At 36.2% G+C, this 144,179-nt stretch overlaps 1 protein-coding gene and 1 pseudogene across 1 annotated transcript; both read right to left on the bottom strand.

Moving 5' to 3' along the window:
* Positions 1–30,490: 30,490 nt before the first annotated feature.
* Positions 30,491–32,119, bottom strand: LOC149250063 (xyloglucan endotransglucosylase protein 1-like). The gene is made up of 4 exons (XM_089458902.1): positions 31,681–32,119; positions 31,468–31,568; positions 31,161–31,354; positions 30,491–31,068 (listed from the first exon to the last, which is right to left on the bottom strand). The coding sequence occupies exons 1-4, from the start codon at positions 31,850–31,852 to the stop codon at positions 30,708–30,710; spliced, it is 828 nt and encodes a 275-aa protein (XP_089315028.1). The 5' UTR covers positions 31,853–32,119; the 3' UTR covers positions 30,491–30,707.
* A 22,337-nt stretch (positions 32,120–54,456) lies between these two features.
* Positions 54,457–97,710, bottom strand: LOC149250062 (protein RETICULATA-RELATED 3, chloroplastic pseudogene; annotated as a pseudogene).
* Positions 97,711–144,179: the final 46,469 nt, after the last annotated feature.

Raw genomic sequence — 144,179 nt, 5'->3', positions numbered from 1 at the left:
GTCTTCTTCTTGAACATCCATTTCCTACCAATGGGTTTCCTTCCAACCAACAACTCCATGAGATCCCATGCCTCATTTTTTTGCAAAGATGCCATTTCATCAACCATGGCCTCTTTCCAGAGTTTTTCGTCCTCTGAATCTACTGCTTCCTTCACAGTTTTGGGATCATCATCAGTAATAGATAAAGAAAAATTTGAATAGAAAATAGATGGGCTATACCTTTCTTGCTAACTTCTTTCTCAAACTGATCTTCTCGCACCTAGAGTTTATGGCTCTTCATCTTCTGATTCCTCCTCTACTGTAGAGTCTAATTCTTCCTCCTTAATCTCAAAGTCTACCTTCTCAGATTCCTTTGGTTGGACTTCATGTTTAATAACATATTTCACCTCTCTGAACACCACATCTCGGTTATACACAACCTTCCCTATTACTGGGTTCCAAAGCTTATAACCCTTTAAACCATCCTTATACCCAATAAAGATGCACTTTTGAGATTTACTATCCAACTTGGTTCTTTTTTCCTTTGGAACATGTACATATGCATCACATCCAAATACCCTTAGATGTGAAAGAGAGGGTTTCTTACCAGTCCATACCTCTTGTGGAGTCTTATCCTCCAACGCTGATGAAGGTGATATGTTGACCAGGCAACATGTTGTCTCCACCGCCTCTGCCCAGAATTTCTGTCCTAACCTGGCACCATTGAGCATGCTTCTTACCCTTTCCATCAACGTCTTGTTCATTCTTCCTGCAACTCCATTTTTCTCAGGTGTGTATGGAGTAGTCTTCTACTGTGCTATACCACACTTCTTACAGAATTCTTCAAATTTCTTGCCGCAAAACTCTCCACTTTTATCTAACCTCAACACCTTTATCTTCTTCTCTATCTGGTTTTCCACCAGAGCCTTAAATTATTTAAACCTGTCAAATATTTCAAACTTATTCTTAAGGAAATATATCCATGTATTCCTTGAGAAGTCATCTATAAATGATACATAGTACACAGACTTACCGAGTGATGGAACCTTTACATGTCCAAACACATCACTGTGCATAAGCTCTAATATCTGTTTCGCCCTCTTACCACCAGAGGGGGAACTCATCGGATTTTTCTTTCCATATACACGATTTTCACAGAAATCAAAATCCAGAGAGCTATTACTCATACCTTCTACCATACCTTTACCATCAAGTATTCGAAGTGTTTAAAATAGCAACAAGAAATGCCAAAGATAGAATCGAATATATTCCAATTTTAATTTTTCCTTAAATTAAAATTCGAATTTAGTCTCACGAGTTGCTTGGAAAATAATTAATTAATTCATCTTGGATTAATTAGCTGGAGAAATTCAAGCTAGAAGTTTTTGTGAAGTCATGCAACAGTTATCCCTTAAATTAAGGAAGTTATCCTTTAATTAAGAAGATAAGGATGAGTTATAATTGAGTTGTAATTAGTTAGCTTAGTTAACTGAGTTATGTCTAGTTAAATTAGTTCCAAATAGTTTGAGGAATTAATTGTGAGTTCGGTTAGTAATACATGCATGCATGCAACTAGTGTACTCCAGATAACTGAAGATTCTCTCATAAATAACTCATGCATGTCTATTCAGATAAAGACCCAATTAAGATTAAATACAGAGACAATGTACTATGAGTTGGAGGAATTTTCCGATAAAGGAAACTCATCCATGCAATCAAGGTAGAGGTTCCTTGAGGATTGTGCAGTTTTACAGGGTGTGAGATCAGTGTGAGTGATCAGTGTTACACTTGGTAATAGTAGGATCACCCAGGAGAAACAGTGCAAGGAAATAGGAGGCTTGGAGGGTAGAGGAGAAGGCTTTTAGAAGCCTTGATTTCCTGTGAGCATCCGGGAGGATTGTAGTGAAAGTTGGCTCATTGTAAGAGCTAAGGCTTTATGTAATTTTGAGATATTTCCACCTTGTATGATAATACATATAATGGGGTTTTTGGCTGAGACTTTCCCCAGAGTATTCTTCTGTGTTTGATGTGTATTGATTCTTCTTCTCAATTATATGTTTTTGTTTGATCTTTCTCAAATCGATCAAGCTTCTGCAAGTTTGATTGTAGAAGTAGATTAAGTATTTTTCTTTAGGACATTGCATAATCATATTAATCTATAGTGAAAATTTATACATGGTATCAGAGCCAGGTTTATTGGAGCAGTGAACAGTATACGAAGAAGAGAATTTGAAGTAAAAAAAGAAATAAAAAATAAAATAAAATAAAATAAAAATAAAAATTGGGCCGTGAGTGCAAAGAAGATCTGAATTTTTTTGTGAAAAAATTTTAGAAACAAATAACAGATCTATATTCCTTGCGAAAAATACTCAAATTCAAAAAAAATATCGTTTGAATCAGAGTTTGGATGAGGGAGATATCGCTAACTTAAAATCATCTTTTTTCCAGAAAATTTCATGACGGCGGGAAAGATGAAACAGATTGGTGTGCTAGCCAAGAACCTGTATGCATTTGAGGTACAAGATGCATGCAAAGCCTTGAGGAGCAAGACAAAGGTTAGATACTTGGAGGTTGAAAGGGAAAGTAAATTACTGCTCAACCTGCAGTCCCAGAAGAAGTCTTAAACAATTGTGGAGGAGCCACAATTGGAGATGCTGAGAGGAGACTGAGTGGAGGCATCCACTCATGTAGAGACCTCTAATAGGGGGAAATTTTGATCCAAGTGGGCAGAGGGATCACATGCAGCCATACCTCCAGGTGTGAGGTGGGGCGATGTGAAGTGATAGTCCCAAGAAGGCTGAAATTGTGCAGGGACCATTGAGAGGTTTTATCTCATGGATTGTACCTTGCTATGGGATCCCAAAATACAGAGTAGCGGGAGAAATTTGTGGGATTGTGGAGTCAAAGATCAAAGTGATAGAGGCTAGAGCAGTCAGATACTGAAGAGCACAGAGAAGGATTGACAACAGTGCAGAAAGGCCGAGTCAGCAGAAGTGCAGAGTTTTCAGTTGACAGAGGCAATAGTAGTTAGAGACTTTGATGGTAGATGCATCATACTGATTCAGGTTGGATGTTTTTTTTGTTTGTTTCTGGAGTTGCTAGAGCAACAACACTAGAAAGAAGTGTTGCATGGAGAACATTCCAAAGGTTTAAGATCGGGATCAAGTTGAATTCCTTTCTTGTTGAGAGGGAGTGTTGAAAATAGCAACAAGAAATGCCAAAACATAGAAATGTTAAAAATAGAATCCAGTATATTCCAATTTTAATTTGTCCTTGAATTAAAATTGAGAATTAAAATTCGAATTTAGTCTCATCAGCTGCTTGGAAAATAATTAATTAATTCATCTTGGATTAATTAGTTGGAGAAATTCAAGCTAGAAGTCTTTGTGAAGTCATGCAACAATTATCCATTAATTAAGGAAGTTATCCTTTAATTAAGGAGATAAGGATGAGTTATAATTGAGTTGTAATTAGTTAGCTCAGTTAACTGAGTTATGTCTAGCTAAATTAGTTCCAAACAGTTTTAGGAACTAATTGTGAGTTCAGTTAGTAATGCATGCATGCATGCAACTAGTGTACTCCAGATAACAAAAGATTCTCTCATAAATAACTCATGCATGTCTATTCGAAGAAAGACCCAGTTGAGATTAAAGATAGGGACAATGTACTATCAATTGGAGAAATTTTCCTATAAAGGAAACTCATCCATGTAGTCAAGGCAAAGGTTCCTTAAGGATTGAGCAGTTTTATAGGGTGTGAGGTCAGTGTGAGTGATCAGTGTTACACTTGGTAACAATAGGATCACCTAGGAGAAACAGTGCAAGGAAATAGGAAGCTTGGAGGGAAAATGAGAAGGCTTGTGAGAAGTCTTGATTTCGTGTGAGCATCCAGGAGCATAGAAAATTTTAGGGGCGAATGTTCGCCCTTTGGCAAAATTAAGGGGTTTTGAATTTTTAGTGGGCGAATATTTTGTATCATAGTACATTTTTACAAATCACCTCAAATAGCCCACCTTATTTTAAGGGAGAGGGTAAAAAAGGAAAATTTAGCCCTTGAAATTAGGAGTTACAACCTTCCATTCATCCATTTTCAAGAATAGGTTTTATTTAAGTGAATCCATTTGGCCATTTTCAAGAATAGGTTTTATTTAAGTGAATCCTATGTGCCAAAGACCCAAATACCATATTTATAAAAGAGGTATGGTAAACTAATAAAAATATAAATAAATGAGAGGTATGGTAAATAAATAAAACATTTTTTATATTTACTCCATAAGTCACCTTATATACATGCAAGGGTGTAAACAAATAAAAATATAAGTAAAGTGGAGGTATGGTAAATAAATAAAAATATAAATAAACTAGACGCATGGTAAATAAATAAAACCTCTTTTTATATTTAGTCCATAACCCTTGTTCTATTTATGAAGGCTCAAGAAAAAGGTTTTATTTAAGTGAATCCTATGGGCCAAATACCATATTTGTAAAAGAGGTATGGTAAATTAATAAAAATATAAATAAATGAGAGGTATGGTAAACAAATAAAACATTTTTTTATATTTACTCCATAAGTCACCTTATATTTACGAACACTCAAAAAATGCGTTATATTTAGGTGAAACCTATGGGCAAAATACTATGGGACAAATACCATGGACTAGATTGTTATTAATACCATGCAAAAAAACATTATTAACCCTAATATTAGTATTAATAAAAATAAAAATGGCACATGGTATTGACCCATGGTATTCACCAAAATGGCACATGGTATTGACCCATGGTATTCACTTCAAATGTAGCCTATTTAAATGGGGGAATTAAACCGGCATAGATCCATCTTTACTCTGGATCTACTAACCCCCAAGAGGTATCAAATATCTTGATATGCAAACTAGCATAGAGTGAAAAAATATTTGATCCGATCAAGAGTAAAAATGGATGTTGTAATTTAATGTATGTTAAACATTTTAGCTTGGTTAAAATAAAAAATAAAATAAAATAAAATATTAATTTTATTAATTTTTATAAATTACTAATAGTAATTTTTAAGCTCCAGGTTTATGATAACCCATGGTATTCACCCATGGTAATACCATGGTATTCATGTGAGCATAGACTATTTAAAGGGAAATTCTATCATCTTAGATCCATCTTAATTATGGGTCTACCAAGTTCTCAGAGGGATAAATAGATTTCATCCCCCTAAGAGTGGTAGATGTGGAGTTAAGATGGATATAGGTTGGTTTTTATGATAATGAAGATATTAAATAGACTTAGGAAATTATATTGTAAAAACATCTTAAGGTGAATGGTTAAAGCATAGACATTGGACAAGTATATTTGTATACTTCTATTTTAAACTGAAACAAATCCAGGGCTAAAAGGAATGGATTGATTGCACTAGTCATCCTTCTATAACTTTCCAACATATGCTGGAGTAAACTGATTATAATTTGGGTAATTTTTCTAATTGCAAACAGGAACATACTTGTGTCTTGGTAGGGTGGTTACGAGGTCCCTAGAAGTAATGAATTTGAATTTTTCTTGGTTTTATATATAGTATTAGGTTTTTTCTCATGCTTTCTGTGAATGGCACGGGTGAATTTTATCCTACACCCACTAGGTTATCGATATGTAATTTCGGTAATTTTGATTTCAAGAGATATTTTAAAGAAATGCAATGATTTCACTTGTGTATTCAATAAACACAACATTTTATAATTGAGTAAAATATTCGCCATGCCTGGTGAGAGATTCGCCAAAAAATTATATATACATATCATATTATTGATAAAATCGCCTTCCATTTTTCCTATATACCATGGATATTCGCCCATTTATTATACATGTAAATTTGGGGGGGTTCTTAAAATTTTCCCTGTCCAGGAGGATTGTACTAAGAGTTGGCTAGCTGTGAGAGCTAAGGCTTTGTGTAATTCTTAGATAATTCCACCTTGTATGATAATACAGATAGCGGGGTTTTTAGTTGAGGCTTTCCCTAGAGTATTCTTATGTGTTTCATGTGTATTAATTCTTCTTCTCAGTTATACGTGTTCTGTTTGATCTTGCTCAAATCGATTCAGCTTCTGCAAGTTTGATCGTAGAAGTATATTAAGTATTTTTCTTTAGTACATTGCATAATCAGATTAATCTACAGTGAGAATTTCTACATGAAGGCCCTTCTCTCCAATATGTCCAATCCTTTGATGCCAAAACATGGTCTTCTCTCCGGAGACCACTAGATTTTCTGCTCCACTTTCAGGAACCACAGAACTGTTGCACCCATCAAAAACAGTGCTACCTTGCATCTTGTACAAAGTTCCAATCCGAACTCCCCACATCAATACCAGTGCTTCCCGAACCATCTTGTAGGTATCCTTCTCAAACACTGTTTTTACACCTGCATCATCTATCTTGCTTACAAAAATCAAATTTCTGGCCAATGCAGGAATATGCAGAACACTCAGAAGTGTTCTAACCCTTCCACCTTGCAACTTCAACTTTAATTTTCCACCACCAACGATTCTAGCCTTCCTATCATCCCCTAAGAAGACATCACCACCATCGTATTTCTCATACTCGCAGAACCACTCTCTATGGCAAGAGAAGTGAAAGGATGCAATTGAGTCAATCAACAATGCCTCATGCTCTACATGTGTACTTGAAGAAGCCAGGTACACATCCCCACCTGCATCTGAGGTGGTTTTCGCCTCTGTAGAAGGAGAATCATCAGATCCCTTTCCTTTATCAAGAGCTTTAAAATTACAGTTCCTTTTGTAGTTCCCTTCCTTTCCACATTTCTAGAACACCACCTTTATAGGTGTTCCTGGAGATTTAGATCTCCCACTTGATGACTTACTTTTGTTTCTGTTCTGGGACCACCCTCGTAGAGACAAGGCATCACCATTCCGGCTCTCCATATTTTTCTGTCTCATCTCCTCTGTCAGCAAGGATGAGACTATTTCATCAAACTGCAAGGCAGTTGCATTGCTACTTATTGCAATAACTAGAATATCCCACGAATTTGCTATAGAACACAACAAACTAATGCGCTTATCTTCATTTGAAATTTTAATATCAACAGAAAATAACTGACTTACCACAGTATTAAATGCATTCATATGCTCTGTCACTAAGTCTCCATCTTTCATGCTCAGGTTATAAAACTTTTTCCGTAGGAAAAGTTTATTCACCAGAGACTTAGATTGGTACAAAGTCCCTAACTTGTCCCACAAAGCCTTCGCCGTAGCTTCCCCTGATACATCCAGCAATACTGAATCTAAGACACATAACTGTATTGTGCTCTTAGCCTTCTAATCCAACTTCTTCCATTCTTCATCAGACACTCTAGTTGGTTTAGTACCCAGATCTACCGCGATCCACTGATCTTTATCCACCAACAGATCCTCCATCTTGTGCTTCCATAACTCAAAACTCTGACCAATAAATTTCTCGATTTCTATCTTTCCACTGCTCGACATCTTCTTTCACCACTAGAATCGATCCCATAGATCTCCCACTGAACAGGGTCTACCATAGGCCTGAGCAAAACCCCTCAGCAACAAAGGCGTCCCCTTGAATCCAAAACAGCTCCGATACCAAATGTAGGTTTTAACCCCGTACAAAAATTACCTACATATGAATTCTAAGAACAAAAAATAAACAATGTGAATGATATGTTGCTGGTTGGAAATGACATAAGAACATTGAATCCTTCCCTAAAGGATGGGTTTACATGCTGCATCATATTTTCATGGAGGAGAAGATGCTTAACTGGTCTAATCTTTTGGTTGAACAGTTTAGGATTAATGTAAACAATACAAAGAATCCACCTAAGGGAAAGCAAGTTAAATTACACGACTCAATATCTATTGGATGGTATATGTGCTCAAAATGTTTTTCTTGGCATGGATTGGAAATGGACACCCAAGGAACCTCATATTCACATTCATTGCAAACTTATTTTAGAATGCAGTTACAGAGTAGTCATCGAGAAGTTTGTGGATCACTTCTTCAAATTCTTGTACAGGATGACCTTTGAAGAAGAACCTCCTTGCTTGTACCATGAGGTGATGGACTCAATATTAGAAATTTCTCATTGGTTTTCCTCAAAATATGACACTTACCTCATGGTGTTTGACTTCCAGAAACCATCTCATTTATTACTGAGGTATGTTATAGATAAGTTGGCCATGCCCATGGTCGCATATCATATTGCCACATGCTTATCAATAATATTGTAGGGGAAAAAGAAAGCACCCTGGCCTACTTTTCCTTTACAGGTGGGATCCTACGAAATCAAGAACCTAAAGGCTATAGAAGTTGAAGTCAAAGAGTTGGATAACTTCGTGTTTGGCATGATAGATTATCATCAATACAATCCTAGAGATATTTGCAAGTAGCATTGTGCCAAGTTGCATTTTAATTGGCCACATGGGACTTTATTTAGGCCAAATGTGGAGAATATTTAGAACTACTATAATGCCTCTAGGCCTCATACGCTAGGAAACCAAGCATGCCCTTCCCATGTGGCTCTAAAGCAGGACACTATTCTGAAAGAAAGGTGACCAGAAGAGTGCATCTCAATGAGTATTAAATATAAAAGGAAGGTTGATCACATCCCAACATAGGATCAAAGTTGAAAGTTCAAAGTGGACCCAACTATTCTAAAAGTGGATATGACAATAGAAAGAAAAAGGAAGCAACAACGAGAAGAGAATAATGGGAAATAAGAAGAGCAAAGGCATAAACTAGAACATGAAAAGAGAAAGTAGGAAAAAAGCCATAAATAAGAAATAAGAAGAAAGGAGGAAGAATAATAAATGTTAAAGCAAGAAAAAGAAGAAAGACAAAAGCAACTACATGAAGAATAAATCAGGCAACATCATGATCAAGAACTTGCTCAAGAGGTTCAAGAGCTAATAGTTGTCCAAGATATGGAAGTAGAAAAAGGGGAGTTGAACCAATATGTTTATCTTATGCCCAGTACAGAACAAATCATCACCCAGCCTCTGCCTCCTCCTACAAATGGAAAAATCTAGGTGTTGAAGAAGAAATTGATCCTTTAGATGACAACTCGGTCATGGATATTTTTAGCTTGACCTTCAATGAGCTTCATAGAATAATTTTGCAAGCAAGCAAGAATCATTTCAACAAATGACCTCACACATATTTCTTTCATTAATACAGAAAAGGTGATTGTCATGGATACCAAAAGGAATCCTCAAACCATTGCCGCAACTAACTTGGCCTTTGCAGGAGCTTCAAAGGAAAATACAGATTATTTAAAGGAAGGAAAAAGACAAATGAAAATGGATTTGGAAGCTGCTAGACAAAAAATATGGAAGCTGCTAGACAAAAAATAGAAAAACTCCAAGCATAAAATGAGAGGTTGTCTTCTGCACATGTTTTCTTAGAGGAGATTCAGGCGGCCATATATGGTGAAGTTCAAGCATTGGGAGACACTATGATGAATATTTATGAGGAGTTGGTCACTGTGCATAAAGAAATTGTCCCCTTGCATGATATGCAGAAGAAATCATGGGAGAATGTAAAATCTATGAAGGTCATTCATAGAACCATTATCATAATTTATGAATGGGGAATGAAGTATAGAGGTGCGCCATGAGAATTGGCTAAGAAAATAAGACAACAAGCTGAGTCGGAGAAAGTTGAAGTCGGAATGCTTATACAAAGAAATAAACAACTCAAAAATTTCATAATTAACATCTTATCTTCTGATTCATGGTTGTACAATGGTGTGGACTCTTTGGTGAAATCTCATAAGATCCTTTCAGTCAAGTCAATCATAGAGGAAAAGGGAAAAAACATGGTCAGGCGGGAATTTTCAAAATATTTGGACCAACTGAAGCAGATTTCTACCAAAGAAGAGTTGGATATTAATAGACACACCATGTAGAAATATATTGGTGGCCTTGATAACATCAATACTATGTTGTTCTTATTAAATAAGGAGACACAGAACAGTTCCAAAACCTCTACCCAGATGCAATGTAAGCTAGAGTCCACTGTCAACCTAATCTTCTTGCGAAGTTTGAGGAGACCATCGCACAATAAAAAGATTGGAATCATTATGTAATTGAAGATTTACAAATTTAAGTTGATTATCTAGTTTTTCCTCAAACTCAATCTTAATGTGTATTATTTGTCTTATTGGGCTTGTCTTATTATGCTCTACCCATTTTTTTCCTATATGGGTTTTTGTATTATTTTATTTGAAATAAATATGTATTTGGAAGTCCAAATGTCAATTATGGAATATGAAAAGTCATTGGTTAGGAAAAGACAAAAGAAGTAAAAGAGTCATGAGGGAAGCTTAAAGGTCACAATGGGATATTGAAGAGTCATTTAATCTTTTATAAATAAACCTTCATAACTCAAGCAAAGGGTTTGGAACCGAAGGCTTGGAAGATTTAAATTGGAGCCTTGGCTTCCTAGTTTAAGAGGAACATCATTACTTGGAAAAGTAAGTGTTGGTTTCATGTTCCACTATTGGGGCTAGTGTCTTATGAATGTAATTGTATGCTTGGAACTTTCACTATATAATAAAAACTCAGAGCCGATAGACCTTCATGCATATGTCATGGATCTAGTAAGACTATTCTTTATAATTTTGCAAGGTATGTTGTTTCACTTACGTTAATGCTAATGAACTAATTCGTTTTATTTAGTATGTATCTTATTGGATGTGTGTTGTTTATGTTATTGTGATCGTTGTTATCTCGTGAAATATTTCTCAGGTTAAATAACAATTCTTTTGTATTGCTCATGCATATCTTCCAAGTTCGTTATTACTTTCTTCTAAGGGGCTCACTTATTTCCCTTCAATGTGATGGAACCTCTCATGCATTACTTTTGATACTTCACAAAGTTCGTACACTTGCATCATCATAGTTTTGGTGACCAAAAGTGCTCAACACTAATTTCCCACAATTTCTGAGGTAGACTTTCCTAAAGGAGGCCTAGAGGGCTTAAGTGAAACATAGTTGAGTTTATTCTCAAATGACTTGAAATCTCACAAGGAATTCATCTACAGATATCCATTTTCTCATTTGAGAAACTGATATTCAGGTGATCTTTAGATTGGGGTTTTAAGGGAAGGCCATAATGACACTTCATCAAGAAGTAGTCATGTTTATAGCCATTGCTCTTTGAATTGCATGAAAATTGTGAAAGTGATGCATATGAGTTGATTTTGAGCAGTGAATTCAAGAGGACCGGTTGCCACTATCTATGAGAATAATCTTGTTACAATATATGTGCTTTTTGAAAGTGAAGGACTCTATGAGTGAGAGTTCTTTGTAGGAGAACGTCTCTTTGTAGGAGAGACAATATCACTTGAGGAGAGAGTCCCTTTCTTGTATTGAAAAAGATTGTATGTACTCATTATCTAGATGTTGAGGTCAATAAAGTGGCCACCCCAAGTTTGAAGCAGGGCCCAAAGACGTAGTCCACACTGGACAGACTCCGTTATCATATAGTTGTCATCTTGTTTCCTTTCCTTGCTCACATTTCTCCATAGTTTTGGTTTTGAGTATTGCATGCTTGAAATATATTGTTAAGTTTGTTTGATTTAACTGTTCATATGGGAACACTTATGAACTAAAATAATTTTAAAGACCCAAAATTTTTAAATCTTGCAAAGTGTCAGTGATGATCAATTTTTAGATCAAGTGGTATCTAAGTAGGCATGACCAAATTGCAAGCATGGGCGAGAGTTTGAAGCATGCAAGGCTCCAAGAATTGGAAGAGATTAACTTATCTATTCAAGAGGAGAATAGGGAACTTAAAAGGCTACTAGAAGTTACAGAGGATGAGAAGAGAAAGTTACGTCTCATGTTGCAAAATGTTATCAAGGAGAAAACTGGTGAATCTTCTACTATTAAAGCAATAAAAAGTCCCTCTAAGACTAGACAAGTTGGTGGTCATGGTGAGTATAAAGGATATGGTCCTTATGAGGAAAATATTGATGTTTGTACCTTTTGTCAGTTGGAGAATACTTCCTATGTGTCGCACCAAAATAGTGGTTTCCTAGAAGCATCATATACTACTTCGTCTACAATAGAGAAGGAGGAGATGAATAAAATTAAGGAAGAGGACCAATGGTCACACACAAAACAAGAGGTAAAAAATACTTCATGTTCAATTCCAATTCATTCTCATGATAATGATAATGCTTCTTTTGCATCATTTAAGAAACATACCAAAGGTATTGGTATGAAATTGTTGACCAAGATGGGATACAAAGGCAAGGGTATTGGAATTAATGGTCAAGGTATCATTAGCCCTATTGAGGTAAGAATATGACCTTGGAATGAAGGATTGTGATATGTCCAAGAAAAAGTTGGAGAATGCTCAGAAACTGCAGAGACAAGTAATTTTACAAGTGTGGAATTCGTGCAAAAGGAAATCTTACAAATTGATGGAGCATCACATCATGGTGGTGATGAGGGTGGAAAAACATATCCAAAGAGAAATGAGTATTTATCTCATAATGATGGTGATGATGATTATAAGACATCTCCGGAGAGAGATGAGTGTCTCAAAGGAAGAACTAAGTCAATTTCTCCTCATTAATCAAGTTTTACTCACTAGACCCATAGTCCAAAAGACAACCATGAAAGGTATACGTGTCGTGAGTATTCAAACACTTTCTTTGATTATAAGCAACATGAGCACATGAATAAAATTTTACAGAAAATGTTTCCTTGTACTTTTTTTTCATGCACCTAACCAATGTGTAGCCAAGTGCCAAGAAAGGAAAGCATGGATCTAGAAAATGAACATGTCATATGGAAGTGAAACAAGGAAGGAAGACCCTCTTCCAAGTTTGAAGGCTTTCTTTCCAAGAAACAAGAGCAAGATTTTCTGCACCCATTACAATATAAGTGGGCATTGGATTGAAAAGTGTTGGAAACTTCATCCACAACTTCATCCCAAGAAGGATAAGAAGGTTATACAATCACCTGTGAAGGAAGTGGCTAATGAAATATTGGAGCACATTGTAACCATCCCTGAAGGATCTAATGAAAAAATTCAATTGCAAAAAGAGAACTCAGTATCTTGGTTGGGTAAGAAATGGGTAGACTATTTGTCCAGTTGAAAGAAGCAATTTTATTTGTAAATTGCATGTTGCATGTCTCTATAGTTAGGAAATTTGTAAAAGTGATGTCATATATAAATCACTTATATGAAACATAGTGTTTCTTTTGGCTTGTTGTTGATTCAATGGGGACGAGAATTTGAGAGATGTGTCTATTTTATGTGTGTACAAACTTTGGAGTCCAAAAGTTCTTTTTGTGGAAAAGCGTTATCCAAGTGGATCTTAAAATGTTCAAAATTTTTCTATCTCAAAATTCCTTCTAAATGAATCCATTGTGTAGATATATAAAAATTGATTTTGGTGTAATTTTAATGGGCTCAAATAAAGTCTGTATGTGAAAGTTATTGCAGGTCAATGTTTGGGGTTGACATGCAAAAAAAATAGCCAAAGGTCAAAGTTGACTACCACGTGGGAATCTATACTACTAACATGGAATATAACTGACTGACATTAACATGATGATGTGATAGCACGAAGAGATTCCATGTGTCACTCGAATTTGGACTTCTTAAGATCTGGTTGGACCAAGGGAAATTGGCCATGTGGCATCCATACATATGACGTGGTAAGTTAACCTTCTGTACGATGGTGACATGGAAGTCCATACGTTTATGTGTCATATAACATGGCATGACGTGGTAGGGTATGGATGTTGACATGACAGGCCATGTGGCAGACCGTACAGTTGATATGGTAGGACACATGGCTGACAGGTGGGCGAATTATGTGAGGACACATGGAGGTATGGTGGTTGACTGGGCAATTGATGTTAGTAGATGATTGGGCATAATAATGGTGAGATGGACCAATCATAGGCCACCACATGGGCCAATTAAAGGGTTTCATGCATCCCTATGAAATGCTTCCATGTGGCCTTGGTTTTGAATCAAAAATTTGTTTCGAGGCTCGTTGGATTTGAACCCCAGACCTGTCGGAAGACAAATCGTTGCTCTATCATTAAACGAACCATGTAACTTGTTAAGTTATGGTCGTCAGAAATATTTAAAGTATAGAGGTTCAATAGTTGGGGGTAATGGGCGGGCCGATAGGATCACCCGACCGACTCAACCCATGGTTTATGTTGTGTGCGACTAGCAACATAGGGAATGGGTTGGGTGTGTGGCATGGTGACCACAACCCGTGCCCATGGTTTAGGCCAACAAAAACAAATTGGCCAACAACCCATTAATTTATTAAAACAACCAACACGTCAACAACGAATTTTTTTCCATTCTGTGAACTTTTTGACACCTCCGAATAGCAGGTCATCCATAAACGTGTAATGAGTAACTTGTACTTGACGGGTCATTTTAAGGCCAATAATCATGCCTCTATTCCTCAAATCAATTATCTTCCTACTAAGTGCTTACTTAACAAGTATGAAGAAAATAGGAGACAAATCGGACCCCTGAAGCAAACCTATGTAGGCTTTGAAAAAAGAAATGGGAAATCCATTGATAATGATTGTGAAATTAGCAGAGTTCACACATGCCATGATCCAGTTGGCGTTATGTTGAGAGATTCCAACTTTATAAAGGATTAATCTCAAAAATTCCCAATCTATGCTATCAAAAGCTTTGTTGATGTCAATTTTCATAAGACATGTGTTATGTCTCCTTACCTTAATAGTATGTACACATTCTTGTGCAATGGCCACTGCATCCTGGATCTGCCACCCCTCAATGAATCTGAATTGTTCTGGCAAGACATGAATGGTTAGATAAGATCTAAACCTAACTGTTATGAGCTTGGAGATAAGCTTATAAACAACTTTGCAAAGTGAAATGGAGTGGAAATCCTGAAATGAGATGTTTCATCTTGGGAATGAGTGCTAGAAAAGTAGCATTTATGGCTCCTGAGATGTGACCTTTAATCCTGGACTTCTCCACCACATCCAATAGGTCTTTAGACATAGTTTCAAAGAAATGTAGGTACAGTTTAACCCCCACCTGTCTAGGCTAGGACTCTTGTCCTTGGCGCATGCAATAATAACACAATGAATTTCCTCTAACCTAGTTGGCAACCCTCATCCTGATTGCACATTCCAATCATTTATTTACATGGCTGGTTGGACCCACCTCTCTATCTCCATTTACAAAGACGGACGTTGATGTTCTGCACCAGAATCATTTATCGTCGAAATTTTTTTTCACGTGGAAGCCTATCACATATAAATGTTATGTTTGACATCTGTTACTGTTTCAGCGGTGTATAGAGGGGAACTAGAGACTAGGAATTCAATTTAACCTATTGAGCTATAGCTCACCCGCTGGTCCTAGCTTATGCAAAGCAACAAGTGCACACCGAAACAATTAATGCATTATAATTTTAAGTAACCAAATATTTATCATAGTTGATCGAGTGCTTGGTTTGCAGACTTTCACTCACATGAAGTCCATTGATGATTTTTTATTCAAAATTTAAAGTACTATTAGTATTGATATATGGAAAAGTTAGATTCTAAAATAAAATAAAATTAGTATTAGATATCATTTTGGGATTCAACTGTGTTAAGTAAGTCAATCATCTATGACCATTTCCATGAGAGGTAGTCGAAACTCACTAATTTCTCATGATTTTTGAATAGTTCACTTAGCACTCATTGCATTGGGTGATGCTCACAGGGGTGAAGAAGTAGGATTGAAACAAGTGAAATGAATCACATAGTGTCAATCATCACTTCCGCGGCTTGCACCCAATAACCAGGCCTTCCCGAGAGGTCACCCATCCTAGATCGCCTCTGGCTCAAGCGCGCTTAACTATGGAGTTTTCCCCACAATCAGCCTCACTTAGCTTTCTACCCCATTTTCAAAACCTTAGCAAGTATTATGCCTTGTGAACCATTCAATTAGAGTTCCCTTTACTCTTTTTTAATTTAAGTATTAAGGGGTTTCCGCATTGCATTATATTAGATATCATTTTGGGATTCAACTGCGTTAAGTAAGTCAATCATCTATGACCATTTCCATGATAGGTAGTCGTAATTGACTAATTTCTCATGATTTTTGAATAGTTCACTTAGCAACCATTGCATCGGGTAATGCAAGTCAATCCTCTATGACCATTTCCATGAGAGGTAGTCGTAATTGACTAATTTCTCATGATTTTTGAACAGTTCACTTAGCACCCATTACATTGGGTGATGCTCACAGTGGTGAAGAAGTGGGATTGAAACTAGTGAAATGAATCACATAGCGTCAATCATCACTTCTGGGGCTTGCACCCAGTAACCAAGACTTCCCGAGATGTCACCCATCCTAGGTCGCCTCTGGCTCAAGTGCGCTTAACTATGGAGTTTTCTCCACAATCAACCCCACTTAGCTTTCTACCCCATTTGCAAAACCTTAGCAAGTATTATGCCTCATGAACTATTCAATTAGAGTTCCCTTTACTCTTTTTTGAATTTAAGTATTGAGGAGTTTCCACAGTGCATTATATTAGATATAATTTTGGAATTCAACTTATTTACAAATTTACTTATCATTAATATTATGATGGTTGTTAATAATTATATTAGAATTTTTTTAATTTTATAAAAACAAATTAATATGTAATATTATTTTGTTTATTAAGTTTTTATAAAATTAATTTTTTTTCTTCAATTTTTTTAAAGTTATTACTAATTAATATTCATATTTGAGTATGTGATGAATGTGTAACTCTTTGAATGTATTATTTAAAAATAATAATAATAATAATGTCCACCATAATTTAAAAACACAAATGAATATATATATTTGGTTAGTGATTAGTTTTAATTCTTCTTTTCTGTTTTTGGGAATATTGATCAAACTTTATGGGGACGGCCATATCACTCTATTTGCTCCATTGCCCCGAATATCGCACAAAATAACTACTCTATTTGAGATGCATCAAGCATTGATTACGCCAATTACGGACCCGGACAATCTAGAGAAACAACAAAAGAGCGTCATCGAGCTCTATAGTCACAAGTTAGTGATTTATCTTGCCTTTTACTGCAAAGGCCATAACTCCCGCAAAACCAGGGAGTTACTTAGACATAAAATGCTAACTGCGTGTCTACTTCATTTGGCGAAAATATCTTCCGCCCCCCTAGCCGCTATTAAGAGGAAATGGGGTCCGGCATTGGATAGAGCCCCCGTGCCCTTTATAACTCGGAAACAAACGGATATTGTAAAGTTTCAATAATCTCACTCTCACACAACTCAAAGTAGGTAAGAATGTTTCACTATCACTCTCAACCATAAATAAAATATTTGGATGTTCATTTGAAATAAAATCACTTTATGACGACTTTAGAAAAGATAAATGTAATTAAAAATATATATATTATTTTGTGAAGAGGGAGGCTAATATGAAGAAGATGAGTATTAAGTTGACACATGTCCCTTTTAAAATAAACATAAAATATTTTCTAAATAAAAAAATAATATCCACTTATAATTAAAAACAAAAATAAATATATCTATTTGGTTAGTTTTAATTAAAAACATTTATTGTATTTTCATTGTGTTCATTCGGTTTGTTATTGACATTACAACTCAGAAGATGTTGTAAAAATATTTCTCTCTCAAGGATAAATAAAATATTTAAATATTAATGTAAAATAACATAATTTTATCAGCTTTAAAAAATAGAGTAATTAAAAATAAATGAAAATTTATATTTATATTTCGTGTGTGGGGAAGATTTATAATTTTTATTATTTTGAAAATATCCATTATAACCTCTCTCAAGGATAAATAAAATATTTAAATATTAATGTAAAATAACATAATTTTATATCAGCTTTAAAAAATAGAGTAATTAAAAATAAATGAAAATTTATATTTATATTTCGTGTGTGGGGAAGATTTATAATTTTTATTATTTTGAAAATATCCATTCTAACTAATTTATTTTTGTATCAACTCTATAATATATGTGTGTGTGTGTTGTTGCTGGCAGGGGGTGTTAAATTCTTAATATAGAAGTTATAAGTAAAATATTTCTTGGAATTGCAAGTTTAAGTTGTGTATTCTCCACAATCCAAGTGTTCAAATTTTAAAACCATTTTATTTTACTATGGGGAATATATGAACTATTTTCTATATTTCTTGTCAAATCCATGAAAAACACACACACACACACACACACACACATATATATAAACTTTTCTGATTAAAAGGGTAATAAAGAATAATAATAATAATTTAATTTTAAAGTCATAGCAAAGCTACTAGTGTCCTAATTGGGGATGCTTAGAAACTGAGGATGTCTTGCCTCTATGTGGAATATGGTTGCTCCTATAATGCTTTGCATTATAGGGATGTGTCTCAAGGCCTTGCTAGTGTGTATGGCATGAAAATAAGGTCCTTAGCTCCTAGGTGAATCTTCTAGGAACTAAGAGACATGAGCAAGACCTCAAACCACACAACATGCCTTGTTTACTATATCATCATTCTTAAAGTGGGATATGGACATTGATATGATATTTTTTGCACTAGGGATGATTATGAGGCGATGGTCGAGGAAGAAGTTGAGGTATTTTTGCGATAACTTAAGTTGCTTGAGCTAATGGGCCATGATCAAGGCCATGGCCATAACATAGACACTTAAAGTGGAAATTTGTCATACAAGGTGGATATGGATATGGATACAAAAATTTTACACAGTGGGGATGTGGCTATTGGGACCTTAACCAAAATTAAGGTAAGAAAATAAGGGACTTATACCATAAATGAATCTCTAAGGCTCATTGGCAATGAACATGACCTAAAATCATAATATAGACCCTTTATAAATGATATTGGCCTCATAATGGAATGTGGGTAACTTTATGATGTCTTGTATCCTAAGATGGTTGTCTCAATGCATTGGTCAAGGTCAAGGGAGGTAATTAGGGCACTTAGGTCCTTGATGAAGGGTTAAGGGCCATTAAAAATGTTATAAACCATATAACATTTACTCTAGGGTTGTGGTGGCATAAAGAGTGTATCGGAGGAATCAACATTAGTAAATGGAGGGTTGTGCTTAATATATGGTAATGGAATTTGAGAATTAAAGCATGCATTGAACAAGTTGATATAGTAGATGGATTGATGTTAAGCTCAGAGTGAACATTCATGAAAACTAGGGGAGGCATTGATGAGGAAAAGGGTTCGGCATCTAGAACCCTAGTTGTTGATGCCCTCTTTTTCATGTTGTCTTCTCCCACTACCATGAATGGGTCATCATATCTCTTGCCTCCCCATCTAGGCGTGGCTCCATTTTGTTTGTTTTTTCAACATTTTCGGGGTTTTTGGTCGTGTTTCTTGCTTGTCGATGCCGCCACATGCTACCTTCCATCATTGTTAGTTGGTTTGTCGCTCTCTTTGTTGGGGTCATGGTTTGTTTCTATTTCCTTTGGTGTCATTATGTTGTTTGAGGTTCAAAATTTTTTGGGGTATTGGTAGATTTATACCCTGTTTTCTCTGTTGTGGCATATTTGTAGGTTGTCTCACTGTCAACAATCATTTATCCATCGTTTCCACATGTTTTATTGGCATTTTTACTGTTGCAGGCTCTGTTGCTATTGCAACATTAATGTTATTGTTTTTGGGGTTCATCACCCTACTCATGTAATGTTTTGTTGCCTAGTTCTGGGCTTGTGTATGGACTCTCTGGGTCATTTTTTTATTTTTTAGATTGTTCTTAGTTCTATTTTATTTAGGGGTTTCGATCTTGTAGTTTCTACGTAGAAAATTTTTATTTTCTAGGCCCTAGGGTTTTTTTCTTGTTCAGACCCTAGGGTTTAAATGTTTTTCTGAAATGTGTAGTAAAATTCCATCTGGAATGGTCTTTATGCTCGCCCTTCTAGGTTTTTATTTTTTGGATGGTTGATAGATTTTTTCTCATCCTGTATCTATGGAATGCATTTTCATATATGCAAAATGTAACTTCATTCATCTTTGATGAATAAAATTACATTTATTTTTCTATGAAAAAACAAAAACATTGATGAAGACTACTTCTCCCATCCTATGTCAACTAAGCTAAGGCTTTTATGCCAATCTAGTAAATGTTTTCAACACCAACAATAAGTTTGAAATGGTGGCTAGTTATTGTGCCATGACACTTAATCCGACATAATCAACTCTTTCTTGTATCGTCCTCAACCTTCATCACTGTCACTCCCTCCATCTCTCGAGCTACCTATAATAAAAGGTGGTGATTTCCTCAAAGGGAGACTCTATTCATAGTAATAGAGGGAGGAATATAACATGGGTGATGCCTTATTGTAGCTTGTTTCCATATTAAAATGTTGACTTTGAAGAAGTGCATTACGATAGATGTAAAGCTATTACAACGCATTTAAGGTTGTTTCCACATGAGAGAAAGCTTAGGTTAGCCCATCTAGAATTGTTCATAAGATATAGGCATAAAGGAACATGATGAAATTCATGTTGATAAGAGGAAGGAAACATTACCATGGAAAAAAAGAAAGTGTGGGCGTGATAACATTGTTATTATAGCCATTAAAACAAAAATGAAGAATAAACCATAAACTAAAAAAATAAATATAAAATAGATGAAAAAAAGAAAAAAAATTATACCTAAAAGAAGAGGTCCTCATCCAAGAATACACTTAAAAAAGAAAGTAACAAAGTAAATACACCAAAAATTTCTAAGATAAATGTCCTAAGCCTTTCTATATGACCCTAATAGAAGAATGCATTTAAAAATAAACTAGCAATTGCACTAGATGTTGCAAAGGAAATGCCGTAAGGCATAAATTCTAGAAGAATCATGACATATAGAAGATCACTAAATATAAAATTAGTAAACAAAATTCCATTCAAAGCTAGAAGATAAAGAGAAATCACTTATATGATGCTAAATTTACAGATTCTAATAACCTTTCCAATATATATTGCCTCTCAAACTTCAAAGATGCTCTTTTAAGTTCTAGCAACAAATATTTGATAAAAAAGATGCTCTTTTTCAATATTGAAAAGTCTCACTTGTTCAAAATCTTACAGTCGTTTACCACTTGCTCTTAAGGTGATTGGAGTTGCATTTTCTTGTCCTTACTTTACTTCTTTTAGGCATTTGGACTGGTTTGTGACACAAGAGGTTTATTCAAAGTTTTTTTCCAAAATAACAAATTCAAAATTTACCATTGGATGAAATAGGTTTATTCAAAGTTTTTTTCCAAAATGACAAATTCAAAATTTACCATTGGATGAAATAGTTTAAACCAGAGCTACTAAATAAATATATCAATAAGGATAGTCACTGACATAGCAACTTTACACTATTTACACTATTTGATAGGAGAGAACTGGATTTTGTTGAGCATTGATTAAATAATTCTTTTAGCTAACATAACAACTTTGATCCACTATTCATAGGTACCATGGTTTACTGTCATCCATTATAGAGGAGCCTATTTTCCTTTCCCACATATCCTGCCCTGCCTTTGTAGCACATGATGTTTTCTATTTTGATTAAGTTAGGATCCTAGAGAATTCTCAATCCATTGAGGAGTCCTCTGGATGGTATCACTATTACTTTACATGTGTTCTAACATATCTTCACAAGAGAGAATGATTGTTTTCTTGTCACACTTTGTTTCTTGTAGTTCAACACCATAGTGGGTTTTTCCTGATTGATTATTATCTTTAACATGTGATGTTTTCTAGGTGTGTTGAGACCTCGTATATTCAAATAGAGAACAATCATTGGTAACTTAGGATGAGAAGGGAGGTACTTATCTTTTAGGTTAATGGCCTATTATCATTCTACTAAGAGTCTTTTGACTTTATTTAGTTTCTATTTTGTATATTTTCATATTCCATTGTTCTCCCGTGCATTCATTTATCTTACTTTGATATTTGAGAGAGGTCATAATACCTAGTCCTTTAACTTCATTAGATTTTTACGATGACTTAACAAATTTGATATTTCTTCCCAGATATTTCTTTTTTCAACTACTAGAATTATTGAAATTATATATTTTCCAAGTTATATTCTCCATGATCCACTAAGGGGGTTAGGATGTCAATCTACATCATTTAGGTCTCCCTTTCTATTTTATGTGATTCTTCCTTAGACTCTTGAAGTTCCTCTTCCTTCTTCTCAAGTTTTTTTTCCTTTTGGAGTTGTGTGGGGTTTATTTTGGTGAAAAATAAGGGCTCTACTCATAGTCCAAGCTTTGCACTAAAATGGAATGTACTCATAGTCCAAGGTTTGGATCCATTCTATATCTTGGTAGCATATGTTGATAGACTCACGGAGCACTCCATTCACATTCACATACACACAAATATGAACATATGAGGTGTAATCATCCATTATAGTGAGTTATGAAACTTTAACAAAGGAACTTAGGGTGTTTTAGACACCTTCAATAGTTTCTTGTTCCTAGAATTCCAAAGGTAATACATTTTGTTACAAACAAAGACTTTAATGAATGTTTCTTTATTAGGACTAAATCATATTTTTCAGTGTCTCATATGTAGACTAGTTGAATTGGAAAAAATAGCGTCCTCTAAAAATATGCTCATTGTCTTCCACATAGGTGAAGAAACCCTTGGAGCCTAGTTTGAGATCACTTTGTCCTTTCATTTTGCATGTAGTATTGACCTATCACGTGAGGTATTTTTAAGAGGGCCAAATCACCATGAATTTTACAACAACTATGTGGTCCTTTTATTAGATGTGGTTACCCACATTTGGAGATGTGCCATCATACTTTAGGTTCTCCTTCACTTTGGCCAAGCAACCACTATGTAGTTTTAAGGCTATCTTCCTCTCACCAAGTGCATCTATGGTGGTATCCAATCCTTCAAAAAGGACACACTGATGTAAAAAACTAGAAAATGTTCAAGCAATAAGAACCAAAGTGTAACATAGTACCTAAATAAAAAAATTAGGAAGCACCATCATCATTTCTCAAAATAAAGTCTATATTTAGATCCTATTAATTAAACATAAAAAACTATATAATATAAATTACAAATTCATAGTAATTTTTTTTTCAAATAAAAATATTTCAATGAAATTTTATACTTTCCATATCTATATAAAACTATAAAATAATTCATATTTAAAAATTTATCACATTTTTTCTTCTAATTTTTATAGAGATGATTAATTTATAATTATTAATGAAATAATAATAAATCTTACACTATTATATTATAATTAACCTTAAAAAAAAATCAATTTACTTTACTACTAAATTTTTATAAACAAATAAAAATCTTCATAAATGTCTTTCATTTAAATTAAAAAAAAATATCAGCTTAGAAAATTTATTCTCATATAATTATAGAATACTTGATCCAATTATTTACTCATAATTCACTTACATAGATTTGATGCCATTCACATATTGCCATGCATGCAGAGCTTCGTTACATCTCAAGTGTAACTATCAAAATATCAGTAGTAATATTAATGTGCCGAAACACTTAGCTTTAGAATGAAAGTTATAGAAGACTTTGAATTGATATTTATGATGAATGTTTTATGGTGCGTGTTTGCCTTTTTCTTACCAAAAAAATAGATGATCCATACTATGTTGGGACAACCTCTTTTCTTTGATCATACAACACACCTTTTTCTGCCCTGCAATGGCTTTTTCTAACTTTGATCTATTAAATAGAGTTGCACGTTACAACAACATAATCTACCTGCACGTTACAACAACATAATCTACCTGTAAGCTCTGCACCGGAGAAACAAAGGTTCTAGAGTGCGTCCTGCACCACAGTTAATTCTCTAATGCTCGTCAATTTGGAGGCTCTTGTTGGGATTTTCTCCAATGACCATCATATATATCTCAGAGAAGTTGAGAGATTCCCCAACAAATCCTTGAAATTGCCTAGGATCAAATGGGAAAGATCTCGATGAAATGTGTTCACATGCAAAGCTCTCAGAGAGACTGAACTTCAAAATAGAAACTACGAAAAATAAGGAAAACAATTAGTTAATACTTTATTTTTCATAACATTGTATTTTCAAATTCAAGTTATATTAATATAAATATGAAAAAATGATTAATTAAAATTTAAATTAAATTAAATCTCATTATAAACATTTATGGTAGTTGTTTGTAATATATATAAATTTATAAAAATACAACTTCATCTAAGGTGTCAATATTAATTTAAAATTAAAAAAGTGTCGTATAAATAGTAATATTTACTTTTTAAATATTTTTGTGAATTGAAGAATATTTTGCAACTTATTATATATCTAATTATTTAAAAATACAAGCTAAATACTAATACATCTCTCGGCTGGGTGGGCACTCATCGCTACACAGCCATACAAACCTTTAACCAGAGTCCTATTTTCTGCAAATAATGCACAGTTAAAAAAACGCACCTGTTGTAATGGATTCAACCACTGTTGTAAAGATTCAACCTGGGCACCCTCCAAATATGATACCATCATGTTATAACCCACCAATCCAGCAATCCACACCTCGACGTTGTTGCCTCTATGCACAAAGATGATTATCCCGGACACCATCACTGGTGGCACGCCCATGATTGTTACGCAACAGTATAGTTGTCCCATTATTGTTACCCCAACAATATGGTTGTCTCGATGAGGCTTCCCACCCACAAACAAACCCATCTCGGCTATCAAACCCCGCAACCCTATCTGAAGTGGAGCTCCATAGACACTAGCCACATCGCTTCAGAACCAGGTCACAAGTTTGGACACAGGGTTGCCGCTCGAGTAAAAAACAATGCAGTCATTGCAGCTGAAAAACAATACAAAAACAGTGCAGCCATTACAGCTGAAAACATTACACTGTGAAAGCTTATTGTCTATAAGAGGATGCCCGGCGAACACCTTGGAGAGCTTATCGTCTATCCTACGCTGCCCATCGAACACTGGTTCGTGTGGATGAAGTCTAACACAGTATCACATGGAAACCCGTTAGAGAATTGTAACTTACTAATAACCATTTTCAATCGAATGGTGGAGGCTATTTCTTTCATCTAACGCGTAAATCAAAGGCACACAAACGTACAGGTGGCATGGGAGGGAAGTTCGTTTCAGAGGAAACGCTTTATGGCATAATAAATAAAATTAAGAAAGAAACATGAAGCAAATGTACCAAAGAAAAAATCTAAGGTAAAGGTTATAAATCTTCTATATGAACAACCACAATTGAAAACACAAACAATCATGAGGATAAGAAAAATGCCACATTGACATGGAAAATAAGAAATTGTGGCTATGATAGTCGAGATACCACTCGACTATCGACCATCTTGTCACTCTCAGGATCATTGCCGAGGAATGTCACAATAGTAAAGTTGATCTCTTTTGTTACTTTATGGACTTTAGAAAAGCCTTTGCCACTGTTCCTCAGGATAAGATTTGGAAAAGACTTGATAAGATAATGATTCCTCCCGAGTTGCAGCTTTTTGTTATTCACCTCTACGAGACTATTGTTGCCAAGCTTAAGACCAACGAAGGGTGGTATAAAGATATTAAATGTAATATCAGGGTTAAGAAAGGGTGTCCCCTTTCCCCTACCCTTTTTGGTGTTTACATCGATAAGCTAGAGGAGTTTTTGGAAATTGTGGGGTGCAAGGGGATCCCCTTTCCCCTACCCTTTTTGGTGTTTACATCGATAAGCTAGAGGAGTTTTTGGAAATTGCGGGGTGCAAGGGGATCGAGCTTGCTCATATTATCATTACTCTTCTCCTCTACGTTGATGATATCTTTCTTCTTACTAGAAGGCATGAGGACCCAAACAAGAAACTTAAGGCTCTTCATGACTATTTTTCGAAGATGGGTATGATGGTTAATACCATCATGATAATTAAATCCAAAAAGATTACCCACTGAAATTTTGTCTATGATAACAATTGCTTGGAACAAGTCTCTTCTTAAAAATATTTGGGTATTGACATTCCTTATCAACTTAATTGGAATTACAACATTGAGAAAATGATTATTGGAGTCTGGAAAGCTTATTATGAGCTTGAAAAAAATTGTAAGGATGTCGATATTTGTATTTGGAGTAAAATAAGGTTCCTCTTTGAGACCCTCATCACCCTTGTTGTCCTATACGATTGTGAAGTATGGTGTTGCAGTATATCCAAAGAGTCGTGGAGAAATATTGAGATGATTAAAAAACAATTCATAACCTACAATCTCAAGATTAAGGGAAATACCCCTTACCCTATCCTCCTGATCGAAGTTGGGTTCTCCCCTATCCAAAGCAGGGCTATGTTTAAGTATCTCATGTATAAGAAGAAGATTTACAACATGGAATCCAAGAAGCTTCCTAAAATTTCTTCTAACTTTAGTAAAAACCCCCACCTTCACCTCAAGCGTGGGTGGCATAAGGATGCCCAGTCTTGGCTCAACCATTGGGGGATAAATGAGGAGATCATCCTGGGAAGCAAGGATAGTTTCAAAGATGCTATCACCTCCAAATTTAAAGATAAGATATGGGATGCTAAGGAGATGAAGGGTAAAAGGAAGTTAAGATATTATAAGGAGGTGATCAACCCCACCCTTGAGAACCAAAATTATCTTTCTATTTTGACCAACTTGAAGAAAAATATAAACATTGTTAAGATTAGAACTAATTCTCATTAGCTTCGAAGTGAAAACAATCGCTTGTCTACTCCCAAGACTCCTTGGGACAATAGAATTTGTTAGCTCTGTGATACTAAGAGGGTGGAGGATGAAAAGCAATTTCTTTTAGATTGTCCGACTCTTATTCACATATACTCTCATTTCCCTAATATCTGTCACACTTTCAATCTTCTTGACTTTTTAAGTCAACCCAACTATAGTGATCTTGGTGCGTTTATTTCCCTTCTTTTTGAGCATAGAAATAAGAGGTCCCATAGACTGCATTGGTCTTAGTGGACATTAATCATCATCATCATCATCATCATAAAGAAAATCTACCTAAAAAGAATAGAGACCCTTATCCAAGAATATACTAAAAAATAATAAATAACAAAGAAAGTAACAAAGAATATGAAAATATTCTAAGCCTCTTATAATCCTAATCCAAGAATACACTAAAAAATAAATGAAAATTTAAGAAAGTAACAAAGTAAATGTACCAAAAAAATCTAAGATCATATATATAATTTGAGAACATAAACAACTTCATGTGGATAAAAAGACAACAATAACATGGAAAAAAAATAATGTTCAAGATAACATTGTTATTATAGCCATTAAATTAAAATTAAAAATTAAAATATAAAATAAATAAAGTAAAGAAGAAAATCTATTTAAAACAAGCAAAGGTCATCATTCAAAAATAAATAAAGAAAAAAAAACATGGTAAATGCACCCATGTCCATGGGGCTTTAGATGGACCATGAATGGTGCACTATTAAAGTATTATTTATCATAAGTGACATATTCAAATTTTTAGTAGATAAAACAATTAAAAATAAATACACCTAAAAAAAATTAAAATAAATTCCATAAATTTTTTATATCTTTAAACAAAAACTTATATATATATATGTTAAAAGCCTAAAATATATAAATAATTGCAAATTTTTTCATAAAAATATTATATTATACTCATATATATAAACTTCTCTATATATAATAAAAATGAATGTAAAAAAAAAAAATGAGATTGACTAAATTGACTATATTTCACACATATCTCATTAGAGAGGCACCCTGTATATTATAGGTTTGGAACCTAAAACAACATAAATAAAAAATTTCAAAAAAGTTTTGGAATTTAAATACAATAAATTTAAAAATCCAAAATTTTGTAATAGAAAGATGTGAAATGAGAACAAACACACTAGAAATAATTTATGTTAGTTGTAATTTCATGATGTTAATTGTACTCTCATGTGCTTGCAAATTCCAGTAATTAGGGCATTTTGATTATCATATGAATTTATAAAAATAATTTAAATATAAAATATAGTTAATATGTAAATTAGGAATTGTTTTTTTCTTTTGTTTTTGAGGTGATATATTGGTAATTTAAGTTAATAATTAAAATATTTGCAACAAAGTTAATAATTTAAATATACAATATAGTTAATATGTAAATTAGGAATGGCTCTTTTTGTTTTTGTTTTTTATTTTGAGGTGATATATTGGTAATTTAAGTTAATAATTAAAATATTTGCAACAAAGTGATTGGGTTGAGAGAAATAATAGAAATATTTGATTAATTTCAAATATAAGTGTTGTTTATGAAAAAAAAACACATAAAAAAAATGTTCAATTTTTTTTTAAAAAACACAATATAAAATAATAATCAGATATACAATTGGTATTGATCATAATTAATAATGTGCAAATTGAATATTATGGGAAGAGTATTTTCAAGTGAATTCAATTTTTAAGAAATACTGAAGTAGTATAATTAGTGGAAATGAAATATTCAATTTAAATCTATTCTTTTTTATAAATAAATTTTCTCTCCATTTTCCCTTAATCAAATTATACCATATCATAATTAATAATGTGCAAATTGAATATTATGGGAAGAGTATTTTCAAGTGAATTCAATTTTAAGCAATATTCAAGTAATATAATTAGTGGAAATGAAATATTTAATTTAAATATATTTTTTTTTATAAATAATTTTTTCCCATTTTCTATACCATATCTATTCTTTATTCTATTTTTTTTAATATTATAATAAAAACATTCCATCATTTTAAAATAAATTTAAAAATCAAAATTTTACATTGAAATTTACAAATATGACTCAATTTTCTACTCTAAATCACTTCATGTACAGAAAACATAAAGAGTAGCCATTGATAACTAAAGAGTACTCAAAGATTGGTCCAAACATAAAGAGTAGCCATTGCAAACATAAAGAGTAGCCATTGATAACTAAAGAGTACTCAAAGATTGGTCCAAACAGAGCATGAACTCTCATTGTCTGAACAACCCCATATAAAATCGCTGGCATAGAAATTCCAAAAACCACTCTATGTTCAAGGAATTAGGAATTATTTCAAGATCGTTTCCAAACAGTGAAAAAAAATATAGAGAACATACACTGCATTTTGATTTCCAATATGAATCCTCTTGCCGTTTTCTTGGCTCCCGCTCTGCTTTCTGCAATTACCCTCCATCAATTCAAACTAAACAGTGTTTTTGAAATAAGCGAGTGGACAAAGGAGAGGCGTTAAACTGCAGGGGGTTTAGATTTTGAATTCGAATTTGAAATTGAAACTCAAACTGTCCGCAGGGGTTATCAAGTACACTGAAAGGACACACGGCGGCAGGGGTTCTCAATTGCAAATTTTCCAGGACTTTTAAGACTTCGCCAGGAGATGAGTTTCTCTCGTTATGTAAACGGACGTTAATGGAGACGGCGAGGGGCCCAGTTGGCCACGTCGACAAACATAACGAACCGAAATAAGCTCGCCGAATCTGGCAACCGAGATAAGCTCGGCGAACCTGGCAGGCCGTCCCAAGACCGCGTTCTCTTCTCCCGGCACCATCATTGGTAACGAGCTTATGGATTCCATTTGATGTCGAAATGATTGTTCTCTGGCTGAGAAAAAACCCTTAGTGTCGATATGCTGCGCGCTTGATATCTTGTTGTGATGTGTGGATGGAATTCTGAACATCCCGAATGCTCCACATTCCATTCTCTTTCTCAACAAAACTTGTTGCTTGCTCTAGACGCAACCAGAATTTGGACACCGTGAATAGGAAAAGTTGGCGTTTTCTTGATTTTTTTTCCATTTCCAAACAGACTACCGTGTCCAATTGATTTACGGAGCCAGACGGTGACGTGCAAGCGAGACTTGTATTTAAAACCTCTGAACCTATAATCAGATTTCACTCATTTGCCTTTATTATAAAACGGAAGAATACCATTCATTCTTCACCAAACTGTTTGTATCATCGAATCGAAAGTCAAGTCAGATACAACAGTTAGATGCAGTCATGAAATTCATTTTGGCGTTCTTGCTTGCAGTATTAATTGCGTGTGCTATTGTTGTCCTGCTCGCCGGTTATGGAGATGAAAGGTGTTGGCTTGAAGTCTGGCCGTGTTAATCATTCATTCATTCTCGTCATGAATCATCACTCGATGTATCTTAATAAATAAAGCCATGATGTCCCATGTATGGGTGTTTGTTTTGGATTTTCAAAATTTCTGTGGTAATTAATTTTCAAGGATACACAATTGCTAAGGAATCAAATTTTAACTATAGACACAGAAAGAAGAGATTCATTATCCACCTTAGAAAAATATTCGCAACTTTGGGGGAAAGGACATTGATATATATCAACTCGGTCAATGGTTTCGGTGCTTCATAAGTTGGATTATGAAATCATGCGAATCAGTTTTCAATTACAGAAATGTAAAGAACAACAGTATCTGTGTCCGCTTATAGATATTGATATTATACAAAAACAAAATAATCAATCTTCTGGATTATTATACGAAAACAAAACAATCAATCTTCTGGATTATTATACGAAAACAAAATATTCAATCTTCTGGATTATTACATATTATTATGCAGTATTATATGCACCGGAAAACGGGGACAGAATGAATGTCATAGTAAAGAATATAAGGAAGAAAGAATGGTTGTAAGGGCAGGGCATCTAGAATTCATCAATTAGACGACGAGTTGAGTCGACAGTGCTCATTTGCATTCCGCCGGTAGTCCCTGGGGGAACCTCTTTGTGTCTGAACAGTAATCATAGATCATATAGTTCTTTCGCACCCACTGGAGTTTCTGCTCTTCGTTCGAGTCCAAAACCTCCTCTCCGGCGAAGTTAGAAGAAGAAGTAGCGGCACTGAAGTTGCTGAAGGATGCAACAAAGGGGGCTTTAGTCCAGTCTGTCTTGACCAGGCCACCTCTCGTTGCCCAATCATCTGCGTTCCAAAGGCTGGAGTATATCCTCATTGCTTGGTTCTTCGGATAATGATAATTGCTATCTATTGTACCCAACTCTGTCTCCCTGTTTTTAAACACGCGAATAGGAATCCCGTCTACAGAAAATCTGAATAACACACATGTATTTTTGTTATTTTGAGAAATCGTATTGAATTCTATTGAATGGATGAATAAGTAATTAGAATTTAGAATACATACGTAATTTGATTTGGTGTCCAGAGCACGGAGTAAGTGTGAAAAGCCATGGTTGGGTCGAACCACAAGTAGAATTGTTGCTCACGATTGCCAAGGCCTTGAGCGAAGAGATTAGTGTGCATAATATAGGGATCTCCAGATAGGTTGCCTAGAAATTCGTAGTCTATTTCGTCGTGCTTGGGACCTTGAGACGACAGCTGCAATGGGGTCATAACACCAACATATTGTTAGCATAGCATAGCACAGTACAAGGTATAGCTATATATTTGTGTGTTCGGAATAGCATAGGGCAGGGCAGGGTAATACATACATAATAAGCAGTAACTGTGCCGGCAGAGTTCCCAGGTACCAACTTGATTTGCATATCAACTTTAGCAAAGAGATATTCATTCTTGGATTGAAACCCAGAACCTGTTATCAAGGAAAGGAAGAAGGGAAGGATTAAGATGTGTACATGTAGTATAATAACTATGGATGAAGAACAGGTCATCATACCATGGAAAACAAATTTACGCAATATTACCTGAAGTGCGATCCAGAGTAAGCTGCAATTGTTGGCCATTGTCAAGGATTTTACCACGAGCATCGCCCCATGTGATGTCGACATCGTTGTAGAAATTTGCAGAAACAATTACAAGAAGACTCGACGAGGTTATTAATAAGAAAAGAAAGAGGAGGGGCGTTCCTGTGTCCATAATTATGGATTAATAGAAATAAAGGAACTTGAATTTGAGATCCAAGTGCAGCTTAGTGTAGGGAAGGGATGAAAGGAATAGAATAGCTCGAGATGGACGCGTGCAAAGAAAGAGTAATGCAGCAATGAATGAGTGAAGTCGCTCAAACATATGGCAGGCTTAAATCGCTGTGGACGCTATATGGTTTGGGAGTGACGGTCGAATGAATGAGTGAAGTCGCTCAAACATATGGCAGGCTTAAATCGCTGTGGACGCTATATGGTTTGAGAGTGACGGTCGATTGGGTTTATATAGAAAAGAAACGGCGGTGGGCAGCGTATAGAAACGAGGTAGCGATAGAAACGTGGGCGGCGACAATAGAAGATATACAGCTGCTGCCAGGCAGGCAGACATTGAAATGATCAAATGCCGTTGTGAGGACCTTTGAGTTGCATTTCTAGAAAACATGGGCATGTCCCATCTCATTCCATCTTCATCGTGGTGGTAGGAATGGGTGAAACATCCGAAAAGCGACGGCTATGAAGCCACCGACTCCAAGATTGAATTCCATGGAGGGAGCCTCGAGGAAGCATCCGGGAAAACAATCGAGGCCCTCAACAGCGACACGTATTCAGGCAGGCACACTGAATGAGGGAACAATAGCGATAGGTGTAGGGCCTCAAACAATAATTGGTTGACGGACATCGCAGCACTCTTTGCCTTTGTGGAAAACCAAGATGGTATATTTGTAATGGTGCGTTCCAACTCAACTCAATCGCTTTCAACGTGGTGCCATTTTCTGGAATGCACCGTAGATTTGATTTTAAATGCAAGCACGCCCAAGGAATGAGTAGAACTGTAGACCAATCCATTCGGATTTCCAACTTAGTGCCTCCATCCAGGTGGCATCTTGAGTTTGGTTACCCCACGCGCTTTTCACTAAAGACATCAGATATGACGTCTCTCTTAAAAATAAATATTTGTGAATACTTTAACCGCGGGAAAAGCCGTCCTTTGCAACGACTCCATTACATTTGATAAATATAGAGGCATCGAACAATTTGTGGTTTCCATTCAACAGCTGCTTGAACATTATAGTTGTAGCAATTCTTTTATTATAATTATGTTTCTTTCTTTTTTTTAATTATAAAAAAAATTCTTGAATTTATAATTAAGATGTTTGATAATCTTGAAAACATCATTTAATGAAAACTATTATAAGTGTTCCTTCGTTGCTTTTTCGTCTATAAAGAACGGCTTGATAACGATAGCCCATTGCACCGCTGTTTCTATGCATCTATAAAGAACAGAGTCAACAGCGCATCTCACTGCCGTTTCGATGTATCCAACTATGCAGCCTGTGACTGGTGATGACGTAGGGTTAGATTTGAAAGTGAATTCCAATGGTGTGTATATTGTGATGACTGTGATGACGTAGAGTTAGATTTGAAAGTGAAATCTAATGGTGTGTATAAGTTTTCATAGAATTTTTTCCCTATTTTAAAAAAATCTGTTTTTTTTTAAATAAATAAATAAATTTAATACTTTAAAAATATCTCAGATTTTAAAAAAAATTTAAACCATCTAATTTTATAGATTAAACAACCAAAATTAAATTTTTAAAAATAATTAAAATTATAAGAAGAAAAAAACCATTTCATCAAATTAACATGTATACTACCGTGGTAGACATTAATCCCATACCACTACCATGCAGTTTGGATACCGAGATGGCGTGAGTTGCCGAAGAATTTATGAGGTGCCAATTAATTCACCCCAACGGCGGAGGCCGTTTGAGTATGAGATGCGTGGATGACGTTTTGAGTATGAGTGTGGATGGCATTTGACATAGAGCTCTGATTTGTTCCATATCAGTAAATAGGGCCGCATGATGTGCGCGGACGTGATTGGATTATATCCGCAGAGAGGGTCAAATGCTTACTAGTATCTCCGCCCCTTGCTTTTCCTAATTTCAAAGACTTTGTTTATTAACGCTATACTTTACTATAATTTTGTATGGAAAGTTAGTTTTATTTATTATTTTTTAAAAAGAAATGGTTTAAATTGTTTTAGGATGGAAATGATTTAATATTGTTAAAAAAAAATAATTAGATATTTAAAATGTTAAAATTTAACAATGATAAATCAAATTTCTCAAACTTCTTATCAAATTTTATCAAAATTTTACAAAAAATTTCACTATTTTATAAACAAACACTACTTTATTTCAAGATACCAGGAAAACATGAATCAAACATCTCGCCAAAGTTGCCACTATTTTCCGGGCAAAGACTACTCTATTTCTCTATTTCGCAATACCGTGATGACATGATGCCAAATTTGTTTGTGTCGTACAAGTTATTTTAGTGCACTGCTGCTCCTCGACTTTCGAATGCATCCCGTGTTCCTTCCTTGTGGCGTTTGAAAAGTAAAAGTGGTAGATTCGGCACATTTATTGTGTAGGGAATAATGTATCCATGACGCATGCCGAGGAAAATGATGTTGAATATTATGGTTATTCAGGTTCCGTTTAAAAATATTAAGTCAAAACATTTAATAAAGTCGTGTAGTCATATATATTTGGTTGTAAATAATATTATATTTACCATTAAAGGTGTAAAGATATTCGGATAGTGTTTGGTTTGGTTTTTTTCAATATGAAAAAAAAAAAAAAAGAGATTATTTAACGTTGATGAGGATTGTGTTTTTATTTGCTTGATGTATTTGTTCCTTTTTATGTGAAGCTTTTTTATTTGTTTGATGTATTTATTCCTTTTTATGTGAAGCTTCAAAATAAATGCTTCTAGTTTTTTGACAAACCTCTAGCATATCTGCATAACTTTCCTTGTTGTCTTTGAAGGCCTCACATTCTAAAATGAAATGCTTTTCTGTTTCCACTTTTCTGAAAGAACAAAAAATGCATACTCTTTCCTCCCACACTTCTTTCACCCTGTTTAACAACAGAGTTGATGAGAATTAGTCCTTAACTGAGCAATAAGAATTTTGGTTCTCTAGGAGATATTGGTCTCTACGTATGCTTTTGGTTGATGACTATGAGTGATTAAACACTTCAATGTAGTACTTTTTCTTTCTTCTTAGCTTCTTATCCCAAGTACGCTTGTGGAACTTTTCCATAACAAAAGCTTTGACACGCGTTCAAGCAAATACCCCATTTACTAAACCATTTGTTATTTTGCCGCATCCAAGTTTTTTTTCTCTTGCAAAATATGTCATTAAAGACAACGTTAGACCATCTACCCTCTTCCATTTGCTCAATTTATTAAATACCTTATGACTCACACCATATAAAAATATTGGAAATAGAGGCATAAGGATATGTGGGACTTGCAATCAAAACCATAGTGCTTACGGAGATCCAACAACAAAATTATTGTCGTTTTAGAGACTCCCTTTCTGTTTTGAAAACACGAAGTGGGGAAAGAAATGCCAGAAAAAATACAAGGTGTATATGTTGTAAAAACATTTTTTTTTGGCATAGAAGAGAGGCTAAAAAACCTTTGCTTTTGGGAACAAATTTATGTGAGCATCTCCCAAGGGGGTTACTTTTGGCTTGATAAAAGTGACACAATTGGTAAGTATAGTAAGAAGATTCCTCTGGATAATAGAAATCAAAACAATAGGTGGGTTAAGGAAATATTTCCTTTGGAAGCTTGCTGCTATGCAATAAATTGGACTTCCAAACAATGTTAAGGACATGAAAAATAAATTGCATTCTCACCTCATATAATGTTTAAGTGCTTACCTCTCTCCCCTTATTTACAATACTTTTAGAAAATGAGAAGAAAATTTTTCTATCCAAGAACAAATCAATTCGGTTGTTCTAAGTGTTGTTTAGATTCATAAAAGAGTTGATGATAGAAGTCATGAAATATATATTGAAAAGTATAATGTTGGTGAATTCCATATATATATATATATAAAGTTGGAGAACTCCAACTATATATATCTATATATATATATATATATATATATATATATATATATATAAACAAATATGGCCTTTTATCATATCACCAACATTGTCATTTTCAATTTATAGAAGTCATGACACAGAAGCGATAAATCATTTGACTATCCATTGCTAATGTATTCCTTGCTCTGAAGTTTGAACAACATTAGCTAATTGTTTAGGTTTGGTCCAAGAAACTTAAATGTCAACAATCTAAATGCATTCTTCACAAACATTGTTTGGAAATTATTTCAACTCTGGTAAAACATGTTATGGCTTGGGATCCACCTCATTAGCCATCTAAATCAAACCAAGATGGAAAGACACCATAGGAATTATGAGTTTGATGCATTCATTACTTATAAAGCATACTACCAACAATGCTTTGATCTCACAACCATGATATCATCTCTTAAGGAGTTCTGCCAAATAAAAGATGGAACGCCTTAGCTGCGTTGGATATTTGGCTCAAGGAAAAATGAAAAAATATGTAGGATGTCATTCCTACCACGTTGCACACATAAAATAAAGTGTTTGAATTTTGGTATGAAATATATATAATGTTCTTATTACCATGTGATGTCTTAATATATGAAAGAAAAGTTAAATTATCGTGTCATTGACTAGCTTAGCCCCATAATATGCTTTTAAAATGCATCTTTAACTATTGGTTAACGAATTCCCTATAGCACCATGATCAAATACACATATCCCGAATCTTTGAATTGCAAGAATTGTTCCACTAAAATAAGAAACCTAGTCCTCTTACCAAGTAGAAATCACAGATGATAATGGAAATTTTAAAAATTAGTCAATGACAAGCTTTAATACTTTTCCATAATAGCTTTGTATAACACATCTATTACAATAATAGCTTTTTATAACACATCCGTTCACCAACAAGTCATGAAATGTAATCAAATGTTACTACAAACCTTAACCCTCATAAATCAGAATATACTACAAGCATAACTAAGTAGATATTTTCCTTCTTTACAACTCTCAGATCTCCAAGGTACTGACAACAATCATTGTACATGTAGAAATTCCTCATTCATAGTAGAAAATCTAAATATACAACGCACTTTAGAAGCCCTTCCTATGCATAATTGATGGACCAGATTCATCATACTCTGATTTTACAATCCAAATCTGCAAGACAAAGAAATTCACAGTTATAGATGAAAAAAGGATAGAAATTTCAAAAATTATCTACCTAGATTGAATATATGGGTAAAGAAGATTATGTGCTCTCAATTATAGGGTTAGCCTAGACATCCTAATAAAATGCAGTCAAGGAGGCAAAAATGGACCCTCTTGTCTAAATGTTGTACTTCCTTTTAGGAGGTGCTACAACCTTAATCTTCATGGTGCTTAGAGCAAGCGTAGTGATTTCCTTACTGGTATTTGATCAATGATTGCAAGGAACATTGTTGAATCACCACTTAGGACAATATTTCTATACAAATATTTATGAATGTCCACATCACACTTCATAATAGAGTTGTAGGTGGTCTCATGGATATCAATCACTTACATTCCTGTTAATGATGGTTGGAAGAGAACTTATGCACATCTGAACCTCTCAACTCCATTGGTGATTACCTGACCATCGGGAATCTCATAGCTCTTCTCCAACGAAGAGCTTGTTTTTTTAGTCTCAAGCTCTTGTTCATAGTCCAAGGAAACGTAGGCTAGCTTCTCTTTCATGTCTCGAAAAATCTCACACTCTATTATTGTGGAAAAAGAGTAGTCATGCTCAGTCAGAATTTCCATCAGTGCATATGTTAGATCACACACTACAAGATCCAACCTCAAGATGGCATGAGGTAAAACATAACCCTCATAAATTGGAACAATGTGTGTAACATTATCCCCATAGTTCAATACAATCCCCGAAACATTAAGAAGAAAAAAATGAATAAACATTATTGTGCACAGTTCAATTATAAAATATTAATCGACATAACAAACATTAAAATCTTCATTGTACAAATAGAGTGACCAAAATACACACCACTTGTACGCCCACTTGCATGTAGAGAAAGCACTGCCTGAATTACAACATACATGGCAGGCACATTAAATGTCTCAAACATTATTTGTGTCATATTTTCTCGGTTTTCCTTGGGATTAATGGGAGCCTCAGTGAGAAGAATGGGATGATCCTCTAGGGCAACTTAGAGTTCATTATAAAATGTATGATTCCAGATCTTCTCCATGTCATCCCATTTGGTCACAATACCATGTTGAATGGGATATTTAAGAGTGGAATGCCTCTCTTTGACTGAGCTTCATCTCCAACATAATAATCCTTCTTCCCCATGCCAACCATAACACCAGTGAGCCTCGGCCTACCCATAATGCTAGGAAAAACTACACAGGGAGCATCATCCCCAACAAATTCAACTTGATAGATTACACATGTAAGATATACAACATATACTTTTTTATTTTTACAAAACCAAACGATCGGAAGTTTCAAAAGATATAATCTACAAAGTAAACAAAGTTATCCATTCCATATCCATAGCATGGATTTGTTACTTACCTTAACCACACTAGATTCATTGTCGCATACAAGAGGCTATATATCCTCTTCAACCATTTTTCCACTAAATGAAAAGTGAAGTACACAAAATTGAGCATAAAATAAAATTAAGCTATACACAAAAGACTTTCTTCAACACTAATATGAAGCTAGTCTATTGTTTTCATTTGACAATAAAATTGTTGCAAGACTCTAGACCACTCCAAGTGTGGACTAGAAAGAGCCCCCCATCTTTTTATATATAAATATTGTGTAAATATATCATTTGATAGGCTATTATTGATGATTAGATTAATATGCAGGGGATCAATATTTAGCTAATCATACAAAATGTTGACAACAAATATTTTAAGAACTTCACTCTTGTAGTAAACCTTCAAGCTAAAAATCATTGGCCCTGCAAAAGATATAAAATAGAAACAACAAAGTTTGTGCACCCAAAAATAACCATACCAGATCCATTGTCACATACAAGAGGCTAGATATCCTCTTTAACCATTTTTCCACTAAATGAAAAGTGAACTACACAAAATTAAGCATCAAATAAGATTAAGCTATACACAAAATTCCTTCTTCAACATTAATATGAAGCTAGTCTATTGTTATCATTTAACAATAAACCATTGCAAGACTCTAGACCACTCGAAGTGTGGACTAAAAAGAGCCCCCCATATTTCTACATAGAAGTATTGTGTAAATATATCATCTGGTAGGCTATTACTGATGATCAGATTAATATGCAGGGAATCAATCTTTAGCTAATCATACAAAATTCTGACTGCAAATATTTTAAGAACTTGACTCTTGCAGTAAACCTTCAGGTTGAAAATTATTGGCCTTGGAAAATATACAAAACAAAAACAACAAAGGTTGTGCACCCTCAAAGAAAAAAAAGAAAAATGGAATAGTGGAAATGGTTCACAAAAATTCAACTAGGTTTCGACATTGAAGAAACTCCAACATTCTGGTATAATTATCTAGAAAGAGAAATACAATGATGTAATCCTTAGTGGAAGGCCATTAGATCAGATGCCTTGAAGATCTATCATCAAGTGATTTGTTTGTAGAAGATGTTGAAATCTATGAATGGCTACGATTTATTAAATGTAAGTTGGATAGGAAACACAAAGATGAAGCTAAGTAATCAAAGACAAAGTTAATAACCATTTCTGAAATTTTCCTCAGAGTTTTGCTGACAACAACCATTCAAATTATTGTTCATTCATTTTTTCATGGAAAATCCACACAAAATTTTGATTGATTTCTTCTAATCAATATTTCTACATTCACTCACCCTCATTAAGAATTGAAAGAACAACATTTAATAGAAATGGAGATATTCACCAAACTCCCCATTTAATCTTCTATTTTGTTTTGTGTTTTTAGCAAAGTAATTAGTAATTTTACCTAATGTTATCGTCGCACTATTCCCCCCTCCCCAAATTTTCCTAAAATTTATGTGTACTCCCACACATGCCCCATGTGCATATCCCCATTCCTGCACTCCGCCATCTTGGAAACTTCATGAAACCTTGTTTTTTTCTATATAGAATTATTTGTATCTGTATGCATAATCAAATATTGTTACTATGGTTTAATTTATTAGGGTTAGTAATTAAAAAGGAGTATGGTTACAATTGATTATCAGATTGACTGGGTATGAAGGTTTTCGAAAGAACACCACAATAATTCCATGTCATATTTGCAAAGCTTTAGGCATTAGAATTTCAAATTTGTATGTCTATGACAGACATAATGGTTAGGATTGATAAAGATGGAAGATTTATCGAGTTCAAATGTTATATATTAATAGTTTAAAAAGGGATCAATGGTTGTTGTAGGAAAGGAAATTGATGAAAGGTGAGTTTTAATTTTCATAAAGTTTCAAAAAAAAAATATGAATTGGACAATAGAGCCATGAGATTGGAGAACATCAATAGAAGCATATGCCACATATAAGTATGTGGAAAGAAAATACTAAGATCAAGTAAAAACAAATGATATTTTGGAAGGCATATCCAATAGTGTACACTAGCATGAAGAAACTTTTCCAACAGAATTTAATCTTTTGAGTGACAAAAAGATCGAGGAAAAATTGGGATGCCAACAAGAGGTATGACTTTTCCTAAGAGAAGGCATTTAAATGCCATCAGAAGTGAAAACTTATATCCAAATTCAAAGAAAAACCCATTCAACCCAACAAAACGTGGTTAAGATTGTAGAAATTCTGACAAAATAACAAGGATTAGTGATAGAAGTAAGATTTTGATTACCTTTTTGTTTCACAATAAATATGAAAACTAAAGGGAGTTTTCAAACTTTCCAGCAACTTCTGCATCTAACTGGTTGTTGAAAAATTAATGTCAGAAGTCAAAAGATGTATGTGAGAAAACTAGAAAGAATTAATGATCGTTATGCCATCTGTAGCAAATGACATCACACTAGATGCCTCAAGTGTAAGACATGGAATATGCATGGTGAAGAAAAAAGTTCATGACTTTTATATGAAGATGCAAATAAAACAAGACTACTCATATCTAAATCAAGCTATATGTGTCACAAATACAAAATAACAGATCAACGGTGGTCAGCTAAAAGGTGTTAAGGATGCCAATGATCAATTGTAATTTGTCTACAATTAGTGAAACAATACAATAAAAAACAAACACAAATCAATTGACTTTAACAATTACCTTTATTCATTTGAAAATATTCTTGAAACATTGACAATGCCTACTAGACATTAGTATGTTGAAAAATGTAGCAAGAAATTCCCAATTTGATTTTACCTTGATTAAATTGAGGAAATTTGAAATTCTACATCAGCAGACAATTTGGAGGAGTTAGCTGAGGCGGCATGGCTCTTGTCACTCAATTAATAACACTCAATTCGAGTTAATGAGTTGAAGTTCAGTTTTCTTGAGTTGATTCCTAAAAAATAAGAGTCTAGATCAGTTAATTTGATTAGTTAAGTGCATGAAGTTCAATTGTATGTAGTGATTCCTACATTTTAGGAGCCTAGGTTGAGTCAATTTCAGTTGTAATCAATTAAACTAGTTCTAACTGTTAATCAAACTAGTTGGTGGTTAGTTAAGTAGTAGGACATCAGTCTAACTCAGAGATCACCTAGTTAACTGATCAATCAACTAATAATTAGCTCATTCATGCAAAGAATTTTAATTTCCTAGTTGTGGTGGAGTTTCCAAGGCAGTTAACCAACAATTGTAAACTAGTTGAGTGTACAGGTGTTGCATGAGGTCAGGTAGACCATACTTGGGAATTGCGTAATCAATTTGAGGAATTTAATAATTAATAGAGGCTTAATTCCTAAAGGAACAACACAAGGAAATAGGATCTTGGAGGTTTGAAAATTTACTAAGTGTTTCCCAGAGTCAATTAGTCAGGCAGAGAGATAGACTATACACTTATAGGTTGTGCTCAGGCTTGAGAAATCATATGTATTCATCTCTATTATTTGATTAATGCAATACATATAGGAAGGGGTTTTGAGAAGTTTCTTTCCCTAGATAAATCTCTATGCATGTGTGATGATTCCTTTTTCATGTCTATGATTTGTGTTCTTGATCGTGAATTGAATTCTGTAGGGCAATAGAGTAGATTTGAGTCTTGTGTTTTAGTAAATTTCATGATTAGTTTCAAATCTACACAATAATTTCTACATGGTATCGAAATTGGATTCACATTAGAAACTAGTCATTGAAGTCCTCATGTACAATTATCATTAAAGAACTAATGAGTTGCTAGGAGGCAGAGTTATGGAACCCTAGTTCAAGGCATATCCAAAAGACCCTATATGAGGACTTCGTAATGGAGCTAGAAGGCCGCTAGTGGGCAGATCAATGAGCCAATATTTAGTGATACAAAAATGAGTTGTGATCATTGATATTGGTAGATTGAGGAGCAAATATATTTCCCATAGGGAGATTGAAAATCAGAGGGAGCCTAGTTTCAAAGGGAGAAACCCTATGGAAGCTAGTACTTGAGGCTCTGGGGATATCAGACTCATTATTGTAGTTTTTGTAGTAGCAACGCGGAAGCAGTAGTGAAGTAGTAGCAACAACATTATGAGTATATCATATTTTTCCATGCATGCAGTTATACCTCCAAGAGTGAGGTAGGGTGATATAGATCCTTAGTCCCATAGTTGAAAAAAATTGGGCAGCTTACATTGGGGCATTCTCCTCATGGATCATTACCTTGCTACAAGGGGCGACAATATTCAATGTCAAGAGGATTAGTGTTAGTCAAATATTGAGGATTGTAGAGGAGTGTTGACAATAGAGAAAGAGGCTCAGTAGCAAAGTCAACAACAACATATTTTTCCCAGTAGACAGTTGCAGACACAATTGATTCATTTTTTTGTATATTTCTCAGTTGCAGATGTTGCAGTAGCAACAACAATAGTGAGAGGTATTGCATGTAGTACTTTCCATAGGTGCATGATAAAGGTTCTTGATAATCCATTTCTTGCTGAGAGGGAACATTGAAAAATGTAGCAAGAAATTCTCAATTTGATTTTTCTTTTATTAAATTGAGGAAATTTGAAATTCCACATCCGCTGACAACTTGGAGGAGTTAACTGAGGTGAGATGGCTCTTTTCACTCAGTTAGTAATACCCATTTCGATTTAATGAGTTGAATTTTAGTTTGCTTAAGCTGATTCCTAAAAAATAAGAGTCTAGCTCAGTTAATTCGAGTGAAGGGCGCGAAGTTCAATTGTGTGTAGTGATTCCTAAATTTTAGGAGCCTAGGTTGAGTTAATTTTAGTTGTAATCAGTCAAACAAGTTCTAATTGCTAATAGAACTAGTTGGTGGTAAATTAAGTAGTAAGACATCAATCTAACTCAAAGATAATCTAGTTAACTAATCATTTAGCTAATAATTAGCTCAGGCATGAAAATAATTTGAATTGCCCAGTTGTGGTGGATTTTTCAAGGAAGTTATCCAATAGTTGTAAACTAGTTGAGTGTACAGGTGTTGCATGGGGTCAGGCGGACCATCCTTTGGAATTATGCAATAAAGTTGAGGAATTTTCTAATTAATAGGGGTTCAATTCCTCAAGGAAAAACACAAGGAGATAGGAGCTTGGAGGGCATGAAAATTGGCAAAGTGTTGGCTAGAGTCATTTAGTCAAGAAGAGAGATAGACTATACACTTGTTGGTTGTGCTTAGGTTTGAGAAGGCATATGTATTCATATCTACTCTTTGATTAATGAAATACATATAGGAAGGGGTTTTGAGTAGTTTCTTTCCCCTAAATAAATATTTTTTCATGTGTGATGTTTCCTTTTGCATGTCTATGATTTGTGTTCTCGATCGTGAATTGAATTTCGCAGAGCAATAGAGTAGATTTGAGTCTTATGTTTCAGTAAATTTCATGAGTAGTTTCGAAGAATACATGAGGAGGAATTTTCAATGTTGGGTTTGCAGCTATTTCTTGGTACAACAAGAAGCAAAGATCTGTGGCACTCAACTCTGCAAAAGCATAATACATGGCTGCTAGTTAAGCAGCATGTGAGGCAATCTAGATGAGAAATATTCTTGTGGTACTGTTTGGTAAGATGATGGATCTAATTGTGATCTAGTCTGACAATTGGAGTTGCATCAAGCTCTCTAAAAATCTTGTATTTCATTATCAATCCAAGCATATAGATATTTGATATCACCATGTACATGATTGTGTGAAGAGGCAGATTATGTTGCTAGAATACATTCCAACAGAGGAACAAGATGCAGACATTTTGACAAAGGCTTTTTCAAGAGGAAAATTCAAGTTCCATAGAGGAAGGATTGAGGTGACAGATAATCCTTTTCTTGCTGAAAGGGAGTGTTAAAAATGTAGCAAATAAATCTCAATTTGACCTTGCCTTGGTCAAACTAGCAAAGATTCAAATTTCCATTTTAGCACAAATATTGGAGGTGGTTAACTGAAGGGACATGGCACTTGTCACATAATTAACTCAGCTAATTCGAGTTTGAGAGTCTCGAGTTCATTTCATTATGATTGAATGTTAATTTGTAGCAATCTATTTCAGTTAAATTGACTTATTGTCAGTTAAACTAGTTTTAACTGTTGGAAGAACTAGTGGAAGGTCAATTTGTGGAAGTGTGACTTCAACCACACTTAGTGATCGACCATTTATCTAATCAATCAACCCAAAATGACTAATGCATGCAAATAATTCAAGTTACCCAGTTGAGATGGAGATTCCAAGGCAATGTACTATGAATTGTAGATTATTCTGAGGTGTACAGGCGGTGCATGTAGTTAGAGGATGAGCCTAAAGGAATTGCACAATTCAATTGAGGGAATTTCCTAATTAATAGGGCCCTAATTCCTGAAGGGATAGCATAAGAAAATAAGAGCTTGGAAGGCTTGAAAATTGGCTAAGTGTTGGCCATAGTTAGTCAGTCAAGCATATGGATAGAATATACACTTGCAGGTTGTGCTCAAGCTTGAGAAACATATGTATTTAATCTCTATTCTTTTATTAATGCAATACAGATAGGAAGGGGTTTTGAGTAGTTTCTTTCCCCTAGATAAATCTTTGTGTATGTGTGATAGTTATTCTTGCATTTTTATGGTTTGTGTTCTCAATCGTGAATTGAATTCCGCAGAGTAGTAGAGTAGATTTGAGTCTTGTGTTTTAGTAAATTTCATTAGCAGTTTCCTTTGAAAAAATGTTGACTACATGTTACAAGAAAAACTAGAGGCAAACAGTATGATGGTGAAGCCAACAAGGTAAATGCATTAGTACAAAAGTCAGAGGCAAGTGGCAACAATCAAATAAAGGTAAGATATTTTAAAATGGCATTGCATGAGATTTTGGTCATAAATAAAAAATGGTAGAGTACATTTCCCTTACAACTTTAGGAGACTCAAATTATTATTTCAACAGGAAACTTGATAAAGGGAAGGAAAATGAAATCACGTAGATTGTTACCAATTAGTCTACAGATTTTTGGTAACTAGACTTGAGTTCTTTAGGGTGCAATACTTCCCGAGTTTTCACTCTCTCAGAAAAGGGAGAGACAAACTAAATAATGGCTCTCAGAGATGGAAAATATATGAAATATAGGAACAAGGTACCGTACCAATTTACATGATGCATGTGAGAAGAAAAATGTTGCACCAAGTTTTTGGGATGCAGAAGAAGGGAAACACACATGGGGGATGTGTTGATATATCCCCTTAGTTTTAAGCAAAATCATAGGGAACATAGGGACAAGGAGTGCCTAACTTAGGGGGGCCATCTCTAGAATTAATTATTTAAGAAGAAAAAAACTCCAACATAAAAATGCATCCCACATATATTTTTTATTTCTTTTTATGATTTTTTATAATTTTTGCGGTTTTTTGGACAAAAATCATTGGGGGGTATCCAAGCATGTTTCTTTTCCAAGGGGCTATTGTTCAGGGGGCAGGCACCCAGAAGCCTCGCATTTTGTGAAACACATACCACATCGCACACTTTGCCAAAATGTTTCACATGTGTTTCACCAAGTTGCACAAGATGGTATGTGTTGTAAAATGTTTCACTAGGAACCCCCTATCCTCAGGGCACATAAAGTGTAGGGGGCACACCTCCGACCTTGCAAGACATGTCCCCATGGAATACTGAGTACAACAAATCAAAAATATTATATATATCCTTGGTTTGCATAAAAATCTTCTTAATGTCAATCATGTTGCTAATGACACAATGAGAGGAAGTTCAAAATTGAAAAGTGTTTGATTTAATAGAATAAGATAATTTCATACTACAAAAGTAGGGTAATGGGTTTCAAAAGTAAAATCTAGTAGTGACATGCCTCAAAAGTGTTGAAGAAACTCCTAAAAACTAGAATATCAAAATAAATAAACTAAGCTACTGAAAAAGAGATATAAGAAAAGGCATAATCTGTTAGATGATCCAAAAATACAATTTTATCATAGGTTATAAAATTAAAATAAAATAATTATTAAATTAAGATATTAAATTAATAATTATTATTCTAGAATGTTTAATTATTTAGAATTAGTATATTGTTGTAACTAGATATGACTCTCCAAATGTGTCATATCTTAGGCTCTATTTTAGGATATTTGTTAGCTAGTTGGTTTGAATAGCATTTATGGTAAATGGACACCTGTTATTTAATAAGTGATCCATAATTAGAGGTAGTTAGGGCATGGAGCTTATAAATAGCTCATTGCAAGAGTGTTTGGATGTTCGGTTGTAAACTCTTGCAAAATCAAATTATCTAATTATTTTTTTCTGATTAATAAAATTACGTGTCTGAGGACACTTCTGCCATTATTGTGGTATCAGAGCTCCAGTAATGCTACAGTTGATTTGAGAAGGAGATTCCAGCTCTACAACTTTCTAAAAACTCCATTGAATTGTTCAGCGAATGACTGGTATGAAAATTGTCAAGTTTTTTGTTCCAAAGGGAAGAAATGTTATTATTTTATTGATTTTAGATTTTTAAATCTGAAAATCAATTTGTGAATTATTATCAAAACTGCGTTGAAGATCATTTCCCAATCGCCAAATTCCATTGAATTGTTTGTGTTGAAAACTGCATTAAAGATCATTTCCCAATCACCAAATTCCATTGAATTGTTTGTGCTGAAAACTGCGTTGAAGCTACATAGAGCTCGTATCAATGTGGTGAAAATTGCGTTGTCAATAGAATTTTAGTTGTATATGAGAGCCCGTGGACTCCATGAGTCCCCACTATCCGCAACAAAATGAAATTCTCATGGCATCTGCGTGTAGTCGCGTGCTCTGTGATCAAAGAGAAGTAATTTTCTAGCTGCCGGAACATTGTTAATTGCCTGTGAATTGATGGTGACGGAAACTTTATAATGGGAATACAAATCCAAGTTGTACAGAGAGTTTGTAGAGTTTGTTGTAGATCGATGAGAATATATTTTTGTAAATAGTTTCACATTTAGAGTTTGTTTAGCACTGGCCCATCTGTGCAGGTTTTTTGTATAGCAATGGACACAAATCACTAAGATTATAGCATATGGAGTCTTTTTTTAATGGGATAACTGTTATAAACCCAGCTTCTCATCTTATCAGCCTAAACGTAGTCGATGCCCTCACAGCCTCAACAATGTCAACTGTAATTCTAGAAATAAGACGGGCAGGACACCGCCTTGGTTCCAGGAACAAGAGTCTGTAACTTTGACGGTGTGGAACACACAGTGGTGGCGTTTGTCACTTCGTTCGGACTCACAGGCGGCGGAAACGAATTGTTGGCTGCAACCGCCTTCTCATCCCTTAACTCTCCCGTCCAATCATTGAGAAACAAAAGAGGCAGCGATACCAATAAGAACGCCAGAACAGATAACAACATCTCATCATGTTTTGTAGTTGGTAAAGATGAATAAGGAAATTAGTGAATGTAGACAGATAGAGGAAGGTTAATGAAAGCGATGACCTTGCACTCCCACGTCGGCCTCCCCAGGAACACGAGCCTGTAACAAGAGTCTTCAAAACCAGCGTTGCCAGCCAGCTAGCTAAGCCAACCAGCGAAGCGATTTTGTAAATGGTACAAGAATTTCGTTGAATTATATTTCTCAGTTCATTGACACGATGTGCGCTCTATGAATGGTTTAAAGTGTGCCTTTCAAAAAGTAGATTGAAATTCATTTTGTTAAATAGGGATTTGATGAAATTATTTTAAATGGGATTTAAAAGAAATTAAAGTTAATGAAGTAATAAGGTGGAGTTTTTTTTAATGGAGTGATAAGGTGTAATTATATTTTGAAATTTTTTATTTTAGTGGAGAAATAAGGTGCGATTGAAATTTGTAATTTTTGGAGTAATAAGGAGTTTTTTCTTTGTAATTTGTTTCTGGAGAGATAAGTGTGACATTGTAACTCAAAGTAATTTTACTTTTAGGGGGGTAACTTTTTTTTTACCAAGTTTTGCAAGAACATCATTGTAAAAGTCAAAATTTGAAAGTTACCTTGTAATTTTTGAGAAATTGACTAGACCCAAGTGCAAAGCTCAGTCATTTTTCTCCTGCTTCAGCATCTATATAAGGGTCAAGGCCAAGCCCCAATAGATCATGTTTTTTGCATGGTGTGTTGAGTGTTGTGTTGCCCATCTTGACATTTTTGTTCTGATTCGTGGTGCGAAGCTTCAACACTACAATGTCTAAGTTGATTAATTTGTTTTCTGATTCCGACAAACTTGAAGGCACAAAATCTTATAAAACATGGCACCGTCTCATCAAAAGCACTCTCATTTACAACGAATTATGGCAGGGTATATGTGATGGAGATATTAAGCCGAATAAACCCACAGATGCAGCTACACTAGCAAAATGGAAGTTAAGAATGCCAAAGCCTTAGCTCTTATTAAATCTTCTGTTAATGATGAAATGTATGTCCATATAGAAAATACTACAGATGCATGGTATACTTTGAAAAATTTTAAAGACCTCTTTCATACTCAGCCTAAACCAAAGAAAGTTGATCTACAATTAAAATTGTTGCAACAAAAATTGACTGAAGGAGGTGATGTACTTGAATATATCTCAAGACTTAAGAATATTAGGCAGGAAATCATTAATGCTAGTTTTCCAGCAATAGATGATAGTTTTATGGTAACAATTGTAATTGTTGGACTTCCTTCTTCCTACACGCATTTTTTGGAGACTCTACAATTAACTGGGAAATTAGAGAAACTAAAGTTTGATGAGCTTTGTGAAATGTTGACTCAACATGATAAAACCTTTGGGAAGAAGAAGAAAGTTGGTGAAGATGTTTTTCTCACAGAGGCTAGCACTAGTAAATCATCAGCAGACAGTTCTCAAGGCAGAGGCAGAGGCAATCAGAATCAAGCAGCACAAAGTCGAGGTCGAAGCCAAAGCAGAGGAAACAATTTTAACAGAGGCAACAGTTCAGGAAGGAATAACTTTCAAGGTAGAGGAAACAACCAAGGAAGAGGCAATTTTCAAGAATAAGGAAATAATAATCAAGGTAGAGGACAATCTCAACATAGAAGTCAAAGTAGAGGCAAAGGACAATATTCAGGATAAGGAAGAGACTTAAGTCAAATAGTGTGTTGAAGATGTAACAAAGTTGGCCATTATGCTGAAGATTGTCGAACATCTCTTAATAAAATTCCCAAGTTTCAGCAACACTCAATGCAATTTGCAAATGATCAAGATGATAATAACTCAAAATATGTTTTTACTTCCTCACCAGCATCACAATTTTCATCACATCTTAGAAGTGATTATGAAGATGCCTGGATCTTGGATTTGGGGGCAACTCAGCACATGACTTGTCGACGTGATTGTTTTTGGAATTTTCAAGATTTCCAACTTAATTCCATTTTTCTTGCTGATGATACAAAACATACTCCTTATGGAAAAGGAGTAGTTAAACTTTTTCTCGCTAGCATTGGAGAAAAAATGATTTCCAATGTATGGTGTGTACCCACTTTTAAGAAAAAATTTCTCTCTTTAGTCACGATTCGACAAGAAGACATCATGTGATTATGGAAGATGGTTTAGTCAAAATTAATTCAGTCAAATAGAGCTTGAAAACTGTCACGACAGTTTATGAAGATGGAAAACTATTACGGATGAAAGGGACAGTTATTCCAAGGCATTCTGATTTTGCAGGGGCAGTGAGTACAAGTATTTCTGGCATGTAAGATATGGACATTTAAATTTTGAGAGTCTTTCTCAATTGCAGAAACAAGGAATGGTTAAAGGACTCCCCACTTTGAAAAGGGAAAATGCAAAATGTAAAGCTTGCATTTATGGCAAACAAAGTCGAGAAAGTTTTCCAACAGGTTCATGGCATGCAAACAGGCGGCTACAACTAGTTCACAGTGATGTTTGTGGAACACTACAAACTTCATTTGGCGGTTGCAAATATTTCTTACTATTCATTGATGATTTCAACAGAATGACTTGGGTTTACTTCTTGAAGAACAAGTCAGAAGCATTTGAGAAGTTTAAAATTTTCCGCCAACTTGTTGAAAATGAAGTCAAAGAAAAGATAGGTACTCTGAGGACAGATAATGGGGGAGAATTCACTTCAAATGAATTCAAAACTTATTGCAGTGAAAATGGCTTAAGACAACATCTTACTAGTGTTTACACTCCACGACAAAATGGAGTAGTCGAAAGAATGAATTGCACCTTGTTAGGAATGGCGAGATCCATGTTAACTTTCAAGAGGTTAAGTCCAACATATTGGACAGAAGCAATGCATACAACTGTCTACTTAAGAAACAGAACTCCAACTACTTCTTTAGATGGAATCACACCTTATGAAGCTTGGTTTGGTTTCAAACCTCGAGCTAAACATCTTAGAGTTTTTGGATCAATATATTATGCCTTAGTTCTGAAAGAAAAACGAACTAAGCTTGACTCAAGAAGTTTAAAATGAACAATGATTGGCTATTCTGATGAGAAGAAAGGGTATCATCTTTTGACCAATGGAAAATTCATTGTGAGCAGGGATGTCATTTTTGATGAAACTGAGAGTAAAAGTGCTGAAGAAATTGAAAATCTTCCTCACAAGTTAGAAACTAAGGGAAGTAAAAGAAATGGAAAAATGCGAAGTCAACCAACTTCACCAAATTGGTATGAACTTGATTTTCCTTCCTTTGAAGATGAGTCATCCAGTCCATCTACATCAACAACATCATCTGGGTCTTCTAGTAGTTCATCCGCATCTCCAAGCAGCAATAATTCTTCTAACAGTGATTCTCCATACTTTTCACCTGAACGAAGAACATCAATTTATATTAATCCTCTTTACAATGATGGAGACTTTACAGAAGCACAAACAAGTGAGCACCAACTACCGAAATGGGTAGTTCAACTTTTGAAAGATGTAAAACCTGATGAGCAGAATAAAACAGGCACCAGAAGGGCACATAGAAGTGAAAGCAATTTTTCCTTGATAGCACGTGATTTTACTGAACCTTCCACATACAAAGAAGCAGTAAAACATAAAGAGTGGCAACAGGCTATGGTTGAAGAATATCAAGAAATAATTGATAACAACACTTGGAAACTTGTTGATTGTCCATCAAATGTTAAACCCATAGGATGCAAATGGGTTTACAAAATCAAGTATAATCAGAAGGGAGAACTTGAAAAGAATAAAGCATGACTTTTCGCAAAAGGTTTTGCGCAGCAGGAAGGCATTGATTATGAGGAAACTTTTTCTCCTACAACTAAATGGAACACCATCTGATTAACACTTGCATTGGCCGCTCAGAAAGGATGGAAAGTTCATCAAATGGATGTGAAAAGTGCTTTTCTCAATGGGGATTTACAGGAGGAAGTGTATATGACCCAACCACCAGGTTTTGAAATTGAAGGACAAGAACGTAAAGTTTGAAAATTGATCAAGGCTTTATATGGATTAAAACAAGCTCCCCGAGCTTGGCATGCAAAGATGGATGAATACCTTAAGAAAGTTGGTTTTCAACGAAGTGAATCGGATGATACTTTGTATGTGTGACAACAAGGAAAATATATGGTAATTCTTGTTATGTATGCAGATGATTTGATCATTACTGGCAACCATGATGATCATATTACACAGGTGAAAAAGGAGTTACATGCAGGTTTTAAGATGATAGATTTGGGATTACTTCACTATTATCTTGGAGTTGAAGTCTTCCAACATCCACATCATATTTTCATTTCTTAGAGTAAGTATGCAGCAGAGGCTCTTCGGCGATTTGGCATGCAGGATTGCAAGCCCGTTCTCACCCCCATGGAGCAAAACTTGAAACTTTCAAAATTTGAAGGGGGGGAAAAGGTGGACAGTACCACTTACAGACAGTTGATTGGCAGCTTGATTTATTTGACAAATACTCGTCTTGATCTATCTTATGCAGTTATTATTCTTTCACGTTTTATGTAGGAACCATGAGACAACCACTGGAATGCAGCCAAAAAAGTTCTTCAATATATCCAAGGAACAAAAGATTTTGGTCTTCTTTACACAAAGACTAAAAATTTTGTACTTAGTGGATATTCTGATGCCGACTTTACTGGGAGTATTGATGATCGAGCATCAACATCAGGTTATTTAATGAACATGGGGTCAGCCGCAGTATCTTGGAGTTGTAAGAAACAAGATACAGCGGTCATTTCTTCCGCAGAAGCAAAGTACATTTCAGCATGGGAAGCAGCATGTGAAATTGTTTGGTTGCATTGAATTTTGCAGGACTTGGGCATTTCTCAGGCAGAAGCTACATCATTATTCATTGATAGCCATTCAGCCATCAAACTTGCCAAGAACCCAGTTTTTCATTCAAAGACAAAGCCCGTGGACACCAAGTATCATCATATCAGATCTCTCATTGCCAAAGATGTCCTCAAGCCAGTTTATTGTCCTTCCTAATATCAGATCTCTGACATTTTCACAAAACCACTTGGCAGAATAAAATTTATTAAGTTTAGGGATGAGCTTGGTATCTGTTGTAATGTATCTTTGGATCATAGGAAGGAATGTTAGATGATCCAAAAATACAATTTTATCATAGGTTATAAAATTAAAATAAAATAATTATTAATTTAAGATATTAAATTAATAAGTATTATTCTAGAATGTTTAATTATTTAGAATTAGTATATTGTTGTAACTAGATATGACTCTCCAAATGTGTCGTATCTTAGGCTCTATTTTAGGAGATTTGTTAGCTAGTTGGTTTGAATAACATTTATTGTAAATGGACACTTGTTATTTAATAAGTGATCCATAGTTAGAGGTAGTTAGGACATGGAACTTATAAATAGCTCATTGCAAGAGTGTTTGAATGTTCGGATGTAAACTCTTGCAAATTCAAATTATGTAATTATTTTTTTTTGATTAATAAAATTACGTGTCTGAGGACATTTCTGCCATTATAATAATTTGCAACATGAAAAGGATACTCAACCTCATCGAAAGAGGAAGCCCTAATGTTTCAATAGGAACAATAGTGAAAATAGAGGATTAATATGATGTCCCTGTCGAATCACCAACCATGGAGAAAATAAACACAATAATAAAGAGATTGTAGTTACTCTCAAGGAGAGATACCTTTACAAGTTTGAATCCATAGCAACAAAACAAAATTACACATAACTTTTGTAGATTGATAAAACATGGCACCGAAGGTACAACCATATCAACTACTATTATCTTATGCTAGTGACTACACAAAGAATTGTGAATGGTCCACCATAATCCAAGGAGGAGTTCTAATGAAGCAGTTTCATTAAGCAAGCAACACCATGAAAATTTGGAAATAACATGGCACAATGAGTGAGGTAAACACTAAAATTAGTGCATAGTGATAAATGTGGATCGACAAGGATGGAACCAATTGGTGACTTTGATTATTTTCCAGTGTTTTGTGATCAAATTAAAATCTTTTGAAGTATTTATGAAATTCTGAAAGCTATTAAAAAGGAAGAGATGAAAAAATAAAAAGGTTTGAAGGACTGAAAATGATAACAAATATATAACCCATTTTACGGGTACTGCAAAGCATTATTAATTACAAAAATAAATTCTGTAGAGATCAAATAACTTGTCAAATTGAAATCATTTTACACAATTTTGTGTGGTTCTTTATTCTTAAATATCTTTAATTTTCACCAGGATTTTGTCTAGTATCTAAGTAAACCATTTATGTTTTGGAAAACTCTCATTTAATTGAGGGTCTGGAAGGAAAAGTAGTTCTGGAAGGTTCAAGATGTTGAGATGCATAATTGAACACATCATTGAGACTTCTTATTCACGGCTTGGGCAACTTTCCATTTGAAAACATTGTCTTGATATAATTTATTTGTAATTGCAGTTTAATGTTCTTCAAATTTGGAAAGAACATGCAAAGGGGCGGGGTTGGGACATGCATTGGTCAGGTAAAATCGTTGATCGATTCCTTAATTGAGTATCTAAACTGTTTGCACTGTCCAAGTAATAAAGTTTTAATATTATCTATATTGAATATTGATGTATCATGAGTACAACCTTTGGGTAGGTTAAGACCCGCTAGGAGGTTTCATGTAAATAATTTTTTTGTTGTGTTGTTTGAAACCATGGAGATCCTTTCCCTAATCTAGTAACAACTTGGAACTTTCTTCTTGCGATAAGGGTGGTGAGGATGGTGGCACATCAACTTTCTGGGAACTAGTTAGTCTAGTTAAGACCACAAAACTTATTCCACCGAGTACATTATTCAAACATTGAATCACAACCACAAAAGTCTTAAACATCAATGGAGTAAATCATTTTTCCAACAAAAAAATCAATGCCATTTATAGTTTGATACTTGAGATTGTTGCTTAATCCCATGGGAATAGCCCATGTATATGAGTTCAATAATGTGGGGGTGGCTTATTTTGGGTTTCAAAGTTGGGATCCATCTTCTTTCTGACACTAATTGGTATATTGGATAATGCAGTCCCTACAAGGCCTGCAACAAACCCAATAACTGCAAACAAGGCACCCTTATAAACAAAGGTACCCAGTCCTTCCAAGACACTAAAGGATCTCATCTCAAACATGTGGATTGTAGGGAAACTTAAAAAAATACTAGGGAGATTTTGTACTAACATTATTGTTGATGAAGGAGCCAACAAGTACATCAATACAAAATTGATGATGTAACCAACAAGAAGAGTGGAAAACACAAAGTCCAACTCATTCAAACAAAACTTAGGCATGGACTCCATGTCACCAAGGCAACATGTAGTTTCCCCTACAAGCTCTTCCATTAGGACCTTGAATGAAAACTTTGTGTCTTCTTCTACTCTTGATATCCAAGCTCGTAAAAATGCACCTGAAAACCCACCTCCCATCTTTTTCCCATTGTTATTGTCTTATGATTTCCCCTCCCACCCTGACGACTTCCCACCTCCTCCTCCTCCACCATTATTGTTGTTGTTTCCAATTCTGGACCCCTTACCTCCATCTCCACTATACTCGATACTTTGAAATGTTGTTGATATCCAATTTCTAATATCCCTTAGACTACATTCATTCCCTTGGTTCTCAAGCCTAATGGAACCAAACTTCTAATCCATGCTATTTGCACAACTTTCCACTGGAAAAGTAGTTGAAATAACATTGGTATTACAATTTTTCATAAAGTTCCCATTCAATAAACCCAAATCAATATTTTTATGGGTTACTCTTGCAGTTGCTATTGACAAGATCGATGGGGCAAGGAAGCACATCATCAACTTTAATGACATAGCCAAAACATCCCCAACCAAGAATAAGAATGAAAACATTAAAATGATGGATATGAATAAACAATACAGTTGTTTGATCATAGACATTTCAATAACTAATCAATCCCGAAAAGATATAAAGCTTTGATAGAAAAATAATAAAACTTCAACAAAGAAGAAAAATGCAAATCTAAAACAAACCACTAGTTCCACATAAAAATGACACAAACAAAGAGTATTCACCTTTGGCGGGCATCAGAATCAGAAACATTCGAAGAAAAATAGGGAAAGCAATCGATCTTTGAAACAAATTAAATAAACTTACTCTTCACCAAAATAAATAAATATTGAGTAACAACCTATGAAGGTTCAAATTGTGACTTCGACAGGCGTCACAATCTCACAAATTCAAGGAGAAATAGAAAAATAAAACCATCTTTATAAAAAAATATATATAACCACAGAATATCACAAAAATAAAAAGCTTTAAAAACCAATAACAATAATGTGGACCTCATGCAAGGGCCTCCCTTGCATGAGGCCCACCTGGCATCTTCAGTGAACTGTTAAACATACCTCATGGATGCGGTTTTTTCTAGAGTAGCCAAGATATTTCTGTTGTGAGTTGGCCTAAAGGAAGATACTCCCCTGTTGTGATATTTAAATGGGTAGCAACAACACCTCCTTCATTCACCTAGATAGGCGTTCAGGGTACAAATATTGCAGGAGCTAGACCAATATCTTATCCACCATAATTTTATTCAACATCTCGACTAGTTCAAGATAAATACCCAACCAAAGCAAAGTATGCAGCTGTTGATTCTGTTTATTCAATTCCATATCCTCTAAAGTTAGAGGTTTGTGATACCCAGGTTGTGCCTTTAGTGATCCCAAAGAGGAGGAGACAGATGTTCTAGATGCTTCATAAAATGTTACAGATATAGACCTCCAAATGGATAGTTACATTTTAGGGATTATAGTCCTACATAAACTAGTCAATGCGTCTTCTATGAAGACAACTTTACAATCTACTCTCATCAAACATATGGTTTCAATGCTCATGGAGGTCGTCTTTTTTGGAGAAGTAGACGTATTTCTATAGCGAGTTAGCCTTAAGGAATATACTCCCCTGTTGTGAGATAACAATGGGTAGCAACAAAACCTCCTTCACTCACCTAGATGGGAGTTCAAGCTACAAATGTTGCAGAAGTTGGACCAAAAACTTATCGACCATCATTTCATTCAACATCTTGACTAGTTCAATATAATACCCAACCAGAGCAAAGTAAGAAACCGTTGATTATGTTTATTCAGTTCCATATCCTCCAGTTTAGAGGTTCGTGAGACCCAACTTATGACTTTAGTGATCCCAAATAGGAGGAGATAGATGTTCTAGATGCTCTATACAATCTTACAGATATAGACCTCCAGATGGATTGTTACATTTTCGTGATTATAGGTGTGGATAAAATAGTAAATGTGACTTCTTTGAAGATAATGATGTAATCTACTCTCATAAAACATAAGTGTTTTTCTAGTGTTGTGGTAAGTGTTGTTTGTTCCCTCTTGATCATTTTTGTGTTTCGTCCTACAACTTCCCGAATAACTGTAGGATTTGTGCCCCCTCGTCCTAGTCCGAGCATCCACCGAATGCAATTTCAAATATAGTCCCAAAATGTTTTAAGAATGAGAGGGGTAGAATTCAGATCATAGATCTGGTGCTGCTTCTATATTTTCTTTTTATGATTATGGAATGGAAGCAATTCTCTATCCCAGTCATGCATGGAAAAGCAAGGACTCTTCTTTTTTTATTTGTATCAACTCAGTGATTTGCACCTATGGTAGGATTCAAGCCAAGTTCTAACTAAAACTCATGCATTAGGCCTAACAAAAACACGTGAATGATCCTCGAAGTTAAGTTGGATATGGTAGTTGAACTGGTGTGCAGAAAGGAGAAAGGAGGTATCTGTACACAACAAAAAGGAGATAGACTGACACCTGGAAAAAAAAAATAGATGACGTTGTATAGGAGACCTAGAGGAAATCTCTATAGTGGAGGATGATGAATCTCTATAGTGTCTGTAAGAAAAACCTCATAATAGAACGCCTATCGGCATAATTAATATACATTAATTAATTTATTACGAATATAGATAGACATTAACTCATAATTAAAAAAAATTATTTATTTTTATTATACATTTAATTTTATCAATTTTTTTTTAAATAATTAAAAAAAAAATTATTTTAAATTATTATTATTAGTAATTATTAAAAAATTTATATATGATTTAAATAAATACACATATAAAAATAAATCTAATAATATTCTTAACTATGGAGATTCACCTACACTTAATCATGGAAATTCTAAATCTATAAACAAACTTTATTACAATATATGGGTCAAGTATGGCTTATCAATACCACATGTCCAAAAAATCATAATTCATTTTATATCAAATTTGTTCATATGACAATTTTTTTTAATTAATCAGTTTAATTAATATGATATAAAGGGCACAACTACTTTTGAAATAAATCTCAACCTTTAATTTGTGAGTATTACTAAGAATATTCTTGAATATTTTATGAAAGTTAAATCCTTACCATTCACCTAGTAATTATTGATAATTAAATTAAAATGATGAAATATTTATTCCAAAATAGACACACATCGCTACTACATTTGGGTTTAAATTCTAATGACAGAATGGACAAAATAAAAAAAATTGTTAGAAGTTAAATGATTTTTTTGTTTTTTGTTTCTAAATGCCAACTACCATCGAATATTTGACGACATATATGTACCCATGAAATATTCGACAATTATCTTATCCCATTGACTATCCGATGGTTTCCTATAATCCCTCTTGTCGTCGAATATCTGACCTATGTTCTTTTACGTCGTATATCCAACGATGTATCCAATATGAAAATGTGTTGCCCAATTTCCTACAAATGGTAAATAATATTCATATTAATATCTATAATATATTAATATTAATATTAATATTATACTATATGATATATATGTGTGTGTGTGTGTGTGCGCGCGTAGGCCCTAACATCATATAACTCTGACATAGTTGCTATATATATTAGTTGTGACTTTTTTGAAAGGTTGTAGGCTTATCATCATTGAAATTTTAGTGGTAAAAAATGTCACATTACATTCCTCAAGGAGACCAAGGATACATAGGATCAACATCGAGGGTTTCTAAAGATGGAAAATGTTATTGCCATTATAGAAAATGCAATGGCTTGAGACCAAGGAGAAATCTATTAACATCAACTAAAAAGCATTGTAGATAGTATGAAAATGTTGAAGGGGGACATGAATATCATCCATTTGTAAGTTATTTATTATATGCCTTTGTATTGTAGATTGTTTTTGTAAATTTTTATATGTATATTGTATTTTAGATTGTATGTCTTTGTATTGTAAATTGTATTATATTTCTATTGTAAATGTATTTTATAATATTCTTTTGGGAGGTGTTTGAACTATGTTGTCATCTTGATGTGGACTAGAAATATTATTTGATTATTTTCGTTAGGGTCGATTAAGGGGTTAGGTCAAGTTATGAGTTAATTAATTTATGGGCTTAAGGGGTTACTATTTAAGGGTTTATAAGGGGTTAGGGGTTAAGGGATTAGAGGTTAGGGGTTTAAGGGCTTAGAGGTTAGGGGTTTAGGGGTATATTTTTTAGGGGGTTAATTTGGACCTGGAGGATTTAGAGGTTAATCATGGGTTTTTATGGAGCATTATTAATAATTTTTTAAAGTAAATTATGCAAAATATGACATTACAATGATGAATGAAAAATAAGATCAATATGTTTTTACTATGGTCATGACTATATATCTCAGAAAGTGTCTCACTTCATACATGTCAAGAAAAGTAACATATTTCTTATATTTTTTCAACATATTCTTAAATATCTTGATAAATTGCACAAACATCATCATTGATTTGTTTTCTTTATTTCTTGGTCTCACCTAAGTTGTCTTTCTCTTTGTCTTTGTTGTCTTTTTTTTCCTTATATATTATATTTGTAAATTGTTGTTATATAGACATTTCAATATTTGCTATATATACTAATATTACTTTATTGATTGTAATTGTATAGTATCACCCCCTAGGGCATTTCTCGACGAGGAAGAGGTGGTTGTAGTACAAGCACCTATTCAAGAACATGGAGTGATTAATATTGAGGATCAAGCTAATGATCCTATGGAAGAAGATAATGATGTTGATAACATAGTTGAATAATATGGGACAAATGGATTGATCCTGAAGACATTTAATAATGTTGGAATGGATGATGATGACAACCAATATGATTATCGTGCTTTTAATTATCTTGTACTTGATATGGAAAATAAATCTCTTTATGAAGGCTCAAAAACATCTGTTCTCTTTTCTCTATTGTTGCTGGTAAACTTAAAGGTGGTGAATGGTGTTTCAAACACATGTGTGACACAAATCCTAGGGTATGTAATATATTTTGTGATTTTTAGTACTATATACACGATAAAGTAATTGTTTTTCTCGTTGTTTTTAATGTTAGTATGTTCATCTGCAACATTTAATTAATTTGTAACATTTGGATGAAATATGTACAATTAATATTGTTTAGTACATTAACCAATACTACTTTTTTTATGTTGTAGATTACCAGGTGAATTTTTTTTAGCACCGTCAAATGTTTTACCTCGTACTTACTAAGATTTACATGTCCTTATGAAAGACGTTGGAATGAATTATCAAGTTATTCATGCATGCCCTAATCATTATATCCTCCATTATAAAGAACATGTGTTGAAAGAAAAATGCCCGAAATGTGATGAGAGTAGATATCAAACTAATAAAGTAACAAAAAAGGTTCCTCACAAGGTTCTTTGTTATATTCCCATAATTCCATGTTCATGACAATTGTTTAGGTGGAAAAGCATAGTAAAATGTATGGATTACCATGCAAGGAATAGAAGTGAAGATGGTGTTCTTTGAATGTCTGCAAATGGATATGCATTTAGGAATAAAGAGGAAAAGTGGTGATTGTTTAAATAAGAACCTCATAATCTTAGGCTTTCATTAGCAACTAATAGTGTCAATCCATTTGGAGAGGCCAGATCTACTTACTCGATGTGGCTCGTTTTTGTTATCAACAATAACATTCCTCCATGGAAGTCAATAAAGAGGGAGCACATAATGTTGACAATGATTGTTCCAAGTATTAATTTGCTTAGAATAATTTTTTTAGCACAATAACATCTTATTTGTCTTGTTTGTTTCATAATTATGTCCTATATTATTTTTTTAATTTACTCATATATGTTCAATTATGCCTTATAATTATGTCTTATATTTTTTTTTGTTTACTCATATATGTAATAATTTATATGTATTATATGTTCAATCAATTGGGTACATATCAGGTCAAAGATATGAATGTATATATCGAGCCTCTTATCAATGAGTTAGTGGAATTATGGAACGGTGTCACTATGTATGATATATCTAGACCATTGATTGCATAAAGGGAATTTTAATTCCATGCAATGCTTGTATGGAAAATTCATGATACCCCAGGGATAACACATTCTTACGGTATGTACTTATGGGAGGTTTATAGTAGATACATGCATTGGCATTATGGGAGGGTTTGAAGACTCATATAAAAATATGGGAGGGTTTGGAAAACTATATAAGTTAGTAATATGTTTTGAATTATTATTATTTGCTAAAATGATTTTTGAATTATTATTTTCTAGTATATTTTAAATTATTATTATCACCCTAGCCCGCGCCCACCTCTGCCCACCTTTGAGGTGCAAAAGGAAAGCTCGCATCCACCCACCTTTGAGTTGCAAGAGGAAATCTCGTCTCCACCATTTCCCTATCCCAAGCCCGCCTCCTCTCACCTCCGAGCTGCAAGAGAAAAGCTATATTAATAGATACTATTGATCCATACTATGTTATAATATATAGTACTGTGAGGAGGCTTACAGATTTTTGGAAAAAAAAGTGTGGTATAGTTTGACCCATAGACGTCAACACCTATCAGACATTGTATTTTCTTCCAAGCTCTTTGAAACACTAAAGAGTCTCTTGTCGTGGATACTTAAAGTGGCCCGACTTCCCTACCCTAGATATGTATTGTACCTTTGTCATTTGAAACCCTTCGCTATCGGTTCACAATACTAATTTTAACTAAGTTCTATGATAATTGTTTTTGGTGGGTTGATATGTGTATGTGCAACTCACTATGCAAATAATATTTTTGAGTTTTTATATAAGTTTTTACTATTACTTATGGTGATTTTCTGGAAGGATTTCCCTTTTCTAGTGTTAAAGCTACACGCATATTGTTAATAATAATTAAAGGAATATTTAATGTCAAAATATAATAGAGAGAAAATAGTTTAACTTATGTCCACATTTGTGTAATTAGGGCTCTCAAAAGCTAGATTACTCCATAACTTAAATCATACTTGTTTTCCTTTAATTTGATTGGTTGATTTCTTAATCATTTAGAATTGTTCATATTACATATTTAATACAAAATAAGAAGGGGTCAAGTGATAAAGAGGTGAAACATTTAATCATTGACCTCATGTGTATCAATTGAAGATGATATTTACAATGTTCCTTATATCTTAGTGAAGTAAGGCATGCATGGACCTAGTCAAAGTCAGCCAATCCTTTGGTTAGGTGAGTTTATCCTCTAGGTTGTGACATGGCATTGATTGAACCAATATGCCATAGTTGGGGTCATGGAATGGAAAATAATGGGTAGTTACCTTGTCAATTGTGTTGGTGCCACATGGATTGAATATTGGAGCTACATTAATGTTTCATTAGAGATGTAGAAGTGAAATTTCTTATAACATAAAATAAATCTTTGCAAAAGAAAATTTTTGTTGTGTAGACATGAGTATCGAAACCTCACTTAATGTAAAGAACTAATATTCCCTAATACTCTTGGAGATTTTTTAGTCTTATGGTGCTCATGTATTGAATTTTGGGGTATTGTTGATCAATGGTTCACGTGATGTAGTGGCCTACATAAGAATTAGAGGACATGTCTCCAAGATACCAAACTCTCATGTGATATGTCCCTCATGCATATAAGGCAACCCTTTGTAGTGTCACACCACTAAACAATTTTCTTTCTTATGTATCATTACCTAAAGGAATTTTGAAAATGACAAGTTTCAAGGCATTTATTGCCTCAAAAATCATGCCACTCACTCCAAAATATCTATAAAACGGAATTTAAGATTATATTGGATTTAATATTGAATAAAAAAATAATTAAACATTAAATGTTAAAAAAATAGAAAAAAGTAAAAACTAAGTCTCAATGCCTTATTTATAAAAAAAATCATGACAGGGCCTTATTTATAAAGAAAATCGTAACCCAACCTATTATTTTCCTCCTAAGTCACGTGCCTCTGCCTTCGATCCCTGCCTTAGCCATCGAGTGCCTCTGTCATTGATTCCCGCCTCCACCATTGATACCTACTTAGCCCACACCTCCAGCCTCCACAATCGATCCCTGCCTCCACCATCGATCACTGCCTCAACCATCGACCTTATTTTGCCTAACTCTGTTATTGATCCCTACCTATTCCTTTAACCCTAGCCTGCACCCCCCTTTACCATCGATCCTTGCCTCCACCATCGATCCCTTCCTAAGCCATGGACCTTGTTTTGCATGCCTTTGCCATTGATCCATACCTATTCATTTAACCCTAGCTCATTCCTCCCCTCCACCATTGATCCCTACTTCTACCCTCAACCTTATTACTTTAACCTTAGCCTCCTAGATTGATAGCTCTACTTTGCTAGGTGGGGCATGTGGATTTTTCGATTTGCCTTCTAATATGCTCTTTAGTTTATGGTTTACCCACTAACTGTCTGGTGCCTCGTTTGGCCCGTTCCACGTGTTCTTTCTTTTTCTAGACATGGCTCTAATTGATGCTTAGTGAAATTTTTCTAATGTAAGTTATTGTCCACAACCTTATTATTCAACAACTAATTTAGCTCAGGGATAGCCATCTCAAGGGCTTGAGGAAGATCAAAGCATGAGGATAGCGACCCTACATTAATAAAATCAAGAATGAATGAATATGGCCTAGCTCAACCACAATATCATGACACCCAACCCCTGCAACTCCATTATGAGAAGCTACATAGGAAGGGGTCGCCACTCAGGGAAGGGAAGAGGATCTGGGCATCCCCCCAACACTATGGACGACACATCCATTGCAACACAATTTGATATCAACATCCTTGAGGACATCAGAACAAGTGTGGTTGAGATGGAAGAGGAGGAGACCTATAGGGGGCGCATGTCCCTCTGGGCTCTCCATAATATTTTGGCCTGTTAGCTAAAAGATAGGGAGCAGGACAAGTCTAAAGCTAATAATTGGATAGTGAAGTTTTCTGCACAACTCATCCATTCCACCTCACTAAAAAAACTTTCCAAAGACCTAAAAATTGATTACCCCACCAACCTCCCATACCCTACTATGTCTCCCTTGAGTTCCCCTTCCTCCATCGTGTCTCCTCTGCCTCCTCATATAGATGCTCCTCCCTCCCCCCTCATCCAAATCCTTATGGGTGTTACATCATGGAAGAGGCCCCTGAGGATTCTAGCACTCTAGATGCTGAAGGAAACACTTAGGTAGAAGAAGGCATCATCATGGCTACAATGAATGTCCAGTGAGACATGCGATATCCACCAGTGACTTGGCAAGCAGAAGATTGGTAATTTACTTTTCATTTTGATTGATGAATATCAGACCAACCTTGTTTTGATTTAATGAACATCATAGTGACCTCAACTCTTTTGTTAGTCCTAAGTGCACATGATCTGGGCCCAAGAAGATCCCAACACCATTACAGTCATCATTCATGGTGCTATGAGGCTCAATCCTCCATTGTGAGTTGAATGATAATATATTTCACATGTTAAACTCTCTGGAAAACTTAGAATATAGTTTCCCCTCCCAAGGGAAGATATTCTTTTATCACAGACTCTGGTAAATTTTGTACATGTATATACATTATGTAATTTTTATTTGTTAATATAATGTGCTTCTCATTCATGGTCCTATTTCCACACGTATGTGATAGTGAATTCTCTTGAATGAAAATAGAATCTATCCAATAACTCGTGTCCTTAGTCCCCTATTCAACTAACTAAGTGTGCTTTTCAATCTATCATTGGTAACCATAACTTTAGAACTCCGGTCTTCTTAGTCTATAAGAAATACCCGAAATGGAGGTGCTATGAGTTGACAAACTCGTAATGAGAAAGAGAAAGGTTGGAGTGAGAGAAATTATGTGAGCCACATTCTACTTGAACTTACATGCATATATGCATTGTTGGAGAACGCTTGGGTGTCCAACCCACTATGTTTCAGTTACAAGACATCAACATAACTGATAAGGAAGACCAAACCATTTATTGCTAACTGTTGCCCAGAAGAAGGATATGATGAATATAGCCTTATTACACCTAATTTCTCATGTTGTTAGGTTTAAGAACCATATCTGAATAGGTTAGCTCTTCGTATTAAATACCAATCCTATATGTAATCATCATGCTTGTTATCAACTTCTTGTTTATTTTTTTCCCATATGTAACATCATGTATTTATCCTAATTAATCACATTGAATTAAATAGTATAGGAGAATCAATAGTATAACATGATTATATATAATGAATACTAGAACAAACATGCTTAAGCTAAAGAATACAGAATAGTTTGTTTGAACAACATTGATTACTCATCTCCTTTGTTTACAGAATGACCTCGTATTTATAGTAGTTACAATGATAAGGTATACACTCTATCACACTATTCATAACACACATAATTGTAGAATCTATCTTAAGGATCATATTCATAAGGTAGCACAAGTCATTTCATTGTGGCTAAGCCACACAATCCAAAGCTCATTGTCTCCTTACATGTATGTCCTTGTATTCCTTAGCTTATTCCATACAAGTTTCATATATATGCATATAATTTCTTTCTGTCATGCCACTGTTGTTGGAATGAACTAGGTTGAGTGACCTATTGCTCCATTTGGTCTAGATGAGTTGCAGAAAGTCCACTTATTTTTTCATTTGTGTGCTCTAATTCACTCCATCACAAGTCATCCTTTTTTTCTATGCCATAAGTTTTTTATCCATTGCAACTCTTTCATCCACACATATGCCCAAGGAATGTGTGCCTAATATGTATGCACAGTGAGTGTTCCTAATGGTTTGGATTTTTAGTAATGTGTGCATTAAGGCACCTTATCTACCCATCAAAATCCACCAAGCGTATAACACTGCACTAATTTTTCTTGTACATGATCTTGGCATGGATCCTCAAGCCATATAGACAAGATTTTTCTCTCATAGTGCATACAATTTGGTTGTTCCATTGCACCACATTTCCAACTGCAAGCATGATATATGTATAGGTTACCTCAACAATCCCAAAATTATGCATATATGACAATTGAGCAGAGGTGCATGGTCATGCATGACCTATTGTAAACCCCAATATTTAATTCTAAGGGTATGTGCTACCTACCCATTTTCGAGATTCTTGAATAACTACATATTGCAAGGAGAGACCCAAATAAATTCTCATGTTGGGAGCATATGTGGGGGTGGTGAAACATATAGAAAAGAATAGTGGAATGGGAATGTGTGAAAGTGATAGGGAAGTGATTGCAAGTGAACTAGGGGAACCACACATGAGGCTAAAATTGTGCCCTTGAATTAGAGTGACAAAAAATCTCTAGGTAATAGATTATCCATGTGTAATTATGGGCTACCTAACTAGTGAGGACATCTGGTGTTGAAGCCACCAACCTAAACTAAAGGGCCATATGAAAATTCTAATAAAGCTTCTTGAATTTATGGAAAATGGGCACTAAGAAATGGAAGTATTGAGGGACTAATGGCTTACTGAAGGATTCACTTTGTGTAAGTTTCTTGTGAAATTAATTTGAGACCATTAAATATGTTAAACCAAATATTGTTGAGTAATCTCTAGTAGAGCAATGGATCAACAATCTTTTTTGAGTAATTTGTAGTATAGCAATGGAGCATATTGCATGTTCACGCTCAGAAGCTTAAAGAACTTTGATCTATCATAAATTTTAAGGGTCATGTGGGGCTATAGTGAATCCCAAAATTATTATGCATACTTAATGGTATTTGGTGATATTTAATTTACTATGAGCAACAACATTAAATATGGGTGTAAATTTCCTTAGATATCTTGGATGATTTATTATAATTACAAGCCTAGATCCATCTAAACTCCAGATCTACCAAGCACTAAGAGGGATCAAATATTTTTTTTTGCTCTAAAAGAGGTATGCACCTCAAGATATTTGATCCAACCCAATATGTGATTAGTTAGGATAAATACAAAACAATTATGTTTGAACAATATTGATTACTCATCTCCTTTTTTTATAGAATGGTCTTGTATTTATAGTAATTACAATGATAAGGTATAAGATCTATCACCAATTCATAACACTAATGTAGCACATATCACACTATTCATAACATACTTTTTGTTTCCATATTCATCTCATGATGGTTCTCATCCAAATGATGCCCATTCCAATTATGAAAACATCATGTACCATATTATGAAAACATATTTTTGATGATAATTTTTTTTGAGATGAAGTATTTTGTCTATGATTAATGAATGAATGAATTTTATATGTTAATGAATAATTTCTATATGTTTTTCTATGTACATGACCTTGTTTCACATTATGTTAACATATTTTTTATGATGACATTTATTGAGATGAAATATTTTGTGGATTTACAAATGAATGAATGTTTTCTAATTTTTTTTTGATGTAATTTAATGTCTTACTTTCAACTATTTTGTATATAGTAGATAGATTGGGTACTGGGTAATTGAGAATGATGTGAGTGGGGGGGAGGGGCCATGAGAGCTTCCACATTCACGTGGTTGGACCTATTCAATAGAGAATAAATTAGGATTTGGATAGCCTTGGAGCAAAAAACTCTCGATGCAACAGAGCAACAACAAAGTCAATGTTCACTTCATTGTTGCTTCATCGAGTGGAGGGGAGTTCGCTACAAGATTAAACTACTCCAGCAATTTATTCTCGAAAACAAGAGGATCTCATTCAGGTATGCATGCACACAAGTCTTTTTAATTATTGTTTATTCATGCAATTAAATTTAATATTTGGTAAAATTTAATCTAAGTTTGCCTCATTGGTCTCATGAATATGTGTAGGACAACTAGTTTCAATTTGGATGTATAAGTAGAACAAGTATCTGAAGAAAATAACTCAAAATGGTAAGGGTTTAGGTGATATAACAATTTTTTTTTTTATATTTGTGTTGTATGTCTTGGTCGAGTAGGAGTTACATAAAGTTTTATAAGAAATAATAAACTTTTCCATGAAAAGATCATGTAGTATTTGTCTTTCTTTGGAAATTGTGTTTGTAATTGAGTGAAATACCATAAAATGTCAGTTTTGATGCAAGGCAGTGGGATAAACTCTTACCCTATTAATTCGGCATAAGGAACTAATATGACTTTTCGTATATTTTGTTAATTATTTATTGTATCTAACTTCTCCTCCTTCCTTCGGTTTGCAGATACTTTCATTCACATATATGCATTTAAAATATTAACTATGGTTTGAGTCATATACACCAAAAAAACTCATTGAAGTATGAATTAACTTTAGCCCACCAAGCGCTTGGATACCAGGTGTGTGCTTTAGTTTTGAATTGCATTTGATTTCAAGAAATTTGTTATTTATACATTGCAAATCTTCCAAGACCATAGATGTTGAGAAAAACTAGGGTAAACATAAATAAGGTTTCTTTTATAATGTTTTCTCTTGTAATATTGAAAATTCTTGTGATATAATGTTAGTTCATCATCATCATAAGTAGTCAAACATTCATAGCTTAAACTTGAATAATCTTTTATATCCATCTTGACATCTTCTGCTATGGTTTTTTACATAATCCCTCAATTCCAAAATTAAATCTTAGGTATTAACAACTTAATAGTAAAGAAATTCTTTAAGTCCGAGAAACTAGACACACCATCCACAAAATAAAATATTGTACATCTAAGGTTTCAACAATATGATTTTTATAATTTCATGATAAACTTTACTACGTTTTGTTACAAACCCTAGAACTAGCAAGTTTATATCTAGGGTTTCATTAATGCTAATCTTCTGCATGGATACAAACATTAAAACTTAGAAATTTTGACTAGGGTTTCAATAATTCACCAGACCCTAAAGGTTTAGGGTTTTATGACAACCCTAAAAGATTAGGTTTTACCAAATTATTACCAAAAAACCTAAATATTGTTAGACTTACAAACCCTAAGTAGCCTAGGGTTTCAATATTATCGACAATATATTCTAAGCATCAACAAGTTAGAGTTTTATAGTGAACCCTAAAAATTAGGGTTTCCACAAAAATGAACAAATGAAAAGAGATATGATAGAGGTAGATTCAATCTAGTGATTGATCTTCCTAACAAGAATCTTTTACGATTCAAAATACTAAACATAAAATAGTTAGTAATACAAGGAAAATTTTAAAATAATTTTAATAAATAATTTTTTACAAATAGACATACTTGGAGTTGCTCCTTTTACAAACCTTGTAGGGTTTTTCCTTGGAGTGTTCTCTCTCATGAATCAAAATTTATACCTACAATACTTAATGACAAGTACAACAAAGAAAACTATACAATACCAAAAACTGTGAAGTCAATCTAGGATTTCCTAGGCAATTAAAGTTTCCAATTACAAACTTTGGAAATCAAAATATCTTTTACAAACCCTATGACTAGGGTTCTTCATGAGTTACCTAGGGGTTTACACTATTGGATAGAAACTACCAATATTAAATTTTATAAACCATAAGATGACTCAATTCTTGATTATAGATATCTTATAAATACATACCTTTGCCTTTGTTTGTTTCAATGAGCTTGTTTCCCTTTGCAAATTGAATACAAGTTATTGGATAGCCAAAACATAAAACATAAAGGAAGTACTTAGCTGAGATCAATGAGGTGGATGTTAGAGATAATTCCTCATAACGCTTTCTTGTAAACTTTGGTGCTTCTAATTGTTTGTTACATGGTGATTTATGCATATTTATATAAATAGGCATGTCTTATTCACTACTTATTAGAATTGGACTTCATGAAGGTGACTGTGAGAGGTATTCTTTCTCAAGATATCTTTACTCCTACAGAACTTGAATTTTCCCTATCACTATATTCCCTTGTCCAATCACGTTGCTATCTTTGTTGTCTTATAGGGCATCCAAAGCACTTGTTATAGGGCCTAAGGATCCTCCTCAATTCATCCTACAACAACATGTCAACCAACAGAAAGATATGCAACCTCTAGCACATGATAATACCACTATTATGGCTATAGTATACCCTGTTATCCTGCGCTATCCATCTTAGAGGCTGGATCTTGAAGCAAAGAGCCTTAATAGCCCTCACCACCCTCAAAACAACCTCCAATACACGTTGTTCCTACAACAGGTACCTGTGGACCATAACAGAGACTAATCACACATATAATCGCATAGAAATACATGTCTTGTTACCTTAGAAATGCATCCTCAGACCAACAAGAAATTCGCTCCAAAATAGTGCCAAGGCACTTCCAAAAACTTGTCTTCCTTAGCCTCAGACTTCACTGCCCATTTCATAGATTATCCTTGATGTTATTGCATATTGGATGTGTGAAATGAGGTCTCCCTTACCTATTATTTATACATGTCTCATGTGGAAATGTCTAGCCCTAAAGGGCACCTCTACAAGCTAAGGTCAACTTGTCCTTTGTGCTACAAGCCCACATCATAACTTCAACAATTGATATCTTCACTTCTACAACTCATATTCATGTGAGTTTTGTTGCATTTATTTACTCTTCGTGTCCTATATCAACTCAAATCATCACATGTAGAATTATCCTCACAGAGTCACACCCACATGCTTGGGTGCAAATCCCATAGGCTTAGGTTCTTAGCCCACAAGCCACTTTTGTGGGCCAACTCCTCCGCAACCCCCTAGCCTATGGTTTTGAGTACCTCCAAAGAGACAAATCTCAACATATATTTACTAAGGTTTTTTTTAGTAAAAGGGACTTTGTTTTGTCCTTTCTCATTGGAGTTGGAGAATTTTTACTTTTTCCCATGTATTATGACAATTATTTTCTTCTTTGAAATTGGAGCCATTCTGTCTTCTTTTTCTTTTTTAAGGTATGAGTTGTATTTTCCATTAAATTTTGTCCATATCTAGAAGGGGAAATTTTTAGTACATAGAAATATATGTTGAAATAATTACAAAGCACATCCAAACTGGGTTCAATATTTTTAAGATGGATTTGACGTTTTGGTTTTTTCTGGAGCTACAATTGGTTCCAAAGAATAGCTTGAGTTGAGTGGTGCTCTTGGAAATGAATATTTCATAATGTAATTTAGATATTTAGAAAAGGATGTGATCTATTAAATATATAAATGTGAAATAAATATGGATTCAAATTGACTACTTCCTATATATTTTAGTTAAAAGCTATATTATGTTTTGGATGTCCAGTTGTAATTGGAACACTTTATTCCTCTTCAAGAAATGTCAAGTATTATTTCTCATTATTTGTCATTTAAGAGGTGTTACTTGACAAGTTTGGATTGTATGTTTTATGGATTATCAGTCTAGATACTTTCCTGCCTTTTTAAAAATGATTTACCATGATTTATTTTTCATTTAATGTATTTTGTTATCTCACAAGTTCTTATTTGGATATTTTATTCAATTATTGTAGCCTAAGCCTCAACAATACATAAAAAACCATGTTTTCTAGATATGTGGTTATGATGTTGGATTAGCAGCAGATGCGGAGCTCTTTGTAGCTTGCAATGAGTGTGCATTTCTAATATGTAGGCCTTGCTATGAATATGAGTGGACAGATGGAAAACAATCTTGTCCACAATTCAAGATTATATACAATTTGCATAAATGTTGGTAGAACTTAGCTAGTGGAATGATCAATGTAATGTTAGGGAAAGTGTGTGTGCTCATAAAATTGGCTCTGCATCTGTTCAATGATAAATCAATTTCATCAAAAAGTATATTATGTGACTAGCTCATGAGAAAAAAAAAAAATGTCACCTCATGCAGTATGAGGGGTAACACTTCAAATGGCTATATTTATGGTTCTTAGCATTAAAGAATTAAAACTTATTGTTTGAAAAACTTACTAGTTACTTATGTTTTCACACTATGTAAAATGAAGCTTTATCGAAATTACAGATATAACCGATTTCCCTTCTATTTTGGAATAATTGGATTGAAGAGATTCATTATAATATTCTATTCAGTTGGTAGGAGTGTTCTATTGGAATCGTTAACAATACATGAGTACATAACTTCCGTATTGCATTGTATGTTTCCTCAAAAAATTATGGTGAATTCTCCTTTCTCTATATGTAAACATTTATACACCCTCCTATAGATAAATATGCATAAATGTAGTGCAACCAAACAAATTAAATATAGTCAAGGAACATGAGTTGTGAGCAGTTCAACAACTTATTGATAGATGACCAAACTGACTTATAATGTGGTTTCATGATATGAGGTGTATTGGTGTTAGTGTTGGAAATGACCTTGTAGTACCCAATTTTGTAGTGTCCATTATCTTGTAATATCAAAATTCTATAGGAGGGAGAGGAATTCTCATAGATGTTATGTTATGGGAAAATAATGATTTAGAGAATTCATTCACATGGGGTTTTCATATGTTAATTATCTTCTCATAAAAATTACAATTCACTAATTGGGGTTGGTGCACTGTGTATGATGATTACAATGTAAGTCCCAATAAAATATTTATTATTGGGACTTATCTCATCTTATTGCTCATGTAGTTGTTGATATCATTGATAAAAGTAGGATATATTTCACTAATTATGAGCCAAAAGGAACTCATTGTCACTTCCTTTTTATATTCTACATGTATGATCAAAGGGCCAACTTTGGAAATGTTGAGTTATGAATTTCTATCAACGTTATTTTGAACCTATAGATGAAATTTCTACTATACTTATGCTTAGAAGGTGGCCTTATGGTGACTGATGTCATTTCTTATAGTCTTTAATGTTGAATAGTCTCTCCCTCATGTATATAATAAAGATGACCTGAAGGAATATGATATACGAATCAATTTTTCTTTGAGGAGTTACTGCCTGGCCTGACATGGTATCAGAGCCAGCTCCCAAATTAGTTGTAACTCCCTTCTACCTACTATGCTCTCTGTCCTCTACCCCTGTGGAGTCTGCCTACTGTCCACTATCTACTGTGCTCTCTGTCCCCTCTACAGTCGTTGCCACTCTATAGTCACTGCCACTGTCTAACGCATAACCATTCCGCCATTTCGCTTCATAGCTGCTCTGTTGAAGAACCCTCTGTTGAAACTAGAACAAAACCAGAACTATTCCACCAAACGGTCTCTTGTTGCGTGACCCCAAGAGCCATCGTGAGGCTGTCAAATTGAGCTCTGAGAGTATGGTGCGGCTGCTGGGTACGTGAGCTCTGCGTGAAGCATTACCTCAGTTAAAGCACACCTGCGTTGATGATATCAAAGCACACCTACGTGCGTGAATCAGGTTCCATTGCCGGGATGCAGAAGCGCTGGTATTTACGCTGAGATTCAGTCTAAAGTAACAAGTGGTGGAAGCGTTGAATGACACTGCACTTGGTACGCTGCCTTTTGATGTTGATTTCTTCAATTCCTTTGAAGATGACTTCGATGATTCCGATATAGCGTGATGGATTCCAGTTGATTCTCTGATGGTACTTACATGTTTTTTTACATTTTTTGCGAATACACGGTGTTAAAAACCCCGTAAGGCTTCAATAATCTTGAATGGCAACTCATCTTTATTGTTAATTCAAGGCTCCGAGTTTGAACCATGTGAAAATTGGTTTGTGGTAGCTGTCCTATGATGTGTATGAGCCATGTGTTGAATGTACATGGTATCTTATGGTGTGTGTGTGAGTTAAATTCCATGTGTTGAATGTACATGGTATCTTGAACTATTTTGGTATGCTGCCTATGAAGCGCTGTCCTATGATGTGAGTTGAGCCCTAATTTTGTGCATGTTTTAAAATCACCGCTGTGTGTTAAATTTTTTTGAAGGGCTGCATTGGGTGATCAAGTTGAGTTGGGTGAAAAAGTTTGTTGTCCAGTCATATCAGAACTATATTTTTTTCCCATTAAGAGTAAAAGTTTTGCAGCAGAAGTTTTTTTTGTTACAGTATACATTCAATCATATCCATCGTCGGAATAGTTCTCACTAGCAAAGAGAACTACCCTGAGTGGTTGTGGATGATAAAACACACGCTCATTTCAATGAGTTGTGGAAAGGAGTGTGTGTTGGAGATGGAGACAAAGAGCTAGAACAGCCTACCTCAGACAAAGAGCTCGTCATTTGGGAAAACAAGAACAACAAAGCTTATGCATTAATCACAACATTTGTAAATGAAGAGGTGAGTCGCCATATTTCACCATTTTCAACTGCTTTTGAAGCCTTACAAAAACTGAAAGAACTCTATGACTCACATTCTGCACTTGAATTCGTTCAACTCATGATTAAACTCTTCACTCTTGAACTACAAAATAATGATCCTCTTTCTCTTGCATCTGAAGTAAAGTCTATAATGCATGATATCAAATCCACTAAGGTTGAATTGGATATTCCTCTTATTGCTTTTCTCAAGGCACTTTATCCTACTTACTCCAATTATCTTGAGTCATTGGAAGCAAATGGAAATCTCAAAGATATCACCTTTGACTCTCTTGTGAAAAAGTTTGTTGAAAGAGAGAAAGCTTTTGGAAAGAAGATAGCCCCTGAATCTTCTGAAGAGGCTTTGTGCCTTGCTCATAAAGAAAAGCATCCTACTCAAAATTCTTCAAGAGGAAGAGGTGGTTGAAGAGGAAGAGGAAGATATTTCAGAGGCAGGGGGGCAGACACTCTCAAGGAGAAAAGGCAGATTTTCACTGCATATGCTGCAAAAGAAATGGATCACATGATGCCTCTACATGCAAGTTACCATGGGACAAAATTAAGCAGCAAGGAAACCAACAGAAAGGTAAAACTGATGATACAGACAAAGGTAAAGCACCTGAATCCTCTCACTATGTTGTGGCACAATGTAATATTGGAGTAAATGAAGATTTATTTAATGCTTCACTTGCTTCTTGGAAAAATGATTGGTTTCTTGATTTGGGAGCAACCTGCCACATGACTCATAGAAAATATTTTTTTGAAGAATTCACTGAAAATGTTGATGGAGTAGTATACTCTTCAAACCAATCAAAAATCAAGCCATCAGGACTTGGCACAATCAGGGTTAAACTACCTGGTCTTCCAGACTTTCTTCTGCATCATGTTCTATATCTCCCACAGCTCAAGAGAAACTTGTTGTCTTTGGTCCACATTTACCAGCAAGGTCACTCCATTCATATGTTTGATGGCAACCTTGAGGTAAGAAAAGCATTTGACCACTCACTTGTCATGAAGGGAATAGAAGAAGAAAGGCTTCTCAAGTTGTAAGGTACCTCTGCTCGTGCACAACATTTCTCATACAATTCTCACCATGAAGAAGGTGCACTTCCATCAAGTTTATTATGGCATGCTAGACTTGGACATTTGAACTATGACAGCCTCCACTTGTTGAAGAAAAACGGTGTTGTTGGTTTGCCTACAATTCCTAGGAAATTTAAGCAATGTGATGCTTGCATTCTAGGAAAGCATAACAAACAGCCTTTTCATGATTCACATTCAAGAGCACATAGAAAACTTGAACTCATTCATTCAGATTTATGTGGTCCAATGCATGTTCCCTCTACAAATGGAAACAAATATATGATGACATTTATTGATGACTACACTAGAATGTTTTGGGTTTATTTATTGAAGAACAAATCTGGTGCTTTTCAAACATTCAAGAAATTTCATAAATGGATTGAAAATGATGCACAATCTCATATTGGGTCTATTCGCACTGATAATGGAAAAGAATATACATCAAATGAATTTGAAAACTATCTTCGCCAACATGGGATCAAACATCAAACAATTGTGCCTTATAATCCCCAATAGAATGGTGTAGCTGAAAGAATGAATAGGACAATCTTAAATATACTACGATCCATGCTCTTCTTTAAAAATGTAAAGATAATGTTTTGGGCTGATGTTCTTCTATGTGCTACATATATAAAGAATAGATGTCCATCTAATGGTATTAGAAACAAGACTCCATATGAAATGTAGTATGACTCAACCTTGGTTCAGTCCCAACTCAATCAGCGGAGTAGCCTGGACCATTTGAGAAAGGTCCCCCAAAGTGGCTAACAAAGACACTTGAAAGTGTTCATCCTGATGAGGTTGGAAATATAGGAACTAGAAACTCAAACTGACAAAATGGAGGTGATGTAGATGACTCTAATTCACCTGTTGATATGGATGTTTCTTATGATTGTGAATTGAACTTGTCTACAGATTTTGAACCAACTTCCTTCAAAGAAGCTGCTTCTCATGATGAATGGAAAGAAGCGATGCAAAAGGAGTATGATACCCTCATAAAGAATGGCACTTGGAAGCGGGTTGATCCTCCATTAGGAACCAAACCAATTGGCTGCAAGTGGGTCTACAAGAACAACTATAAAGTTGATGGCTCACTTGACAAGAACAAAGCTAGGCTTGTGGCAAAAGGTTTTGCATAGAAGGAAGGGTTCGATTATGAGGAGACTTTTTCCCCCACAGCAAAATGGGCTACCATTTGGACACTCTTTGCCCTAGCAGCTCAAAACGGTTGGAAGGTTCATCAAATGGATGTAAAAACTACTTTCTTGAATGGAGATCTAAAAGAGAATGTTTTTATGTCCCAAATTGAAGGATTTGTTGTGAAAGGACATGAACATAAAGTATGAAAACTTGTGAAGTCCTTGTATGGCCTCAAACAAGCACCGCGAGCCTGGTATGAAAAACTAACTGAGCATCTTCTGAAACTCAATTTCAAACATTATGATCTTGATGATGCAACTTTATTTGTCAAGAAAGTTGGCAAAACAATTGTATATCTTGTGGTATATGTAGATGATCTTTTGATGACAGGGAACAATGAAAGCTACATTGCAACCATAAAGAAGGAATTGGGGAAAAGTTTTGAAATGACTAATTTGGGCTATGTTCATTACTATCTTGGTATTGAAGTAACCCAACATCCGAAGTCCATTTTTCTTTCTCAAAAGAAATACATTGGAGATTTGTTGAACAGGTTTGGCATGACAGAATGCAATCCTCTTACTAATCCAATGGACAAAAACTTAAAGCTCACATCTAATGAAGGAAAATAATTTGAGGATGCAACAAAGTATACACAGCTTGCAGGAAGTCTCAACTACCTAACTACTACCAGACCAGACATTTTGTTTGTTGTTTGAATCCTCTCCAGGTTTATTCAAAAGCCCTGTGAGGGACATTGGTCTACTGTAAAAAGAGTTCTAAGGTACTTGAATGGAACTCAAGACTTTGGAATCAAGTATGCACAGGTGGACAACTTCAGCTTGGTTGGATAATCTGATTCAGACTTTGATGGAGACAAAGAAACTGGGGTATCTACTTCAAGATATGCTATGAGTCTTGGATCAGGAGCTATCTCTTGGAGATCACGCAAACAAACAGTTCCAGTAGATTCCACAACAGAAGTAGAATACGTGGCAGCAGTTGAAGCAACAAAAGAAATTGTGGCTTAGGAAAATTCTTGAAGATTTTCAGGTAAAACAAGTACAATAAACTCCACTCATGATTGACAATACCTCTGCAATAAAGTTGGCCAAGAACCCAAAGTTCCATGATCGAACAAAGCACATCAATACCAAATATCATCTGATTCGACATCATTTTGAGGCCAAAACAATCCATCTCCGCCATTGTTCCACTAATGAGCAAATTGGTGACATCTTTACCAAAGCAGATGGAAGACAAAAGCTTGAATGATTTAGAATGATGCTTGGACTCACCAACATCCCTTCATATTAAGGGGGGAAATGTTGACACCTAATCATCAGGATTGGGTGAATATAATGTAAATAAATAATAAGTAATATGAACAGTCATTGGGAGATGAAGTGAATAGTCTCTCCCTCATCTATATAATAATGCCCACCTGAAGGAATATGATATACGAATAAAATTTTCTTTGAGGAGTTACTACCTGGCCTAACATTCAATATAGTACTGTGTATTATATATATATTTTAAAAGCAGGATGTTGTCGCATATTCGACGGGAGTTGTAGGCCATTGCATATTTGATGCATGTTCATCATAGTACGCTTCAAATACTTGACGCTAGAATCGACGGATGGTAGCGTCGCTAGTTTAACACTCCCGTCAAACATAACTCTATTGTGTCGCATACTTGAAGCTTCACCGTTGACCTGCAAGCATAGGAGGGACAACACTTATGTTTCACATTTTACCTATGTCATCGATTACCCGATGCCTAAACATCTTTTTTTCTTGTCGTAAAAAAAGACCTATATGTTGAATATATGACTGCATACTAGTGCAAGACCTACTAAATATGTGATGTTTAATGGGTCGGATATCTGACAATTTTTAGCATCGCAAAACTGACTTATAAGTGTCGATTTTTAAAGACCATTTTCGGCCTTTAATGTGTCATTCAATCGAAATCTCTATAGTTGAATATCTCATGGTTACTAAACTGTTGACTATTCGACAAAATTCCAGCAATGATTTGATGAGCACCAATGTGTCGTGTTATCACTCAGGTTGTTTCCTAAAGTTGTAAGAAAGGGAACACGGCTGAGGTAACCACAGACCAATCATTTAGATACAAATTCTAGCCAATCTACATCCAGAGAGGGCTCTCTCTTTATGATTTAGCTTTGTTGGAGGTATATCAGGCTAGTTATGAAGTGCAAGGGTTTTGTTTAGAGTTTGGTTGGAGGATTGGAGATTCAATAGAACAATGAGGTAAAACTGAAGAGTTCCAGACCATTGGGCATGATGGAGTCAAAGAAGGATAGCTTTCTGGATTTGGTTTTTTCAACAAAGGATGGTATCACAGAGAAAATTAATCAAATATGGAACAATTTATAGGCTGGAATCAGATGGAATGGAGTCAATGGGTGAAGGGAAATTAAGAATTCTTCATCATGTTGACAGAGGGAAAATGGCTGAGTACTGTTAAGGAACAGTTAAGAATTCCTTAGCAAATATTCAAGATGAAAGAATCAGGGGAAACAGGAGCAATGAAAAATTCACTATTTATTCTAATTCTGAAGAAAACATTGATAATAACAAAGACTGAACGCAGAGCACAATCAAGCAAATTCTGAGTTATTCTTTCTCTCTATTATTTATATCATGAAACACAGATGATAAAACATAGAAACTGTAGAACACAAGTTAGAAGGGACTTATTGATCCATAAGATGATTCAAGAATTCTGTAGCATGGTCCTTAGCAGCAATTCCTCATTCAATGAGCCAAACAAAAATGGTTCCAACAGCCTTTTATTCCAAAAAACTTCAGAATTACATCAAAGTATGAGAATGCTTCCCAATCAACCAACCCCAAATACTTCGTCTGGGGGGGTATTTATACAAAAATGTTAACATACCATACAAAATATCTGATAGAAATAATATCTGTTGACAATTAATGCTTCTATTACACAGATAGAGACAGACAGTGTCGAAAACAGGGAGACAATAAATAGATGCAATAAAATCATGCTGCGCTGGTTGTTTCGTCATTATGAGATTTACTGGAGGTAGGAGCTGTAAGTCGGTTCAGGACCGTCTTCCGCTAATACTCTGTATTGGTTACTCTACCTTGGCCGGACTTTCTTTAACTCTGATGTGATGCGCTTTGACCTGCATGAGTGTGATTGATTCCTGTTTTCTGCATTATAGTAGATGGTCCGAAATTTTCAATTGACCAAAGATAAGTTTATAGGATCTCTAACATACTTTGCCACCATTCCGTTCCTGGTAATTTATGTCTCTGCAGCTTCCTCAGAGTTTCATCAGTCTCTATGTACCTGAAGAAATTAGGTGGGATAGTGAACAGATGCTTCACCTCGTGTATGTAGAATAAATTTTCCAGGTTGTCATAGAGGGCCTGGCAAGATGGAAGTGACTTCTCCCCTGAAGTACTTGATAATGTATTAACTTGATTAACAACATATGTATTTAATTTATATACATAGTATTTGTGTTTCATTAGACGATCATTACTTCCCAAAGGACTTGCCAAACCTTTTTGATGCAAGACTGTAAACTTTTCTGTGAAAGAATCAATCTCTACCTGCATGTCCTGGCATCTTCTGTCCAAATCTTGCATTAGAGTTCTCATGGTTAGAACTCTCTTGATGTCTAGGATGGTGCCTGTTCTGTCTCTAATTTCTAGTGCTTCCAGCTCTTCACTGGTCTTGGTGTTCAAAAAATGTATTAGCCAGTTGCCTTGCTCAAGCATCTGCCCCAATAAGGCTCTTGTTTTTTGAATCTCCACTTGGGCCACTCTTATCAAATTAATCTGTTCATAAATGGTTTGGATAGACCTCCACACATCACTAAGGGATTGAGTGATGTTGGTCCAGAAAATTCCTCTGATTTCTACCAGAGGTTTATCTAGAGAGAGATCCTTTTCTAAGGCTCTTACCTTGTTCTCCAATGTTTTGATCTCTCTTGTTTTCTCTGCCACATTCATCTTGGATTTATCATAACTCTGTTCAACCTTTGCCAATTTTTCTTTGACTTGCTTCAGCTCTGATACTTGGAGTTTCAATTCCTCCATGGCCTTTATTAATTGTTCTGTAGTCATAGTAGTACTGCTGCCTGGTGTTGTTGCTGTTGATGTCACTCCTGTGATGACTTCTGTTGTTGATGTCGGGACAGTGGGAGGCAATGCTGTTATAAGTGTGGAGGGGGCAGTAGTGACTGTTGGGACTACTTCAGGTGGCTGGGAGGTCGACTCTCCCTACTTTTCTTGTAGTGCTTTCTCTAATGCCTACTCTGTTTCACTCAATCTCTCATTCAGTCTCATGAGCAGGTCCATCATGTCCTCTTCAGATTTCTGTTGTACAACATCTACAGTCTGTGGATGCATGGAAGGAGGCATTTTTAGCTCTTTTTTGAGGGCAGCAATGTCCTCTTCTTTCTTCTTCATTAGTGCCTTTTTTCCTTTGGCATCTTTGGGATCATGTCCTAGTTCAATGATGATGTCCTCCAAAGATTTTATCTTGTTTTCCTTTGCTAAAGAAGAAGCTTTCTCTTAATCCAATTGAGCAGAGGTATTATTCAAGGAGTTTTGAAATTTATGAGCTAACATATCTTTTTTAGCTAGTGTGGAGTATACCATCTCTCTAGTCTGTTTGTGCAGCTCAATCTAGTCTATTGGATGAATGTCCTTGGCCAAGACCTCCAGATTTGTTCTGATGTAGTCAGCTGTCGATGTGGTTGTTGCACCTTGGGCTTAAAATAACTCATGATCATCTTTCCTTCTTTTATGTCATATGCTGACATCAATCTTTGCTGATTTTTGGGGGCCATCTTAAGATACTGGTTATAAATTTGAAGCCTCAGTGGATCGTTCCTAGCCTTTATCTCTGTGAATGTTCTTTTGATGTCAGAGGTCTGCTTGCTTGGTGGCCTAGTGGATAAAACTTCCACACTATGCTGCCTTTCTAGCTCCTGCCTATGTGAGCTAGTTGATGTGTCCACCACTGGGGAAGTCTATTGGGTAACCCTCTCACCTCTTAAACTTTTAGTTGTTTCTTCAATGATTTCCTCTTCAGATAGAGGATCCAATCTTTACCTCTTTGCGCTCGGCTGTTCTGCAGGTCCATTGATGGGTGTGGCCTCTTCTCTGTCTCTTTTCTTGCCTTTTTCCTCATTTAGAGGAGTCTGTAATGCAGGAATCTTTGTTGCTTTGGTCTGGACTGAAGGAATTTGCCCCTACTGATCAGTCATTGCTTGCTGCTTCGTGCCTGCCACTTCCTTGCCCTTAGAAGACCCTGTAACTGGTGTGCTGGTCTCTTGTACAGGTTGCTGTGAAGTTCTAGTAAAGGATGTACCCACTCTATTTTGCTGAGGTAGCTTGAAAGATACATGTCCAAAAGAGTCCAGGTCAAAGGTTTTTTCAAGATCTTTCATAGCTTGTTCCATCTTTTCTTGCTGAGTAAGTTCTTCTATTAATGTACCCTCTACCCACTCATCCTGATTAGAAAATTGTTCTACTTCAGGGATCCTATGATGTTTGTAAGCTGACAGCCTGTTTCTTACTTTTCTATCACTTATAAAGTTATTTGGGTCATATGGCACCCACCAGAAACTTTTCTTCAATTTAAGGTCTTCCCCTAATATCTTATCAGCATCTTCCCATGCCTCCCTCTTGTTAATAATAAAAGGGCCTAACTGGTTTCTTATTCTCAGCTGAGCCTTTTTCTTTACATTGCAAAAGTGAGTTAAATCTGCATTGATAAGTTGCCTGAAATACTCCAGTGCAAATAGTCTCATGGGCACATATTTGGGCAGCTTATAAGGGCACAATTCACAGCCATATATTCTGATTTCAGTATGATTCTGGTAGAAGACTAGTCACCTATTCTGTAGTTTTTGGAGAGCTGTAACATCATCTTTATATCCCCAAAGAGCCTAGGAGGAGGAGCTCTTATCAATAAAGTGGAGGCTGGATGTATAAACCAGTCAATGAATTCACAATAGGTATAAGGGGATTCACAAACATTGTGGAAGACCGAGGTCCAAAATATCATAGACCTCCTCTCTCCTTTGGAATCCAATTTCCTGATGGGAGATAAAAAATTATCTGGCTAATAATATAGCAGAAGGTGGTATATGAATGAGGTGTACTTGAAGACTCTTTCTCTGTCCAGATTTATGAATTGCTCATTGATTTTATTGGAAATGAAAGAAGCATAATCATATTTGACAGTGGGGGGCTATCCTAGAATAAACATTGACAACATAACAAAGATGGTCTCATCAACAAATTCACTGGTTTTGAATCCCAATATAAAGGATATCATGTCAAAGATAAGCTTGCCAGTTTCAGTGAAGCAAGCATGTACATAGGGAGGTGGGCCTTGAGGATAGCAATCTGGCTTCATAAATAATTTAGCAATCTGAGTTATTTTTGAACTGGGAAATTGAGAGCCTTGCTCAAGCAAAAATCCCATGGAAAGAGGAGCAAGGGGCTGAGCTGGATGGAAGTGTAACATCTCATTGATAGATTCAACAGTATGTAAAAGAGAACAATTTGTGATGGATTCATAACTACTTTACTGGTAGGGTCATAGTTTGCACAGCGATGGTGGATAATATCTAGGAACACATTGAGTGAGGGAAGGTAGTAGCTGGGGAGATTGGATTCCCATATTCCAAAGATATCAGAGTTGCTCAGATGACTATTCCTAATTCGGAAAAATTGCTGGAGATGGTTCATATCACCAGATAATTCTTTAATTTGAAAATCTCTGTCATCCAAGGGTAACCAACCCTGGCCTTTATGAGGTGCATTGAGGGGTGTGACATTGAGGGCCACAGGGGCTTCCATGTTCAGTTCTCTGTGTTTTTAAACTGGAGGTGGCTTCTGTAGGAAAATGGGCTAAACAACAGTGGTTCTAGTGTCTTTGTATGGAAACTGTGAACTGTTTTCAGCTTGAATTTGGCCCTTATAGTTAGAATTTATAGAGGAAAACCAAAATTATAGGTTCGGGAAGTGAAAGCGGGGTAAATACCTGTATTTTAGAGGCGAACAGTGCAATTGTAGGTTGACCGACGAGCTGCGGAGCAGGATGCTAGACCTTGTTTAGCCGGGTGGTGAACTGTATGCTCGAGTAGTTGCTTGGACGTAGTTTGTATGAAACAGTTTCGCGGAGAAAAATGAATGAAAATGGGTGAAAATGACATTTTCTCGAACTTTTAACAAAATTTGGCTTTCACGGGGCTTTTTGGCACTTTTGGTCAGATGACGTCATCGATATGTGATGTTTTGTAGTGACGTGGGGGTACGGGATGCTGACTCGGCATTGACGTGGCAGTGACATCAGCGGGCGGGGTCAGCGGGAGGGCGATAAGTGGTATTGGCCCGCACCGCTTATCGGCTAGAGTGGTTTGGGGTGGGGAGGCAGCGAGCACGGTGGGATGGCGATGCATGTCCCTAGTACGGCGGCAATATCGCCACTCCCCAGGTAGTAAACTTTGGTGGCGGAGGGGCTTGCGATACGATCGTGGGCCATTGGATGAGCGGGCCCAGATCTAACAGTTGAAGGCATTGGGATATGGTGGATGGTTATGGCGGGGGACCCATACATTTAAATAATGACTTTTAATAATATCGGGGCGGGTTTGATTGACTCTCAGGGTTTGTTTAAGTTGTTAATTAACCGGATGTTAATTAACTCTTGGGTTTTTGTGGGGTGGGTTAGGTTATTTAAAGATTTCGAATAAACCTTTAAATCCCTGTTTAAACAGAAATATGGCCGTAATCGACCGGGGGCAGGATTATTACATATTGGGGTTTTTATGTGATTTATACACAATATGGGTAGGGGTATTTACCAGGGATTTAATGTTATAATATTAATAGTTAATATGAGTAGTGATGTGAGAATAAGTGCTAAGTTGTAAAGTTTTGACAAATTAGGCTTAAGGGGATAATTTTATATGTGATTTTGTACAATCTCCTAAGCAAACGGTTTTTACTTAGGGTTTTTATGAAATGAGGTGGAGTGATTTAGGAGTATTGAGCAGATCTCAATATCCTTGGGGGGAGGTTAGTAAGTGATTTTGGGAGAAGTGTGAAGGGAAGTTAGTCATGCCTCACTTGATTTGTAACCAAACAGTTGCCATGGTACTTATGATAACAATATGATGAACATCTTTGAGAGACAAAATTAATCATAAGCATGCTTCTGCAACACCAAAACTACCTACCTAGCCTATTATAGATAACATTTTTTCTTCCTTTTTCTTTGGGTGCATTTGAACTGGAAAACCCTCAACAATCTTCTTTTCTCTGCATGATAATCCTATCTAAATCAACACTTGTAACTTCGAAGGGCTCAGATTTAACCTTTGAGCTCCTTTGCTTCTCTACTTAACTACTTATCGACCAAGATTAAACGTTTTGAATAGCTTTTATTCTCTATCACTAAAACAAGAAATTGAAACATGAGCTGGCCAAGATTAAGCTGTTTTGCCACTTATCAACTGTGGCAAGAGTTAACAAACTACACACTATCAGATTATTGCAAAAACAGAATAGTAGTGGCATTTTGAACTAGCACACTTTCCTGGTCCTCTTTTTTTTTGGGGTTCATTTCTTTCATTTTTTTTTGACCACTTATCTTTTAACCCTTTGATTTTTCTTTTAGGGTATACCCTCTTTTCATTTTTAATTTTTGATTTTTTTTCAAAATATGGAAAACCTTTGCAGCAGGGAAAGGATGAACATATTAAGGGTTTTAACCAGTCAATCATGAAATATGACACCTATTGGTATAGGAACATAACACTGGCTCCACTTGGGGGTGGCTTTTCCTGGTGAAAAGTCAAGAACAACAGGTTAGATGGCCTTACGTACAATTTTTGTTGCATTCTAAAACCTTCCTTTGCTGTAAGAAAACAAAACTGTACAGAGAACTATGTAAAATATACACATCTCTTGAGCTGCTTCAGACAATTGGACCTCTGTTTTGGATAGTTTGTCTGAATGTTTGTTCTTATATTTTCAGCTCCCAAGTCTTCTTCTACAATTTTTGATAAACTAAAAAAAATGAGGCAAAGCACAAAAGCGGTAAAGTTCCCTGACTGTTCCTCAAAATGTTCTACACATTCCTTCCTATTCTTATTGCTGTAATAAACTGCAGAAACTAAACATCCTTATGTACAAGTTAGAGTCCTGATATATCAACAAACTAGATCAAAATAGTGTTTCAGCATCCGACCATTGACTGGTCCTTCTTCTGCTTCTGCACCATCCAGGCTTTTTAGAAAGTAAGTATTGTTGCCTTGTGAAGCCTGAATAATAAAAGGTCCCTTCCATAGGAAGTCAAATTTCCCGTGTTTTCCTTTATCTTCTCTTCTGGAGTCCCATTTCAAAACTTTGTTTCCAATGTAAAAATCTTCTTCCTTAGTCCTCCTATCAAATATCTTCTTGAGTTTTTCTTGTAGCACTTGAGATCTTTGATACACCTCTTCTCTAGTCTGCTGTAAATGGATAGTCTGATTAATTCTTCTCTGAATATCATTGGGCTCCACTTGAGCTTCTTGCAGTAATTTAATTACAGGTACCCCTAGAGATGAAGGAAATACAGCCTCCATACCATACACAAGCTCAGAGGGACTAGTTCCAATGGATCTCTTGGTAGTTAATCTGTCTGCCCATAGTGCATTGATGAGCTTTTTATGCCAATTTTTTTTGTTTTCTTCCAGCAATTTCTTAATAATGTTGATGAGGCTTTTATTGGAAGATTCATCTAGACCATTACCTTGAGGGTAATAAGCTGTGGAGTGGCCTAGAGTGATATGGTATTTGTGACAGAAACTAATTATTCTCTTGGATTTGAAAGCAGCAGCATTGTCAGTGATAATCTTTTCAAGAAAGCCAAAGCTGGACAGGATGTTGGTTTCTAAGAATTGCATGATCACTGAATCATTGGCTTGTCTACAAGGGATGGCTTCTATCCACTTGGTGAAATAGTTTGTGGCAATCAGGATCCATTTATGTTGGCTAGAAGAGGGAAGGTGAATTTCCTCAATAAAATCTAAACCCCATTGTTGTAATGGTCTTTTAGTAGGAAATTGGTCTAAGGGGTAGAGGTAAAAGTTTCCACTTGCCTTGAAAAATTTGACATTTATGGCAAGCAGTGACAAAATTTTTGACATCAGCAAACAATGTGGGCTAGTAAAATCTAGCCCTTAGGGTTTTATCAGTAGTTGATTTCCAGTACAAATGTCCACCACAGTCCCCTGCATGGAATTCTTTGAGTACCTTGTCAGCTTCATCTTTGATTAGACAATTTAATATAACACCTTCATGATTTTTCCAAAAGAGAGCACTATCTAAAATACAAAACTTTTAAGCTTTCATTTTCAAAAACCTTTTATTTGTTCTGGATAACCCTGGAGGAGCTTACAGGTTTAATAATACATAACATATATCAGCATACCAAGGTGATTCTATGAAGGCCTGGCTGATTTGTGGAGTCGCCATCTCCTGTTCATTATCCAGTTCATTGATATCCAGGGCTTGGCAATTAGTTTCAGTCATGAGTTTAGCCAATCCCTGTCCTTTTATAAGCTTTGTAGGTTTTATTTCAATATCATACTCTAATATAGTAGTAATCCATTTACCTCTCTTGCCTTCAATCCCCTCTTGGGTTAGGATATCTTTGACAACAGTGCTTGGCACATAAGCTATTATAAGAGTGTATAGTATGTAGAGTCTGAAATCTTTGATGCCTTTCACAAGTGCATAAGCCTGTTTTTCCATGATCGGGTATTTCAGTGGTGCATCCCTGAGTGCTTTGCTAAAGAAAGCTATGGGTTTTTCACATCCTTGATCATCTTTCTGTAGCAAAATAGCAGCAATAGTGTGTTCTGATGCAAATGAAAATATTATGAAGTCTCTGTCAAATTTTGGGCTTGTAACTACTGGTGTTTTGGTTAAAGCTATTTTGATTTCTTCAAATTCTTGTTTGGCTTCTAATGCCCATTTGACCTTGGAATCTTTTTTCAGCATATTATTCAATGATCTAATTAATCGAGCCAAGTTAGGTATGAATCTTCTTAAAAAATTGATTTTCCCTAGGAAAGCTTGAAGTTCTTTGACATTTCTGGGTGTGGTATTTGTAAAATGGCTTCTATTATGTCAGAATCAATTTTGATGCCATATTTTGAGATTATGTGACCTAACAGTTTACCCTCCTCTAGACCAAACAAGGATTTTTTGGGATTCAACGATATACCATATTTTCTGCAGGTTAACAACACTTGTCTCAGATGATCTAGGTGCTGCTGATCTGATTTGGAAAACACAGTAAGATCATCAAGGTATATGACTAGAAAATCATGAATTTCTTTAGAAAAAGCTATTTCCATTGCACGTTGGAAGGTTTCCCCTGCATTCTTAAGTCCAAATGGCATTTTCACATATTTGAAATTTCCCCATGGGGTTGTAAAAGCAGTCTTTTCCTGATCACCAAGATGAACTAAAATCTGGTTGAAACCTGAAAACCCATCCAGTAGGGAAATTCTAGAGGCACCTACTACCCTTTGTAAAATGTGGTCCATCTTGGGTAAGGGATAGTGGTCTTTCAAAGAAACCTTATTTAGATTCCTTAAATCCACACATAGTCAGATTTCTCATGTTTTTTTCCTAGTGGGCACTAAATTAGAGACCCATTCTGAAAATCTGATAGGTGCAATTATCTCAGCTTCATACATTGTTTTGACTTCTTTTTCAATTAAAGGGAGTAGTACATGGTTGACCCTTCTAAGTTTTTGCTTGAAAGGTTTATGATTTTCTTTAAGGGGTATTGTATGTTGAATCACAGAAGTATCATAAGATTTGAGATCTTCATAGCTCCATGCAAAAACATCCTGGAATTCCTTGAACAGTTCAACATATTTAAGCTTTTGGTCAGGAGGAAAAGTTTTGGATAGTTTTATCATTTTAGGAATTTTTTTTTTTCAGTTCCTATTTTACAATCCTCAATGTCTGTGTTTAGGGGCTGCATTTTGGGTTTCTTTGGTATATCATTAGAATAAAAAATGTCTTCCATAGGATTTAATCTTATTGGCAAATAATTGTCCTTTAAATCAATAACTTTAGATTCTCCTCCAATAGTTTCATCAATGTCTATTTCTTTAAGCTCTTGCAACTCTTTGCTGGTAAATTTTGTTGGGTGAAGTATTTGAGTTGTTGTTTCTGTTGAAATGTGTGTTTCAATTTTGTCTATTTGATCAATCTCTCCAACAGTGCCCGTGTCCATATTAGTGCTGGAAAATTCTTATTTTAAGGTGAAGAAAAATCTGAGTGTCATTCTCAAACACTTGCCAGTTTTTCACATTGTTAGGTACAGTTGGTCTGTGTTTAATCTCAGCTGTAAACTGATGATTGGGCTCAAATGGCAATTTACAAGTGTTGGCAGATGTTTCCAAACTGTGAGCATGCAAATTGTGTTTCCTTGGAATTTTGGCAAGATGTGTTTCCAGAAAGGTATTTAGTATTTCAATTGCTGCTCCTCTATAAGATCTTAATCTGAGATCATTTTTGAGGAAGTTCTCTTTCATTTGTTGAATGACTAAATCAGAATCTCCAAAAATTGATGCCCTAACTACCCCTAAGCTTTTGATCAATTTAAGTCGTAGCAAGAGGGCTTCATATTCAGCCATGTTATTAGTACATCATTCAACCTGTATGCATGCCCTTCAGCATGATCATTTTCCATATTATGTACCCAAATTCCTGCTCCTGCTCCTAATTTATTAACTGATCCATCAAATTCCAAGTGCCAAAGGATCTCATGTTCATAACTAGTATCATGAGTTTTGGAAATTTGTTTACTAGGAAAATCTGGATTTTTAGTTTCATCTAGTTTCTCTTGAGTGTCTCTTATATCAATTATTTCAGAAATTTCTTGGGTTTGAGCACTAGGTTTTTCATTTATGAATTTTTCTTGTACTAATGCTAAAGCCTTGCCATCAGTTGGGGGATAAATTTTAGCATTGATGAAAGAGTCCATGTCAGAATGCATAGAGTAGATGGGAAAATTCTAGGGTTTCTCCTAGCTGCTCACCACGTATTTCATCAAAGTTTCTCGGTACAATCTCTTTGGCTGGCCAAATACTGAAATGGTGGCATAGGACATGTCCAATTGTAAAGATCCCTAGAGCTTTTCACCCCAAGATCTAGATAACAACGTGCTATATTTTGGTGGAATATTAGCAACCACTACATCCATTAAAATTGTCTTGGCAGGGTATTGAACTAATGATACACATAAATCTTTGATCAATCCTAGACCTTTGACCTGGCTTGAATATAAAAAGAACAAGGCTTTGTATGGCCTGGTGATACCTTGGTCCAACTTCTCCATTACAGATTTGGGTATTAAATTATGAGAAGCACTAGAATCAAACATTGCATTATGAAGTATTTTATCGTGAATGTTCAGACTTACATAGAAAGGAGGAACCCCTCCATCTACTGATTTTCCATTTACCTCAGGGCCAAAAATTAATTCTGGTTTATCATCAAGGACATTTACTGCATCTTTGTTTTCCGGAATCTGAAGTGATCTGCTGATTTGTTCTCTATAGACATCATGCTTAGCCAACTCTGACAATGGAATTGCTATCTTTAATTTTCCTATTTCGGTCTCAAGGTTGAAAGGTTTATCAGTTTGCATTTTTGCATTTCGGGCAGTGAGATTTTCTTTTTCTGTTGTATTTTCTATGTCTTTTTCTTTTACAGGGGTGCTGTTATGAGCTGGAGTTGCTTCTATGTCAATTTATGGAGGTTCTTCCACATTTCCTTTGGGAGGAATGGAAGTTGAAGGCTATCTGTTAGGCTGTTGAATGTCTGATATGTCTTCAGCTGTTGGATGGTTTGGGTTAGGAATTGTTTTAGGAGGGATTTGTATAGGAGGGTTCTTGATTTTAGCTTTGCTAGATTGTTTAGTATCCTTCTATTTATTGTTTTCAGGGACATCTACCCTTCTGCTCCTTATATTATATTGCTTGTGGACTTCATAGATGGCTGTGTCATATCCCTCCCTAAAATCAAATGATTCACCTGACTGGATTTGGAATTGATTAAGAGTATGAGCTTCTTGATCTTATTGGGTCAAGAAAATTTGTTGTTCACTACTGAGACCCATTAAGTTGATTTGAGTATCTTCTGTTGGTTCACTAGAAGTTGAAGCTTCAACATAGTTTTCCTGGAATGGGGGTCTAATGTTTTGGTCAGGGCTAGCCTTTCCAGTATTGGGATTCTGATTTTTTCTAAAATTTTGATTTCTCCTGGTATTGCTTGGTTGACCATCCCAAGGGGATTTCCTCTCAATTGTTTCTACTCTATCACCAAGTCTATCCATTCCTTTAATGATAGCATCTAATTTTTGTTCAAAGGCATAAGGTTCTTCTTTGATGGGTATCCTCCTTTCAACTCTAGCTCGAGCTCGTTTAGAAATCAGGTTGGCCTCAACACTGACAGCTATACTTTGCATGTCTTCTAAGCTTCAAGGAGCTCTTTCCCTAAGTTGGTATGCCATATCAGAGTCAAATGCATCAGCGAATTTGATCAAGGCCAAGTCTGGAGGAGGCCTGAGATTCTGAGGAATAGCATTGTATACATTATTAAATCTGGAACAGTAATCTTGAATAGTTTCTTGTGGGCCTCTTTTCAAGTTTTCATATTATGATAAAATGTGGAGAGGATCTTTCTTCTTTTCCCATCTGTTCAGGAGGGTCTGATAAAGGGCTCTTGGGTCAGCTATGGTATTCACAGGGAGTGCTCTAAACCAGGTTCTAACATCTCCAGTTAAGCTTTGGACAAAGACTTTCATTCTGACATCATCATCATCAAGCTCATAGTTTTCAAAATAATCTGTCATTTTCTTAGTATGTTGTTGAGCTATGTAAGTGCCAGTACCATCAAAATAGGTGATTTTGCTATGATAATCTTGAGGCATGGCCCCTGGATTTACAGGTAATTGCAGGGGAGCATAACGGTTTGCCATGTTTGCGGAGATAAGTGTAACAGCCGAAAGAGTAGGGATACCAGTTGAAATATGTGTTGTAGATGGGGGAGTGGAAAAGATGGTTTGAAGTGCTAATGGTGCACTAGGAGAAGCAACATTAATGGCAGAAAGGATTGGTGTTTTTCCAGGAGTAAGCTTAGATTGGATAGGGTTCTGCTGATGTGTGTCAAGGGGTGAACTAGCAGAATGTTCTTGGCTCTGCTGGCTTCTAAGGTTCTTAAGAATCAGATTAGGATTTTCAAAGATAGGTGGGGGATTTGGATCAGGATTTGATCTGGTGTAACAGATCTTTTTCTTTGGAGCCAGCTTCTGAGTATGTTTTTGGTTTTCTTGAAATATTTTAACAATACAACTTTAACAGTATCTTGTAGGAAGTTTTTAGATGAGGGGATTATGAGCTTTCCTAAAGATCTATTGAAACAAGGAACTGATCAGGTATTTGGGACAACTGTTTAATACATAAACTAGATTGGAGATAGACTAAAGCAGTGTTTATTTAATCCTGCAATTGCATAGCAAAAGCAATTTCCAAGGCTACTTGGCTAACTTCAGGCTCCATCTGCAGCTTTTAAGAAATAAACAGCAATAACAAACAATTATTCAAGTCCCCAGCGGAGTCACCAATGATGTTATCACTCAGGTTGTTTCCTGAAGTTGTAAGAAAGGGAATACAGCCGAGGTAATCACAGACCAATCTTTTAGATACAGATTCTAGCCAATTTGCATCCAGAGAGGGCTCTCTCTTTATGATTTAGCTTTGTTTGAGGTCTATTAGGCTAGTTATGAAGTGCAAGGGTTTTTTTTAGAGTTTGGTTGGAGGAATGGAGATTCAACAGAACAGTGAGGTAAAACTGAAGAGTTTCAGTCCATTGGGCATGATGGAGTCATAGAAGGATAGCTTTCTGGATTTGGTTTTTTCAACAAAGGATGGTATCACAGAGTAAGGTAATCAAATATGGAACAATTTATAGGTTGGAATCAGATGGAATGGAGTCAATGGGTGAAGGGCAATTAAGAATCCTTCATCATGTTGACAGAGGGAAAATGGCTGAGTACTGTTAAGGAGCAGTTAAGAATTCCTTAGCAAATATTCAAGATGAAAGAATCAGGGGAAACAGGAGAAATGAAGAATTCACTGTTTATTTTAATTTTGAAGAAAACATTGATAATAACAAAGACTGAACGCAGAGTGCAATCAAGCAAATTCTGAGTTATTCTTTCTCTCTATTATTTAGATCATGAAACACAGATGATAAAACATAGAAACTGTAAAACACAAGTTAGAAGGGACTTATTGATCCATAAGATGATTCAAGAATTTTGTAGCAATTTCTCATTCAGTGAGCCAGAAAAAAATGGTTCCAACAGCCTTTTATTCCTAAAAACTTCAGAATTACATCAAAGTCTGAGAATGCTTCCCAATCAACCAACCCCAAATACTTCGTCTGGGGGGGTATTTATACAAAAATGTTAAAATATCATACAAAATATCTGATAGAAATAATATCTGCTGACAATTAATGCTTCTATTACACAGATAGAGACAGATAGTCTCGAAAATAGGGAGACAATAAATATATGCAATAAAATCATGCTACGCTGGTTGTTCTGTCTTTATGAGATGTACTGGAGGTAGGTGTTGTAAGTCAGTTCACGACCATCTTCCGCTGATACTCTGTACTGGTTACTCTGCCTTGGCCGGACTTTCTTTAACTCTGATGTGATGCACTTTGACCCGCATGAGTGTGATTCATTCCTGTTTTCTGCGTTATAGTAGATGGTCCGAAATTTTCAACTGACCAAAAATAAGTTTATAGGATCTCTAACATACTTTGCCACCATTCCGGTCCTGGTAATTTATGTCTCTGCAGCTTCCTCAGAGTTTCGTCAGTCTCTGTTTACCTAAAGAAATTAGGTGGGATAGTGAACAGATGCTTCACCTCGTGTTCTATGTAGAATAAATGTTCCAGGCTGTCATAGAGGACCTGGCCAGATGGAAGTGCCTTCTCTCCTGAAGTACTTGATGATGTATTAACTTGATTAACAACATATGTATTTAATTTATATGCATAGTCTTTCTATTTCATCAGACGATCATTACTTCCCAAAGAATTTGGAAAACCTTTTTGAGGCAGGAATGTAAACTTTTCTGTGAAAGAATCAATCTCTAACTGCATGTCCTGGCATCTTCTGTCCAAATTTTGCATTAGAGTTCTCATGATTAGAACTCTCTTCATGTCTAGGATGGTGCTTGTTCTGTCTCTAATTTCCAGTGCTTCCAACTCTTCACTAATCTTGGTGTTCAAAAAATGTATTAGCCGGCTGGCTTGCTCAGGCATCTGCCCTAATAAGGCTCTTGTTTTTTGAATCTCCACTTGGGCCACTCTTATCAAATCAATCTTTTCATAAATGGTTTGGATAGACCTCCACACATCACTAGGGGATTGAGTGATGTTGGTCCACAAAATTCCTCTGATTTCTGCCAGAGGTTTATCCAAAGAAAGATCCTTTTATAAGGCTCTTACCTTGTTCTCCAATGTTTTGATCTCTCTTGTTTTCTCTGTCACTTTCATCTTGGATTTATCATAACTCTGTTCAACCTTTGCCAATATTTCTTTGACTTGCTTCAGCTTTTATACTTGGAGTTTCAATTCCTCCATGGCCTTTATTAATTGTTCTGTAGTCATAGTAGTACTGATGCCTGATGCTGTTACTGTTGATGTCGCTCCTCTGATAACTTATGTTATTGATGCCAGGACAATGAGAGGCACTACTGTTATAAGTGTGGAGAGGGCAGTAGTGACTGTTGGGACTACTTCGGGTGGCTAGGAGGTCAACTCTCCCTGCTTTTCTTATAGTGCTTTCTCTAATGCCTGTTCTGTCTCACTCAATCTCTCATTTAGTCTCATGAGCAGGTCCATCATGTCCTCTTCAGATTTTTGTTCTACAACATCTGTAGTCTGTGGATGCATGGAAGGAGGCATTTTTAGATGTTTTCTGAGGACAACAATGTCCTCTTCTTTCTTCTTCATTAGTGCATTTATGCCTTTGGCATCTTTGGGATCATATCCCAGTTCAATGATGATGTCCTCCAAAGATTTTATCATGTTGTCCTTTGCTAGAGAAGAAGCTTTCTCTAAATCCAATTGAGCAGAGGTATTATTCAAGGAGTTTTGTAATTTATGAGCTAACATAGCTTTGTCAGCTAGTGTGGAGTATACCATCTCTCTAGTCTGTTTGTGCAGCTCAATCTGGTCTATTAGATGAATGTCCTTGACCAAGACCTCTAGATTTGTTCTTATGTAGTCAGCTGTCGATTGTGGTTGCTGCACCTTGGACTTAAAATAACTCATGATCATCTTTCCTTATTTTATGTCATATGCTGACATCAATCTTTGCTGCTTTGTGGGGGCCATCTTCAGATACTGGTTATAAATTTGAAGCCTCAGTGGATCATTCTTATTATTTATCTCTGTGAATGTTCTTTTGATGTCAGAGGTCTGCTTGCTTGGTGGCCTAGTGGATGAAACTTCCACACTATGCTGCCTTTCTAGCTCTTGCCTGTGTTAGCTAGTTGATGTGTCCACCACTGGGGAAGTCTGCTGGGTAACCCTCTCACCTCTTAAACTTTCAGTTGTTTCTTCAATGATTTCATCTTTAGATAGAGGATCCAATCTTTGCCTCTTTGCACCTGGTTGTTTTGCAGGTCCACTGATGGGTGTGGCCTCTTCTTTGTCTCTTTTCTTTCCTTTTTCCTCATTTAGAGGAGTCTGTAATGCAGGAATCTCTATTGCTTTGATCTGGACTGAAGGAATTTGCCCCTACTGATCAGTCATTGCTTGTTGCTCCGTGCTTGCCACTTCCTTGCCCTTAGAAGACCCTGTACCTGGTGTGCTGGTCTCTTGTACCGGTTGCTGTGAAGTTCCAGTAGAGGATGTACCCACTTCGGTTTGCTAAGGCAACTTGAAAGATACCTGTCCAAAAGAGTCCAGGTCAAGGGTCTTTTCAAGATCTTTCATAGCTTGTTCCATCTTTTCTTGCTGAGTAAGTTCTTCTGTTAATGTACCCTCTACCGACTCATCCTGATTAGAAAATTGTTATACTTCAGGGATCCTATGATGTTTGTAAGATGACAGCCTGTTGCTTACTTTTCTATCACTTATAAATCTATTTGGGTCATATGGCACCCACCAGAAACTTTTCTTCAATTTAAGGTCTTCCCCTAATATCTTATCAACATCTTCCCATGCCTCCCTCTTGTTAATGATAAAAGGGCCTAACTGGTTTCTTATTCTCAGCTGAGCCTTTTTCTTTACATTGCAAAAGTGAGTTAAATCTGCATTGATAAGTTGCCTGAAATACTCCAGTGCAAACAGTCTCATGGGCACATATTTGGGCAGCTTATAAGGGCACAGTTCACAGCCATATATTCTGATTTCAGTATGATTCTGGTAGAGGTACCAGTCACCTATTCTGTAGTTTTTGGAGAGCTGTAAAATCTTCTTTATATCCCCAGAGAGCCTAGGAGGAGGAGCTCCTATCAATAAAGTGGAGGCTGGATGTATAAACCAGTCAATGAATTCACAGTAGGTATAAGGGGATTCACAAACATTGTGGAAGACCGAGGTCCAAAAGATCACAAACCTCCTCTCTCCTTTGGAATCCAATTTCCTGATGGGAAATAAAAAACTGTCTAGCTGATAATATAGCAGAAGGTGGTATATGAATGAGGTGTACTTGAAGGCTCCTTCTCTGTCTAGATTTATGAATTGCTCATTGATTTTATTTGGAATGAAGGAGGCATAATCATATTTGACAGCAGGGGGCTATCCTAGAATAAACATTGACAACATAACAAATATGGTCTCATCAACAAATTCACTGGTTTTGAATCCCAATATAAAGGATATCATGTCAAGAATAAGATTGCCAGTTTCAGTGAAACATACATGTATATAGGGAGGTGGGCCTTGAGGCTGGCAATCTGGCTTCATAAATAATTTAGCAATCTGAGTTATTTCTGAACTGGGAAATTGAGAGCCTTGCTCAAGAAAAAATCCCATGGAAAGAGGAGCAATGGGCTGAGCTGGATGGAAGTGTAACATCTCATTGATAGATTCAACAGTATGTAAAAGAGAACAATTTGTGATGGAGTCATAACTACTTTACTGGTAGGGTCATAGTTTGCACAACAATGGTGGATAATATCTGGGAACACATTGACTGAGGGAAGGTAATACCTGGGGAGATTGGATTCCCATATTCCAAAGATATCAGAGTTGCTCATATGACTATTCCTAATTCGGAAAAATGCCTGGAGATGGTTCATATCACCAGATAACTCTTTAATTTGAAAATCTCTGTCAGCCAAGGGTAACCAATCCTCGTCTTTATAAGGTGCATTGAGGGGTGCGACATTGAGGGCCACAGGGGTTTCCATGTTCAGTTCTCTGTGTTTTTAAACTGGAGGTGGCTTCTGTAGGAAAATGGGCTAAACAACAGTGGTTCTGGTGTCTTTGTATGGCAACTGTGACCTATTTTTAGCTTAAATTTGGATCTTATAGGTAGAATTTATAGAGGAAAACCGAAATTACAAGTTCGGGAAGTGAAAATGGCGTAAATACCTGTATTTTAGAGGCAAATAGTGCAATTGTAGGTTGACCGACGAGCTGCGGAGCAGGATGCTGACCTTGTTTGGCCAGGTGGCAAACTGTATGCTCGAGAAGTTGCTTGGACGTAGTTTGTATGAAATAGTTCCGTGGAGAAAAACGAATGAAAATGGGCGAAAATGACATTTTCTCTAATTTTTAACAAAATTTGGCTTTCGCGGGGCTTTTTGGCACTTTTTGGCCGGATGACATCATCGAGATGTGACGTTTTGTCGTGACGCGGGGGTACGAGATGCTGACTCGGCAGTGACGTGGTGGTGACGTCAGCGAGCCGGGTCAGCGAGAGGGCACTAAGCGGTATTGGCCTGCACCGCTTATCGGCCAGAGTGGTTTGGGGCGTGGAGGCAGTGAGCACGGCGGGATGGCGATGCGTGTCCCCAGTACGGCGGCAATACCGCCGCCTCCCCAGGCAGTAAACTTCAGTAGCAGAGGGGCTTGCGATACGATCGTGGGCCGTTGGATGAGTGGGCCCAGATCTAATGGTCGACGACATTGGGATATGGCAGATGGTTACGACGGGGGACCCATACATTTAAATAATGACTTTTAATAATATCGGGGCAGGTTTGATTGACTGTCGGGGTTTGTTTAAGTTGTTAATTAATCGGATGTTAATTAACTCTTTGGTTTTTGCGCAGTGGGTTAGGTTATTTAAAGATTTCAAATAAACATTTAACTCCCTCTTTAAATAGAAATATGGCCATAATCGACAAGGGGTGGGATTATTACATATTGGGGTTTTTATGTGATTTATACATAATATGGGTAGGGGTATTTACCAAGGATTTAATGTTATAATATTAATAGTTAATATGAGTAGTGATGTGAGAATAAGTGCTAAGTTATAAAGTTTTGACAACTTAGGCTTAAGGGGATAAGTTTATATGTGATTTTGTACAATCTCCTAAGCAAACGGGTTTTACTTAGGGTTTTTATGAAATGAGGTGGAGTGATTTAGGAGTATTGAGCAGATCTCAATATCCTTGGGGGGAGGTTAGTAAGTGATTTTGGAGAAGTGTGAAGGGAAGTTAGTCATGCCTCACTTGATTTGTAACCAAACAGTTGCCATGGTACTTATGATAACAATAAGATGAACATCTTTGAGAGACAAAATTAATCATAAGCATGCTTCTGCAACACAAAAACTACCTACCCAGCCTATTATACCTAACATTTTTTCTTCCTTTTTCTTTGGGTGCATTTGAACTGGAAAACCCTCAACAATCTTCTTTTCTCTGCATGATAAGCCTATCTAAATCAACACTTGTAACTTCCAAGGGCTCAGATTTAATTGTTGAGCTCCTTTGCTTCTCTACCTAACTATTTATCTGCCAAGATTAAACATTTTGGACAGATTTTATTCTCTATCACTAAAACAGGAAATTGAAACATGAGCTGGCCAAGATTAAGCTGTTTGGCTACTTATCAACTATGGCAAGAGTTAACAAACTGCACACCATCAGATTATTGCAAAAACAGAATAGTAGTGGCATTTTGAACTAGCACACTTTCCTGGTCCTCCTTTTTTTTGGGGTTCATTTCTTTCATTTTTTCTTTTTGACCACTTACCTTTTCACCCTTTCATTTTTCTTTTAGGGTATACCCTCTTTTCATTTTTTAATTTTTGATTTTTTTCAAAATATGGAAAACCTTTGCAGCAGGGAAAGGATGAACATATTAGGGATTTTAACCAGTCAATCATGAAATATGACACCTATTGGTATAGAAGCATAACGTGTCGAATATTCAATGCAAATAAGTTGTATATCCAACTAATAGTCGTCAGATTTTGGCCCCATTTACACTAGTGCATGTTGGTATAATTAGATTAAGCTTTGAATAATTATTATTATTAATTAAATTAATCTTTAAACTATTATTATTATTATAATTATGTTAGTGTTACTTATTATGTTCTATATATAATTATGTTAATAATTGTCTTTATTTTAATTATAAAAAATGAGGTGGATAGTAGGGAGTCAACCTCTATGTTTTTTCTTATTTTCTACTTATTTAAAAAATTTGTGGTGTTCATAAGTGTTAAACTTCTTTTGAATTCTTATTTCGTATTGTTGCTTTATTATAATTTTACTATTAAATGTTTTATACATACTAGAATGGTTAGTTTATGAAAATCATGACTTTCTTGAGAAAGGGTCATCAAGCCATTATCCATAGAAAGGTTAATTGATCCTTCTCAACCCTTTTCTATAGAATGGTCAGGAAACCCTTCCTCAAGCAATATTTGAATCAAGGTGGAGACTAAGGAAGGGTTAGCTAAGTTATATTCAAGCATAGTATTAGTATCTATGGGGATAACATGGAATGGTTGGTCAACCATTTCTCAGGAAAAATATTCTCATTATAGGGGATTTAGGGAAAGGATTAGCCGACCCTTCCTTAATCATGTTATTCATATCAAGTGGATCCTCAGGAATGGTTAACTAACCCTTCCTCAAGATTATTGATGTTGTTGAGAGAGATCCTAGTAAATAATCAATTGACCCATCCTCAAGTATAATATTCATGTTGATGGGGAACTTGAGGGAAGGTTGGTTGGCCCTTCCTCAAGTATAATATTATCATCAAGGGGGAGCCTAGAAGAGGGTTGAGATATACATCCTCAAGTATAGTGTGATTTTCAAGTAAAAACTTGAGGAACTAGTTATCAATCCTTCCTCAAGAATAACATTTTATTTGACAAGGATTTTGAATAAGGGTTAGCCTACTCTTCCTCCAACAGAATATTCATGTCTAGGCAGATTCCAGGGAAGGTTCAATTAACCTTCCCTCAAACATAGTACTTACATTGAAGGGGACCATAAGGAAGGCTTATATAACCCTTCCTCAAGCATAATGTTTGTGAATGGGGGAGTGAGGTGGGTGGGTGAGGAAGTGTCAAATAATCCTTCCTCAAATTTTCTATTATCATCAAGAGGGAGCCTAAGAAAGGATTGACCAATCATTTCTCGACCATAATATTCAGGTAAAGGAGGAGCTTGAGGAAGGGTTAGCAGACCCTTCTTCAAGCATAATATTCTCATTAAATGGGAGCTTAATCAAGGTTCAATAAACCCATCCTCAAGAAGATCCTTCTAATTAGTTATCCATTCTACTAACGTAATATTCAATTCTATATGAATGGTAGGGAAGGCATAAATGACCCTTCCTCAATCATAGTATTGTGTTGAAGGATGACCCAAAGAAGAATCAACTAACACTTAGCATCATAATCCTATCAGGGGGGATCTTGAGAAATATTTAGTTAAACCCTCCTTAAGATTACTGATGTCATTGATAGGGATCACACAAAAGGGTTGATAATCCTTTTATCAAGCATAATATTCATGTCAAGTTAGGGAGCCTAAGGATAGTTTGGCCAACCCTTCCTCAAGCATATTATTCTTGCCGAGCATGATCATGCTGAAGGGTTGGTTAACCCTAGTCACTAGAGGAGAAAGACAATGATTTTTGAAATTTCATAAGTTTTTCATCCAAAGTATATTCCTTTTGTGTATTTTTTATTCTCTATGAACTTTATTGATTATCTTATGAAAATTGTGTTTCTATTGAGAAGCGTTCGATGACCCTTCTGCATAAAAAGGTGAACACTTAGTTAATGAAGTGATATAATTTTTCAATTAATGAAATCAAACTTATGCCTCATGTTTATCATTCACAAGTATAAAGTAAACACTCATAACCCAAGCACTTAATTGAATTCATTCACTTATCGATAAGTTATTTAATGAACTTGTTGTAAAGGGTCTAGCTTTATAGGTCATGGTTGCTTTATTTCCATGATATATATATATATATATATATATATATATATATATATATATATATATATATATATATATATATATATATATATATATATATATATATATATATATATATATATATATATATATATATATATATATATATATATATATATATATATATATATATATATATATATATATATATATATATAAAAGAAAAGAGGTTGTGTTTTGCAAATCATTTACAAGAGGACTTCGTAAGAATGGGGAGAATTTCCTCTCTAAATCAAATATATATATGATAATAATACAAATCAATGAACATTTCATTGCTTCCTTGAGGAAAAATAGTATTCAATGCTATCCTTTTTTCCTTTCTTCTTTCTAACCTATTGTCATCCTCTTGAATAAGGTTCCACACTAAAAGAAAATTCATAAAAATTGAAAGGCTCAGATTTGAAGGGGGAATCAAATATCCAATATTCAAAATAAGGTAAATTTTTCTTTATAGAAGTTATAATTTTAAAATTCATGATTCTCTTCATCCCCCTTTAGGGTGATTCATTTATAACTACCATCTGCAAGGAATTCATGTCATCTTATTTTTCCTCATTCATCACTTCCAAATTGATAGTGTGCTCCATTTTTGGAGTTGTAGAGTTCCAAGTTATTTCATTATATTATTATACATTCTCTATATCTAATGGTTCACATTCTTACCATATTTTCAATACAAACTTATGCCCTTATTTCCTCATTAAATTGTAGTGTGTACAAGGACACGAAACCTAGTGATGTTTTGTTTATTGACAAAAATGACACCAAAACTCCAAATTCTCAAATAAAGAATCCAAACCTAACAAATACATCATGGTTATTGATACATGGGTGTCAAGGAGCCAAATCACCATTGAAATATCTTACATTGCAAATTGTCATATACATTAGGAATGTGCATAACTAACTAAGTTTCAATGACTAGTTTGAATTGATGGACAGAAATATATGGTTCACATTTAATATTCATTGACTTTCTTGCATTTTTTAATCCATGTGTTAGTCATTATGGTTTCTTTCACCAAGAGAAGCTAAGTGCATTTTATTAATATTGAATATATCTTAACATCCATCCCATGTTTGTAATAATATCATTATCATATGCTATACAAAAATAACATGTAGCAATAAAAAAACTAATGAGAATAAAATTGTGTGTGTGTGTGTGTGTGTGTGTGAGAGAGAGAGAGACATAAGTGAAGATCCATATTAATTTGAGATACCTTAAGCATCAAGAGGTTCACATCTTAATTATTTTTTAGATTTCTTTTAGTGTTTAATGTTAAAGTTTAGTGAGAGGGATAAAAACCAATATTTGACATGCACAAATATTTAACCTAGAAAAACCACAATTCGGGGAAAACCCTAGCCAACATAGCTCTATTAGTCCCTAGGCAAAAACCCAACCAAGTGAGCCTTCACCACTCACCTCCCTAGCACAATACAATTATTTGTTCCCAATCCTTTTAAGGACATCATTACATATAATCCACAAGCACAAAACCATGAGAAACCAAAACCATGTGCCCAAACCACCATTGTTGACCACGTAACATTGACTCTTTCACCAAGTGAATTTTACCTAAAAATCCCCTATTAAACCTTTACTTGGGGTTTCCCTTGACCAAATCAAGCTGAGTTGGCCAAGTGAGCCAGAACTGCTTACATCTAAGACCTACCCTCTCGAATTTTATATCCAAGGTACCTAGTAATTTGACATGCCTCCTATCATGACTCTACCCCCCTCAAAGTTTATATCCAAGGTATCTATTAATTTGACATGCCCCTATCACCAAGGTCTAACTCCATACTTTGTCAGGGTTTCATGTAAAAAATTTATAAAATTAATCATAATATAAAATATAAAAGTAATTTTCTAATTATTTTCATAAAAATAAAAAATATTTCTCTCGTATTTATTGTATGGAAAACATTTAATATTTTATTTATTATAGTGACCACATTTTAAATAAATAATATATTTTTTATATTTCATTATTATTAGTTCTATTTTTTTTTAATTATTAAATTATATATTTAAAAATTTAAAAATTATATTTCAAGATATAGAATAATATGTTTGTACAAATAATTTGATATGAATTTGTGATAGTATTAGTTACTTATCCATCACCCTAAAAAAACTACCCACTCTAAGAGTTATATATTTATATATTATTATACTAATAGTAAATATAATTACAATAAAAACTAAAAATGAGATATAGTATATTTTGAAAATCGGAGTTTTGACGACAGACGCTGGTGGAAGGAGAAAAAATAAAAAACTAGGGTTACCGAGTTGTTGCAGGGGCGGCGATCCATGGAGGGGCGCAAAGGAGGGAGCTCCACTCCCTCCTTCAAACATGCCATGACCAGCAGGGGAAAAAAACCTATGGAATATGATAGAGGACCTTCAAAGGGAAGGAATAGGAACAGTGAAGAGGAACAAGATGGACAGAAATCCAAGGAGAATATTATTATTAAAGAAAATGAGGAAGAGGACAAGGAATAGGGAACAAAAAACAAAGCACACATGGGCCCATGTAAGCCCAAAGCTGTTGTAACTCCCAGAGTTACGTTAAATGAGCCTGCTCTATAGGAGCACAGGGACCATATGCAAACCTATGCAATCATTTGCAAATTCATGGGTTTATGGCCCACTGAAAAAGCCTTACAAATGTGGATAAGATACCACTGGAAACCAAAAGGAAGCATTGACCTACACCTAGGATCAAAGGGTTTCTTTACTGTGGTTTTTGTAAACATCGAAGATAAGGATAGAGTTTTTGAAGGCAGGCCTTACTTCTTTGCTGCTGCAGGTCTCTATATGAGACCTTGGATCATGAATTTTGTCCTGGAACATGAGACCTTTACTTCAGTCCCGGTTTGGGTAAGGCTTTATTCTCTTCCACTTGATTATTGGCAAACAGAGTCCTTAACAGCCATAGGAAATAAGTTAGGACGGTTTGTTAAAGCTTCTGAAGCCACTAGGAGGGGAAAGTATACTTCCTTTGCTCGGATATGTGTGGAGATGGATCTCTCTGGAGCTCTTCCAGATGAGATAATCTTGGAAGTTTATGATGAAGAATGGGTTCAAACTGTAGATTACGAACATATTCCGTTCAGATGTCGCAAATGTCATGAACATGGGCACCTATTCAGGGATTGCCCTCTCACTAAAATAGAGAATAAGAGTAAAGCTAATGCAATGAAAGACTCCGAAAGCTTTCACAAAGTGGAAAACAAAGGAAAAGGAAGCAAGAAGGGGTCAAAGGCACAGAAATCTGAAGGACAACAAACCAGCCAAAACAGGTTCCAAGTCCTGGAAGAGGAAGAAGAAGTTATTACAACAGACCAGACGAAGGGAGAAGAGTTAATGGAAGAAGGGAAAGAAGAGGACAAGGAACAAACACCAGATAAGAATCTGCAGACAAAAACGATGGTGAGCAATGCAGAAACAGAAATGGATCATGAGATGACCCAAAGTGAGATGGAAACGGAGGACCAAGAACTTCAGGCGATTCTTGAGAAAGAGAATCTTGATCTGGAGGATTTCTTGATTCAAGGAACTAAAGAAGGGATAGACTCTTTACCTCCAGAGGAGTTCAATAGAGTCCAGCAACTATATATATGGAAAACCCAAAACAAAGGACCGGAGAGGCAAAGAAGCAAGGAAAAGCAGAGTAGTGAAGGGGTAAAAACGACAAAACCCATACCTGGATTAGCACCTAGAAACCCAGGAAAAAAAAGAGGCAGGAAAAAGAAGAACGAGCTATTAATGGAATGTGGAAAGCTAATGATAGACTCAGGTAAGATGAAAGACCTAACTAGCTACTCCTTTACCAATCTTTAATAATGAAGTTCACTTCTTGGAATATTAGAGGTCTTGGTAGTAAAAGAAAACAGAGACTGATTAGAATGAAACAAATAGCTCCGAATGTGATCTTCATCTAGGAAACCAAATGTTCCATTCAAAAATTAAAAGAGATTCATAGCAAGTGGCTCAATTGTTATGAGTTTCTGGAAGTCAAAGCGGAGAATACAGCAGGAGGTATACTCACCCTTTGGAATCCTAAGAAAATAGATATTTTAGATGCTGAGGCATCTCGAGAATATCTTTCTGTGGTCATCCAGCCTGTCGGAGATAAGGAAACCTACCTGATCACTAATGTGTATGGACCCCAAAGACTGGAAGGAAAACTAAAATTTCTTGATTCTCTGGAGGAACTCAGAGACAGACATGCAGGCATGCCATGGATACTGGGAGGGGATTTCAACATGATTAAATCGCTTTCAGAGAAAAAAGGTGGAACCAGAGTTCAAAGTAAAGACTCTCTGAAGTTTCAGTCTTTTACAGATATTATGAAGTTAGTGGACATTGTAACTAGTAATGGCATATTTACTTGGAACAACAAAAGAGGAGGAGAATCTCAGGTGGCTTCAAAATTAGACAGATTCATGATATCTGAAGACCTTATGCTCAATAATAAGGAAATATCAGCAAGAATTCTACCCTTTGGAGGATCTGACCACTGGCCGATTCATCTGGAGGTGCAGAGTATTGGTACTCCAAGGAATAGACCTTTTCGCTTTGAAAACATCTGGCTTTCCCATCCAGATTTCAACAGTAACATTGCCAAATGGTGGTCAGAAGATTTGAACATTTAGGGCACCAGAATGTTCCTTCTTCAAAAAAGACTAAAACACATCAAGCTTAGGCTCAAGGAATGGAACAAGAATAAACATGGCAATATTTTTGTAGCTAAAAAAGCAATAGAGGGTGAAATGCAGGAACTCAACCAAGCCCTTATCACAGACGCCCTTTATGAAACTAGGAATGTTCAGGTCACCAAATGTCATTAAGAATTGGAGGATTTATGCAAACAAGAGGAAATATTTTGGAGGCAAAAATTGAGGGTTCAATGGCTCAAAGAGGGAGAAATAAATACTAGATTATTCCATAGATCCACTATGGCGAGCAGAGTTCATAACAAGATTTCAGTGATCAAGGATGAGAGAGGCATTCTTCACAACTCTCATGCAGAGATAGAAAAATCTCTTGTCAAGCACTTTCAAGGCATTGCCAAGGAAAATTTTTATGACAGAGAGAATTCCATCAGAAACTTCACAAGACACATTCCTAGGCTGGTGTCCAATGAGGACAATTTCAACCTCAACAAGCCAGTAACCGAAGATGAAGTTAGCGAAGTGCTCAAAGAAATGCAAAATGGTAAAGCACCTGGCCCAGATGGTTTCAACATTGATTTCTTCAAGGCCTGCTGGAGTATTGTTAAACAGGATATTATGAATGTGGTAGAAGATTCCAGGATGAATAAAACTATTCTGAAAGCTCTGAACACTTCCTTCATTGCCCTTATCCCCAAGCAGGAGGCTGCTCAAACTCCTGACAAGTTTAGACCAATAGCTTTATGTAATGTGATCTACAAGATAATATCAAAAGTGGTGGCCAACAGACTCAAACCTCTCCTTCCTTCCCTGGTTTCTGTGGAACAATCTGGATATGTGGAAGGAAGGCAAATTCTCAACAATATCATTCAAGCACATGAGGTGGTTCATTCTCTGACTATCAACTGAAAGGCTGGTATGATCATGCAATTGGACATTGCTAAGGCCTATGATAAACTGAGCTGGAACTATATCAGGAAAATACTCATAGCTTTTGGGTTTGATCACAACTGGGTGAGATGGATCTTGGCCCTGGTCACCTCCTCCAGTTTCTCTATTCTGGTCAATGGCTCTCCTTTTGAAACTTTTCTTCCCTCTAGAGGCCTCAGACAGGGGGACCCACTCTCTCCCTTTCTCTTCATCCTCGCGATGGAAGGACTGGGTCAGTTTATCAAACATGCTAAAGAAGTTGGTAAGATCAAAGGTCACCAACTTTCTGATAGGGGACAAGCTTGGATGCATCAATAGTTTGTGGATGACACCATGCTGCAAGGAATCCCCACAGTCAAAGAAGCTCATGCATTCAAATAGATCCTAAATGAATTTTCCAAGGCTTCAGGTATGGAAGTTAATCTCTCCAAATCCAAGATCTTTTTCTTCAATACTAATATTTCCATACAAAAGAACATTGCTAAAATTCTGGGCTTTCAAAGAGATTCTCTCCCCTCAAAATATTTGGGGATTCCACTAACTGCTAAGCCTCTACACAAAAGCATCTGGGAACTAGTGATCAATAAACTGCAAGACAAAATAAGAAAATGGATGATAAGGTCCTTAAACCTGGCTGGCAGATTAGTGCTCACAAAGGCTGTTCTACAATCAATCCCAGTTTTTATGCTTTCTGCTCTCCCAGCTCCTAAAGGAGTCTTGCAGCTTTTCAGAAACATACAAAGAAACTTTCTTTGGGGAAAGGGGGAAGAAAAGAAAAAATGGGCCTTGGTAGCCTGGGAAAAAATCTGCAAACCCAGAAATCATGGAGGCCTAGGATTGGATGATCCTGAAATTTTAAGCAAAGCTCTAGGGGCTAAATTATGGTGGCGATGGCTAAAAGAACCAAAGGCTCAGTGGGCTACAATTTGGAAAGAAAAATATGCCAGTTCATGGCCAAGTGAGGATCATATAAGAATGGATGGTAATATCAAGGGATCACACATATGGAACAAGGCCTGGGACAATAGAGGTCTAGTCCAAGATAATGGCTTCTGGGAAATTAGAGAGGGAAACTTAGCTCTGTTTTGGGAGGACAGATGGCAACAGGAACCCATTCTTTTGAAAGAAGAATTGAAGGAGCTTAAGGCAGAGGCAGATGCTAAAGGATTAATCAAAGTTAAGGATTTCTGGGATCAAACCAACAGTGTAGGAAAGTGGAGAAAATGGAGGAAATTTGATCTTAGGGATGACAACCCTTTAAAAGACAAAGCTGAAATGCTAATGCAAGAGTTAGATCGAAGGAAAATTCTAGCTTCAGAAGGGAATGACCAGCTAAGATGGGGCAATAACAATGAGGGCACCTTTAATCTTAAGGATGCTAAAATAATTCTCCTTGGTTTGGCTTCCCAGGCTCCGGACAAAGCATGGCAAAGACTTTGGAGACAACAAGGTTGGATGAAAATTAAACTCTTCATGTGGCTGGTGCAACACAGGAAGATTTTGACTTGGGACAATATTAGGAAAAGAGGTGTTTTGGGGCCTTCCAGGTGCCAGCTATGTGAAGTGCAAGAGGAAACAATGGAGCATCTTCTCAACAACTGCTCCTTTTCCTCCAAGCTGTGGGATTCTTTCGCCTCCATCTTCCAGCAGTCGGATAGGGACCAAGGAAGCATCATCAACACCCTAAGCAAGTGGAGAAGCAATTTTACGAATAATGAAGTTCTTAGCATTGCCTGGGCTCTAACACTGGGCTTCATCATCTAGAACACTTGGAAAGAAAGGAATAACAGGATTTTCAAGGAGGAAAAAAAACCGCCCCTTTACCTTTTTTATCAGATCCTAAAACAGCTTCAAGAGACTGTGGGTTCTATTGTCCGAAATCTCCCTGAGAATCCTCCCTCGGCTCCTGAGTGGAGGATTCTCTGCCAGCTAGGATTACAGGGTTTTATTCCTCAGAGCCTGGGCGGGAAGAATCTCTTTAGAGACTCTGAGCTCGATTTTTGGCAACCTCCCCCCAAGGGTTTTTTGAAGTTCAACATTGACGGAGCCTCAAAGGGCAACCCGGGCACAACGGGTCATGGCAGAGTTTTAAGGGATGAAAAAGGGAACATCCTGTTTATTTTCCATGGTCATCTTGGAAAGGCCACCAACAATATGGCAGAAATTCTGGCTATGGAACATTGTTTAGAATTCTTGCTTCAAGATAATCGACACAATGTGATTGTTGAAGCTGATTCTGAGTTAATCATTAACTCAGCCAAGAGAATCAGCTGGGGTACGACACCAGAAAAGGTCTCAAAGAATTGGAGGCTCATCTAGATCTTTCAATGGATCCACAACCACCTTCTAGGCCTCCGTACAATAAATTTTAAACATGTTCGAAGATCGGCCAATAAGCTGGCGGATCTCCTGGCTAATCAAGGAGTGAATTGCGCAGAGGAAAAGTTTGCAACAAAATGGCAAGAGCTACCTCAACTCAGTCTCAAGGCGAAATGCCATGATCAGGCCGAGGAAGATTGGTTGATGTTTAGAAGCAGGACCATGGAGGGCAGCACAGATAACTCAGAAGCGAGATGAGCAAAGGAGTGTACATTTTTGGTTTTACAGCGAATAGTGAGCTTTGGCGGTTTAATGTTTGGAGAAGTGAGCTCAATCAGGGCTTCAGTGGTGGCAAAGTGGGTGGCTTTTCTCTGAGGGTTTCAGACAGGCTGGCAGAGGCCTCTTCTCACAATGTCACTGGCAGAGTTGGTTTGTCGTGCGGTCGGGAGCAGGGAGCTCTTGGCGCCCCCGACATCCTTAATCTTTCGCCTCCGAGAGGTTTTCCGTATCCTGAGCGGTTTTGGAGTGATCGCAAGCCCCGCGAGCAGGAAGCGGTTTCACCTTTTTTGCAGCGATCCCATTCAGTGAATAACACGTGGCAGGGGGACCGTTTGGAAAACCGTCGTGATCGCACATTAAATAGTGGCATGTGGGGTTGTGCGATTTTCTTTTCCGCCATTGGATCTGTTGATTGAGATCAACGGTCGGGTTTTTTCGGGCATCTTTGTGGGGCCGGGGTGTTAAGTTCGGTTAGCCGTTCCTGGTCAGATGTTCATCTCCGCCGTTGGTTTAAGATGTAGTTTAGATCATGTCTTTTTTGGCATTTTTAGAGAGTGCTGCTACGGACAACTGTTCGTTAAGCTTTTGTCTGAATCGTTTTGGGTTGGTCTCCTTTCGGGTCTGTCGTCCATTTGTTTTGGGTTATAAGTTCGTACCATTGGTAGACAGCACCTTGGTTTTGTGTCCACTCTGTGCATGAGTGGTTGTAATATATGTAAGTTATTTTTTGAATTAATGCTATAGAAGGTTCGTCTCTTGCACCAGCAAAAAAAAGAGACATAGTATATTTTGATAATAAAAAAATTATTAAAATTATTTTATTTATTTTATTATAAAGAAGACTGATTTGACTTTTGTCACTAAAAAGGAGTTAAAAGTAAGTTTATTTTAGTGGTATTATTTCATCATAATCTATATTGTTATATTGACAATCATTGTAAAAGAGCATTGTAGTAATAAAATCAATTTCCTTTATTGTTTCTTTGATTTTAAAAAAGATTTTGGAATTGTACCTTAGACTAAGTTTTGGAATAGGTTAGAAGAGTTAAAAGTTCCCTGTGAATTGAGAATTGTTATTTTAAGGTTATATGAAAGTGTCATAACCAAACTTAGGAGGGTGGTCGATAGAAATTAATTATAATATAGGAGTCAAGCAAGGTTTTCCCATATCCCACACTCTATTTACCATTTACATTGATAAGTTAGAATGTTGGTTGGAAGAAGTTGTTTATACTCCTTTGACTCTCACCAATATAGTCATCATCCTTCTTCTTTATGTTGAAGATACTTTTCTTATGCCACATAATCCTTATGACCTCAAAAATAATAAAAACAACCCTCAAGTACTTATGCTCGAATATTGGAAAGATTGTGAATAAAGATAAAATAAAAGTTATGAGAATTAAATTCCATAAGATCACTTCTGACCTTTCATATATGACAATAATAGTTTAGAAGAAGTGTCTTCAAACAAAGTCCTTGGAATCGATATTCGTGATAAGATAATTTGGAATTATAGTGTTGAAAGAAGGATTTATGGAGGCTAGAAAACTTATCATGTGTATAAATTATTGTATAGATCTTAAATCGCTCATAAAATTTACTAAAACAGAAGACTCAAATCTACTCTATTGCTCTGCGGAATTCAATTCACAATTATAACAAAAATCATAAAAATGAAAAAGGAAACATCACAATGCATAGAGATTTATCTACGGGAAAACAACTGCTCAAAAAATCTCCCTATCTGTATTGCATTAATCAATGAATAGAGATGAATATATATGATTTCTCAAGCTTGAGCACAACCTATAAGTATATAGTCTATCTCTCTACCTGACTAAGTGAATCTGGCCAACACTTAGTCAATTTTGAAGCCCCCCAAGCTCCTATTTCCTTGAGTTATTTCTTGAGGAATAAGGCACCTAAAAATTATGAAATTCCTCAATTGGAATTTCACAATTCCTTTAGGCTCATCCTCTGATTGTATGGACCACATGTACACCTCGAAATAGTCTACAATTGATAGTACACTACCTTGGAATCTTCATCTCAAATGGCTAACTCAAATTCTCTATATGCATCAGTTATTTTGGGTTGATTGATTAGTTAACTGGTAAGTCACTAAGTGTGGTTCAAGTTACACTTCCACAACTTGACCTTCCACTAGTTCCTCCAATAGTTAGAAGTAGTTTAATTGACCATAACTCAATTTAACTTAAATAGATTGCTACAAATTAGAAATCAATCATACTATACTGAACTCAAGCTTGCCCAAATCAAATTAACTGATTTAAATGAGTGACAAGTTCCATTTCACCTCAATTAACTACCTCCAAGATTTCTAGTAAAATGGAAATTTTAATTTTCTATAGTTTGACCAAGGAAAAATTAAACTGACATTTTCTTGTTGCATTTTCAACTCCCTCTCTACATGAAATGGATTATTTTTTACCCCAATCATGCCTCTATGGAACTTAAATTTTCCTCTTGACAAATCCTTTGTCAAAATGTCTGCGTCTTGTTACTTTGTTGGAATGTATTCTAGTAACATAATCCACCTCTTCACAAACCTGTATATGGTGATACCAGCTATTTATATGCTTGGATCAATCATGAAATACAGGATTTTCATAGAGCTTAATACAACTCTGATTACCACAGTAGATCACATGTGGATCTATCATCTGACCAAATAGTCCCACAAGAATGTTTCTCATCCAGATCACCTCACATGTTGCTTGACTGGTAGCCATGTACTCTACTTTTGCTGAGTTGAGTGCAATATATCTTTGCTTCTTGTTGTACCAAGAAACAATTGTGGATCCAACATTGGAAGTTCTTCCTAATGTACTCTTCTAGTCTGATGGAATCCCCTCCCAAGCTACATCTGTGAAGCCACATAGCTTCCCTCCCTCTATCTGTTTGTACCATAGTCGAAACTGGGTAGTTCCTCTGATGTACGGTAGAACATTCTTAACTTCTTTCCAATATAATTTGGTTGGACTAACCATAGCTTGACTCAGTTGGTTGACTGCACAACACAAATATGGTCATGTGTTCATAAAATACATTAGTGAACCCACAAGTTGTTGATAAATGGTATCTTCCACTTCCTCAACTGAAGTGGCATCCTCTTTCCTCTAGTTGGTTGCTAGAGGTGTCTCCATTGGTTTGCAGTTGTCCAGGCAAAACCTTTGAAGTATCTTGTTGGCTAAAATTTCCCTGAGAGACAAAAAGTTCCCCATCACCTTGCCATACTTCCAATCCTAAGAAGTAGTGCATGAGAGTCACGTCCTTCATTTCAAACTCTCTTGCAATGTCCTCCTTCTAAGATTTGATCAACCACTCATCACTGATTAAAATAAAGTCATCAACATATAAGACAATAATAAAAAAAATTACCTTCTACCAAAATATGGTAGAGGTTTTCATCTGCTTCACTTTTGGTGAAGCCCAAACCTATGAGATAACTGTCGATCTTTGTGTACCAACCATGGGGTACTTTCTTGATACCGTACAATGCTCACCTGAGTCTACACACGTGAGACTTCCAATCAAAATTCTTAAATCCTTCTAGTTTCTTGATATACATCTCCCCCTCAATCTCTCCCTTGAGGAATGTTGTTTTCACATCTGTCTAGTGGATCTTCCACCCCATTTGTGCAATCAGAGCAAGAATTGATCTCTTGGATGAGTACCTTCCAAGAGGAGAAAGCGTATCCTCATAGTCAATCCCCTCAACCTAAGAGTACCCCTTGGCCACAAATCTGGACTTTTACTTTTTTATGCTTCTGTTTGCTGCAAACTTTACCTTGAATATTCATCTCGAATGCACAACTGATTTGTGTACTAGTCTTGGGACCACTTCCCAAACACTTTTCTCTGAAATGGTTTCATATTCATCCACCATTGCATCAACCCATACAGGTTTCTCTACTTCTTTCTCAAAAGAGGATGCCTCAATCACTAGAATATCAATCATTAGAGCCATGTAGCCAGTGTACCGATCTAGTGACCTTCTTTGCCTGCGCTAATTTGAAGGAGCACCCACATTCTCCCTCACATCTTGCACAAGCCTCTCAGCTTCCCTAGTCCTTTTCATGTCTTCTCTAGATGGTTCTGCTTGAGTGTCTGTCTCCTCACTCTGCTCTTCAATTTGTGACTGCTACATAACTTCTTGAGGTTCCTCCTTTGGAACTAAAATCTCCCCTTCTGGTGGGATCTTAAGCTCCCTCTCAAGAGAACATCTCATTGCTTTCTCCTCATCAAACTTTACTTCCCTTCACACAAATGACATTTCGAGGGATGACAAGTACACATGGTAGTTTTGACGAGTTTCCATGTACCCTACAAATACCCCCAACTATGTTGTCATTTCTAGCTTCTTCCTTAATTCTTTGAAGACATGGACATAGACTGAGGCTCCAAAAATCATGAAGTGTAACACATCCAAATTTCTCCCCGAGAAAGTTTCCTTTGGTGTACTCATGCCAAAAATCCAATAAAGACTCATGTTTTGCAAATAGACCGATGTGTTGCATGCTTCATCCCACAAGTGCAGATGTAAGCCTTGGTCATGAAACATTGCCCTAGTTTCTCCAACAATGCTATAGTTCTTTCTCTTAGCCACCCCATTCTATTGTGGGTTGTGGGGTGTTGTTGAATCCTGTCGAATGCCATCCTTTGCACAAAAAATTTTACTCATTTGACACGTAATCACCTCCATTATCGCTCATGAGAGTTTTCACCTTATTGTTGGTTTCTTTCTCAACCATTGTCTTGAATTTGACGATCTTGGAGAATGTCTCATATTTCTTTTAGCATGAAGAAGATCCGACACTTTTGTGAGAAATCATCTAAAAGGATAACATAATATTTGTGCCTAGTAGTGGAGGTTGTTGAGAAAGGTTCACAGACATCAGAGTGGATCCTTTCAAGGACTGCATGTGCTTTTTTGTCCCGATCATGGAAAGTGGATTTTGTGTACTTACCCAAGGTATAACCTTTGAATGTATCATGTTTCCCTAGTGCTCCATTGGGGAGGCCTGTGTTTATCTGTTGCATAATCTTCAGGGCACCATGATGCAAATGGCCAAGTCTTCCATGCCAAAGTTCACTGACATCTCACCTCTGCACCTTCCCCACCTTCGTGCTTAATGCAACATAGTCTTCAACATCTAGATTGTATAGGTTCTTCACACGAACCTCAATCTACTTCACTTGTCTCATGGTTGTGTCACATGAATGATTTCCCTTTGCTAAATATCACATCATACCCACGGTCTTCCAAAAATGCAATGAAGATGATATTTTTCTTTAGGCCCGGAATGAATATCACATCCTTGAGTCTGATAGGGGAGCCTAACTCCCTTTGAAAGGTGATTGTACCAATCTTGATCATGTTTTACCTTCCATCATATCCCATCTTGGTGTGTATCTAGAGATATTTCTCCTCCAAGTCACTAAAAAAATCTCTATTCTCCATCATGTGGAACAAGCCACCACTGTCCAAGCACCACACATTCTCCATCACTGTTCTTGGGATGCATGTGATGAGAGTGAAGTCAAGTTCGAACTGTGAGGCCAAAGCTTCACCTGTTGCTCCTCTTGAAGTCTTCTTTCTTTCCTTCTTGTGTGGAAATTTCATGGCATAATGTTTGAGTTCATGACAGTGAAAGAACATGATTTTGGACAAGTCTTTCTTCTTGCTCCTTTGACTTGATTCTGGTTTGGATTGGGATTTATTCACTTTTCCCTTCTTTTCCTTTCTAGCCAAGGCATAATTTTCTTCATCCTCACCATTGGATGAAGTCTCGTCTCTAGTATTCCACCTTATTTCCTCCTGTACCAAATTCAGACCATAAGCATTCCCAATTTGGTAGTTTCTCCCTCCCATTCACCGAATCTTGGTATTTGTGCCAGCTCTTGGGAAGGCCTAGAAGGGATAGGCTTACCAAATCATCTTCTACAATAGTAACACCAACTTGACCAAGTTTATCATGACATTGTGTGAACCTACTCAGGTACTGCGGAATAGTGTCATTCTTATGCATCTTGATATTTCTAAGTTTATCCTTAAGCGCCAACTTCTTGTGGTCACTACTATTCTAGAACAAATCTGCCAATTCTTGCCATATTGCATACAAAGTATCTTTCTCGTGGATATTTGATACAATATGGTCTCATACTCCCTCCAATATGATTCTCCTCGCCTTGGCTACACACATTTTCCTTTCTGTTATATTTTGAGTATCAGCTGCTAATGGCTTCAGGATGTCATTATCAAACAACTCCATCAATCCATTATCTTCCAGCACTACCTCCATGCGGTCCTTCCATGTAGCATAATTCAAGCTTCCCTCAAGAGCATACTCGAGTCTTAGTCCATAGAAATCCATTCCTATAGCTCTGAAGAATTGGTCCTGCAAATTCGAGTCATTTAGTAGAAATTATTTTGTAGATCTGAAATTGTTCATGAAATTTACTAAAGCATAAGACTCAAATCTACTGTACTGCTCTTCGGAATTCAATTCACAATCTAGAAAAAAGATCATAGACATGCAAAAGGAAACATCACACATGCACAGAGATATATCTAGGGGAAATAAACTGCTCAAAAACTCTTCCTATATGTATTGCATTAATCAAATAATAGAGATGAATAAATATGCTTGCTCAAGCCTGGGCACAAACTGCAAGTGCAGAGTCTATTTGTCTTCCTGACTGACTGACCTTGGCCACCACTTAGCCAATTTTCAATCTCTCCAAGCTCCTTTTTCGTTGTGTTGTTTCTTGAGTAATTAGTCCCCTATTAATTAGTAAATTCCTTAATTGGAATTGTGTAATTCCTTTGGGCTCATCCTCTGACTACATGCACCACTTGTACACCTTGGAATAGTATACAATTGATAGTACACTGCCTTAGAATCTCCATCTCAGCTAGGTAACTCAAATTCTCTGCATGCATCAGCGATTTTAGGCTGATTGATTAGTTAACTGGTAAATCACTAAGTGTGGTTGAATTTGCACTTCCACAACTTGACCTTCCACGAGCTCCTCCAATAGTTAGAACAATTTTAGCTGATCATAACTCAATTTAACTTAAATAGATTGCTACAAATTATCAATTAATCATATTGAGATAAACTCAATATTACCAAACTCAAATTAACTGAGTTAACTAAGTGACAAGTGCCATGTCACCTCAGTTAACTACCTCCAAGATTTCTGTTGAAATGGAAATTCAAATTTTCTCTAGTTTGACCAAGACAAAGTCAAACTGTGATTTTCTTGCTGCATTTTCAACACTTCCTCTCAGCAAGAAATGGATTTTATGTTACCCTGATCTTGCCTCTGTGGAACTCAAATTTTCCTCTTGACAAAGCCTTTTTCAAAATGTTTACATCTTGTTCCTCTATTGGAATGTATTCCAGCAACATAATCCATCTCTACACACAATATCATAGATGGTGATACCAGATATCTATATGCTTGGATGGATCATGAAATATAGGATTTTCAGAGAGCTTGATGAAACTATGATTACCACAGTAGATCATAGTTGGATCCATCATCTGACCAAACAGTCCCACAAGAATCTTTCTCATCTAGATCGCCTCACATGTTTCTTGATTGGAAACCACTTACTTTGCCTTTGCTGAGATGAGTGCCACATATATTTTCTTCCTATCGTACCAAGAAACAATTGTGGATCCAACACTAAAAATTCCTCCTAATGTACTCTTCCAGTCCGATGGACTCCCCGCCTAATCTGCATCTTTGAAGCCACATAACTTCACTCCCTCTATCCATCTATAATATATTCCAATCTAGGTAGTTTATTTGAGGTATCGTAGAACATGCTTTGATGCCTTCCGATATAATTTGGTTGGCCTAGCCATAGATTGACTCAACTGGTTGACTGCATAGCACATATCTGGATGTGTGTTCACAAGATGCATTATTAACCCACAAGTTGTTGATAAATGGTAGCTTCCACTTCCTCACTTGAATTGGCATCCTCTTTCCTCTAGTTGGTTGCTAGAGGTGTCTCCATGTGTTTGAAACTATCCATGCGGAACCTCTGAAGTATCTCGTTGGAACACTTTCCTTGAGAGACAAATAATTTCCCATCACCTTGCCATACTTCCAATCTGAGGATGTAGTGCATGAGACCCATGTCCTTCATTTCAAACTCACTTACAAGGTCCTCCTTACAAGATTTGATCAACTTCTCATCACCAGTTAAAATCAAGTCATCAACATATAAGTCAATAATAAAAAATTTACCTTTTACCAAAATATGATAGAGGTTTGCATCTGCTTCACTTTTGGTGAAGCCCAAACTAGTGAGATAACTATCAATCCTGGTGTACCAAGCATGTGGTGCTTGCTTGAGACTGTACAACTCTCACTTGAGTCTGCACACATGAGACTCCTAATCAAAAGTCTCGAAGCCTTATGGTTGCTCGATATACACCTCCTCCTCAATCACTCCATTGATGAATGTTGTTTTCACATCCATTTGGTGGATCTTCCATCCCATTTGTACAACCAAAGTAAGAATTGATCTGATGGATGAGTACCTTGCAACAAGAGGAAATGTCTCCTCATAGTCAATCCTCTCAACTTGAGAGTACTCCTTGGCCACACATCTGAACTTGTACTTTTCTATGCTTTTGTTTGCTACATGATTTACCTTGAAGATCCATCTTGAATCCACAACTTATTTGTCTGCTGGTCTTGGGAACACTTCCCAAACACTTTTATTTGAAATGTATTTGTATTCTTCCACCATTGCATGAACCCATACATGTTTCTCTACTTCTTCCTCGAAATAAGATGGCTCAGTCTCCACAACCTTAGTAATTAGAGCCATGTATCCAGTGTATCGATCTAGTGACCTTCTCTACCTACATTGATTTGAAGGAGCTCCCACATTCTCCCTCTCATCCTGCACAAGCCTATCATCTTCCTTGGTCCTTTTCCTGCCTTCTCTAGATGGTTCTGCTTGAGTGGTTGTATCCTGATATGATTTAGAATATTATATTTTAGTGTTAAGATCCTCCTCAGAATATGAAACAAATGCTTTCATTTGCTTAAGGATTCAAGATTTTTTTCAAGTGAAATGAAGAGTTTTTATGTTAATTTTATGAGCAATTTAACATAAATAAGAAACTAAACAACAACATAAACATGTACAGAACATCATCAAAAACACTTTACAACGGGAACATGATAAACGAGTTAACCCCTCCTTGGCTATGTCTTCTTAGTCTAGCTTCCAATGGCTTGGGCCTCTCTATTATTTTAAAAAGTGTAAAAAGATGTGTTTACAATGCTCAAATGCTTCTGCAACCTACTCCAATTAATCCAAAATATCCAAAAATGGATATCTAGCCTCTTTTTGCATCCAATTTGATGGAAAAATGAAGAAGTTATGACTTCTCCTAGTTCTCTCAATATTCGTGTTGTGGGGAAAAATGCCTATGCAGGATGATCCTATCCACCTAAGTTGTGACAGTGCCTTAGCAACAAACAAGGACAGCTATTCTGGTTTCTTCCTTTATGAAATGTGAAAGAAGAGAGATGAATAGACTTACCAGTGTCTTCCGTTTGTCCCTCGATCCGGTCTCTCTTCTCTTTGGGAGTTCACAGCTACTTGCCTTCTCACTCGCCCAGCTTCAACAGGTTCATGCAAGATCACAAGAGAACAGCTACTTGCCTTCTTGCTTGTCCAGCTTCAACGGGTTCCTGCAAGATCACAAGAGAACAGCTACTTGCGACAAGAGAAGAACACTACACAAAGACAAATATTCACATTCATAACTAGTTTAGGATTAGAAATAAACTAAACATACTAATGCATTTTTACATCAAAATACATCAGCATATAGGAGAAACCAAGATAGCTTTATTGATGAATAACAAGGTTCAGGAAGAGATACAACCCAGAGGGCTCCAATCCAGCATCTCCTTCCCAGAAAATGGAATTCCTATCTTCACCCCCTTCAAAGCATTAAGCACCCAATGATTCCAATCTCAAACCAACAACAATTCTTTGCAATAACAAAATTCCAGCCTCTAGATCTCATGGAGGAGAGATCCATATATAGATGTTTGGAGAGAGGATGAGTCAGCTTGAGATCTGACTAGTGTCCTCTCCCTTTATCAGTTCTTGAGTCCACTTGGAGGTTCTTGCTTCCACTTGGAGATTTGGAACCTCTTACTCATCACCAGTCGAATTCCCTGAGGCAAGTGTCATTTTGGAAGCTTCCTGGTTTTTGACACCTTGAGAAATGAGCTTGCCACATGTCGACTCTCGTTCAGCGTAGGTAGCCAGTGTTCCCTTTGACATTCAACGCAGGTAGCCAGTGTTGGCCTTGACATTCAGCGCAAACAACTAGTGTAGCCACTGAAATGATCCTGAATTGACTTGTTTTTGAGCAGTTTCGGGTGGAGAACTTCTGTGAATTGCTGTGGTTTGTTAGCCTTGTTCCTCTAGGGGTAGGAAAAACATGTTTAGGGACTTTGGATCCCTTAGATTATGGACATTTCATGCTTAATGCTGTAAGGCACAAAAATGTCTATAACAGTTGCCCCCTAAAGTATGAGGCTGTTTATCGGGTGAAATGCTTTATCAGGGGGATCCGAAGTTCATCCAATGCTGAGAGGAGACCTGTAATAAGATACAATACAATACATTATTTTTCATACTGCTTTCATGATCTAGCTAAGGCGGGCATTCCCATGCTCAGATTTATAAATTCATTTTTCTGTACATAGAACAGACAATCGTCTGATGGTAGACTGATAATTTTGATGAAATTATCATCCTTTGAGTAGGATGATTATCTGCTGCAATGATGTACATGTCAATGTCTTTATCTTTCCTGAATATATATCGCAGCCCGGATGGATGAAACTAGATCCGGGGTCTTCAAACTCGTTCGATCTTCACTCTAAGTACAAGTCGATCTATGTGAGAAATGTTCTGAAGTCGAACATGGAAAGACATCGCTTGATTACCGGTCAATGATGTAAACCGTTAACAAGCGCGAGAGGAATCACCGATAATGATAATGACCCTCAAGGTACTGCAGTACAATTCACGTGGTGTGAATAAAGGACTTGGCGTCGAACACCACGCAAAATCTTTTGGTCGAAGGTCATTGATGTATACCTATCGCCGGAAGTGAGAAACTTTCCATTGAGGCATGCAAGCTTCAAAGTACTGAGGGGGTTGTTCCTAGATCAACTTCTTGGATAATGAGCTGATGTCGACAAGAAGCGATCTGTCAAAGGAGGGCCTTAATGAATCCCACATCAGTGACACAGAACGGAGCTAATGATTTTAATGGAGGTGAAAACGATCTGTGACATATGATTCAGGGTGGCGGTCATGAAAGGATGAAGGATAATGTATGGCAGTGGATGGGACACGGTTGAATTTTCTGAACGACTTCTCTTGAACATATGGCGACACTGATGCGATGGATTGGTAGCATTACCCCAAATATGGATGGTATGGCGAGACCATGGATGTGACCGGTGAATGAAACAACCCAACCCGATTGTGGTATGGAGGAAAGGTGTCATGTTCAAGAGCAACTTGCTACCATCAAAGTTTTCTTTAGTTTCTCCCAATTTTTCCCCAGTCATTGCTGACCAGTACCTCTTTATTTTTGTCAAGCTTGAGGAGGATAACATATGCTTGTTCTATAACCTGCCCTTCGGGCAAGCCCATCGCTATGTTTTAACGAGCCTGGCGATAGTGAAACTCGTTCTCGTCTAAAGACAAGTTTGTCGCTATTTAATGATTTTAACGAGTCTAACGACAAGGATAACTCGGTCCTTTTCATTTTTAGAGAGTCTGAAAAAGTACATAAAGTTAACTCCAGAAGTCCTTTTTCGTTATCTAATCCCTTAAGTCTGAAAAAGTATAAAACAATACAGAAGGGATGAGTTTTCGATAGTTTTAACGAGCCGAATAAAACAAGCGCTCGATCTTTTTGTACAATAATCCCTCAGGTCCAAAAAGATTAAAATCTAGAGGAGGGATAGCTCTTCCTATCCCTTTAACGAGCTGGAAGGCCAAGGACTCGGCAATCTTTTCATTTTTTACGAGTCAGTTGAAAAGAGCTTAAAGAAGACTCGTCTTTTGAGGAACGAGTGATAAACAGGGTTAGCAGCTGATTCCAGGTACAGGTTGGAATTTTCCAATCACGGCAGTGTCACAAGGATGGCTAGGTGAAATCACTCTTCGCAGTTGTTCCTCAAAATGGGTAAACAATCATATGGAGGTGAATGATCGGCCAAATGAAAAGTGGAGGTGACGGTGCAAACACGACCAAGGCTTTAATGGCTGATAATATTACATTCACAGTGGTTATTTACCGGGATAGTTCATTTTTTAACGAGCTTAAACGTGGGTGGAAACATTTGCTCGATCTTATGTTTATTTTTTAACGAGCATGAACTATGCGCTAAAACTGCTCGGATCTTGCGTTTATTTTTTAACGAGCATGAACTTTGTGCTAAAACTGCTCGATATACCAGTCATATGATAAGAGTGTCTCATCAAGATTCTATTTTTTATGGAGCTTCATCTCACTAAGCTTTGCTCCGTATCCTTTCTTTATGCAAGTTAGGAAACGGCTAACCCAAAAAACAGATAAATAACCGCTCTTTGCTTGCACTCCAAAAGGTTTGCATGCCCCCAGGTATAAAACAGAGTTTCAAGGTTACCTCTACTTCTCTTCCGTCAAAACATTTGTTTTAACGAGAGAAGCTTACCTCTTTCAGGTTACCCAAAGATTGTCTCGTTAATCTTTCAAACAAAACACTTCCTCGGCAATGTCTACCGAAATAGACAAAGGTGAGCGACAATGCCCGCCAACTCACATAACTTTGACAAAAGAATCTTATTCTAGAACAACCCCTCTTCCTAGACGGACGGGGTACGGACTAGTCATATTATCCCGCGGAAACCTACCCTATACCCAAAGTTTCCCTGCCGAAGCAGACCAGGACGCATGCCCCCTGGGTTCCAGTCATATCCTCCCGGATTACTCGTGCTCATCAGGAGGATGGACCGTGGGTTGAGACACTTCTTGCGTGAATAGACCATTTAGGGATGGTACATGACTATTTTCGATGCGTGATCCGGGAAATGAAAGTTGGTCCACGAGCTTGACCACTCTTCCTTCATGCGGAAAACACATTACTCTAAAGAATGAGGAGACGATGGCTCCCATGCAATATATATAGTCTCGTCCAAGGAGTAGGTTATAATCCAAGGGTCCTTGAATGACCATCACATTCATTTGAACGGTCTTCCCTTTCAATGTTATGGGCACATTAGGGAGGATCCCTAAAGGTCGACTGGTTCCTTTATCAAACCCTGATAGATTTCTCATTTCAGGCAAAAGCGCTGGTGAACCAAGCACTTTCCAAGCAATAGAGGAAAGGATACTCACAGATGCCCCCTCATCAATGATAGTGCCAGCCATTACCATTCTGTATATTTGAACGATAATCCTGAATGGTATGCTTGCTGGCAACCGGGGTCTGCCTAGTTGGTTCCAGTCGAACGAGACAACTAGGTTGCTTGGTGGTGGGACCGAATAGATGGCCGGGTATAAATCTGACGAAGTTCCTTCCTGCGATAAAGGAATGGGAAAATTGCCCCCTTGTTCATCGGAGTCTGTGTTGATGAAGAGAATTTGGACGGTGTCGTCTTTATTCTCCTCTGTGATGGTATCATTCGAACATAGAGCCTCTAAAGGCAAAACCGGGTCAACTTCCGCCTCAACCTTTTGACTTTCGTCAGGCATGGATCCAGACGGTTCATCTTCAATGATAGGTGCTTCGGCTGACCACCTGGGCGGGCTAGCCGGGTTCTCAACTAGTGAAGGACTTGGCAGGAGTTTTTGATATCCAGGAGGAAGTTGCGCTCGTAAAATCGGGCGATCTTCCAGAACTCTTTTAGCCTCGTCTAAGAAGGGACAACGGTCGATGGCATGGTCACCTTCACACAGTTTACAGGGAAATCTAGCTTTCCCTCTCTATCTTGTGGCTTCACTTTCACTAGTTGACAGTGAGCAGTCAACATGGCTATCAGAGGTTGACGCTACCGAATTGTGCAAATGGGGAGACCAGTCCCTTAGTATCCGAGGGATGCAGGGACAATCTCTATGGAAGTGGTCTCCCTTTCATATGACACATGGCGATTTAGGCCTAGTCAGTGTTGTGTGTGGATTTTTGTCAGACGACACTTGTTTGCCCCCAGTCGCTTTTGGCTCCTTCTTCTTCTTCTCTTTCTTCTTCTTTTCCTTCTTCTCCTTAGGAACTTGGCTTTTTGTTTTACCAGTTCCGTCAAGCGAAGAGGAAGGAGGAGAGGAAGAGTTAGATGAAGTAGAAGGTTGGTTGGCAACTCTGGTCTGGTCTAACTGTTGACTCGACTGTTCAGGAATAGTGGTGTTCTGAACGACATTGGTTGAAAAGAGCCAGACCTCCAGGCCAATCGTCAGTCCTGGAAGCGACAATGTGGCCATATGAGGCGCACCAACATCTCCCCAAGAGGAGAAAGGACTAGGATTTCCACCAAGGGGAATTCCTTGGTTGGTGTGCTCCATTTTTTCAACCTAAAGATCAACGCAGGAATAAAGGGTGATTGTTCCGTTTAAAATAAATTTTAACGACGCTTTAGACACAACTTGCTTTTTCAGTTTTAAAGAGTCGAGAAAAAGCTAAAGATGACTCTAGAATCCTTCGATGTTTTAACGAGCCTGAAGTGACAAATGCTCGGATGGACTTTTTCCGTTATAGAGTCTGAAAAAGGCCAAAAGGAACTGCTTTGGAGTTCTAGGTAGAGGGTGTGCCAAACTTTTCGCAAAACTGCAGAATAATTTTTAGGGTACGGGCGGTCGATCTTCCTGAATGCTGTGTTCAGTGCATTGCGATCAGTAGGGCGGCCGACATGGCTTCCTAAGGATAAAGGTTTTATGCCTATAGGGGTCTCCCAATATATACGCGACGGTACGTGGGAGCACAATCCGTACTGGTGCTATCGTTCCTCAGGAGGAATCACCCACCATCCACGAGATCGACAGTCACTAGGCTTAACGACGCCGGAACACGTCTCTAGCCTAGACCTCTATGTTGTGCGCTATGTTGCAAAGCGTTGTTAAGTTCATTCAATTTATTTTAGGTTGATCTTTTTAGAAGTTTGCCTTTCAAGGTTCACCACGAGATGTATGATACAATTCCTAAATGCAGTCTAAAGATGATAAGCAAGCTTTATATCTTTTCAACTTTGAAAATCCTAGCTACTAAGGGAAAAGAAAGACACCATCTTTTCTCAAAGAGCAATCAGCACACTCTAATGCACTTTTCCTAAATCAATCATGCAAACTATCAAGATGCAAATGCACAATGCAGGTGTTTGTTTTCTGCTTTCTTAGTATTGATGCCTACAAAGAAAGCTTTTTGTACAACTTTGAATTTGCTTTTAAATGACAAATACAAACAAGTTTTCTTTTTTGAAATCAGAGAGGGTAGAAGAGATTACAACACTTAACGATTTTCGAAATGAATACTTTTTCCGAAACTTAAAAGAGACAAACTCAAACCAATAAGCAAGAGTAAATGTATAATCAATCTGCAAACATCCAATGAACTCTCTTCTAAGATCACAATCAACAGGTCTGAATCAAGGGCTACAATATGACTATTTCACTCATGCAAAGGAAAACTGTAAATGACGCCACAAACACATAAAAACACTCACAGTCTTTTTGTATAAAAGGAGGCGAAATTTAAGCAGAGAAAAGGAGTTATCAGACTGGTACCTATGCTGGTTACAGGCTGCAAAAATCAGAGATCAAAACAAGGCAAAACAGAGCAGAGAACCCCAGCTGCACAAGGCCAAACTGGTTCAGCGCAACCTCAACACAGGGGTTTTGACATTCAGCGCAGGTAGCCTTCACGGGACCTGCGTTGAAATGCAGAATCCCTTCACTGGGTCTGCGCTGAAGGAGAAACTCTCGTTTCTCACTGGTTCTGGGTCACATATTGCTATTTAATTCACTGTTTCAGGCCAAATAAAAGCAACAAGAAAGGTGCAATCAAAGGGATGCTTTGAGGGGTTACTAAGATCTATCACAAAGGATCATCAAATCATTTGTGAGTCCATTGTTCAGACCATAGACAAGTCCAGTGATTGGATCAAAGCAGCAACTGTCTACTTTGCATCCGGGAATAGCAGATGCAGTTCGATTGTTGCTGTCGAGTCTATGAAACAAACAATGATAGAAACACAAATAAAATGACTAAACAGATCTCCCCAGCAGAGTCGCCAATTTGTTGGCGACTCCACTGGGGAAAAATGCCTATGCAGGACGATCCTATCCACCTAAGGTGTGACAGTGCCTTAGCAACAAACAAGGACAGCTATTCTGGTTTCTTCCTTTATGAAATGTGAAAGAAGAGAGATGAATAGACTTACCAGTGTCTTTCGTTTGTCCCTCGATCCGTTCTCTCTTCTCTTTGGGAGTTCACAGCTACTTGCCTTCTCACTCGCCCAGCTTCAACAGGTTCATGCAAGATCACAAGAGAACAGCTACTTCCCTTCTTGCTTGTCCAGCTTCAACGGGTTCCTGCAAGATCACAAGAGAACAGCTACTTGCGACAAGAGAAGAACACTACACAAAGACAGATATTCACATTCATAACTAGTTTAGGACTAGAAATAAACTAAACATACTAATGCATTTTTACATCAAAATACATCAGCATATAGGAGAAACCAAGATAGCTTTATTGATGAATAACAAGGTTCAAGAAGAGATACAACCCAGAGGGCTCCAATCCAGCATCTCCTTCCCAGAAAATGGAATTCCTATCTTCACCCCCTTCAAAGCATTAAGCACCCAATGATTCCAATCTCAAACCAACAACAATTCTTTGCAATAACAAAATTCCAGCCTCTAGATCTCATGGAGGAGAGATCCATATATAGATTTTTGGAGAGAGGATGAGTCAACTTGAGATCTGACTAGCGTCCTCTCCCTCTGTCAGTTCTTGAGTCCACTTGGAGGTTCTTGCTTCCACTTGGAGATTTGGAACCTCTTACTCATCACCAATCGAATTCCCTGAGGCAAGTGTCATTTTGGAAGCTTCCTGGGTTTTGACACCTTGAGAAATGAGCTTGCCACATGTCCACTCTCGTTCAGCGCAGGTAGCCAGTGTTCCCTTTGACATTCAACGCAGGTAGCCAGTGTTGGCCTTGACATTCAGCGCAAACAGCTAGTGTAGCCACTGAAATGATCCTGAATTGACTTGTTTTTGAGCAGTTTCTGGTGGAGAACTTCTGTGAATTGCTGTGGTTTGTTAGCCTTGTTCCTCTAGGGGTAGGAACAACATGTGTAGGGACTTTGGATCCCTTAGATTATGGACATTTCATGCTTAATGCTGTAAGGCACAAAAATGTCTATAACAATTCGCTACACAAATTGCCCCATTTCTGGCATGATCCTACAAATTAGCTCCAAAAACGCGCTAACTGGGCGAAAATTTCACTATGCAACGGGCCATAATTTGTTGTCTAAATGTCTTATTGGAAATCATAATCAGCGAGGAAAGCACTGAGCTTTATAGTCTGTGAACACGATGGGCAATGCACGATTACAAATTGGCCAACCCGAAGAAGTATTAACCGCAACTAATAAACATATTGCATCTGAGATCCTTTCACTAATCGCAATTTGACAGAGCATCAGTGGTCCATATATGTGGGACTTCTATTTTTCTACGAAGTGTGATTACGATCTGCGATCCATAGCATTGAAACTATGGGGTCGATCCCTTAATGCCTTTCTTCCTGTCTTTTAAGAAGTGCAATTGTAATCTGTGATCCATCGCATCACAACCCTTCCCTGCTGAGGGTTGATTCTTTAATGCCTTCTCATCTACCTTATCGCGTTTCACCTTCACTGTTCTAAGGCCGATTTTTAACATGATCCATCTACGACATGTGATTTTTGATACGCGGAGGCCAATGGTGGCCTGCCACTTGGCGCCTCCCCATTCGTTGAAGGGAATTTCCACATCATCTTTTCTTGCCATCTATCCAAGTCAAACATGAACTTTGAATTTCTCTAACTTCTTCATATGAGCTCAAATTCGAGTTTGGCTCACACCATTGGAATTAGAATGACGAGATCTTTGATTTGAAGCTATGTTTATCAAGATTCTAACACTTCGATTTTTGAGCCTAATTTTGAGCACTTGATCACTCCTCCCCACTAGATGTTTTTTGGACCCCAAAAGATCACTTTCAATTTTCTAATAGGTGAGGGTATAGTTCCCTCACCTTTCCAATCTCGATCCATTGATCACTGAATTGGAACTAGTGATTTACATGATGCTTGTCGTGCCTTACTGTGTACTTGCCTTTTCCCTTTTCAAGCTATTATTGCACTGTTTGATGTACCATTTGAAGTCGTTCAATAAACTCTTTGGCTTTGTCCATGTTACTATCAATAGCAACATCCTTCTTACCAAGATGATACAAAACATTATGATGTAAATGGTAAACAAATTCCTCCACTTGATTCCTTTGACTCAAACTTGAATATACATCTTGAAAGTATGTATTATTCTAAACATAAATTTCATGTAAAACAAAATGATGCTTGAGGAATAGTACATGAACAAACTTGTTGCTTATACCTTTCTTATACCTTTTGACCGAGTGGAATAGTAAAAGAAAACCCATCCAATGGAAGTGACTTTGTCGCTGCAACTTAAACACTTTATCATTGAAAATTTCTGAATGAAAAGAAATGGGCTTACCACATTGCATAAAGACTGCACCCATGGCATAGTCGCATACATCAACCTAAAACTTAAATGAATTTTTCATGTTTGGAAAAGCAAGTATAAAGGATGAACTGATCTTTTGTTTTAAAACATCAAATGGCTCTCGTTGTTTACCTCCCCACTGGAAGACCTTTTTCACAACTACCAATGAATGAAAATAAGCTACAATAGAAGAAAAATTAACAAAATCTTTCCTCCAACATTGGGTTGTTCCCAAGAAACCTCTTATCCAAATGACTATCTTGAGCCTGTTGGCATAAATTATGAGTAGAGAAAAGGAGTCTGCAGCTTCACGAGGATGTATAATTCTTTCATCTGTGTATACAGGAATGGAGTCAATACCGCCATAGACTGTTACAACATCAATCTTGGAGAGGTCTATCTTCAGCTCACCTTTTCCACTGCCCACGCGGACTACCAAAAAGCCCTTGGGAACCTAAACATGCTTGGAAGAACCAATTTCATGGCTGAAGTACATCAAAGAAGTTTTATCCAACATATATTTTGACATCTTCAGAAACAAATGTTCTTGACATATGACATCAAGTATTTTTTTCTCACACATGACATGTTCATAATGAAATTTTCTGAAAATGAAAATGTCATCCAAGTAGACTATCATGTCTAGAAATGGCTTCAACACATCTTGCTTCATATGTGTAAAAGTAGTAGGAGCATGGAAAAGACCAAAAAGCATAACAAGCCATTCAAACAAACCTTGCATGGTTTTGAATGTCATCTTCCATATATCTCCTTCAAAAACTCTACTTTGATGAAAACCACTTCTTGAATCCCTTTCAAGGAAATTCTTACCATTCTTCTTGGGCGCCAAAACAAGAGGTGCACCACATGGTAAAGGAGTAGGCCAAATGATCCTTTTATTCAACAATCCCTGGATTTGCTTCTTAATTTCTGCACTTTCCATCACTGGCATCCTGTACATGCCAATGTTAAGAAGAAGACAAATTTTCTGCAACTGCAACTCATGTTGGATTCCTCTCTTGGGATGTAATCCATTTGATTCCTAAAACACCTCATCATATTTGTTAATAGCATCAACCGAATCAGTTTTCAGGTTTGAATTACAACCATCAAACACTTCATAACCAATATCATTCTTGGGTTTGAGCATGAGAAGCACACAATTCTTGCTCAAATTCACCAGTCTTTTCATCTGCCCTGCATTAACAAATGAAAGATTTGTTTTCTTACTGTGACCTCTCACAATATATTCTACTCCTTTTTTGAATAAATGATATTTATGTTTAGATCTATGGAAGATAGCTTTTTTGTCATAAAGATATGGACTTCCCAAAACAATGCCATAGATATCTAACACACAACGTTAAGCTCCACTTCATCTATGAATTTTGCAGTGATGGCGAATCTCAGTTTACACTTTCTCGCAACCTGCAATTGTGCATTGTCACATACCAATCCAAATGGATATGGTTTATGATGTGGAACAATTTCCAGATTTAAACTCTTGACAATGTTTTCAGAGATAAGATTGGCTTGAGAGCCACTATCGAAAACGTATCTATCTTATTATGTTTTTAAATCACCCTTATATGAAAAAGTTCTATTCTTCTCTTTTCATTTGGAGTTTCATTTTGCGAGTTTGAAGAACTAGTGCTAGCAATGGATTCCTTTTCTTGAAACACCATGGCTGTGATTTTAGTTTCATCACCCGATTCGGATCCTAAATCCTCTTGAGTGATGACAACTGTCTTTTGTTTTCCCTTGTTGTTTTTCTTTGGTCTCATTTCAGGATGAAGCTTCCAACAATGAGCTTCTTCGTGACCCTCTTTGGAACAATGTTTACATATTGTTTTCTCTCCTTCATTTTTAATGGATGAATTTTTTTTTGCCTTCCCTTTGATATCCTTTTCCTTTCCTTTACTCTTAAATGGATTTTTACAACCTTCTTCTGGAGCGTTTTTTCCTATTGCCTCAAGACGAGTGGCTTACACACACACATCATCTAGATTATTTTGATTAAACATTAAGATAGTATGCCTAAGGTAACTGTGTAAACCCACTATGTACTTCAGCAATGTGTCCTATGATTGCAAATCTACACCTAACATCAAAGAACCTTTTCTGAATTCTTGGGTGTAATATTGCGCATTTTGACCTTTAAGATGTCTAAAGTTTTTCCAACTCATGACGACTTTCTGCATATAAGCTAGAGGGTGGAATTGTATTTTGATTGCAGTAATGAAATCATTCCAAGAAATTGAGATATTACCATGTTTTTTAATATCCTTTTGAGTCTTTGATTCCCACCATACTAGTGCTGCACCCTCTATTCTCAAGGAAGCTAATTGAATATTTATGTCATCCTCTTGAAGGTTTTGAATCCTGCAATAGACCTCCAACTGATGAATCCAATTATCAAGCTTCTCTACATTCACTTCACATTATACATGGGCAACTTGAATTTAACATCAAGTTTTAAAAAAGGTGATTTACTTGTTCCTTTTGAAGTATGATAATGAGTATGAGTAAGGGTTGTGTTATTGGAAGAGGGTGAAGACAATTTGATGAAGAATATGGTGGAGAGGGTGGAGGTTTTTCTCCATTTCTATTACCTCCTTTTGCATTACCTCCTCCTGAAGATATTTCTCCTTTGGCAGGTTTGGAACTTTCCCCTTGCAACCCGATATTCCTCTCTTCTTAGAGGACCTTCACCGTCTATGTGATATGAAAGAAAGCCTTTCTAAAGGTCTTCTCATCTTCTATTTTTTTAGAGGTTCTCCTTCATGAGACATGATATTTGGGGTGTGCTTCAGGCTGAACTGGTGTTGTAGATTGTGACAACATTGCTCTCCTTCCCCTTGACCCAACTTCAAGGCTTCCAACCAGCTTTCCTTCACCTCTTTTGAGTTTTAACCTTGTAAGCATGACATAAAGTTGCAAACAGTTAAATCCTTCCTTCACAAAGAAAACTTAGTGCTCTCATACCAAATTGAACTGATTTAGAATATTAGATTGCAGTGCTAAGATCCTCCTTAGAATATGAAACAAATGCTTTCATTGTGCTTAAGGCTTCATGAATTTTTTCAAGTGAAATGAAGAGTTTTTATGTTAATTTTATGAGAAATTTAACATAAATAATAAATTGAACTATAGAATAAACATGTATAGAACATCATCAAAAACACATTACAACAGGAACATGATAAAGGAGTTCACCTCTCCTGGGCTACGTCTCCTTGGTCCAGCTTCCAATGGCTTGGGCATCGCTATTATTTTCAAAATTGTAAAAAGATGTGTTTACAATGCTCAAATGCTTCTGCAACTTGCTCCAATCAATCCAGAATATCCAAAAATGGATATCTAGCCTCTTTTTGCATCCAATTTGATGGAAAAATAAAAAATTTATGACTTCTCCTAGTTCTCTCAATATTCACTCCACAAATTACCCCATTTCCGGCATGATCCTAGAAATTAGCTCCAAAAACGGGCTAATTGGATGAAAATTCTCGCTGCGCGGTAGGCCATAATCTGTCGTCTGACTGTCTTATCGCAAATCACAATCATCGAGGAAAACAACGGGCTTTATATTCTGTGAACACAATGGTCAATGCACAATTGTGATGTGGCAGACCCGACGGAAGTATTAATTGCAACTGATAAACATATCGCGTCTGAGATCCTTTTGCTAATCGAAATTTGGTAGAGTATCGATGGTCCATATATGTGGGACTTCTGTTTTTTTGTGAAGTGTGATTGTGATCTGCGATCCATCGCATCAAAACTATGGGGCTAAGACCTTAATTCCTTTCTTCCTATCTTTTAAGAAGTGCGATTGCAATTTGTGATCCATCACATCGCAACCCTTCCCTACTCGGGGTCGATTCTTTAATGCCTTCCCACCTGCCATATCGCATCACACCTTGGCTATTATGGGGCTGATTTTTAACATGATCCACCTGCGACATGTGGTTTGCGATATGTGGGGGCCAATGGCAGCATACCACTTGGTGCCTCCCCATTCGTAGAAGGGCCTTGCTACATCATCTTTTCCTGCCATCTATCCAAGTAAAACTTAAACTTTGACTTGCTCTATCTTCTTCAGAGGAGCTCGGATTCGAGTGTTGTTCACACTGTTGGAATCAGAATGAAAATCTATTTGATATGAAGCTAATTTTATCAAGATTCTGACACTTTGATTTTTAAGCCTAATTTTGAGCACCTAATCATTTCCACTCTCTGCTCCTCAATTTGTGACTACTCCCCAACTTCTTGAGGCTCATCCTTTGGAGCTAAAAGCTCCTCTTCTAGTGGGATCTGAAGCTCCATCTCAAGAGAACATCTCATTTCCTTCTCCTCTTCAAACTTTACATCCCTTCACACAATTGTCGTTCTGAAGGATGGAAAGTACACATGGAAGTTGTGAGGAGTTTCTTTGTACCCCAAAAATACCTCCAACTTTGTTGTCGGTTCTATTTTCTTCCTTGATTATTTGGAGACATGGAAGTAGATTGAGGCTCCAAAAATCCTGAAGTGTGACACTTCTGGCTTCCTCCCCGAGAAAATTTCCCTCGGTGTACTCATGCCAATAATCTGATGGGGAATATTGTTATGCAAATAGACCATTGTGTTGCATGCTTCAGCCTAGAAGTGCAGAGGTAGGCCTTTGTCATGAAACATTGCCCTCATTTCTCCCATAATTCTATGGTTCTTTCTCTCAGCCACCCCATTCTGTTGTGGGTTGTTAGGTGTTTTCAACTCCTATCAAATGCCTTCCTTTGCACATAAATTTTTATAATTATTCAACACATACTCACCTCCATTATCGCTCCTGAGAGACTTCACCTTCTTGCTGGTATCTTTCTCAACCAGTGCCTTGAATTCAACGAACTTGGAGAATGTCTTATCTTTGTTTTGCATGAAGAAGATCCAACACTTCCATGATAAATCATCTACAAATATAAAAAAATATTTGTGCCTGGTAGTGGAGGTTGTCAAGAAAGGTCCACAGACATCAAAGTGGATCCTTTCAAGGAATGCATGTGCTTTGTTGTCCTAATCATGGAAAATGGATTTTTTGTACCTCCTAAAGTTACATCCTTTGCATGTTTCCTACTTCTCTAGTTCTCCTTTGGGGAGGCCTGTTGTTATCTGCTACATAATCTTCAGGACATCATGATGCAAATTTCAAGTCTTTTATGTCAAAGTTCACCGACATCTCGGCTTTGCACCGTCTCTCCATTCGTGCTTTATGCAACATAGCCTTCCAAATCTAGCTTGTATAGGTTCTTCTCACGAACCTTGATCTTCTTCAGTTATCCCATGGTTATGTGTCTTAGGAATGATTTCCCTTTGCTAAAGATCAAATCATAACCACAGTCTTCCAAAACTGCATCGAATATGAGATTTATCTTTAGACCCGAAACAAACATCACATCCTTGAGTCTGATAGGAGAGCCTGACTCCCTCTAAAAGGTGATTGTACCAATATCAGTCATATTGTACCTTCCATCATCTCCCATCTTAATGTGTATCTAGAGATATTTCTCCTCCAAATCAATGAAAAATTCTCTATTCCCCATAATGTGGAACAAGGCACCACAGTCCAAGTATCACATGCTCCCCATCATTGTGCTTTCCATGTATGTGATGAGAGTGAAGTGAAGCTCAAGTAATGAAGCCAAAGCTTCACCTGTCATTCCTTTTGAGGTCTTCTTACTTTCCTTCTTGTGTGGACACTTCATGGCATAGTGCTCAAGTTCATGACAGTGAAAGCACTTGATTTTGGACAAGTCTTTCTTCTTGCCCCCTTGACTAGATTCTGGTTTGGATTAGGATTTATTCCATTTTCCCTTCTTTGATTTTATAGCCAAGGCACAATTTTGTTCATCCTCTCCCTTGGATGAAATCTCATCTCTAGTATTCTGCCTTATTTTCTCTTTTACCAAATTGGACCATAAGCATTCCCAATTTGGTAGTTTCCCCCTCCCATTCACCGAATCTTGGTAGTTGTGTGAGCTCTTGGGAAGGCCTAGAAGGGATAGGCTTACCAAATCATCTTTTGCAACAGTAACACCAACTTGACCAAGTTCATCACGGTATTGTGTGAACCTGCTTAGGTACTACGGAATAGTGTCATTCTTCTGCATCTTGATATTTTGCAGTTTATCCTTGAGCATCAGCTTCCTTTGGTCATTACTATTCTAGAATAAATATGTCATTGCTTGCCACATCGCATATGGAGTCCCTTTCTCATGAATGTTAAGGACAATATCATCTCATACTCCCTCCAATATGATTCTCCTCACCTTGGTTACACACCTCCTCCATTCTGCTAGATTATGAGCATCAGCTGCTAGTGGTTTTGGGATGTCATTATCAATAAATTCCTTCAATCCATTATCTTTCGACACTGCCCCTATGCGATCCTTCCAAGCAAAAAAATTCAAGCTTCCCTCAAGAGAATTCTTGAGTCTTAGTCCATAGAAAGCCATCCTTCTAGCTCTGAAGAATTGATCCAACAAATTTGATCCTTCTGCAATAACTACTTTGAAATTTCTGCTTTACTATGAATCTTGCTCTGATACCATGTAGAAATTATCGTGTAGATATGAAATTGCTCATGAAATTTACTAAAATAAAAGACTCAAATATACTCTAATTCTCTTTAGAATTCAATTCATAATCTATAACACAAATCATAGACATATAGAAAGAAACGACACATGCACAAAGTTTTATCAAGGGGAAAGAAACTGCTCAAAACCCCTTCATATATGTATTTCATTAATCAAAGAATAGAGGTGAATATGTTATGAAACTAGCTCACAAAAAGATAGAAAATATAGATCAACGCCTTAGAAATAAACCTTTTCGAGGGGGGAACCTCCTTTACATTACACAAATGAACAGTTCTTGGATGATACAAATGACAAGAGCTCCTTTCTATATATAGGAGTCTAAGGGGTCATAATATATTTAGAGTCGACATAACATTAACAATGTAAGGGCACAATAATAACAATAGTGGGATTCTATGGGCACAATAATAAAAATATGGGGACTAAATGGTCACAACAATATAATAAGGCGGTTGTACTAATAACAATAAGGGGTTACACTAGTAGTATAGGGACCTAACATGCCCCTCTCCTTCAAAAAGTGTTGTCCTCAACGCTTGAGTAGTTCTTGATGATTATGTACAAAATTCTTGTCCTCCCATGTGGAATCTTCAGCGGGTAAGTTCTTCCACTTGATGACATACTCTGAAATTGATCGATTTCGTAGCTGTCGGGTTCTTGTTTCTGTGACTGCTACAGGTTCCAATATGATTTTTCCTTTACTCATCAAGTGTTTAGAAATATTGTTTGAACTGGGACCTTCTGCCACTTTTGAATGAATGGCCACACTTCTTTTTCCTTCTTCCATTCATCCCCTGCTTCGTTTATCCGATCCGATTAGATAATAAGAATAACACCAAACAATGCTTCCACATCCTCATCCTTTCTTGAGAGTGCATCTGCAACAACATTTTGCTTCCCTTTTTTGTAGATGATTTCAAAGTCATAACTCAACATATTTGTGACCCATTTTTTCTATTATTCTAAAGATGATCTTTGTTCTAAAAAGTATTTAAGACTATCATGATCCATTTTTACCTTGAAGTGTCTTCCCATTAGGTAAGGTCGCAATTTGTTAAGTTCATGTAGCATTTCCAACATTTTCTTCTCATAAATAGCTTTCTTGAGATGTAACCATAAAAATACCCAATCACCTACATCAAAACTTATTTCACTGCGATGTTTATCTTCCCGTTGTTTCATTCGATTATGCACCAAAGTGGCATTATCCTTTAAAAGTTGGAGAACTTGTTGTTGATGATCGATTTGATCTTCCACTGCTTGAATGTTTTTCTTCTTGATATGTCCTTCTATCTTGAGAGTTTGAGGAGTGGTAATTTCTTCCAATTCATTACAAGATATGGTCGGATTCATTTCTTCATGCTCGATGTGATCTTTCACTTTTTGAACATTTTTCTTCTTGATATGTCCTTCTATCTTGGGAATTTGAGGAATGGTAATTTCTGCCAATGCATTACAAGATATGGTCATATTCATTTCTTGATGCTCGATGTGATGTTTCACTTCTTGAACATTTTTCTTCTTGATATGTCCTTCTAACTTGAGAGTTTGAGGAGTGGTAATTCCTACCAACGCTTTACAAGATATGGTCGGATTCTTTTGTTCTTTCTCTCGGGTTGGTTCCTAGTGCATATCCTCTTCTTTTTATGTTTCTTGATCCTTTTCTTCCTCCTCTTCATAATCTATGTAAAATAATTTCTTCTGAGCACACTTATGGCCTTTAGTGTATTTGCTATCACAATTGTAACAAAGCCCTTTTCCTCTTTTTTCTTCCAATTGTTGTCGTGTAAACCTTGTAGGTTGTGGAAGGCTAGGAGAAAAAACACTTCCATAATTATAGTCATGAGTGGTGGGATTCCTTGTTTCAAGAATTTCACTTTTAGTTTTTCTTGCCCACCTGAGTGCCTTCTCTAATGAATCAAGTTCCCAAATATGACCCTCATGTTGAATGTTATCCTTGAAAGTCCCTATGAAGACATCAATCCTTTGCTTCTCTAGAATATCACTTACCCTTATATTCAATTTTTGAAAGTCCTCAATGTCCTTTTCCATTGAACCCTTTTGTTTGAGATTTATCAATTGGCTAAAGAAGGTGTTACTCTTTGTATCCTCATAATGTGTTATCATTTCTTCAGTGAAAATTGACAAAGTGACAAGTGCTTTACGAGAACAAAGCCTTTTGTACCATAAAAATTGATTTGGTTCTAAATGTAAAGATGCAATATGTACCTTTTGTAACAGTTTAACATCATGTAGATCAAAATATTGCTCCATCTGTAGTATCCAATTTATTGGATCCTTGCCATCAAACTTTCTCATATTGCCTTTTCTTGCTTTTAGGAACTTGATCTTGAAACGAATGTACCTCTGTAATTTCAGATATCCAAGTTCAGAAATTGTGTCGTGCAGTATCACTCTGAGTCCTCTTTCTAACCCCACAAGTCTGATCAGAATTTGATTCTCCAAGAAAGAGTTATGCCCAATCTCCCAAGATGACCTTATTATATAATGTTTCAGTAGAGCGAACTTGTACAATGTGCCACGTGTCACTGTTTCGACATTCAAATCTAAAAAATATACACAGAAAACTATAGTCTGTCCTCTTTCTGTAACCTTTTACGAAATTTTAATTTGTTTCTCACAGAGAAATTTATGACGATTTTCCCAAGGTCACCCGTTTAGAATGTAATTTGAGAGTCTGCAAAAACCATAACTTCCACAGATTATATCTTTGAAACAATAGCGAGAAAATATCTGAGATTCAGACCCATGCTTGACTAAGATTTCGGCTCAAATGGGTTTTAATTTCAAAGTCTGAACCTTTGTAGAAAAAATATTATAGTGAAAATTCCACGATGACCTGTTTGAGATGAAATTATAGAGCTTGTAGAAACCCTAACTTCCTCAGATCATATCACCGAAAATATAGCAACACAAGATGTGAAATTCGGACCCGAGGTTCAGACTGATCTCTTCTCTAATGGGTTTTGTTTTTAGCTTCTCAAACTTCGTAGTGAAAATGTTATAGTGAAAATGCTGCGATGACCTATTTGGAGCAGCAAAACCCTAGAATCCAGAGCTCTGATACCAAATGTTATGAAATCAGCTCACAAAAAGATAGAAAATATAGATCAGCGCCTTATAAATAAGCCACTTCAAGGGGGAAACCTCCTTTACATTACACAAATGAATAATTATTGGATGATACAAATGACAAGACCTCCTTTCTATATATAGGAGTCTAAGGGGTCATAATATAATTAGAGCTAACATAACAATAATAATGTAAGGGCACGATAATAACAATAGTGGGCTTCTATGGGCACAATAATAACAATAAGGGGTTACACTAGTAGTATAGGGACCTAACAGAATACATATGGTTTCTCAAGAATGAGCACAACCTACAAGTGTATAGTCTATCTCTCTACCTCACTGACTGATTTTGGCCAATACTTAGCCAATTTTCAAGTCCTCTAAGCTCTTATTTCCTTGTGTTGTTTCTTGAGGAATTAGTCCCCTATTAATTAAGAAATTCCTCAATTGGAATTGCACAATTCCTTTAGGCTCATCCTTTGATTGCATGCACCACTTATACACCTTGGAATAATCTACAACATATAGTACATTGCCTTAGAATATCCATCTCAAATGGGTAACTCAAATTCTCTGCATGCATCAATTATTATGGGATGATTGCTTAGTTAACTAGTAAATCACTAAGTGTGGTTGAAATTACACTTCCACAACTTGACCTTCCATTAGTTCCTCCAATAGTTAGAACTAGTTTAACTGACGACAACTCAATTTAACTAAAATATATTGCTACAAATTAGCAATTAGTCATGTTGGACTAAACTCAATATTACCCAACTCGAATTAACTGAGTTAACTGAGTGACAAGTGCCATGTCACCTCAGTTAACTACCTCCAATATTTCTGCTAAAATGGAAATTCGAATTTTCTCTAGTTTGACCAAAGCAAAGTCAAACTGAGATTTTCTTGCTGCATTTTCAATATCATGGGCTTGAAAACGAGTGTAAATTAGCATACTTTTAATTGTAAGATAAGAAAAAAATTTATTTTTGATACTCTCAATACCCATGTTATCTTATACAAATGTGAAGTCTAAGGATGGAATATCTCTAAGATTCTTGGAGAATGATAGAACACATCCAAAATAGTTTTATAACTTATAATCTTAATTTTAAAAACAAGATATGTTATTCTATCCTCTTCATAAAATTTAGCATCAGCACATAAAGTGCATGGCCATGGATAGGTACCTAATGTACAAGAACATTATAAACAACATGGATGATAATAGCATCCCTAAAATTGCTTCCAACTCTAGCCATAACCATGAGGGTTAAATTAGGATGGCATCAAGATGCCAAGTCTTGGTTAAATCTTTGGGGAATATAGGAAGATGTCCTCTTGCAAGATACCAATGCAATAAAAGTATTATTACATCTAAATTTAAATAGAATTTGTGATGCAATAATGAATTGGAAAATAAAAAGAAGCTAAGATATTACAAGGTGCTCGTTACCCCTACTATGGAGGATTAAAAGTATCTTTCAGTTTTGATTAGCACAAATCAAGATTGTTAAAAACAATTCCACAAATTTCACTGTTCCATGCAAGAATTTGTCATCTTTACGACACTAAAAAGATTGAAAACAAAGATATTTTCTCTTAAAATAACATAAATACACCCAAATTAAAATTCAATTTCCAAATATATATTACAATATCATCCTAAATCATCACAACTATCTTAATTTGTGAGCATTTCTCTTAATACTTTTAATATTTTTTAACGATTTTTTTTTTAAGAATTTAAATAATCTCTTGCTTTATCCAAAGTTTAGATAAACCACCTATAATCTAAATAAACTTTAATCATAATCATCGACAATAAAATTTTTAAATCCGTGCCTTAGTTTGAAAATGTTAAAAGAACCTATCACAAAGAATATATAAATATGATTTTTAAACAATAAAAATGAACCTATCACAAGAATATATAAATATAGTTTTTAATCAAAATATATAAATATTAATATCTCACTTACAACATAGGAGCTTTTAAACAAATTATATAAATATTGTTATAAAAATTTGTCTTCCTCCTAAAAGTCGATATAATAATTTTTTTAAAGCATTTTAATAATGGATTATAAAATACATCGAAAGAAATTTAGTAGAAAAACTGATAAGATAGTTTATAGTTTGGGGAAAAGAGTATTTTTTAAAGAAAAAATATATAAATGAAGTTCATAGTGGAATTATAATTGGTTTTAAAAAAATTGGCCATACTTAATATAGTTAACTTAATTAATTTTTTTTTTCAAGGAAAAATCGTAATTTTATTAGTGAAAACAAATTTACATGTTGCAGATGCTTGAAATCATTCCATCATCTAGTCTATGACCGATGTTCATAATTTCATACAAAAAACAACTAAAAATTGATGAAGAGAAAAGTTAAGCTTTTCTTCATTTCTTTTTTTCAATCTTGCTCGATTCTCCGTGAGATGGCATGGAAGAGACAAGAGCAAGCTGATTTCCTTCTTCTATCCTTACAGTGTCCTTGTTTGAATCTAAGTTGTCTGATGTATGATAATGTTTGTAGCCGCTTGTATCCTTTACTTCTGGTAGCTTTGTTGATTGTGTCGGGGTGATCTATAAGTCAGATGGATCTTGTTAGACTTCCCCCTTTCCTTCTTTTTAATTTGGTGTCTTGTTGTTTTCATTGGGTATGGGATCTTTTTCTGCTTCGTCCTCTTCCTCATCTAGCTCATTTGTGGGGAATTTCCATCCTTTGGGTTTCTTTCCTGCTTTCTTCTTCCTTTGAGTTTCTTTCTTGGCTTCAGGGCACGTGTTTTGTAGATGTCATGTTTGCCGGCAAATTCTGCATCTGAACGTTGTGTTCTTGTAATCTAAGAACTGAGTCCAACTCTGCTTGTTGTGATTAAGTTGTATACAATCCGGTAGACTTTTACTGAGATCCACTTCCACACAAATTCATGCGAAAGTATAGATTCTTTCCTCCATTCTTTGTGTGTCAGTTTTTATATATTTCCCTAAGATAGTCCCAATACCTTCTAATACTTTATTATGCCATAAATGTAAGGGGAGGTTATGCAACTTGACCCATACCAACATTTTGGATACTATCATGGTATTTTCATCAAAATCTAGGAACCATGGGGTAATGAAGAGTCTCGTTGATCCCTAGAACCACAAACCTTCTTGAAGAATAATATGACGAGCCTCCAATGATAAGAACTTTACAATGAAAAACCCTTTGGAACATAGGTGTATTTCACAATTTGTTGTCCAATTTGTGAAATCCAGTGAAAGAGCTCCACTAGTTTTGGCCAGAAACTTTTAAATATGCAGATGATGGCTTGTATTTCATAAGTAGTGCAGAGGTCTTCTGTTTATGTGATATCTATATTTATTTTTGGGATATAATTCAATTTCTCCACTATGTAGGGGCTGGGGTTATTGCATGGTCTTCTTTTTATGTGATATCTATATTTATTTTTGGGATATAATTCAATTTCTCCACTATGTAGGGGCTGGGGTTATTGCATGCTTATTATGTGTGTACTGAAGCATATAAATTTTCCCTGTAGAATGTTTTTGTAAGAAAGTCCACCATTTATGTGTTTTTGATTTGGTTATGTACCTTTTGATAAGCTGGGTCCAGCTCCTCCTCCAGCGCCTTTTGTTTTACTTGATCCCGCTGCTCTACCTCTCAGTCACAGATTTAGTATGATGGTGGTCCTTGATAGAATGTTGTATTCTTGTATATATTGATTGTCCTGCGTAGATCTTCTCCTATAGATAAGGTGTTACATAAGTTGGTCCAGCTCCTCCTCCAGCGCCTTTTGTTTTACTTGATCCCGCTGCTCCACCTCTCAGTCACAGATTTAGTATGATGGTGGTCCTTGATAGAATGTTGTATTCTTGTATATATTGATTGTCCTGCGTAGATCTTCTCCTATAGATAAGGTGTTACATAAGTTGTTACATATGTGTAGGATATCCATAATTTTGCATAATATTTTGCTTCAATTGGGATACCTTGTTTGTAGCATGCACTCATTCTAAGAAGATTTTCCGACAGGAGATTTTATAAAAACTTGGAAGCGGATTGGTTCTTCTTGGTGCAAAGATTCAAGGTCCAGATTGTTGTCCAAAGGCATTTCTGGCTCTAATGGCCCATATTGCATTGCAGACGTCTTTAATGGCTTGCTGATGAGATTTATTGTATACAGTGATGTAGAGGTCGCCTGATCTATGCCAACTCATCACAAAAGATATAGATCTGGATTATGACAACGAGATTTTGAATAGGATGTCCGTGACAAGGGTCGATCTGCTGCATAAGACTCTGGATTTGAGAGATCTGGTCGTAGCAGAGCCCGATCTATTGTTTGAATCGCCAGAGCTGGGCCATGGATGCTTTTCCCTAGGTCACACTCCATATTTGTCGAGTGCGGGTGCGAAACCACCACTGAGGAGCCGAGATCTTTGAAAGTAAGAGGTGGATCGGGCTCGATATTCCTTGAAAGAATTAATATGAAATTGTCCAAAGGAAATGCATTATTCGCGGACCCTCGACTCGATTGTTTGAACTTCATCTGGTAGGGGCAGCAAAAGAAATCAGGATTTCTAGGCTCTAAGCAGCGTTACCCATAATTTCCATGCAGACCCTTCTTTGCGATTCGAGACTGTGATCCGGAATATGATAGAGCCAAGACGTAAACAGATCTTTGGATCTAACCAAAGCATGGGCCGATCTACCTTCTAGGTGACCAGATCTGACAGATATTTGTCGGATTTGAAGATAAGACTGCGTTTCAGAGAGGGGGTGTTCATCCCAGATCCAAATGAAGACCATGCGAATGGTAAGATCTCGTGCACAGGTTCATGGAAAAAGCACACGGAGAATTGTCTGGCCGAGAGCACAATGGTGAATGCAGATCTACCGTGACGACAAATGGATCCCGAGCTGTGTTTACCGAGTTTTCCCAAGGTGCTGAACTAGAAAGTCGCGTGAAAACCAACTGCAGAAACCTTCTCCTCTGCCATAGTGTTCATCCTCCAGCCAAATATAATATTACTTATACTAGAGATGATTACTATTATAATATATTCAGTTAACCTAATTAGTTATAAGTAAATATGATTCACTTTCTAATTAGTTATAGTTAAATATGATTGATTTATAAGCTCAATTATAAAGTTTTTTTATAGTTTTTTTTTAATTAAATGTTAATAACTATGGTTAGCTATGTTTTTTCACAACTATTATGGTTTATTATAGTTATTTTTTGTCAAACAAATTTAATTATGGATAAACAAACTCAACTATAGTATTTGTGGATAATTATAGCTATTTATAATTAAATGTTGATAATAATGGTTAACTATGTTTCTCTAGAGTTACGTATAGTTGATCATAGTTAATCTTTTCCAAACAAGTTCAACTATGGTCAAACAAACTCAACCATGCTCTCCATGGTCACCAAGTTCAACCATAGTGGATTTTGTTTAACCGTGGTCAAATTAGTTAGACAATGGTCAACCATGGTGAACATACTCATTCGTAGTTAACCGAAGCCAACTGTGAACATCATGGTCAAAACATACCCATCCATGGCCCACCATGGTCATCCATAGTCACATTTAGGCCATGGTAATCTATCATGTTTATCCTTGGTCAACCATAGTCAACCATTACCAATCATAATCAAGCAAGATCAACCATAATCTATCCTCTTTTAATCATTAGTTATCCATGGTAATCATGATTAACTTAAATCAACGATAGTGAACCCTCCTCAACAATTATTATAACATTAACATTAACATTTATGTAATATCAACCATTGTCACCATTAATGTAACCTAAATGTAACAATGGCCAACATTAATGTAACATTGTTAGATTAATGGTTTATCATAGTTAACCATGGTTAGCTTGAGTCACCCTTTTTCGACCTTGATCAATCTCATCAACCATAATCAACTATCATTAATCATCAACTCTTTAAAACCATAATTAATCTTTATCAACCATATTCAGTTTTAGACAACTATTTTTAATTATAATTAATCAATATAAATCATAGTCAACATGATCTACCAATCTATACATCCAACTTACTCATCAATTAAATTATATTGATAAATATAATAAATATAACATAATTTCCACTTTTATAAGTTAATAAAAATACGAAAATAAATCCAATAAAATGGTATAAACCACATTTATTAATAAGTTGTGCTACTAAAGCTTCTTGACAAAATAAAAATAAAAAAATGTGCTAATAAAAGCTTCTGTGTGTCAAAATAATTTGTTCTGTGGATGCCTTGTGTAAGTGTTTG

The sequence above is a fragment of the Pinus tabuliformis genome, chromosome 7, assembly GCF_031772625.1.
Source record: "Pinus tabuliformis cultivar Carrire ecotype Pingquan chromosome 7, CPIR1, whole genome shotgun sequence".
In the NCBI taxonomy this organism is placed as follows: Eukaryota; Viridiplantae; Streptophyta; class Pinopsida; order Pinales; family Pinaceae; genus Pinus; species Pinus tabuliformis.
Note: the sequence above shows the minus strand (reverse complement) of the source record. Positions and strands in the feature narration are given on the sequence as shown.

What these genes read in the sequence shown, in the direction of transcription:
- LOC149250063 (XM_089458902.1), bottom strand. Translation starts at nt 31,852, where the DNA reads ATGGACACAGGAACGCCCCTCCTCTTTCTTTTCTTATTAATAACCTCG. An exon ending in TACTCTGGATCGCACTTCAG is followed by an intron (nt 31,569 to 31,680) that starts GTAATATTGCGT and finishes CCTTGATAACAG; the next exon opens with GTTCTGGGTTTCAATCCAAG. An exon ending in GCACAGTTACTGCTTATTAT is followed by an intron (nt 31,355 to 31,467) that starts GTATGTATTACC and finishes ACCCCATTGCAG; the next exon opens with CTGTCGTCTCAAGGTCCCAA.